This window comes from Theropithecus gelada, chromosome 2, assembly GCF_003255815.1.
Source record: "Theropithecus gelada isolate Dixy chromosome 2, Tgel_1.0, whole genome shotgun sequence".
In the NCBI taxonomy this organism is placed as follows: domain Eukaryota; kingdom Metazoa; phylum Chordata; class Mammalia; order Primates; family Cercopithecidae; genus Theropithecus; species Theropithecus gelada.
Window position 1 is genome coordinate 189,951,286 of NC_037669.1, and position 144,179 is coordinate 190,095,464.

Consider the following 144,179-nt stretch of genomic DNA (forward strand, 5'->3'; position numbering starts at 1 on the left):
TGCCAATGACTAGGTCTACACTTGGTGGTATTGTGAGTGCATGGGTCCAGACTTATGATTCTGACAATTAAGGGAAAAGGAATTTTCTTTATGCTCTGTGTATTTGTGTATGTGTGTGGCATGGGTGGGTTGGGCGTGGGGTGGGTAGCGAGGAGGAGATGAAAGGTGCCTGAAGTAAAAAGGATGCACAGGACCCTTTGATTTTAGTCCCTAAAAATTGGCTTCATAACCTTTCACAGGCCACATCCCTTTTATGGGCTCTAGTTTCCCTTTAAAACATAAAAGGTTTGTGTTGGAAGGGAAAAGGAGTATTTAAAGCCACAAAGCCGACTTATATTACCGAAGGAGAGAATGCAGATAGAGAGGGAGAGGAGATGTCAAGATGGCTGGCTGACATCTGGGCCTGTCCAACATTGAGAAATTTGGGAGGGGAGCCAGCAAAGGGGCCTGGGAGCAGCAGTTCCGGACAAAAAGGAGAACGTGACATCCAGAGAGCCAAGAGAAAAAGTGGCTGAAGGAGTGCTCAGCACTGGCATCTCAGCTGAATGCTGCAGCAGGCTCAGTGGCCACAAACAACAGGGAGCTGGTGGAGGCCTTGACGAGGACCATTTCAACAAACTGATGGGCTTAAAATCCAGAAGAAAGTTTGTTTAAACAGTTAATGAACAAATCATTTTGACGCCTTTTATAAACCACACAAGCTTATTCCAAACCCGTTACTGGCCTAATTGACTGAAGTCCCTTTCCGACCTGATCCTCAGAGATTCTAAGGGACTTGGCCTATCCACGACTCTTCCTCTTGCTTCTCACCTCCCAAGATTGCCCTCAGGATGTGAAAGTGCTTTCAAACAAAGATGCCCAACAAAGAAGCTGGGCAAATGTGCAAGAATTAGTTTGTATTAATCTATTACTGTATTTCACCTTGCACTCTCCTTCGTGCTTCGTGCTTCGTGCTTCGTTTCCTTCGTGCTCCCTCAATATCCAACTCTTAATAAATTCATGGCTCCCGGTGAGCATTCACCACTTCTGATTCCACGCCTTTAACCCTTCCCGTCCCCGCCCAACTCTCGCTCCCTCCCCTGGCCAAATCTCTAACCCTCAAGGCTAATTCTGAATTCCAAACCGGAAGCAAGAGGGCGGGGCCACGTGACAGGCGATGGATTGCGCCAGTCCGTTCCCGATGCACTATGCGCATGCGCTAGTCCCCCGCGGACCGTTCGTGCTGCCCTCCTAGAAAGGGTGAAGTGGTTGTTTCCGTGACGGACTGAGTACGGGTGCCTGTCAGGCTCTTGCGGAAGTCCATGCGCCATTGGGAGGGCCTGTGCCGCGGCTCTGTGCCCTTGCTGCTGAACGCCTCTTCCTGGGTCATTCCTGGACCGGGAGCCGGGCTGGGGCTCACACGGGGGCTCCCGCGTGGCCGTCTCGGCGCCTGCGTGACCTCCCCGCCGGCGGGATGTGGCGACTACGTCGGGCCGCTGTGGCCTGGTAAGTGCAGGCTCTAATCTGGCCCTGTTAATTCTGGGGCCTCTTGAGAGTGGGGTTGTCTTATCTCTATGTCCAAAATGTGCAGATAACTCTCAGGCCGGGCCGAGCGCAGTTGGAGAATTCCCAGATGTTCTTAAGGACCCAGAATGACAGGAGCCCTGCCTGGGCTGACGTTCGGAGCTGGCTTCAATTCTAGCCCTTGTCTCTGGCCCTATCCAACCCGAAAATTCTGGACGCCTCTCACTTTTGGCCTGTCTCTATTGTCCTTTTGTCTCTGCCCTTTAGGCTCTTGTGTCCTCAGTGTTCTGTCTGTCTCTGGTTACCTTTTTTGCCTTTTTTCTGTCCTCTCCATGCCAGGTTTGGCTCTGTCCATGAGTCACCTCTCTCCACATTTCTCCTAACTCTCGCTGTCTTCTTTTTCTTCCATTTTCACGCCATGCGTACATTGCATCTTCAGGTACCTGGGCTCTTCTGTCGGGTAAAGGGGCGTCCGTCTCTTTCCCTAGCCCGCTGATAGGAGTCAGAACTAGAGCAGTGACGCACACGGTGTCAGAGGTGGTGATTCGAGATGCCCTTTCAATAGCAGCTTTTTTCAGTGTGTAGAGAGGGAGACTTGCTTTTTGATGCAAGGTGGTGAACGTGGCACCACCGTTCAATCATTGTTGCCCTGGGCTAGTTTAATTCTAAAAAGAAAATCATAGAAATCTTTTCATTTCTGTGGGTTACTATATGCATTGTAATGAGTTTAAATTGGATTTTATAGGAAATTTTGTTCTAATATCCTTAGATACCTTCAAGCTTAGCTCATTGTTGAAGGCATTTGGTAGGAAGTAATATGCATCAAGCAAAATTGGAAAAACGTGGTTTTCCTGAATTAACTTCTAAACACTTGTCTTGAATTTTTTCCAGACCTTTTTAAGTGTTGTAGATAATTTATCGTGTTTATAAGGAATGGAATGTATTTGTTAGTTTTGTTTTGTTTTGTTTTGTTTTGAGCCGGAGTCTCGCTCTGTCGTCCAGGCTGGAGTGCAGTGGCGCGATCTCCGCTCACTGCAACCTCCACCTCCCGGGTTCAAGCAATTCTCCTGTCTCCGCCTCCCTAGTACCTGGGATTACAGGCGCCCATTACCACGCTTGGCTAATTTTTGTATTTTTAGTAGAGACAGAGTTTCACCATTTTGGCCAGGCTGGTCTGGAACTCCTGACCTCATGTGATCCACCCTCCTCGGCCTCCCGAAGTGCTGGGATTACAGCCGTGAGCCACCGCGCCCGGCCCAATTTGTTTTATATACTGGAGTCCAAAATGCAGAACTAGACGAGATACAATAGTTAACGGTGTTAGTTAATTAGAATTATTGCATAGGTATTTTTAATCTCACGGAATTTTAGTCTTTGAGTAAGTTCACAGCCCTTGGTATTAAAGTAAGTTATTTACAACCTTTGCATTTCTACTTCTCAATATTTAGTGGGGAAACGTATCTGATTTTCTTTAAATAAAAAGAGAAAAGACTGCAGAAGACAGCATTCTCTGTTGGAGCAATTAAGATGTATAGGAAGAACTACAAAGATGGAGTTTTAAAACAAACTGATTTGTAAGTGGTATTTATTTAATTGGATGTCATTGGGCTAAATTATTTCTAAAGTTACCATGGATACTATTGAGTCATGGCTTAAAAATGTCTCCTGGTGACGGCACAGTTTAGCTACCTAAAGAAGTAGAGATGTGGGAAGCCAGAAGCCCCAAACTCTGGAATCTGTCTTTTGCTCTAGTTCCTTTGCATGTTGTGAAAGAATACAGTTAAATTCCTGCTCCCTAACAGATGAGAGCATAAGCATTTTTTTGACATACATATATAAATGCGTGCTCATGGACATGTGAAAAGATCAATACTAACATTTATTTGGGTGCAATAAATAATTTGTGTAAAATTATTTTTAAAAGAATTACATATCAGGAAATGATATGTTGATTAAAAGTGATGGTCATTGAACAAGAGAGTAGTTGATTTCTAGGGGAAACCTATTTTGCATCATATTTGATTTTTAGTTTTGACTGAATATTGAAGTCTATATTCAAAATTCTTTTCCTTTAGAACTGTAAAGGCATTGCTACATTTTCTTCTAATATAAGTGTTTGGTGCTGCTGAGAATTCTCATGACAATCTATTTTTTTCGTCTTCATGATTATCTTGTTTTTCCCTTCACGGAACCTCTTAGGGTCTTTATCCGTTATCCTAAATTTCTCAAGGCTTGGACCAGATGTGGGTTTGGTTTTCTTTTCTTTTGCTACTCACGTGACTTGGCTCACTCAGTGGGCCTTTCCCTTTATCTTTCTTCATTTCTGAGAAGTTTTTTTCTCTTATTTTTTTATTTTCTTCCTTTCATTTTTCCTGTTCTTTTTCTTTCTAGACATCTCTTAGGTGGATAGTGGTCCTCTTAGATTGATCTGTTATGTCCGTGATTTCCAAAATAAGACCTTTACTCATCGTCTGTTAAAAGGAAAAGCATACATGTACCCTATGTATGTATGCACACTTTTTTATTTTTAAATTATATATGTATCTGTACCAATTATTTACATTGTAAGTCAACCCTAACATAATCTTAAAGGATAAGATACAAAACATACTGCATCTAGAAACTTCAGTACTTTCTTCCTGAATTCCAGTAGAGCCTGTTGTTCATCCCACGGGATGCCTTCCGCCCCCATCCTCCTGCTCCCTTTGGATACCACATTCCCACATCTCTGCATAACTTAACTTTCCTTTTATGTTTTTCACCTTTTTTCTTTGCTTTTTATGTTCTAGGAAATTTCCTTAATTCATTTTATGGTTTTACTGTTGATTTTTTTTAATACTAGCCATTGCAACTTTATTTATTTATTTATTTATTTATTTATTTATTTATTTATTTAACACAGGGTCTTGCCATCTTGTCCAGGCTGGCCTCGAACTCCTGGGCTCAGGTGATCATCTCACCTTGGCCTCCCAAAATGCCGAGATTACAGGCGTGAGCCACCACATTAGGTGGCAACTTAAATTTTTTATTTTTATTTTTCCTTTTAGAGGGCACCTAGCACTGAGTATTGCAACTTTCATTTCCATGAACTTTTAAAAACATTTGTTAAACTCTTAAAGACATGTTTAATTCTGTACACTTTCTATTGTTCTTTGATTGCTGTTTTTGAATAACAACAAGGAGTATGCGTTGGCATTTTGATGGTATCTTAATAGTCACAATAATAGTTCCCTTGGCATGCTGTATACCCTCAAGTCTTAAATGTTTTGTATGCAGCTATACATTGACAGTGGAATGGTCTTGCTCCAACTGGATCAGCAAGAACATAAAGAATCATTTAGCTGGTACAAAGCTGTGACTTGTGAATTCCCTGTTAACACCAAAGAGACGTGTGAGACTCCATAGTGAAACTAAAGATGACTTGTGAGTTCCACACTGAGACCAAATAAGTCTTTATGATGGTGACAGAGAGTGGTGTCAATGGCTAAAGTTTTGGTCATTCTCTCTAAATTGAGGTGCTGACCAAAATGGGGAACTTAACTATATTAGACATAATTTTGAGAAACATGAGTATGTAGATGGTAATGGAGGAAATGGGTGTAGATGAGATTGCCTAGGGAGAGTGAGAAGTACGTTAGGTCTAAGCCCTGATGAGTTCCCAACGTTTCCAAGGTAGTTGAGGATACTGAAAATGAGTGGCCAGTGAGATAGAGGTAAAACTGGAGACTGCCCAAGGAAGAGGAAGTTTCCACAGTGAGGAGGTGTCAGCGTTGTCAGGAATTGCTGAGAGGTTAGATGAAACGAGAATTGAGCAAAATGGCCATTGGAAGCCTGCGGTGCCCTCAGTAAGAGCTGTTTCACTGAAGTGATAGAAATGGAAATCAGGCTGGGCACAGTGGCTCACTCCTGTAAATCCAGCACTTTGGGAGGCCAAGGTGGACGGATCACCTGAGGTCAGGAGTTCGAGACCAGCCTGGCCAACGTGGTGAAACTCTGTCTCTACTAAAAATACAAAAATTAGTCGGGTGTGGTGACGGACGCCTGTAATCCCAGCTACTCAGGAGGCTGAGGCAGGAGAATCGCTTGAGCCCCGGAGGTGGAGGTTGGAGTGAGCAGAGATTGAGCCATTGCACTCCAGCCTGGGTGACAGAGCAATACTCTGTTTCAAAGAAAAAAAAAAAAAGAAATGGAAATCAGGATGGTTTGGCTTTTATTTTAATAAAATAGCTAGAGCAGGGAAATGGGGTACTTTTTTTCCCCTTTTAAGATGAGAGATAGCCGGGCGTGGTGGCTCACACCTGTAATCCCAGCACTTTGAAAGGGAGGATCGCTTGAGCTCAGGAGTTTGATACCAGCCTGGGCAACATAGCAAGACCTTGTCTCTACTAAAATTAAAAAAAAAAATTAACTGGGCATGCTGGCACACACCTCTAGTCCCAGCTATGTGTGAGGCTGAGGCAGGAGGATCACACTTAGCCCAGATAGTCGGGGCTGCAGTGAGCCCTGATAATGCCATTGCACTCCGGCTTGGGCAACAGAGCAAGACTTTATCTCAAAAATAAATAAATAAATAAATACCCTGTCTCACAAATAAATAATAAAGATGAGAGGAGAGATTTGACTTAAGATTCCTCAGGCCGGGCGCGGTGGCTCACGCCTGTAATCCCAGCACTTTGGGAGGCCGAGACGGGCGGATCACGAGGTCAGGAGATCGAGACCATCCTGGCTAACACGGTGAAACCCCGTCTCTACTAAAAAATACAAAAAACTAGCCAGGCGAGGTGGCGGGCGCCTATAGTCCCAGCTACTCGGGAGGCTGAGGCAGGAGAATGGCGTGAACCCGGGAGGTGGAGCTTGCAGTGAGCTGAGATCCGGCCGCTGCACTCCAGCCTGGGTGACAGAGCGAGACTCCGTCTCAAAAAAAAAAAAAAAGATTCCTCAAAGGGCAGGAGGAAAGAGAATTCCAAACAGCGATTCACCTTTAATGGGAGGAAGATCGCTTAATTTTATGGGTAGAAGAGGATTGGTGGAGATACAGTATGTGAACAGCTTTTATATGAGGAAGTTGAACATGTGTCATTGTAATAAGTTCCATTCTCTGTGAAGTAGAGGACAAGGTCATCTACTGAGAGTTGGGGGAGATCAAGAGAGATAAGGGGAGATCAGAAGAGCTTGGAGAACAAGAAATACTCCTAGCAGAGAATGGAAGAATGAATTGCTAAGAGAGATGAAGTAGGATTGTTAAGTAATTTTGAGGGCCTTGTTGAGATGTGCTCGCAGTTGGGTGTGATTTTTCTCCAGCAGTGCTTTATTTCCCTGGGTACAGGCATAGAGAAAAACAATAAGGCTCATGTAGGGTTTGTATTTTGTTGGACAAGTCAAACACAAAAATCAGAGGACAAGGGAGTTTAGAATATTTGCAAAAGAGTTATTGAAATGATGAACCATATAATCTAAGGTGGATAAGTGGGTGAATAGATAAGGAGCATGTCAATAGGTAAGGAGAGGAAAGAAATATCAGATTATTGATTGTTGACAATGACTCTCTAATACAGCTATTATGCCATCTTAACTGATTAAGAAACTAAGGCTTTAGGAAATTCATAATTTGCCCTAACTGCACAGCTAGTAAGCAGTGAAAATGTGATTGGAACCAGAGTTCTTCTGACTCAGTAGACTAAATGGATGTAAGGATGTAGTTGAAAGCAGGGTGAGCTAAATGTTGTGGAACCATGAGCTCTTTCTCTGGTTGATATGCCTGTCTGTAAGTGATAACATGGGTCACACTGGATAAACCCTTGTGATGATTAGTGACTTTCGTTTGTCCTTCCTCCTATGCCTAGTCTGCCATTCCCATATCCTTTCCTTTTCCCTTTTCCTTTCTCATTGCTGCCACCTAATTTTAGGCTCTTCCCCTTACATCTGGGTAACTGAAATAAGATCACCTTTTTGTTCCCCTTCTGATCCACTTTGACCTAACATTATCTTTACTATTTTCTTTAAATTACTGTTTCGTTAGTCTTATTCTACTCAGGAACTCTCTGTAGTTCCCCATTGCCTACAAAACAAAGTTGAGCCTCAGCCTTGTATTCAATGACTGTTCAATTGGATATTCAGTCCAGTTTTACTCCTCCTATGAGCCTTCTATGCCAGCTCCTTGGGTCTTTTGCCCTTTCATTGTCTTATCTCTGTGCTCTTCTTTCTCTTTTTTATTTTATTTTATTTTTTTACATTTTTGGTTTTCTTTTTTGTTTCTTTTTTTTGTTTTGTTTATTAAACCTCCATCACACTTCATCCTATAGAGTTTTGAACCAGAGCATGGTGCATTATCATTCGGGGGCTCTGGAGGAAGTGGCAGGGAATCCAAAATGTCACCTTCGCTTCTTATCTGGGGCCACATATATTTCTGCATCTGCTGCTTCCCACACTCTTGCCCACAAGTGTTGCTTGTGGAAATAATTTGAGATTTACTGTCTGGCTGACCCTAGTTTCAATCTCTTTTCCACCATTTGCTAGTCATTCTACCTTAGGCAAAATATAGTATTCAAAGAAAACTTCGGACAAGTTAAATTTGACGGAGTTTAATTGAGCAAAGAAAAGAAATGATTCCCAAATTGGGCAGTCTCCAGAATCACTGCAGATTCAGAAAGACTCCAGGGGTGCCTCATGGTCAGAACAAATTTATAGACAGAAAAGGTAAAGGGACATACAGGAATCGAAATTGAGACATAGAAACAGTGAGATTGGTTACAGCTCGGTGTTGACCGTATTTGAACGCAGTTTGAACACTTAGCGGTCTATGAGTGGTTGAAGTATGGTTACTGGGATTGGCCAACACTCAGCTGTTACTACAGATGCATACTATGCAGTTAGGTTTTCAGTTTTGTCTTCCTATTAAGCTAGGTTAGAGTTTGTCCACAAGGATTCAAATATAAAAGTACGGAGTCCTTCTCAGGCCATGTTTAGTTCGCTTTAACAATTCCCCCCTTTTGGTCAGCCCCTCAATTTAGAGAGACTGACCAAAACTTTAGCCATTGACACCACTCTCTGTCACCATCATAAAGACTTACTTGGTCTCAGTGTGGAACTCACAAGTCATCTTTAGTTTCACTATGGAGTCTCACACGTCTTCTTTGGTGTTAATAGGGAATTCACAAGTCGCAGCTTTGTATCAGCTAAATGATTCTTTATGTTCTTGCTGATCCAGTTGGAGCAAGACCATTCCACTGTCAATGTATAGCTGCATACAAAACATTTAAGACTTGAGGGTATACAGTGCGCCAAGGGGTCTATTCTTATGACTGTCAAGAGGATACCATCAAAATGCTTAGGTGTACTCTTTAAGTTCTTAAGAAATGAACTGAACCAAATTAGCCAAGTTAAGGTTCAGACAATATAAGCAGTTCAGCAGCATTAGGGTCTAATTGGTCAGAGTCTTCATGTGGAGTATGATAGTGCTTAAGGATCATAGTGCGCTATAAAGTAGCTTGACTTAAAGAGGTAATCGTTTTCATTGTTACACTGGTAATACAAGTCATAACTTGGAAACCTACTAGAAGAAATATAAAGATTAGAAACCCTTGGAAAACCCAAGTTTGCCATTCATCACTTAGGATGCCTGCAAACCAACTGTTAGTAGCTCCTATAAACATATCATGGGTTTCTTTCTCTTGAGAGATTCCTTTAATGTACTTGGTGGCAGTGTCTAAGGAAACAGCAGTATCAGCCACCTTTTTAATTAAGCTTTCTGTAGTAACAGAATCGGGAGAGATAAGTACAAAATTCAGTTTTGTTAAACACCATATAACATAGGCCTCCAGCTTGAGCAAAAAGAAGATCTAAGACTGTATGATCTAACATTAAGTGTTTTTGTTGAATATGTATGTTGTCATGTCCCTTTCTGAGAGTAGCTTCTACCCATCTGAAACCCTGGGAGGTCTGACTGGCTACAAAATCCAAGATTTTTCCCAATACACAAATTAGCTTTGAATTCCGTACAAACGGTACTTCACTACCACCAAGAGTGAACTCCCAGGAACCCCACTGGAATCTTTCCCCAGTGGAAACTAGCTTATCTTTGTCCATTTCGAGGCTAGTGCTAATTTCATTTTTTGATCATTTTGGCCTCCATTTATAAGAGCTATCATGAGAATTTTCAGGGGAAGCAATTGGAAAGGCAGGAGCAGGCCAGCAAGGAGGCAGAACAGAATATGCAGATTCTCCACAGACCCAATATAGACCCTCGGGTTGGAAAAGGGGGCCACCTAGTTGTATTTGAGCAGGGATCATTCAGGTTTGTTCAACCATAAATCTGTGTAGCTCCTGAATATCATCCAGTAGGAAATTTACTTTTCTGTGGCCCCTTTATAGTGTGTTGTAAGGGTGTATAACCACATCTAGTAAAAAGAGACACTACTGGATTGAATCTGGTTACATTATACAAGCAATATTTCGTACTAACATAAGTAATTCATAGATCTTGAGTGTGTGATGCCTGCAAGCCCAGTATACATTTTGCAGACATCACTTAGATTGGTTTTTTATATTTAGTGTGATCGACTTATCAATTGAAAAAGAGTATTGTTTTTAGTGAGTGTAGGAAAGCAAGTACTAGTGATGTTTAGAGTATCAAGAATAGCTTTCCATTCTTCCCTTGGAGTTTCAGGGTGACTCACTGGGAAGTGTGGAGGGGCACTGGCACCCATGGAATCGTTTCCTGATTTTTTGGAGTTAGCCCAGAAACGCAATAATTACCTTAGAGCGTAAGCTCGAGCTGAAGCCATCCACTGACTATGGTCCCATGGATTTTTATGTAAGGAAAAGGAAAGGATTAGGGCAAAAAATGTGGAAAACAGAAAAAGACATGAGGCTTTCATGGTGGCAGAGAAGTCTTGATCCGTGATCTTGAGAGAGCTACTGCAACTAGGATGCTGTCTGCTTCTGGGGAGAGATTTCCCTGGTCAACTTTTCCTTAAAGTCTCCAACACGTGTACAGTTCCGGGAGTCTGAAGGCACCCTTTTGACCTGTGAGATGTGGACCCATGATTCAAAGCCCTGAAGCGTCACTGCACTCTGGGTAGTGAGAAGAACTTGGTATGGTCCCATCCAACGAGGTTCAAGAGTGATCTTCCTCTGATGTCATTTCCAGAAGGCCCAGTCTCCAGGTTCCAGACCATGGAGTTGATTGTCCTCAGTTGGTGGATGTCAAAACGCTTCCTTTACCTGGTGGAAGTATACTTTGGCATAATACATTAAAGCCTTGCAGTATTTAGTCATATCAGAGTTTAAGAGCAGGAGAAGCATGAGATGCTATTATTAGGGACATGGGCCTCCCAGTGACTATTTCATAAGGAGTCAATTTATATTTTCCAACAGGAGTGAATCTGATTGACATTAAAGACAAAAGGTAGTACCTTTGGCCAAGGCAACTCAGTTGATTTAGTTAACTTGGCCAGTTTCAGTTTTCAGATGCCATTTCTCTTTCAACCTTTCCGAAAGACTGAGGGTTATAAGGACAATGGTAATGCCACTGTGTCAGTAACACCTTATTTAACTGCTTTATAACTTGCCCAGTAAAATGAGTTCCTCTATCACTGGAGATTTTTAGAGGGATCCCCCATAAAGGAAAAACATTTTCTTGATAATTTCTTAGCTGTGGTCACAGCATCAGCTTTCCTACATGGGAAGGCCTTTATCCAGGCAGAAAACATGCAAACTATTACAAGAACATACTGATACCCCATTGAGGGTGGTAACTGAATGAAGTCCATCTGTAAATGTTCAAATGGTCCATCAGGTGGGGGAAGTATACTACCTCAAGTTTTTCCAGGATTATGAGTTTGACAAGTCAAACATTGATTATAAACCATTTTAGCAATTTTGGAACAGTCACCCCACCAGTACTTTTTCATAATTTGGATCATTCTGTCTGTTCCATGATGAGCTGTGGGGTGCAGAGCTTTCAGTAATGGAAGATTCAAGGAGGACCAGGTGGCCGTCCGGGCCCTCTGTGAGTCCTCCCTTCACGTTAAAGTTACATCCTTTTAGATACCAATTTTGTTTTTCCAAATCAGATGCATTGCACTGTTCATTAGGTCATCATAAGGAATTTGGCTTAATCTTATGGAGTTCATTCAGATTGCATATCTTGATGGTTTCAGCACTAGCTGATTTAGCATAAAAATCTGCTAAAGCATTTCCCTGATATTTGGGTTCATTTCTACAAGTATGAGCTTCAATCTTAATAACAGCAATCTGCATTCATAACGGGATAGCAGAAAGGAGCTCATCTGTTTGGAGTCCATCATTGATAGGGATCCCACTAGAGGTGAGAAACCTTCGTAGTTTCCATATCGTACCAAAATCACATACTACTCCAAAAGCGTATCTACTTTCCATAAATTTTTACTGACTTGTCCTTAGCTATATGACATGTTCAGGTAAGGGCAGAAAGCTCTACAGGTTGGGCTGACTTGAATTAAGAGTTCCCTTCTCTATTAACTCATTTTTGGTAGTAATAGCATATCTTGCCTGATTTTTTTTTTTTCCTGAGTTTTTGTCATAGGACCCATCAACAAAAAATAGTAATTTCAGGATTATCCAGTGGCGTATCTTGTATATCAACACGAGGGACCACTATTTCTGACACTACACTTATACAATTGTGGTCTTCACCATCATCAGGCAGAGATAACAGAGTGTCTGGGTTAAGTAGATTACAGCCTTTTAGATGAAGATTAGAAGGAGATAGGAGAAGTAATTCATAAGATGTTAGTCTACTTGCTGAAAAATTCGGGGTTTGATTGGAATTTAATAGACTTTCCACAGCATCTGGGACTTGCAAATTAAGTTCATTTTGTGAAACCAGATCTGATGAAGCTTCTACCAGCTTGGTGGCTGTGGCTACTGCTTTTAAACAATTAGGATATGCCTTAGAGACTGGGCCTAATTGCAGGCTGTCGTATGCAGTGGTCCTATGTTTAGCACCGTGTTCATGAGTAAGGACTCCTAATGCCTAATGGTAACACTCATGAACAAAGTGAAAGGTTTAGTGTAATTTGGAAGTCCTAAATCTGGGGGGCTGTTGTAAGGCCAACTTCATTTGGCTAAAAGTCTGCTTATGACAATCTTCCCAAAATAAAGGCTCTGGTACAGCATTTTTAGTGAGCTCATACAGTGGTGAAGCTATTTAGGAAAGAATTTGGAACCCAGGATCTGCAATATCCTGCAAGCCTAAGAAATGCTTTTGTCTTTTGGTTGCAGGTTGAGGAAAACTTTAAAAAGTTTTTATCCTCTCAGGTGAGAGGGAAATCCCTTCAGCAGCCAAGTCATGTCCCAAATAGTGGACTTTTTCTTTTGAAAATTGAAGTTTTGGCCGGGCGTGGTGGCTCACGTCTGTTATCCCAGCACTTTGGGAGGCTGAGGCGGGCAGATCACCTGAGGTCGGGAGTTCAAGGGCAGCCTGACCAACATGGAGAAACCTTGTCTCTACTAAAAATACAAACTTAGTTAGCCAGGTGTGGCGGCACATGCCTGTAATCCCAGCTACTTGGGAGGTGGAGGCAGGAAAATCGCTTGAACCCAGGAGGTGGAGGTTGAGGTGAACCAAGATCGCACCATTGCACTCCAGCCTGGGCAACAAGAGCGAAACTCCTCCTCAAAAAAAAAAAAAAAAAAAGGAAAAAAAGAAAACAAAGAAAGAAAGAAAAGAAAAGAAAATTGAAGTTTTTCCGTTGAAGCCTTGTGACCTTTATATCCAAGTTGCTGTAAAAGGTAAACGGAGTCAATTGCCGAGCACTGCTTAATAGGAGAGCATAACAATAAGTTATCTACATACTTAATGAGAGTAGAATTTTGAGGAAACTATAGTGTCATTAGGTCCTGATGCAGTGCCTGGGGAAAATATGAAGGGGCTTGTGGTATTACATTCCAGGGGTATTGCTGATTTTTTCCAAGTAAAGGCAAACAAATACTGACTTTCTTTAAGGAATGCTTAAGAAGGCTGAGCCAAGATCTAGGACTGTGGACAACTTGGAATCAGTGGGTACATTAGGTTATAAAGTATTAGGATTTGGGACTACAGAAAATCTTGGTATTACAATTTTATTTATTGCCTATAAATCTGGTACAAATCTCCAGCCTCATCTATTTGGTTTTTTAACTGGTAGGATTGGAGTGTTACAGGGGCTGGTACATGGAATTATGAGTCCTTGTTTAATTAAATCTTCTACAATTGGTGAGAGCCCTTGAATTGCTTCAGGTTTTAGTGGATATTGGGGTAATTAGGCAAAGGTTAAGAATGATCTATTTGTACTTTTATAGGTTCTACACTTTTAATTCTTTCTATATCAGTTGGGGAAGAGGCCCATAAACATTTAGGTGTTTTCAAAAGATCAGGGATATTACAGGCTTGAGTTTCAATCTTATCAATTTCTGCCTGTAAACAGCATAACAATTCTGGTTCAGGAGAATCAGGAAACTCTTAAGATTATTTCTCTTTCTGAGGAAAATTTTATATGCCCTTTTAGCTTTGAAAGTAAATCTTGCCCTAACAAGTTTACTGGAGCAGTATCACATAGTAAAAAAGTGTGGTTTTCTGAAATGGGGCCCAGAGTTACTTGGATGGGTTCAGATATGGGGGCCTCTTCAACTGGGTTTGAAACCCCTACCACAGAAATGACCTTTTTGCTCGTTTGGGATTTGTTGGCTTATTAAAGTGGGATTTATGGTAGCTAGAGTAGCCCTGGTATCCATGAGGACTGTACACGACTCCCTATGTCTTTTAACCTCTGTTTCCTCATGTTCCTTTGCAGGTATTACGGGGAGCAATCCACCAGAGTCCCTTGGAGCCTCCTTAAAGTTGATTATTGTCAGGAGGACTAAGGTCTCCTGGGCTCCCTCTAGTGGTAGAACAGTTTGGCCTGGAGGGAGGTTTATCCGCGGACAATCCCTTTTCCAGCCCCGGTTGTTTGCAATACGGGCAGACATCTTGGGGTAAATAACTTCTTGTTCCAGGACTTCTTGATTGTGATTTAAAATGAGGACAAGATGGTCCCTTTGGTCCCGGTCCCTGTAACTGTTCTAAATGAAGGGGCATAAGCTTGTTAGCTTTTTGAGTTTTTTCTTGCCCTAGAGTCCTCTCAAAATGTCCGGCTAGGCTGGGCACGATGGCTCACGCCTGTAATCGCAGCACTTTGGGAGGCCGAGGTGGGCAGATCACGAGGTCAGGAGATCAGGACCATCCTGGCTAACACGGTGAAACCCGGACTCTACTACAAATACGAAAAAATCAGCCGGGCGAGGTGGCGGACGCCTGTAGTCCCAGCTACTCGGGAGGCTGAGGCAGGAGAATGGCGTAAACCCGGGAGGCGGAGCTTGTAGTGAGCTGAGATCGGCCACTGCACTCCAGCTGGGCGACAGAGCGAGACTCCATCTCAAAAAAAAAAAAAAGTTCAGCTAAGGCCACCAATTCAGTCACATCTCTAACTTCCCATTGCAATTTATGTTTTTTAATTAAACTGCTACTGGAGTCCATTTATAAATAAAGCAGTTAATGCTGTTTCAGCCCCTGCAGGGAATACTCCTTGCTGTACTTTGAGTTCACAATGCTTCACAAACAATAAGTGAGTTCTGTAACCTGAAACTGGTTCCTCCTTTTTTGTTTTGTTTGTTTGTTTGCTTACAAGATTGTATGATGGACCAATTTTTTGTGGAAAAATTTTAGGAACTGAATGAAAAGATTTTCAGCAGTTTTTCTAGGTACTTTTGGTCCTTCTCGTGAGGAGCTTTTGGAGGGGCCTCTAATATCATCCTCCTCAGGTTTGTCCCGTTCTGCTGCTACCATCCGTTTCCGACCTTCACCAGCCCCCAATATCATGTGAATAAATTGGTAAATTCAGGAAGTCCTGGATCGTAAGCTGCTATTAGCATTCTAAATTCCTCAGTAAATTTTTGAGGCTTTTCCCTTGGACCAGGGAAGTCCTTCACAATGGGGCTAAGCTCAGTTTTAGACTATGGAGTGAAAGTAGTTACAGCAGGTGAGGCCTGACTGATCAGAAGGTCTCACTTTGTAAGGCGTCTCTCTAACTTCCTTTTTTTTTTAAATCATCTTCAGGGTAAAAGTGTAATTTAACAAAAAGATTAGTGGACTCAGAATATGTGGGTAGAGACGGACAAAGAGAAGAAACAATCGAGGTTAGGTCAGTCAGAGTACAGTCCTCTTTCTTCATCTCCTTGGTCTATTGCTTAAGCTTTTCATTTGCTTTTTGCAAAGAATCTTATAAGGAGGCAATTTTTGATTCACTTAGTCTTTTAGAGGCCTTTGCATATCCATGAAAGAATACATCCCACTAGATTTGTGGGGGCTTTGATCCCCCTTTTTCTGATATGCCTTGCAAACAAAACAATTTTATCCCAATTAAAACTTCTCCATTGTGGCCATCTTAATTCTAAGTTTTCTTTAGTGAGGTTAACCCATTTTTTCTAAAAATGCACACATTCTGGGCCCGTAATTTTTATACATAAAATTAGCTGGAGTCCCTGAAGATGGAGTCCCAGACTCCTTGGATTGAGACGATCCCATTATTAAATAAGGTACCTATCAGAGGTCTGAGGCCTCTAACTTAATCCAATCCAGTTACTTATCCAATCCAATTTGGTCTTGGATCCAGTCCAGGCTAAGTATTGCTCAAGTAAACTCAGAGAGCTCAAAACACAAGTTACTGGCACTCGGAATCCGAGAGAAAACTCACCCATGACCTCCAGTTACATTCAAGAGACCAGTGAGTGCAGTGGGCTCAGCAGGTACCTCACGTGGTCACCTGGTGTTCCTGGGGGTTGCCGGAGTTTTTCTTCAAATCACACTTCTGACACCAGATCTGTTAAAAGAAAACTTCAGACAAGTTAACTTTGATGGAGTTTAATTGAGCAAAGAAAAGAAACACTTTGCAAATCAGGCAGCCTCCAGAATTGAATGCCGTTTGAACACAGCAGTCTATTAGTGCTTGAAGTATGGCCACTGGGATTGACCAACACTCGGCTATTATTGCAGATGTATACTACTCAGTTAGGTGTTCAGTTTTGTCTGCCTATTATGCTAGATTATGTTTCATCCACTAGGACTCAAATATAGAAGTATGGAGTCCCTCTCAGGCCATATTTAGTTTGCTTTAACAATACTTAAAGAAAAAATTGTAAAATAAGGGTACTTACCTTACTGGATGCTTCTGAGACTTAATATTTACATAGTTACACTGTAGTGAAAACAGCTAGCGTAATGTCTGGTATGTATAGGAACACAAGAGATACTGCTTTCCCCATACCATTCTTCTTTACAGCATTGCTTCTGTTTTCCTTGATTCCTTTTTTTTTTTTTTTTTTGAAGATGGAGTCTCACTCTGTTGCCCAAGCTGGAGTGCAGTGGTGCGATCTCAGCTCACTGCAACCTCCGCCTCCTGGATTCAAGCAATTCTCCTGCCTCAGCCTCCTGAGTAGTTGAGATTACAGGCACACGCCACCACACCCAGCTAATTTTTGTATTTTTAGTAGAGACGGAGTTTCACCATGTCCAGGTTGGTCTCAAACTCCTGACCTCAGGTGATCCGCCCACCTTGACCTCCCAAAGTGCTGGGATTACATGTGTGAGCCACCATGCCCAGCTTCCTTTTTCTTAAGAAGTTTCCAGTCCCATGTATTTAAAGGAATTAATATTTTTTAACTACTTAGAATCAAGACTGGCCCTGATTATTAGTAAGCAACTAATAGTAAGCAAGCAACTATATATGCAACTATGAGCATATGTTAAGATATGGTTGTTGGTAACCTTTCATTCTCTTCAGGAAGAAGAGGGTGGAACTCTACAGTGAACGTGTACATTTAAATTCTATTCTCTTTGGGGCTTTTTTGCTACTTTCATTTTTCTGGGGATCCAGGTGCTTGAGTTGGGATTGATTAACTTCCTTAATTTCCACCCCTGTGCTGTCAGGATCAGGAGACATAGATGAAGGTGTTCTAAACTGCTAGAAATTTTGTTTTTGAAAGCAAAAGTTTGCATGCATTTTTTTTTTTCAACTTTTACTTACAGTGAATAGTTAATAAAATAAGTCCCTGCCTTTTCTCTCTTTGGTTTCAATTCCTGAGACCAGGATCATAGCCCACATATTAGAGTGAAGTCCCACTGCTTTGGTTTGAATCCTGCCTTTATTTCTTATGTCAGTGTGACTTTGGGCAAGTTATTTAAGTCTTTGCACCACATTTTCCTCATAAAATGCAGATAATACTAGTACTTTCTACATAGGATTATTAGCAGGATTAACTGAGATAGCGCATGCTGTAACCATGTCTGGCACATAGTCAATGATTAGTGAATGTGAACTATTGTGTGACATTGTGGTTAGTCAGCTATGGGAGTGTGTGTGTTTCCTTTAGTATATTGCTCTTTTCATGTGGTTTCCTTTGTACTGTTACCCTATCTGATCTTTCTTCCATATTCATTTTTCTTTCAGTGAGGTCTGCCAGTCTTTAGTGAAACACAGCTCTGGAATAAAAGGAAGTTTACCACTACAAAAACTGCATCTGGTTTCACGAAGTATTTATCATTCACATCATCCTACATTAAAGCTCCAACGACCTCAATTAAGGACATCATTTCAGCAGTTCTCTTCTCTGACAAACCTTCCTTTACGTAAACTGAAATTCTCTCCAATTAAATATGGCTACCAGCCTCGCAGGAATTTTTGGCCAGCAAGATTAGCTACGAGACTCTTAAAACTTCGCTATCTCATACTAGGATCTGCTGTTGGAGGTGGCTACACAGCCAAAAAGGTGAACTTAACATTCCTGCTGGTTTTCCAATTATTGTATCATGATTAAGTTTCTATAGCATAAATCATTTTTCTTTTGTATAGTGGAATACAATTGGGTGTTTAAACATTTATTTTGTGTCTCTGCCATGGACTAGATTGTTTTAATGATGCTAATAGGAAGATGCCTTTAGAATCTTACCTATAATTATAGGAAATTAAAATGGCCTAGTGGAAGGAGCACAGGGCTGGGAGTAGGAACACCTAGGTCTGATTGTGAGCTTTGACGTTTAGTAGCACAGATGCGAAAGTCAGGTGACATTCTCACATAAGCCCTTCTTGGCAGCTCTGGGACCAGAAGCAAGGCATCCTATCTCCCAGTCTGTCTTCCTTCTACCCCACGGTACTGTTTAGAGCAAAATTATGAAACCTGTTTGAAATAGAAGTATATTCTGAATTTTTACATTTCCCATATTTAACAGAGGAGTGTTTACATGTTTTATGTGCTTGTTTGCTGAGGCCACTTAAATTTGTTTCTTAAAAGTTTTGAACATAATACATTGTTCTTAGTAGATTAATGTGTTTTTATTAAATAATTTTTCTTTACGTGTTTATTTGGCATGCAGAGCATTTGATTGACACACTTTTCTTATCTTTTAGACTTTTGATCAGTGGAAAGATATGATACCGGACCTTAGTGAATATAAATGGATTGTGCCTGACATTGTGTGGGAAATTGATGAGTATATCGATTTTGGTTTGTATCATGAACATTAAAATACTTTTTTTGGTCATCTCTTGAGGAAAGAGAAGTAGTTGTATTGAGATAGTTTCTTAACTTATGAACCTAATATATCACAGTTTTATTTTAATGATATATGTAATATAATATCAATGAAAAAATCTGAACAAAAGAAATACCCAGTAGTCCATCACTTTACCACAGCTGCCACTAGCCATTTGGAGCATTTTCTTTTAATTATACTTATTATATGTGGTTAGTATCTTTTTAACTTATGGATTGATTGAGACAGGGTCTCACTCTTTCACTCAGGCTGAAGTGCGGTCTTGCAGTCATAACTCTCTGCAGCCCTGAACTGGGCTCAAGCCCTCCTTCCGACTCAGCCTCCCTAGTAGCCGGGACTACATGCGTGTGCCACCATGCCTGACTCATTTTTCAATTTCTTGTAGAGATGGGGTCTCGCTGTGTTGCCCAGGCTAGTCTCAAATTCCTTAGCTCAAGGCTCTCACCTAGCCTCCCAAAGTGCTGAGATTACAAGCCTGAGTCACTATGCCTGGCTTAATTTTTTTCTTTTAATTGTTTTCTTTTCATGAACACTACCACAGAGTAAAATTTTAGTTCCCTTTTTAAAAATTATGTAATCATGGTGAATATACACTTTGGTATTTTGTCCTTTGCTATTTAACATATTTTGTCAGCATTTCCATGCTGCCAAGTAGCCTTTCTATTAATAATATCATTTTCTGCGTTATGTAATGTTGCCCAGAGCATATTTATTGTGACCCACCTAACTAGCTCCTTTTGAATAGATACCTTGGTTATCTCTACTTTTTGTAGCCAAGTTATTTAAAAGTCTGTTAGTATCCAGAGTAATTTCTTTTCTTAGTTGGCCACTGCTCTCCCTTTTTCAATAGGTGGATGAGAAAAAAGTATATTGGATAGCTACGATTGCCAGTAATTCATGGTGATCTTTAAGAAATATATTGTCATCAAATTTTTTTTTTAATTTTGTCAGATTTCTTAGTTTAGGTGTATGTGGAGGTGGAATTTTTACTTGCACTTATTCACAGAATTTATAAAGATAAAACTGTTCTATGTTGACGAATGTATTTGCGAAAAAAGCACACTTTCAAATTGTTCTTCTGGGATTAACGAGGAGAGCTTTCAACTTGATGTATTTGCCAGTACCACAGCATAGTGACTGAGAGCCTATATTCTGGAGCTAGACTGCCTGGGCTGGAACCCAGGCTCCTCCACTTTCTTGCTGTGTACCTTAGTTTCTCATCTGCAAATGGGGTTGATAATAGTAGCTGTTTTGTAGGGTTGTCAGGAGGATTAAACAAGTTAATACTTTAGCCCTTTATAAGAATAGTATCTGACATATTTTCTTAGTTTCACACTCTGTATGTTTTGATCTTTTCCAGAGAAAATTAGAAAAGCCCTTCCTAATTCAGAAGACCTTGTAAAGTTAGCACCAGACTTTGACAAGATTGTTGAAAGCCTCAACTTATTGAAGGACTTTTTTACCTCAGGTAAGGAAGGAGCTGTTTGATCCAATTTAAAATTTTAAGAACCATGGAGGAAAAATACATGGATTATTTGTTTATTCCCGTTTTTTTTTTAAACTAAAATATTTAGTACCAATGAAAAACAGGACTTTTTTAAAAAAGATAAACACAAAATTTTGTTATGCGATGGTTTTAATTTTTGTTTAGCCCAGTAAAATGGCAATTCATAAGCACTTAAACATACTTGGCTTTTAGTGAGGGGGAAAAAATATCACTTGTTCTTGACAAGTAGATGAGACTTCCTATGTATTTGCTTTTCATAAGTGGTTGGACCAATTTGGTGGTTTTTAAATAAATTTAAGTATGATAGACCATAATGAGTAGCATTTATTAAGTTTAATCCTGGCATATTTGCCCAATTATTGCCCTATTGTAATATGAAATCTGAGATCTCAGACATCTTTGTTTGCTCATTTCTGTTAAATTTTACATTTGTATTTCCCCTTTTGCTGGTTTTTCACAGGTCACAAATTGGTTAGTGAAGTCATAGGAGCTTCTGACCTACTTCTCTTGTTAGGTGTGTAAACAGACATTTTTGCTGACCTTAACATGCCTTTTAAATGCTTCTAATAAACTAGTTGCAAATAAAATTGCAGACCAAATTTATAATACTGCTTATGCTGAATTTTAAAACCCAGAACTATATTAGGCAAACTCTTTATCCTTTAGGTGGAAATAATAAAATAATTATTTTGTGATAAAACTAAAATTCTTAAATATGTATGTGTATGATAAGATTAAAGCTGTTAAAAGAAAATTTACTTAGCAAAAATATTTTCTTGAAATAGATCTAATTGTTTTTGATAACTGAAATGAAAAGTAATTTTAGTTTGTCTCATCTGCCCTGTCATGGTTGACATTTAAATTTGTTTTCCGGCCGGGCGCGGTGGCTCATGCCTGTAATCCCAGCATTTTGGGAGGCCAGGGCAGGCGGATCATGACCTCAGGAGATTGACACCATCCTGGCCAATACGGTGGAACCTCATCTCTACTAAAAATACAAAAAATTAGCCGGGCGTGGTGGCACGCACCTGTAGTCCTAGCTACTCGGGAGGCTGAGGCAGGAGAATCGCTTGAACCTGGGAGGTGGAGATTGCAGTGAGCAGAGATTGCGCCACTGCACTCCAGCCTGGGGGACAGAGGGAGACTCTGCCTCAAAAAAAAAAAAAAAAAAAGAAAAAAAATTGTTTTCCTACTATACATGGTCTGTATTGCCAGTGGTATGTGGCTGAACTGTAAGTACTCTCGTGTAAAATAATCCTTACTAAAGATTGTCTTATTTTTTATTGTAATTTTAAGTTATATATTTTTAATTGTTAGGTTAAACATATGCTGTGATTGCTATAGTTAGTATTTTTTTATTTTCTGCACAGGTTGTCAGTCATGTTCCTTAAAATAAGAATAAAGGCGATTTGATTATTTGAACCTGAATTGCTGTAAAAATCCATTCACCTTTTCATTGACTCAATGTAATGTGAAATTCAGCTTAGGCTGTTGACATCACTGGAGAATGTAAAGGGTTGCGTATTTATCTTTAAGGTTCACCAGGAGAAACGGCATTTAGAGCAACAGATCATGGATCTGAAAGTGACAAGCATTTTAGAAAGGTAAGTGTAAAAGAGAATTGTTCACGTAGGTAGTCTTGAAAGATTTTTTAAAGTTTTTTCTTCTTTGGAAGATTTTAAAATGATAACATCTGAGGAGCAAATTCAAAAGCATCCAAATAGAGGTATTGTTACTAATCTTAGTGCAAAGTACAAGGTATTACGTGGCAGTTCTGGAAATATAATTGAGAAGCCCATTTCCTTCACATATGTTCTGTGAAACATTAGTTTCAAGGGTTGTCCCCAAGAAAGAGTTTTGTTGTTAAGTGTGTGGGGGGAGAAAGGCTGGTTTAGACAAAGCAAGCAGGCTTCTTTTCTTTCCCTAGGACTTCTCAGACTGTAATACATTCATGCGCATTGTGAATTTCCAAGGAGTCAAAGCATACAGTGTTTTCCCGAATTACTTACCAACAGAACCCTTTTGCTCATGGAACATCTTATAGGGACTAGATTTCACTTTGGGGAAACTATAAAGGGAATAGGAAGTGGGTTATTAGGAAATAAATCAATTCCCCAATATTGATAGTTAACAAAGTTATGTATGGGGTTATTTACGGTGTGTTATTTTCAATACATATTCATTAACAAAATCCATATGAAAGTTCTAGGAGAATTGCTGAGGCAGAATAACATACTTTGCTCTGTATTTATAATGCTCATGTATTTACCTGATGTTTTCTGAGTCTTCACTTTTTTCATTCTTTTGGAATTGGTAAAATAACTGATTCCTTGAAAGTTTTTTTCTACATAATACCTAGATAAATAGATTTATAGAAAAAATATTGTATGAATGTTTTAACATTAAATATGGAAAGTGTAATTTTTATATTGGAGGTTATTGTAGTTTTAATACATCGAGGAAATAATTTTATGTTTATTTTGGAAGCAGGAGGAAGAAATAATTTCTATAAATAGATTTTCATCTCTTTCCTTGTTCTTCAACTTTGAACTTTTTACATTATATTCCAAATTTTAATTATATTTCAAAAGATGTTTTTCTTTTGCCTTTTAATTTTATCTTTTGGAGAAAAATGTCTGTCAAAATGTATGTACGTGTATTTGTCTTTTGATTTGATCTTTTTTGACACTCTTTTGCATTGACATTATTTTAACCAAAGGACACTCTTTGATTGTTCTTGCTACTGGGGAAAAAAAAAATAAGTAGAAATTAGCTTAATATTTGTGGCTTATTTTGAGTGAAGGCCTTAGCCCTTAAGGCAATTAAATTTAATGTGGAGAGAAGATCTAATCTAATGGGGAGAAGGAGCCTTTGTTACAGGTATGGTAGTATGGTTCTTTGAGTGACAGGATTTCTGTTTGCCAAATTGGTAATGGCGAGGTCTGTATGTCAGTTTTCTCTCTGATATGGCCTAGGATCACTTTGGTGAATGAAAAACCTGTTTAAGGGCCTGACTCAGATAATTCTCTTAAAACCCTACTAAGATTGTAAATGAATAATCAGTAATTGAACAGAAGCTCTGCAATAGAAAAGAAGCCAGATAATTATTTTTGGAAATTTAATTATATTTACAGATTTTATTTTATACAATAGACATGGAATTAAATTTATTACATTATGTTCTAATTTACTCTTTGCTTGTTTTAATTTGCTTGTTTGACAATAAATGTCCTTGTAAACTATTTCCTTTTGACTTTTTCTCAATTTGTGGTGCTTATTTTGCCCATTAAAGACTTATCAATTATTTTTTTTTCAACTATTTGTTATACCTACTGAATCTAGAGTTGTAATTAAGCTACTTTCATTACTGGTTAAGTCAAATTATAGCAAATGCTACTATAAAAATTTACTATCCAAAAATGTATCTCAAACCCTAACTGATGGTTTCAAATTCTATTGTCAATAATATGCAGCATCGTGTTTGCAAAGTTTGGCTGTTACTTGTGATGCTTGAGAATGATGAGTCACTCAGCTAAGATGCAGATAAACTGACTGATTTTGAGTCTTGTGTGCAAATTAATGGTTGAATGTAAGCATGCAGAGAGAGACCTTAGCTTAGCAGTACCCTTTTTGAAATCACTCTGACATCAATTTTGAAAATGTGGGCAATAATCAGAGGTGGTAGGGTGGCCAGGCTTTAGCTGAATACTTTTTTAACTGGTTCAGTCTGAGGTCTGAAAGCCCCAGATTTAAAATACTATTTAGAGGCCGGGCGCGGTGGCTCAAGCCTGGAATCCCAGCACTTTGGGAGGCCGAGACGGGCGGATGACGAGGTCAGGAGATCAAGACCATCCTGGCGAACACCGTGAAACCCCGTCTCTACTAAAAAATACAAAAAACTAGCCGGGCGAGGTGGCGGGCGCCTGTAGTCCCAGCTACTCGGGAGGCTGAGGCAGGAGAATGGCGTAAACCCGGGAGGCGGAGCTTGCAGTGAGCTGAGATCCGGCCACTGCACTCCAGCCCGGGCTACAGAGCGAGACTCCGTCTCAAAAAAAAAAAAAAATACTATTTAGAGTTTGAAGCAGTCAAGTATTAGTTTAATGGTTGTCAGGTTTGTAACAAAGTTTCTGGCTAGACTTCTAGAAATGTAAAAGTATATGTGAATCAGCTTTTTAAGAAAGTAATAATAATTGAAAAACATTTCTACAACTAGAACTAAAGAAAAGAATTGTCCTTTCTAGTAGGAAAACACATCTGGAGAAGTGCTGGCAAAGAGCAGAACAGTTAGGACCATTCAAAGTCAACTGAAGTGAAAGTGACGGGGAGCTAATGAGGGGAGCACAAATAGTTTGACTTCAGTCAGACCAAGTAAACAACATGATGAACCGATAACCTGTGATTCCCAGCCTGGGGTTACTACTGGAGTTTTAGGTGTCCTGGAAAGTTATAATACCGGTCTTCAAAAAGTCTACAGAAAGCATAGATTTCCACATAATGCTGCTGCACAGGCTAATGAATTATCAAGTTTCTTTGGTTTGGCCTGGATTTATATCTATTCAGTTTGTGGACACTAATGAATTATTTATGTCATGTTAATCAGAAGTTCTGATGTGATTTGATTAATGAAACATTTAAACAAATAGTAAAACCAACCATTTTTAACCTCGCCCTACTATCTTGAGGTATGACTGACATACGTTAAAACCACCTCTTAATAAATGCTTCTTGTTAATCAAAAATTTGAAAACGTATGTCCGCTGGAGGAAAAGAGACATAGCCCTTCATGTGCACTGAATATTATTGAGACTTGGAGACCTTCAGAACTACCTGAAGACAAATTGAAGTGCTGCCTATTTTAGAGAATTGGTGGACTAATTCAATTTGGTAGTCAGCAGATTTCTGTATATCAGTCATCATATATACAGGTGACAAGACCACTTAGTTCATTCCCTTTTTTAGATTCTGTAAGATTATTGTGTTCCAGTGAAATTGATTTGCAAAATGTGACATTTTATTTTCTGTGCTTTTGTTCTATGTTTCTGATTGGTTATAAGCATCTCACAGAAGTAAGGAATACGGCCATTCGGAAGGCAACAAGCACATTTGTAATTTGTAGAAAATATTTGAAGGACTTTTTCATGGCCCAAATCATGAAAAGTAGTAGTATTGTTTTAAGTATAATTATTAAATGATAATACATTAATGTTCTTTCTTGCAACATATTACTCTCTTTTTTTTTTTTTTTTTTTTTGAGACAGAGTCTCGCTCTGTCGCCCAGGTTGGAGTACAGTGGTGCAATCTTGGCTCACTGCAACCTCCGCCTCCCAGGTTCAAGTGATTCTCCTGCCTCAGCCTGCCGAGTAGCTGGGATCACAGGCTCCCGCCACCACACCTGGCTAATTTTTATATTTTTAGTAGAGACAGGGTTTCACCAGGTTGGCCAGGATGGTCTTGATCTCTTGACCTCATGATCCTCCCGCCTCGGCCTCCCAAAGTGTTGGGATTACAGGCGTGAGCCACCCGGCCCTCCGATTCTTAATTTTATGGTTTATGTTGTACCTCCCCAGATGAAGTGTCTCTTTTCTTTTTTCCTGCATGTTTAGTTTTCACTCATCCTTGTAGCACAGCTCAATTGTCACTTTATGAAGCCTTCCATAACCTTCATAGCTCCATTAATTATACTCTTCTCAGTGTTTAAAACACTTGCCATATGAAACACTATTTACTTTTGCTTACATTCTTACCATTTAGTCGGCCATTTCTGTTACTAAATCTTTTTCTCAGAGCACCTGGGATAGTGTTGCATCTTAGTAAAACCAGTTGATTGGTTTAACTCGGTAGAGGCTGATTAAAGTAAATAAATCTGGCTGATGCCAACAAAATTTTGGTCCCCTCAATTTTTTGCTCTGATTACCTGCAGATTCTCCCTGGCCTTCATATTTGGCAACCATTGAGGAGAACAAGGCTGTAAAAGTAGTTCATGTACTTGATATTCTGAATTGTAATTAAGCAGTGTGGCTTAAATAGGATTTGCTTTTCTGGGATTTCCTATGCAACAAATAATGTAGTAACTGGAAATCCAAGTTCAAGGCACTGGCAGATTTGATGTCTTCTGAGGACCCTCGGCTTCATAGATGATGCTTTCTCCCTGTATCCTCACATAGCAAAAGGGGCTAGGCAGCTCTGGCCTTTTTTTGTAAGGCCAGTAACTCCAGAAACCTCATGACCTCATCACCTCCCAAATGCCCCACCTCTCAATACTATCACATTTGTGAGGTTAGGTTTCAACTTTTAAAATTGTGGAGGACAAAAATTCAGACCATAGTATAGTATTTCAAGATTACTTAAAATCTTCTCTACCAAACTCATTAACTTTTAGGTTAGCACAGTATTTTCATTTGATATTTGGTTTCTAGAGTTATTACTGATTTTCTTGATCTGATGTTATAACTAAAAAAAAAACCAGAACATTGTACGTGAAATGAGACTGAGATGTGAAATGAGACTGAGATAAGGAAGCTGACTCAGAGATGGAGATTAAAAAAAGAGAGATGAGAGATTGAGATCTGCAGTGTCAAACTGACAACAGCCAGGAGTCAGGAGACATTAAGAGACTACATCATCTTTGATTGTTAATGATTATTTATTGTTATTTATAAATACTACTGTATTTTATATATGATATATATTATTTTTAAAAGTATTTTTGTGCATTTCTTGAAAGAAAAATTGCTAAGCTTGGGAAAACATGTATTGAAAAATGTGGTTTCTACATCTGAGGAGTGTATCTTGCACAGTAGGTGCACAGATTTCTTCCTCTTCCTGTTCCACGTGGCCTTAGCTTAGAGGCTGTGTGGCCATCACTTGGTATTTAGGGTAAGACTGGTGCACAAAATCAAAGACGGGTAACCTTGGTATAATTGTAGTATCATGTAAATAGCTTTTCTATGTCTAATTCTTGTTTTCTTCCTACTTTTTCAGAAGGTCAATTTCAGTTAATTTCAAGTATCTTTACATAATAGTGCTTCAGTAACAGGCGTGGAAGGAAAGTGACATGTCCCTAGAGCATTTTCTTGAAATCTAATAGATGATTGGAGTATTTACCAGGTAGTTGTGTATATACATAAGCAGTGAATTCGAGAGGAATTTTTAAGCTATAAATAAAAAAGCACGGTGTGCCTCATAGACATGAGTAGGAAATGTGGAATGTGGCTGATCCAAAGGGAGTGAGTTATCTCGATTAATCACAGTCAGTTACAGATTGAACTCTTTGTTCTACTCTTTGCCCCCTTCTCACTATTGCACTTGACTAGTGTTAAAAAAGAAAGAAATGTGGAATATTTTCTCACTGCTTTGGGATTTTATAAATGAAAATACTAGTGGTATGTAAGTACAGCAGGTACACTACTGTATAAACCAACATAGGAAGCCTTCTTTAAAGGGAATTGTTTGAGAAATTTGAACACTTGGATGATTTGAATAAAGGATTATGATAAATGACCAAATGAATGAAAATAAATCAGGTTACTCTTCTTTCTGCTTGATAAAGCAATTTTTTTTAAGGTAAAAATTATGAGAATGATGAGGGTAGTAGTTAGCATTGTCTTTCTTTGATAGATTTGTTAATGATCATAAAACTGATTTATTTAAAGACATGTCTTTGTATAACTATATTTTATACTTTTGTATCTGGAAACAGATACTGAATTTCAATTGTCATGTGGAAGAAATCAACTAGTTTTATCCTTTGATTTATAGTAAATCAACCAGTTTCATTTATTGTCTAATATTGGCAATGATCACAGCCTAATGTATCAAAACTAACAAACAGAATAAAAATTCTCCAAATTATATCCAGATTTTAAGACACTTTCTAATTATATAAAATTAAATATTTTGGGCAGTCTTTTTTTTTTTAACTCTGAAACTATTTAGAAGTCCTACTTTAGAATATCTTAATAAATACCCATTTTCCTCTTTTTATTTTTGTAACTTGGGTAAAAATTGAGTCGATTGTTTTCCCAGAACGCTGTTCTTAAACAAATGGTTACCTCATTCATTAGAACTTTACTTTTTTTAGGATTTCTAATTAAGAAAACATTAGGCTTGTAACATTGTCAAATCTTGGTTGTCTTTCCTCCACATTTTTTGAGGTCAGTTATCTAATAGGCCAACAATTAAGCTATGTAGGAAATGACGTGTATTTTAGTATGCCACATGTGAATATGCTGTATTAAAAATTGTGTCAATATACTATTTTATAATTATGAAGTGGAATGAATTTCAGAAATAGAAAGGGTGATTTTTTGTGCTTAGGTCCAAACTCTGTTTTGTTTTCATTTCAAATGTTCCTAATAACTATATTGTCTCCATATCTTAATTGTGTTCTTTTATAGCACTTCTGTTTAGTAATTTGTATATGCTTGGCTGTATTCTCAGAGGCTGTTTCTATTTAATGTCATCAGAACAGCTCATAAAAAAGTAAAAATTCGGTCAGACTAGTTATTTGATGTTATATATGAAATCAAAACAGAACCTGAAATATTATCTTTTAATTTAAATAAAGAACCCTAAATTTTAATCAAAGGTATGCAGAGGCACATGGAATATATGACTTAATGTAAAACCTTGATTAACTTGATGCTGGAAACCTGTTTCTAGGGACCTTTACTTGAATCAGTGAAATATCAAGAAAAAAAATTTACATGAGAATAATAATTTAATAATTAAGTAAGCTAGTATGATCTTCAATCAATCCTGAGAGAATCATGGTTGAGAATTAGAAAATTTTGACCAGTAAGATCAACACTGTTTAAAAAAAAAAAAATCTGTATTTTTGTCCATATTTGGTGTATATCTGGCTCATTTCATTTAGCACTTAGTATTGCACTTTCCTTTTCACTTTTTAAACTGGGCTGTTTTATTTTTCTGAGACATCTAATTTACTGAGGAGGAAAATGGAAATGCAGTACAGAGCCCAAGGGTATGACAGCTCTAAATGAGTTTCCATTTCTGTTTTAAGTTAACCATCCCTCCCTATCTTACATCTGTTCCTTTGTTGCGCCCTTTGGTTTAACATTGTTCTCCTCCCCGATTTCCTCTTCTCCTCATTGTGAACTCATGGCAGGGTCTGCTTGGTGAGCTCATTCTCTTACAACAACAAATTCAAGAGCATGAAGAGGAAGCGCGCAGAGCCGCTGGCCAATATAGCACGAGCTATGCCCAACAGAAGCGCAAGGTGATGGATGGTTTAAGGGGGCTACCGATACATTCACACTAATCAGCCATTTCTGCCAAGATCATGTCGCCTTAATCCATTCATGGACTCCAAATACAAGAAATTAATTTGACAAAGTAAACATACAAAAGATATATCATAAATATGGAACTTCTCTCGAGTGGGTAGTATAGGAAAAGCCAAAAGTAACAAATTCAAGCAGAGTTGTTTTAGTTTCTGAAAATTAGGTTATCTGTAGGGTTCCTGTATTTATATTTAGAATAAAATTAGGAATTGCTGTTTATGTGGTCCAGTTATTGAGTCACCCTAAGTTTGTAGGCATCTTACCTACCTACTTGCTCCCCAAGTTTTTATTTCCAAAGTGAAAAGGATTGTTGTAGATGACCAGTTTACACTAAAGAATAACATTTATTTATTTGTTTTAGCTAAAGTGTATGGATAGGGAACATTCATGTTCTTATAGAAGGAAGTTATTTTGACTTAACTTTTAGGCAAAAGCACGTAGTTCTTATACACATTGACAAACTCATTGCGTACATTTTTCACGTTAATCAAAGTCAGCACAAATAAATTTTCACCTTGGACCACTGAAGGTTTGAACACTGGAAATTTGATATCATCCTGGTTGCTAAAGAACAAGTTCTAATAAAAGCGTAAGTCTATACCAGTATGTGGCTTTTGGTGCAATCAGCAGGTCCATAAAAATATTATTTTGATGGTTAGGTAATCCCACCATGTAGATCCCAAAGTTCATGTTTGGAAGAGACTTTTAGGTCAAAGTGAAATAAGTGTAATGAGTTTAAAATTATACTCTGAGATCTTGAAATCAGCTAATTATGTTACATCTTATTAGATCAGAAAAGTTTTGAAGTTATATACAAACCCTAGTCAGGAACAAAGATTCAGTCATATAATTCTTGTACATTCTGCTATTTAAATCAACCAATATTATAGATAATGATTTAGTGCAGTAATTTTGCTGGCTAACCTTACCTCATTTGGTGGTGGTTAGGACTTCAGAGTACTCACCATAGTTTCATTTATTTTTTCAGCGTCACTTCCTGGCTTTTCTCAATTCCATGGCTGTGGAATCAATTCCTATACATATTTAGCTTTGGTGAGCAAAAACATAGGTAGAAAAAGAAAAGAAGTGGGTCTCCTACCTGGTTAAATTAAAGTAGCTGTGTTAAGCCAAGGAGGACTTATTTTGAACGGTGCTTTAACAATCCCTGTTCTGTATGCTGTGACTATATCATTTAAATAGCCTGACAAATTGGATGCTTACTTTAGTTTCGTTACAGACAGAAGGGAGAAGAGCGAGTATGTTCTTACATGTTACTTAGAAATAAGAATGTAGCTGTAGTTACATGTTGTTCTTAAGTTTTTTTCATAAGACAACTTGAAATGTGTCCCATAGGCCTGCTATTTAACATTCTGAGATATGACTTCAGATCAATGATGAGCTTTTGAATCTGACAAATCAAGAGATATCCGTAATGAATACTGATTCATTTTCTACATTGCTGGAAGCTAATGTTCATTTTAAGCCTCCTTTACTAGCCTTTATTTGGGCTTAGAGATGTTATTCGTCTTTCTAATATGTATTGGGTTATCTGTTTAACCCTTTTATACCTCCCTTTCCCCATTTGTAAATTAGACACTGGCAAGACGTTTTACCCTGAGTAGAGCAGCAAACAGGGCCTGTTCCTGCCCACATTGTAGTTACCTTGAGGGGAAGAAAATGGGACTTTAAAAATAATTTATGCTCTTTTATAGTGAAATTATCCCTCTTACTCTCCGAAAGACTGTTACCTTACAGTATCCTCCACTCCTTTCCCCCTGTAGTTACTACAGAGATGACTTTTCAGTTCTTCACTGCCATAATGATCCAAATCCTGATTCACGAGATTTTTATCATTCCAGGCATGTGAGGTTTACTTGATGCACAAAACCACAGTACTTTTTGTTGTTTTTTAATTGTTTTTTCTCCCTTATCTTCTTGAAAGTCTAAGTAGATCATCATTTTGGGTATCTTATTAGTAGCAACTAAGAAATTTTCCCTGTATCTTCTGAGCAAAAGAACTCAAGCAGAGACAGAAGATTAAAACTACCATTGGTACTTTTGCCTCCTATGGATATGTTCATATACATAGAAGTTTTTACAATGACCTTTTTATATAAGTATTTCAGAATTTCAGAGTGGCCTCAATGGCTTAATAGGAAGAAATACTTGAAATTTTTAAATTAGGCTTGGTTTTGTGAGGAGCTAGTAAAGGTTTTTCTCTTTCAGCTTTAGCTTGTTTCTGCGGAGGATTCCGCTCTTTCTCCATCAGTTTCATAGCCCTGGAATTGTAGAAAAGCTCTGGTTTCAAGACCATTGATACCCATTTCTGTCAGGGTGAGTTTTAAATTTATTTCATGATGCAAACAATATCTTGAACATCAGGACATGAACTTGCTCTTGTTGTAAGTCAATGAATTTTATCAGTAAATCACATCAAAATAAAATATACCCCATTTGCTAGTTAAGACCTAGAGTGACAGATTGAAAATAGCTTGTGTTATTCTCTTAAGAAAATATATAAAAATTATCATCTCATCAATCTTAAATGTTTGTTTTATAAATCTAAACGTTTTTATCTTGTTTCCTAGGAAATATTAGGTCTGATTTTTTACTTTACCACCAGTTGTCTTTTATTTTACTTTATTTTTTTTGAGACGGAGTTTTGCTCTTGTTGCTCAGGCTGGAGTGCAGTGGCACAATCTCAGCTCACTGCGACCTCTGCCTCCCGGGTTCAAGCGATTCTCCTTCCTCAGCCTCCCAAGTAGCTGGGATTACAGGCATGCGCCACCACATTGGGCTAATTTTGTATTTTTAGTAGAGACGGGGGTTTCTTCATGTTGGTCAGACTGATCTCGAACTCCCAACCTCAGGTGATTGGCCTGCCTCAGCCTCCCAAAGTACTGGGATTAGGCGTGAGCCACCGTGCCCGGCCAGCTGTCTTTTAATATAACATTGTGATTAATTGTGATGTTCCATTAAACTAAGGAGAGAGGAAACATGCTGGTAAACCATGTGTGAGTTATTCATTGTACCAGAAAGGCAAATGATACATTTAAATACTCCTAAAATTTAAATTTATAAACATCTTAACAGTTGTGATCATTAAATACTACTAATCTAGCATAGAAATTGTATTTTTAATATTCTGCTAACCTTGTGTCATTTTAATTTTTTATATAACCTTTTTATTTTGCCAAATTAAATTAACCTTTTATAGCCCTTGGCTTATACTAAACATCCTAACTTTTTTGTTTAATTGTATTAGTTTTTAAGTTATTGCCCCAGATGTCAAGTAATGTTGGATTTTCTATAATAATTTAGGATATATTGCCTGAAGTCAGTATTTACATTTAAAACTAAAACAATTTATACTAATACAGTTTATACATTTCATACTAATTTAGCTACAGTTGGATAAATATTTAATGGAACAGAGTAAATCAAAGTACCTTTTAAAATGAATTGGAAATTAAATCCGCGTAACAATTTTTTATGACCACACTGTTACGGTGTGATGGCATGCCAAATGATCATAATGTGGAATTATTTATTTCTTCATTGGCTTTCAAGATTCTGTTCTTTAGTTTGTGGACTCCTCTCCAACTTGCTTGTCTCCTCACAGTTTAGGAGACTGTTAATAATTCTTGTCCATCCTACATAAACACACACAGTCAAAATGAAAAAAAGCTTCTATCAGCAGGTCTGTGCTTGCTGTACAGGAATGGGAAAGCAATTGAAGTTTGCATTATCTTTTTTCTAATTACCAAATCATTTTTGGAGCTATTTAGGCATAGACTTTTAAGGAAAAAAAAAATGTGCAAGGGTTGTCATCTATATTGTTGAAATAAAAAATTGAGGAAATTATGAGAAAGTATTTAGAAATAGAAATTAAAATCTTAACTCTTCATATTGTGGACAAGAGTTATTAATGTCTACCTGAATGAGCAAATCATTTAAAACTTTTTCATGTATATTTGCTGCCATGTTGTGTTGTGATTGCTCAAATAACCAATGAATGAAGATCAACAAGGATTTAAATGAAGAAGAATATGAATTTAACTATTTTCTCCTGTGAAATAAGTTCATATTTACAAGTTTTGATTTTCAGAAGTTAGACAATTATTTTTAAAGGCTGGGGATAACAACTTCTGCCTCTTACCAAGAAGTCAAAGCACAGTTATGTGAATTTGTCATAAATTACATCATTTTTATTATATTTGATTATTATATTTTGTATTTATAATTGTATTGTGACTACTTTAAAACCTGTTATATAATAAAATTGTTTGTTTTTTAATATTTTATTTTAGAATTACTAGCATTAATAACAATTTGAAGTAGTTTACACAATACCTGTGGGTTTTATTTTTGTTTTATATTCAAATTAATTTTAGTTGCTTTACTTGGCTTCATTGCTATGGATGCATTCTCTGTATTATGAGTTAGCAGAGCTTTCCTTGAAACTGAATTTAAAAGCAAGCATTTGGCTCCACTTAAATCTCTGAAAATGCGCAACTTGTTCTTTGCATTTATTATATAATTCGCTACTTATGGTACAGAAATGGATACAATACAAAAATATTTCCCTATAAGATACACTGTGACCAATGAACTTTTTAAATAGCTGTCAACAGTAACATGTATTTGACTTTTCAAAACACATTTCTGGAGGGATATCAGTGCTTTATTTCCCCAAATATCTGAGTCCCTATGCTTTAGTACAAAACAGCTTCTGAAGAATTTAGTAACCATATGTGTTGATTTCTTGTTTTTCTAACTAGTCTTTCATAAGAAATGACTAGAATAGCAACAGGAAAATGATTGCCTTTTAAGGTTTTTGTTTCTCAATATAAAATTTTGGTGAACTATTTTTATTGATAAATACAGATATTTTTACTTTCTTAAATCACTTGATTTAAAATTACTTTGATTAAATATGCATATGAAGTCAGTTTTTTTAACTCTCAATACTTATCAAAAAAATTTAACTTGTTGCACATTCTGTATAAACCTAATTCTATTCAACTAAAATTATTTTAAACATTTAGGTGTCAGACAAAGAGAAAATTGACCAACTTCAAGAAGAACTTCTGCACACTCAGGTAATCGTGATGACTAAGAAAATCTAGGGACTTTTAAAAATTATATTCGAATATAACTTTGGTGATTGGACATTTATTTTTTCAACAGAGCAAAATTTGGAATGTTAATGATAGAACCTTATTATCAATAGATGCAAAAGCTAATTGAGAAATAAGGAATAAAGATGGAACTAGATAAGTATGGAGTTAACTCATTTATATGTAAAAACCTATTTTGAGTGAATCTTACGCCCAAAAGGAAGAAAGTGGCTTGTCCTTAAAAACCATGCTTGCATTTTTACATTGATAAGCTAATACAGTTAAAGAAATTTGAGTTGAGTCCACCTCATCGTTCTAGTGGGCTCTCAGGAAGCTTTTACTTTGCTTCACAAGTCTGAAACCAGACAATGCTTATCTAAAGTTCTTTTTCTGGCACTACTTAGAAAAGCTATTTTCTTATAGTTGGTAATAAAATTATTATTTTAAGGACCTATTTTGTGCAGTGTAATGAGTGGATAACATTCTAGTACAAAATTACCCTATCACAGCCCAGCGCGGTGGCTCACGCCTGTAATCCCAGCACTTTGGGAGGCCGAGGCAGGTGGATCACGAAGTCAGGAGATTGAGACCATCTTGGCTAACATGGTGAAACCCCGTCTCTACTAAAAATACAGAAAATTAGCCACGCATGGTGGTGGGCCTGTAGTCCCAGCTACTCGGGAGGCTGAGGCAGGAGAATGGTGTGAACCCAGGAGGCGGAGCTTGCAGTGAGCCCAGATGGCAGCACTGCACTCCAGCCTGGGCAACAGAGCGAGACTCTATCTAAAAAAAAAAAAAAAAATTACCCTATCACTCAATCATCAGTTTTTCTATGTAGGTAACACTGACATGCATTAATTAACTTATTTTTTAAAGTTCAAAGAGTTACTGTCAGCTGGGCATGGTGGCTCATGCCTGTAATCCCAGCACTCTGGGAGACTGAGGCAGGAGGATTGCTTGAGCCCAGGAGTTTGAGACCAGCTTGGGCAACCCAGAGAAACCCCGTATCTACAAAAAATTTTTTAAAAATTAGCCAGGTGTGTGGTTTGTGCCTCTAGTCCTAGCAACTGGGAGGCTAAGGTGGGAGGATCACTAGAGCCCCAGGAGGTCAAGGTTACTGTGAGCCATGATTGCTCCCTGGCCAACAGAGCAAGACCCTGTCTGGAAGAAAAATTAAAAAAAAGAAGAGTTTATCTTGGATCTCTTTTTTGTGAAAAAGTGGAACAACTACAAGTTGAGTATCTCTTATCTGAAATGCTTGGGGCCAGCATATTTTGGATTTCAGATTTTTGAATTAGGGATAGTCAATTTGTAGTATATGTTGAGTCACAGATTTCTTTGGTATCTATTTATTGCATCTCAAACCTCACTATACCCTAGACTCAACTGTGCTCTGAGTGGCACTATATATATGTTTTTAAGGCTTCCTAGCCAGGCGATTCCAGTCTGCAACCAGGGGTAAGAATCATTGGTCACAAAGCACAGCCTCTGGAGCACATTAGAAATGCACATTCTTGACCCCGTCCCATACCTACTGAAGAATCAGAAACTCGGAGTGAAACCCAGCAATCTGTTTTTAAAAGCCCTCAAGGTAATTCTGATGCATTCTAAAGTTTGAGAATTATTGTCCTAGAGCTTTGAGAGACAGCCAAATAGCACATCTCTTCAGGATGGCTACAGATTGGCTTCTGTACCACAGAATGTTTCCATCCCCAGAAAATGTAGACCCCAAAATCGATTTTGTGCTTACAAAGAAATGAGTCAGTGGAAATTCTACCCTCTTATATATCCCTTGATATAAACCCTTCAATTTGTGCAGCTGTAATTGGCAGCCACTAGGCACTGATAGACTGTATTATGGAGAATTCACTGGGTTTTCTGTATCAATGATGTCCAATAGAAATATGCAAGCCACCTGTGTAATTTTTAATTTTTACATTAAAAAATGGTAAAAAAGAAACGTGGAATTAGTCTTAATAATATATTTAACCTAGTCTATCCCAGATAGTATCATTTCAATATGTGATCAGTATAAAAAATATTAATGAGGTGTTTTACACTTACAGCACAATCTCACTTCAGACCAGCCACATTTCAGGTGCTTGATAACTACATGTGGCTAGTAGTTGCCGTATTAAACAACACAGATCTAATCCTTAGGTACTACCACAATTTTGTTATGTATACTATTACTAAATATAAATGAATAAGTTTATGTAAAAATATGTTTATAGTAGAGTCTAGCTAGTAGTTCTGTCTCATACTATGTATGTGTTCAATTATGTATGTGTTCTTTTAATTTGGCTTGAGTTGGACTTTCTGTAAGGATAGAACCATGATTTCCTGTTACTTACTTTGTTCTTGAAAGATTCCAATAAACTAAAAAGAGTGTAAGGAATATTTTCTGTTATAAAAAGTATGATATTATAAGTTGGACATAAACATTCTGCTGTTTGTAGGAAGGGGTTATTTTTAATAGGTTTCTCTGTATTGTTAATGTTTTGAGAAGAAATAAAAGCTGGGAAGACAAATTAGAAAGGATCAAATTTATTTGAGAAGGAAAATGTGTAGCCAAGCAACTACTTGACAAAAAAAAAAAAATCTGTTTAGACATATTAGTCTTCTTTAAAATTCTGTTTTTATATCATTATTTTGTGTGTGTGTGTCAAATAGTTGCTTGACTACACATTTTCCTTCTCAAATAAATTTGATCCTTTCTGATTTGTCTTCCCAGCTTTTTTTGTCTTTACCAGGCTGGAATGCAGTGGTGCAGTCTTGACTCACTACAACCTCTGCCTCCCGGGTTAGTGATTCTCCTGCCTTAGCTCCCTGAGTAGCTGGGACGACAGGCACCCGCCACGACGCCCGGCTACTTTTTGTATTTTTAGTAGAGACAGGGTTTCACCATGTTGTCCAGGATGGTCTCGATCTCTTGGCCTTGTGATCTGCCCACATTGGCCTCCCAAAGTGCTGGGATTACAGGCATGAGCCTCTGCGCTCAGCTTATATCATTCTTTTAAATATTAATATATTATCTCTGGACACGGAAATACAACAAAACATAGAAGAGTTTGAGCCTCTGACAGACCTCTATTCCCAACCCTGCTTCTCTACTAGGTGACCTTGGGCAGGCTGTCAGATATTCCTTGCTCTTTATTCCTAGTCTGTGTAATTCCTGCTTTATGGGGTTTTTGTGAAGGTTAAGGGAGTTAATGCGTTTGCAACACTTACTAAGGAGTCTGTCACATAATGCATGCTTGGGTACTGCTAGCTATTATTATTTTATAGCATCTTAAAACATAAAATAATGCGAAGAAAGGGAAGAATCTGAATTTTTGTCAAATGGCCCTGTAATATGAAGACTTAAAATTTTGGTATAATAGGAAATATTCCCTTCTAGAATGTACTTAAGAACTGCTTGTTTAAATTCTTACATTTTTAGTATTTCAAAATAATTTTTTCATTGTGAGTAGCAAGGAATTTTCCAAATGAAATTCTTAATTATGATAGAAAATTACAATTATTTCCACTTTTTGTAAGAGATAATAATCATTGTTTATTTTATTCCCAGTGTTTTCATAGATGCTTTTAAAATGTAATACATTTTAAATAGGAGATATGACTTCCATATTTTGGAAGATTTTAATTTAGACTTTATACTATTTGATAACCCATCTTTTTCTTATATAGTTACACTTATTATTTTGTTGCAGTTAAAGTATCAGAGAATCTTGGAACGATTAGAAAAGGAGAACAAAGAATTGAGAAAATTAGTATTGCAGAAAGATGACAAAGGCATTCATCATAGAAAGCTTAAGGTATTCTAAGTTTATCTTGTTTATTCTCAAAACTTTACTGCTTAGCATTGTGTGTTCATCAGTACCAGGTTTTAAGGAGCTGTGAAGTATGCTGTCGTCCTTTTCTTTCTAATCTAATGTCCTTGGAGGATGGAAGATCTCTTCCTATATTTAACACATTTTAAAAGTTGTAGTCTCCAAATGCTTGTTTTATACCATGCCCATAAAATCTTTACATGTTATTTCATGTGAATCAGTTTGTTTTTCTGAAATATCTAGTTTATCTCTAGGTTTAACTTTTACATAACATTTTATATAAAATCAGAATTGTTAATTGATGGACATGTAAGTGACTTATCATTATTGCTTTGCTTGTATGCCAGTGAATGACTAGACCACTTTCTTCAGTTTTTAAAAAATTAACACTTTTTTTCTAAGGAGAGCTTTCTTAGGCATTTTAAAGAATTTTTGAAAAAGTATGTGCTGGTATTATTACCATCAGCACATTGGTGAACTTATTTATCAATAAATTGAGTCTTACTATTCCCCACCAAACTAAGCCATATGTGCTAAATTGAATTGAAACAATTATTTAACTTAAACCTCATATAAGTAAGCAGGGTTTATATGTAGCAAAACTACAGTAAATCATGGCATATATATTCTGTAGTCACAGTACAAAGATAATATTATAGTTCTAGCTTAACAAACATGCATTAGTAGCTTTGACTCTAAATCATGACTGCACAAAACAGATCGATAACATGACTGTTTACGAGTGGCACTTAGAACTGAGAAAAGTCATTTCCAAGTGCTAATATATGTAGAGTTTACCTCAGAAACAGTATTTTCTCTCATAAAATGCAGTGGCAATGAACATTTTTTATTTTTGGGTGGATGGGTTGGCAATTGCTTGCCATTTAATTTTTTTAGGGATTAAGAAATGAAAGGAACCTTGAGCCATCATTTTGCTCCTGCCTTAGCATTAAAACTTATCCATAATGATTAAATGCTTGATGGTACCCCTTTTTTTCAGGCCTGTTTTTTTGTTGTTGTTGTTCATTCTTTCATCAAATAATTACATGAAGCTTGTTACATGCAATACAAGGCACCACGTTCTATTCTGATTCTACAGCAAGAAACGATACAGGATATTTGCCCTTGCTACACTCGTATTTCAGCCTGCCCAGTTGTCAGTGGATACTTAACCACTCTTCCTGGTTTAACCATCTTCCTGGTTTATCCTTTATTCAGATGTTTGCTTGCACGTGCTCTCTATCCTCTTCCCTCTTTCTCCCTCATGCATGCCTCAAACTTGGCAAAGAATAATGTCATTGTCAGTTGGTTACCTGACCACCTTATTTTGCCTTTTTGGTGCTAATGGTCTTTCCTTGCATTCAGTATTAGCTCATCAGTATTAAGTAATAATTTCCATCTTATTTAATGAGAATGTTAGGAAATCCTGAATTAATTAACTTTATTAAATCATTGTATCTAAATAAAATAAACTGAATGATAAATGGACTTTTAATCTGTACTATTTTAGTTTTTACTGTGAAGATGTATTTATGTAATTTGAGAAATCAATACAATGATTGTGGAAATTTCAATTTGAATTTATCATTTTTTTCTCTTGACACATCTGTTATGTTTTTTCTGTACTTTCACTGTTTTATATTATAATTTTTTAAAATTTTTACAGAAATCTTTGATTGACATGTATTCTGAAGTTCTTGATGTTCTCTCTGATTATGATGCCAGTTATAATACACAAGATCATCTACCACGGGTATGTGAAAAATTGATAGTGAACTTGCCAATTAGCAAAAAAAGAAGCAGCTTTGCTTCTTAAAAATTATATGTATATATGTACACATACACATATATATATACTGGATGTAGGCATTTATATTTTTGATATAATCTTACATGTTCCAAGTAATGTTTTAAGCACTATTATTTGACTATTTTAGTTCATTATAAATATAAGTACATTATATTTATGAGTTACTATATGTGTTATGAAGGACGATATTTGTGTTATATAGTCATAATATTTGTAGTAAATACTGAACAGTGGATTAAATTAGCCATATGCGTGAAATTTAACCTTATAGAATTGAAAATGTGTTTGTAAAGAGTAAACTAGGTATGGAAAAGACTTACAGAAAGTTAACAACCTGGTTTTAGAAACAGTGGTTTAAATTAGCACAAGTTTTTAAAATAAAATTTTAAAATAAAATTAGGCTGTAAATAGTGGATCCAATTACTGTTTTGCTGTCCCTATTTTCCATGTGCATACATGTAGCAATCTTTTTTTATGGATTTTAAAACATTTTTTTCACCTGTACAAATTTTAAAAGACTAAAAAACCTCAGAGCAGCATTACAAATAGGTTTAAATTTTAATTTGGTATCAGAAAAATATGAGTAAGTGTTCTTTGTGTTGTGGGAAGGTTGTTGTGGTTGGAGATCAGAGCGCTGGGAAGACGAGCGTGTTGGAAATGATCGCCCAAGCTCGAATATTCCCGAGAGGATCGGGGGAGATGATGACGCGTTCTCCAGTTAAGGTAAGAAAATAGGCCGTCTCAGTGACGTTCCTTAGGAGAGTAACCGCTTCAATGAGATCTGTTCATTGTGTTGAAATGAAGACTTTCAACCAAAGAAAGAATTGATACATAGCGTTTGGAATGATCCCTAGTGTGGAAATCAGTAGGAGGCACAGCCAGGAGGCCAGTGCGGCAGGAGGTGAGTGAGGGGAGAGTGGTAGGAGAGGATGTCAGAGACCCAGTTGGGAGGCCTTTGGATTTTATTCTGAATAAAATAAGAGAGAAGTTAAGAAAATGAGAATATTGGAAGTGGAGTCAATGAATATAGATAATTTTCTAGTTTTATTGTGACAAAAGAGCAGAGAAATGAGGCAGTAGCAATTGAATATTGTTGAATTAAGGGAAGGTTTTTAACCTGTTTCCTGTTTAGAAAAAACGTGCAGCTCACCACCAGTGCTTGTTTAATTTTACGTAAACACTCTTTGAAGCTGAAGCAAATCTGACTAATTTTCAACGTGAAAATAAAATATAAAAACTGTTCTTAGAGTTATTTCTAAACAGTACTAACATCAGAATCATCTCAATCATCAGAAGGTCTGTTTTTTAAAAGTCAGATTTATCAGATGAATCTTTGGCCAACAACTTTTTGAGAATGTTGTAAACATCACACATAGAAATTCTACGTTTTCTAGGATTTGACATTTTCAGCTATTGAAAATTACTATATTTTGTAAATGGAAATACTCCTACTAAAAACAGAATGCTTTCAATAGAATGATGTCTTTTGTTTCCAAAATCAGTATACTAGAGCGATGCGAAAATCATAATAAAAGCGAGATATTTTACGGCAGAGTTGTCTTGGGGCAAACACTGCAGCTGCAAGCGCTGCTGGCAAGTATTGTCGGAGCAAGTGGGAAAAGGGTTAAAGATTTCTATATGCTGATTATGATGATTTAATAAAGGGCGGAAATGATGCAGGAAAGAGGGAAAATTACAAGAGCAAAGTGGCTAAGGTGAAGGAGATTGCAGCTTGGTGTACTAGTCCATATCTAGGCACGCTGACAGTTTCTCCATGGTCATAGGAAGAAGGCATGGGGCTGCAGAGTCTTACATTGAACAGATATTTACGGAATGCTTAATGTGTACCAGCAGCGTTCTGGGCAATATGTTGGTAAACAGCAACAACAAAGAAGATCCTTGCCATGATGGAGGGTATGTTCTAGCAGAGGGAGACAGATAATAGATAATAAATATAATACATGACTGTATAGTATGTTGGAAGACAGTAGTGTTGTACAAAAAGAAAAAGTAGAACCAGGCAAGGAGAATGGGGGTGCCAGGGTATTCGTAGATTGCATTGATAAGGTGGCATTTGAACCAAGATTTGCAGAAAGTGAGGGAGTAGTCATTTAGATATCCTGTGTTCAGCAAGGAGAATAGCTGATGCAAAGCCTCTGAGGTGGTTGTGTGGCTGTCATGTTCAAGGAATAACACAGAGGCCTGTGTGGCCAGGTCGGAGTGAAGAGCTAGCCATGGTCGGGGCGAATGATGACATTAGAGGAATAATGGAGAGCAGGGAGCAGCAGATCAATAAGGCCTTATAGGCCATTGTACAGACTTGCGTTTTATTTTAAGTAAAATGAGCCAGTGCAGGATTTCGAGCAAAGTAACAACAGTGCCTTTTAAAAGGCTACTCTTTTGAAAATAGTTATAGGCAAGATGTAGAACCAGGGAGTCCAGGCTACTGGAGTATCCAGGTGATTCTTGAGCTAGGGAAGTAGCAGTGAAAGTGATAAGAAATGGATAGATGATAAATGTATTTTGAAAGTAGAATTAACAGGATTTCTTGACGGGTTTGATATGGAGAAGGGAGAGAAGAAAAGCGATGGGGAGAGAGAGAGAATGTGTCAGTCATCAGTGATGGCTCCAGGGTTTGTAGCCTGAACAGATTGAAGGATGTAGTTTGCGTGGAAGTCTGTCAGTGGATCGAGTTTGGGGGAAGAAGATCAGGGGTTCAGTTTTGGACTTGCTGAGTGGTGATAACAAGCAGTTGGGTATAGCAGTTTAGACAGAGGTCTGGGCCAGAGACATACATTTAGGAGTCATGATCAACTATCTAAAAGTAGTATTTAAAGTCATGATCTTACTGGAGAAGATCTTGAAGGGAGTGAGTAGAGATAGAGCAAGCAGTATATTCTGGGCACTCTGAACATTAAGATGTTGAAGGAAGAAAAAATAACAAACGAATGTGTGAAGGCACAACTGGTGTAGTAAGAGGGAAAGCAGGGCAGTTCAGTGCACGCAAAGTGGGGTAAAGAAATATGGAGTAGGGTGGAGTGATAAGTGAGGTCACATGCTGCTGATCCATCAAGGAAGGTGAAGATAGAAACCAGTCATTGAGTTCACCAGTGGAGGCAAGAAAGGGGAATGTGTGGAAGTTTCCTTCTGATTTCTTCTGCTTACTCAGTGAAATACTAAGCCAAATGATCAGCTCTTAATTAGAAAGGAGAAGAGATTGAAGACTGAGGCAGGAAGAAAAAGTGAAGTCTTTTAAGAGATTCTGGTGACTCTAGGAGTGAATCAGTGGAGGAAGTCAAGTGATATTAGGATTGCTGAGTTGGACTGAAGTCCCTTTAAGTTCTGTGGACATACATTTTAAATGAATCTGTATGATTGTGTTTTGTTTTTTTCGTGTTCAGCTGGTGGGGGTAGGTGTTCAGTAATTGGAAAATTGAAATTACCAAGAATTATGGCAAGAATAGTGGGAGAAAGACAGTGAGGCTGATGCTGAAATCTTCAAGAAATGAAATCTGTTTACAAGTGCAACAGGACCTGGGCAGCCTAGTGTGATTCATCCAAATTGCACTTTTGTGGGTCTAACTATGAATTGAACTGTGTTATGTGTTACTAGTTGTTCTGTGTGTGGTACTGCGTGAACGTACCAGACTTTACATACCCCTTTTACTATCGATGGGAATTTGGGGTACATCTAACCTAGAGAAAAAAACAAAATGGACCTTAGACTACATCTCATATCATGTTCAATAATCAGTTGTAAAAACGTGGGAAAGAAACCCACCTTTTACATTGTTACTAGCACCCTAATTGTAGAGGCTGTGGATGATAGTTCAAGAAGGAATTAATTTTGTTTTGGCAGGCAGAGCGTGACCAGGCAGAGCGTGAACAGGCAGAGCGTGAACAGGCAGAGTGTGAACAGGTGTCCTTGAAACAGATGAGGCTGGTCTCTTTCCGGTGTGTCGTTGGTCCCTTAGTGTTTACTGGAGCTTCTCTTTGACCAACCCTGAATTCCAGTGTTTTGTTTCCCCAGAGCAGTGAAAGTGCCAGAATCCCAACTTAGCATTTTAACCTCCTTAGCAGCTTCTTTCTGCTTGGTTTCTTAATATGTGAATGCCTGGAAAGGAAACTGTGCACAGGATGTAGGGTTTCGTTTTGGAGGTTTATTTCTGCAGTCTGTTTTTCTCTGGGATTGTGGCACGTTAAGACGTGACTGCTTGATAACTCTGAATTCCAGTCTTGTCTACTCAGCCCAGTGACACCGCTACACATTTTAAGTTTTTCTCTTGGGCCTTTGCCCTGTGCTACAAATCAGCAAATCCTCTGATGGAAAATAGCTACAGGAAAATCCTTCCAGCTTAGGCTGGCCACTATGGTTGCTTTCAAACAGCTGTTTATTGTTTTTTAATCTAGCCTGTTTAGCTAATCTCAGTAGAAGGAGTTGTATAGAAAAGTGGCAATTAGAAGTTTAGAAGTTCTTGTGAAACCACTGACTGTTAATATACATTGCTATAACATTTCTTGGCCAGGCGCGTTGGCTCATGCCTGTAATCCCAGCACTTTAGGAGGCCGAGGAGGGCGGATCACCTGGTCAGGAGTTCAGGGCCAGCCTGGCCAACATGACGAAACCCTGTCTCTACTAAAAGTACAAAAATTAGCCAGGCATGGTGGTGGGTGTCTGTGATCCCAGCTACTCGGGAGGCTGAGGGAGGAGAATCACTTGAAACCAGGAGGCTGAGATTGCAGTGAGCCGAGATCATGCGACTACACCCCAGCCGGGTGACAGAATGAGACTCCGTCTCAAAACAAACAAAAAAACAAACAAAACAAAATTTCTTTCCCAAATATCACTCCTTGAGTGAAGCCTGTCGTAGCTCCCTTATAGTCAGTTCCATTCTCTTCTGTGGCACTCTAGGTTTTGCCACTCTCTTCTGTTATGTCTGTGTATATTTCTCCCAGCATGTAGTGAGGTCTAAAACCGGGACAGTCAGCTCTGTGTTTCCCCACCTACAACACCTGACACATAGTTCAATCTCTATAGATACTGAACGAATGAATTGTTCTTTACCTAAATTCATCTTTGAAGTTAAATGCAAGGTTTCCTTTTAGTGTTTTAGAGAGATGATTTTGGGCTTAGTGCTGTGTATAACTTTGACTGGGGAAAGAAAGAGGCAGCAGCATTTTAGGTCATAAGAGATAAAAGGAACCAGCATTCTTGTTGGGAAATCGCAACATGTGTGACATATGTACAAACAGTACAAATACAAAATTATTGCCTTCTCAGAACTACCATGTTGACAACTTCAAGGAGTGTGCCGGCAGTAGTGTGAAGAGACTCTTGGATTTGTGCAATGCAGTAGCCCTGTCTAGACCACGTAAGGGCTGTGGGAATTAATAGTAGTTGTAAGTGCATCATTACATCTCAGTTTTCTGTTACTATCAGGTGACTCTGAGTGAAGGTCCTCACCATGTGGCCTTATTTAAAGACAGTTCTCGGGAGTTTGATCTTACCAAAGAAGAAGATGTAAGTAAAATTCATCTAAGGTTGATGTGTGTAATTTTATAACCTGGATGAGCTTATAAAAAACAATTACAGAATATTTGTGAATTAAGATTTTCTTAGAATTTTGTGTTTTCCATTAGCTTGCAGCATTAAGACATGAAATAGAACTTCGAATGAGAAAGAATGTGAAAGAAGGCTGTACTGTTAGCCCTGAGGTAAGGGTTACAATTCATTTCAGTGACATTTTATGGAAATTAAATGTTTATGATTTCAGATAAATCATAACTTGGTATCGATGTTTAGATTGCTGCTGTTCCAAGATATGTAGAGCTTTTTTTTTAAAAAAAAAAAAGATCCAAATAATATATCATTTTGTGGGTAATTTTCCAGAATACTTACTTTTAGGATCAGAGAAAGAATACCATTTTTGTGAGCATCTTATCTGAATGGATGAGATACAGAATTTTCAGAATATATTTCACCAAAAAAATTCTTAACAAATTCCCCCCAAAATTTAGCAGTATTTTATTTTTATTTTTCCTGAATAGACCATATCCTTAAATGTAAAAGGCCCTGGACTACAGAGGATGGTGCTTGTTGACTTACCAGGTGTGATTAATGTAAGTATATACAAAACATGTATTTTATTTTATTCCTATTGTGTGAAGCATTTATAATGACATTTAAAACCTTTTTCTTTAAGACTGTGACATCAGGTATGGCTCCTGACACAAAGGAAACTATTTTCAGTATCAGCAAAGCTTACATGCAGAATCCTAATGCCATCATACTATGTATTCAAGGTAAATCATATCAAAAGATTTTACTATACTGATATATTTTCTTCTTTAGCAATCCAAGCTTTGCATTAGTTTGCATTACGTAAACATACAAGATAAATGCATTTTTTGCCTTCTCTTCATATTTATTTTATTAGCAAATAAAATCGAAGTTGAAATTATTTTGATAAGTTTTACATAAGCATCATTGAAATTTTTATTGGCTAGGATTTCTTTTTAGTAAATAACGTAAATGTATTAAAATCTTTCTTGCTATAATGTAGGCACAGGGGTATAATTTGTGCCAAGTTTTAAAAATCTACTTTACATCTTAAAATTCCACAGTGTCATTTTGTAATTTTTTTCAGACGGATCTGTGGACGCTGAGCGCAGTATTGTTACGGACTTGGTCAGTCAAATGGACCCTCATGGAAGGAGAACCATATTCGTTTTGACCAAAGTAGACCTGGCAGAGAAAAATGTAGCCAGTCCAAGCAGGGTGAGATCAAATTCTTTGTTGCAAGCATAGATTCTTTGTAAAAGCTCCAACTGTGATAGGGATTGGTTATTTTAAAAAAAAAGCAAACAACAGAAAAACACCTTACAACTAAGATTTATTACAATGAAAGGATAAAGCAAAGTCACAAAAGGAAATGGTACATGGTATGAAATCTGAAGGAGATCAGGCTCACATTCCCACTAGTTCACTCCCAGGAGACTCACATAGGGCACATTTAATTCCTCCAACAACAAGCTGCTTGTTAGAGACTCAGCTCCTAAGGTTTTCATTGGAGGTTAGTCATTTCGGCACCCTCATGTACCAAAATTATTTCATACTCCCAAAAGGAAAGCCTATGTTATAATTAAACGACATTACTTGAGTAGTGAGCCACAGTTATATAGGGAAAGGTTTATATCAGTGTAGGGAACTGTTTACCATTTAAGTTTTCAGATACAAGCCAAAGGCAGGCAGGCCTTTTTAAGGATAGTAGTCTCAGGCCTGCTATGTTAACCCTTTTCTAGGTAGCCACCATAACCTCTGCTCTGCCTTATTTTTAAGGGTAAGGCCTGCCATGGCATTAATGGTTCTGATATGGAGAAGGGGAGAAGTGAGGTAGAAACAAATTTCTGTGGCCTCCTCCCCATCTTTCTTCATTCGTTTCATTTCTTTCAACTGTGGGATAGTGAGTTTATATTTCTTCTGAGATGCAACTGAAGCTTATTTCAGTCCTTTTTGTATAAAAGATTCAGCATTAGCTTAGGTGTAACTGATTCTCATCCCATTATTAATCTGAATGGGCTTCAGTGGGTAGAAACTAACATATGTGAAAGATCTCTGTGCAAATATGCATTTTTCTGGGTACATAGTCTTTTTTTTTGTTTTGTTTTGTTTTGTTTTGTTGTCACATTTAGAAATGGATTTTTGATCCTAAAAGAGTTGAGAACCAGTGGATCCAAATAGTAAAGAAGAAGGTGGGAGGGGAGGAAGGAATAAAAGAAGACAATCCAGCTTGGTCAGAATTTAGATATTTGAAGAAAGTACGGAAAAATAATAATAGCTACCATTTATTGAGTGCTTCCTGCCTGGCACTGTGCTAAGTATCATATTGTCCCATAATCTCATCAACCTTTTGGAAAAAATTAAGTTGTTTACTTAAGGTCGCATAACTACTAGGCAGCAGAGCAGAAATTCAAACTAAGGTCTGTCTGACTTTAAAGAACTACACATCATTCCGGGTTTTTGATATGTGTGTTTTAATGATACATTTTCAATATAGTAAAATTAAATGTAGTTTTTTCAAATAGCAATGGGAAAACATTTTAAATGCTTTTGTGCAGATTTATCTATTTAACTATATACATGTATAGCATTATTTTGCTTTCTAAATTGTATATTATGCTTTTAAAACTATGTAAATTATATCTCACATTAATTTTTCCCACTTTTAAAAATAGATTCAGCAGATAATTGAAGGAAAGCTCTTCCCAATGAAAGCTTTAGGTTATTTTGCTGTTGTAACAGGAAAAGGTATGCAAAGATGGGTTATAATAACTTATTTTTAGTTTCTGTCATTTTCAAATAATACAGAGTAATTTTCTTGGTGAAAATTTGACCATCATTCTTCCCCAGGGAACAGCTCTGAAAGCATTGAAGCTATAAGAGAATATGAAGAAGAGTTTTTTCAGAATTCGAAGCTCCTAAAGTAGGTATCTTGTTAAAACATGTAAACATTTTACGGTAAGAGAGTAGCTTAAATTAAACTGTTTTCACTTAAAAGATCAGGTTTTATAACTATTAGTTTTACATCGGATTTCTAGAATTCTTCCCAAATAGTGAACTGTATCTAATAAGCAAGTCCTTAGCTACTTTTTAACAGAATTGAGAGCAGTTTATCACATGGTACAATACATAGTGGCATGCTTCCTTGGATGTGGACACCAAAAGACAACAAAGATCTCTGCCTCTTACTTTACTTTACTTATAAAGTGGTTTTAGAAAATCGACGCTTTCATTTTTAAATATGTGTACATATTTCTCTTACAATATTAGGAAAGGTTGGAGTGGGGTTGTCAAAGAAGTATCCCTAGATAGATACTGACAGGAGATAAGATAAGCAAAAAGAGCTAAAGACCAGTTGTATTACTGTATACTAAGACTTTAAATGTTGAGTTTCTGGAAATAGAAAAGTATGTTTGTTCCTAGGTTAGTATGGTAAGTCAAGATAGTTCTTGCAAACCATAATCTTACGTGCTTTGGGGAGTACACTGACAACATATAGAACTGTGCTGTCTAATGTGGTATCACTAGTTTTGTGTAGTTATTAAAATTTAAATTAGTTGGAATTAAATTAATTTCTGGAAGATGGCTTTCTTCATGTTCTTTTTAAAGGCATGGTGGCTCACGCCTGTAATCCTAGTACTTTGGGAGGCGAAGGGGGCGGATCACTTGAGGTCAGGAGTTTGAGACCAGCCTGTCCAACATGGTGAAACCCCATCTCTACTAAAAATACAAAAAAAATTAGCTAGGCGTGGTGGTGCGCACCTGTAACCCCAGCTACTCAGGAGGCTGAGGCGGGAGAATCGCTTGAACCCCGAGGGGTGGGGGACGGAGGTTTTAGTGACCCAGGATCACGCCACTGCACTCCAGCCTGTGTGACAGTGCAAAACTCCAGCTCAAAAACATAATAATAATAAAATAAAAGGTAACATTAAATTTAAATTAGTAAAAATTCAGTAAAATTAAAAATGCAGTTCCTCAGTTACACTAGCCACACATTTCAAGGGCACAATAACCCAGTGTGCCAGTAGCTACCATATTGGAATGTTTCCCTCATCACATAAATTTTATTGAATAGCGTTGGTATAAAAGGTAAGAGTGGCTGTTAGCAAGCACATTCACAGACTTGGTGGTAATATTGTTATCGTTTTTGTCATTTTAATATACTTTAGCTCTTGTTTTTTTTTTTTTTTTAATAGGACAAGCATGCTAAAGGCACACCAAGTGACTACAAGAAATTTAAGCCTTGCAGTATCAGACTGCTTTTGGAAAATGGTACGAGAGTCCGTTGAACAACAGGCAGATAGTTTCAAAGGTAGGTTGGATTTTTTTAAAGAAGCAGACAGCGTAAAACATTTTATTAGCTGGCAATCTTTGGCATCCATCCCATTCTGTACTTCTTTCCTTTAACAGTTGCTTGGTAGTTCATTTACAGTTAGACAATATCTGGAAAATAGAAGAATACAAACCTTCAGTTGTTATACAAGAACGAATTTTTCCTTTCAGAGGAAGCATCTCTAGGAACACATTTGCAGAGTTCAAACAGATGAGAACGTTTGCTAGTGCTTGGAAGTACACAATAAATTACAGAGAATTCAGATTCACCCTGTTGAGGGCAAAGAGAGCAGATGTGTTGGGAAGCAGAGCACTCTGGACTTCATTTACATGGCACCATTTCCTGAATCAATGTCATGGTACCATTTCCTGAATCACTTTCCTGCTCAATGTCTTTTATCTGAAGGGAATATGTTTGCTTTCCCTTTTCCCATATGTAAATCCTACCTGATCCTACCTATTTATCCCAGTTGTCCGTCTGCAACCTTGTATTACTTTTATTTCCATTTTACAGAAGAGAAAACAGAAGACAGAGTAACTTACCCAAATAACTTACCCAGTGGCACACAGCATAGGTAAAAGACCCGGGATTTGCCTGTTGGTGGTACAACTACTGCAAAGTCCGTTCTCTCAGCAGCTCTATGATACTAAGCTACTTCAGCTGTGTGCTAATGGATTTAACATGGAGAAACTAGAATCAGGGAGAATAGTTTTGAAAGCTGTTGCAAAAATGAAATTCTGAGACGTTGAGATCCCAGAGTACTAAGGGGTGATAGGCACACTCTCAGAAATTCACTTAATACAGAGGACATGTATTTTAACCGCTTTAACAACTGCATCTGGAAAGAAGGAGAATCATCAAACTTGAACTTTTCCTTCTTCCTCAGCAACACGTTTTAACCTTGAAACCGAGTGGAAGAACAACTATCCTCGCCTGCGAGAACTTGACCGGGTAATATTTGGATACTCATGTACTTTGTATGTATCTTAATTTAATGTTGTGTGCTGACTAAATTTATGTTGAGAGAAAAATCCGATGAGCTAAATGACTTTGGTTTTGACTATAACTACTAATTTGTAAGAATACATCTCTAGGAGCAGTTCTCTCTGACAATAATTTAAATTATTTATTATATAATATTAAAAACAGGGATTATAAGACGTCAAAACAAGTGTTGAAAATATTTTCTGAGAAGGTAATGAATATGCTTTAAAGGTTTTGTAGAATTCATGTATTCATGTAATTTAATGGGAGTTAAACATTGTTTTTCCTTGATTTTAAAATGCCCATTAGTTAATAAAACACAGCATTAATGTGTAATTACTGATATACTAAATTAATATGTATTGATGCTTTCATATAACGTGAACAAGTGTTATGTGAAAAACTGCATTCAACATTGAGAAGGTAGATATTTATGTCAGTTTCTTTGTCCTTATCTGGATAATGGCATTCCTAAAAAAAAGACACTAGAAGTGCATTTTTACTAGTCACGTGTATTTAAACCCAAATTCAGCCTAGTAGCCTGTCAAAAACCTCCTTTTGGTTATCTCTGAAAATCATGACGGGGTAAATTTACTGTCTTATGGAAATCTTACTTACTTGTATTTATATTGCCTAGAATGAACTGTTTGAAAAAGCTAAAAATGAAATCCTTGATGAAGTTATCAGTCTGAGCCAGGTTACACCAAAACATTGGTAAGTATTTGATATTAATCTCTTTTCTGAAAGACTTTACTGGCCGGGCGCGGTGGCTCAAGCCTGGAATCCCAGCACTTTGGGAGGCCGAGACGGGCAGATCATGAGGTCAGGAGTTTGAGACCATCCTGGTTAACATGGTGAAACCCTGTCTCTACTAAAAAATACAAAAAAGTAGCCGGGCGAGGTGGCAGGCGCCTGTAGTCCCAGCTACTCGGGAGGCTGAGGCAGGAGAATGGCGTGAATCCAGGAGGCGGAGCTTGCAGTGAGCTGAGATCCGGCCACTGCACTCCAGCCTGGGCGGCAGAGCGAGACTCTGTCTCAAAAAAAAAATAAAAAAGACAGACTTTACTATATGGGTTATAATGAAATACTAAAACTTAGATTGATAAAGCAGTGATTTATTATTACCTTGGCTCTTAGGCAAAAACACAATAATTTTTTTTTAGCAATATCTACTATTGTAGTCTAACCAGTTGAATTTCTGGAAGATGGTTTTGTTTATGTTCTTTTAAAATCTTGATTCTCTTTGCCTTTTCTTTATCTTATACTTAATAAATACATAATCATAATTTCTGTAAAGTCATTTAGGCAAAAATTTCATCAAATTGTACTTTAGGTAAATATCAACCTGTCAAAATTGGTTTATAAAGGGAGATTAGTATATATTTTCAGCTTCTCCATTCTGAATAAGAACAGTTAGTGCTTTCTGTACCATGTGGTTAATATGTTATATACAAATCACATTTTGAACTTAATGCTATTAATATTTGAAATTTTTAAAAATAGCAAGTAAATGCACCCTTTTGAAAAATTTTTTATGTTAATCTTTTCTAAGGCAAGCTTACCTTCAGTTTATGTTTTATGTAAGTTTGGCCATTCCTAAATTCAGTGGAATGAGACATGGTAAAACAAGGTATTATAAATAACCTTGACATTTTTGTAGTCACATGTTAATTAACAAATTCCTCAGGCAGAAATTATCATTCTGATGAAGACTGGTATTTTTAAGAATTTATTCTTGGAGCACAACTATCCTCACTGCCATTCATTGTAAATATTTTCTGTACCTAGTCTATTGACTCAGTTAAAGGTTATCAAAAGTGAGCCTTGATAGTGGTATCTAGTCTGTACATTTAAATTCAGCATCACTAGTTTCCTCATCTCAGTGCCCTTTCTTCGTCAGTGGTGAAACCTCTTCTGTCTTCAAGTAGTCCACATTTGCCTGTTTTTAATCTCCATTCCTTCTCCAAAAAAAAGAGATCTGATTTTATCTGTTCTTGTTGATTAATCAAATATTATTATGACACAACTTATGTTTATTTGTATCTTAGCCCAGTTCCATGGCTTTGTGTCAGTCAGCTTTGAAGTTACAAAGAGATACATAGGTTTACAGATTGAATATAATACTAGTTGCCTTGCTAGATTGTATGAGGGTATTTAATGTATATAAAAGTGATATATAAACTATAACAACTAATAATGCTGTTTATGGGGAGAAAATGTGGTCCTTCTATAAATTAATTTTTGGTATCATCAAATGGAAAGGTTAGTTTTGTTTGGACAGAGCAACCCTGAACTCAAAGTATTTCTTCACTAAAGTGAGCCTTGAAAATAAATGTAATTTATTTAATACAAAGGTAACTGAAGAGAATTGCCAAGGGACAATGAACGCATACCACCAGATTGCCCATTGAAAAGGCAAGGGTCAGAACTAGGACATCTGGCTGCTAGAGATTTATTTGCGTAAGCTGCTGGATCATATATGATTCTCTGTTTTTTCAGACTGTAGAGGCTGAAAAAATGTTATGCTAACACAAATATAAATCAGAATAGCAGGTCCAAGCCTTAGCTGTTCATGCCACATTGAATTCAAGTGCATTACACCCCAAATATTTTCCAAATATTTTATTATTGTGACATAGTTGATGTTGTCTTGAAGTTTCTGTTGGTATGTTTTTGTTGAATAATGCCTATGTGATATTTTAGGACAATGCCTAAAATGCTTATAATTATTTAAGTCATAAGACTGTTTAATCTATATTTAGTTATCTGGAAACAGTGTTAAAAGCATTTTATGTCCTAACATGACAGTTTGTTATTTATTTGTAGACATTCCGCTGTCCTTTGGTTAAGTTTTAGGAAGGTTATTAGGGGTATAGATTTGACATATAATACATTATAGTTGGAAATAGGCTCTCAGCATTTTTACGCCGTGCCTGGTTTTCAAGAATGAATCACTGACATTCAGCAGGAGGTATTGATATATCATTAACATCATGTGACCATCAATGTAGATATATCTTTTCTAGAAGGATAGCTAGCTAGCTTCACAGAAATACATTTTTTCAAAAAATGCTAGTATGGTACGTTTTTAGAAATTCTCGGACTTCAGAAATCAAAGATTTGCAATGTCATAATTTGAGGTTTAAAACATGAATAAGTGTTAAGGCAGAGGCAGGAATATGGTAAGGGCCAGGAGATGAGAACAAGAAAGGCGACACAGGTAGCTGTGTACTGTGGCTTTAACATAAATGGGGGTAAGAGGCAGGAGATAAAACAGTTGATGTAAGCAAAATATGAAGTTTATTAGCCATATTCAGAAGCTTAGTATGTATTCCGGAAGCAGTGGGGGGAGGGTGGTCACTGAAGAGAATTAGGTCAGGTTTGCATTTTAGAAAGGTCTTTGTAGTAGGCAAAATGGAATACGGGTGGAGAAGACTGTAAGCAAGGAGGCAGTTGGCTGTTGCAATAATTTAGGCAAGAGGTGACTGTGGCTTAAACTTGGATAGTGAGTGGTAATACAGGTAGAGAAGAGACACTTGTGAGATACTTGAGAGGTCACGTAAAAGATAGAATTTACAGAATTTAGTGATTGTGTAGATAATGAAGAGTCTATTAAATAAAGAGTATGTTTATGTTCAGTAATTACATTGCTGGGAGTATATGCAAATAATGATATATTTGACAAAGATGAACACATAAAACCTTTCACCTTGGTTTTTTTAATAAATGTGAAGAAATGGAAAACAATTTATGTTTCCCATTTGGAATTATATAGTATTTGGTTTATATAGAGCAGATTGCTGCTCTATGGATAGAAGTAGCCTTTGAAAAGTATAGGATGTTGACATGGAAAACTAAATACAATATACTTTTAGATTTAAAAAATGGATTTATAGAACACTATGTATAATTATGAACCATTTGTGTGAATACACCCACACAAACAGTTACATAGACATAATTTTTTAAATAATAAAGCCATAAATAGTGGTTATCTTCTAAAAGGGGAACTATGGGATGCTTCTTACATTTTCTGTATTGGTTGAAATTATTATATGGAATATAATAGTCCTCTACTTTAAAATCTAAAAAAAATCCATTTAAAAAAGTATTTCTTTAATTAAAGTGGAATGTAGGTAAAGTTTCTGTAGATAAAGAAGGCAATAACACTATTACCTTTATTATATTTTGTTAATTATATTTTGTACATTAGTAGAAGTTATCCCTGGTTGATGGCAAAACCTGGAATCCAGAAGTCACCTATAATAACACAGAATATAGTCCAGGCGCGGGGCTCATGCCTGTAGTCCCAGCACTTTGGGAGGCCCCCATGGGCAGATCACTTGAGCTCAGGAGTTCAAGACCAACCTGGGCAACATGGTGAAAACCCTGTCTCTAATAAAAATACAAAAATTAGTCGGGCATGGTGGTGCACACTTGTAATCCCATCTACTTGGGTGGCTGAAACAGGAGAATCGCTTGAACCCAGGAAGTGGAAGTTGCAGTGAGCCGAGATTCGCCACTGCACTGCAGCCTGGATGACAGAGTGAGACCCTGTCTGAAAACAAAACAAAACAGAAAACATAGAATATAGGCTGGGAAAATTGTTAGATGATAGCAGCAAGCAATAAGGTAGCAGATGACATAACTAGATGGAGTAGCTTCACAGTATAAGGGTTTTTATATGAACATTGAGAACTGATGGTTCGGAAGAGAGACTGGGGTGAGGAGGACTTAGCTTCTACTTTCTAACTCTGAAGGCCTTTCAACTACTGAATAGCTTCCTCTGAGCAGAATTTGAGGATGGAGGACAGTCACGTTCCTTAAGGAAAGGTTTGGAGATAAAAAGAATAGGAAAAGAGAACGAGAGTATAAAATGGTTTGTCATGGGACCGGGTATTGGGAGCACAACAGAAATTGTTGTGATGGAGGGGAGCAGTGGGAGTCTGGAACAGAGGAGAGCCGCTTGGTGATGAAAGGCAGGAGAGGCTGGGCAAGGAGAATTGATAACAGCTGCCTCTGTGGATGTCAAAGCAGCAACCTCCCTTGAGAAAGTTGCCTTTAGCTTCTCGGGATTCGGTAGTCAGGATTTTAAAAAGGGTGTCAGGGATATGGATTCCTGGCCCAGAGACTCCAGGGAAAAATAACAGACTATATCTCTTCTTCTGAAGCAGGATGAGACAAAAGCCCTGGAGGGCAGAGGCTGGATCCTGGTCTTCAGTTCAGCTTTCAGTTATCTTCTTGAGATTGTGTTTAAAGTGGTGTCTGAAGGGGAGGCCCTGACAGGCTGCTTTTCTTCATCTTGCTCCTTACACTCTCCCACTCTCTGTCATTAACTCAGTGACTAAATTGTCTTTGTTCTTTTGGGCCCCAGTTGTATATCCTCCTGAGACTCTGTTTTCTTTACTGGTTGTAACTGAAAAGTGACCTGAAAGTTAGCAATAGGAAACCAGGATCTGTGTTCATTGATTCAGTAGACTTAATTTTACATAAAATGTTTAGTAAATAGTCTTGGAGGGTAGAAGATGTTGACTCGCCTCACCAGAGGAGTTCAGCTGGGCTTTTGGACAGTGGGATATTTCTGCTACCCTGAGATTTGTGTCTATATCCTAAAGGGTTGAGGTTACTCTTAAGAAGGATCCACCTGATAAGTAGAGTTTTTTTTTTTTTTTTAATGTATATTGTAGTATTCTATTATGGTATAAGTTTATTACCTAAATAAATATTTTCTTGAGAGTTCAAATTAAAATAGTTGTATTTTTTTATTAGTGTCACCTGTATTCTTTTAAGATGTCTTTCATGGCAGAATTTTCAACATGATTATGCATCTTTTACATTGTTACCTTAATCATGAATGACTGAAAGATTGTATCTAACAGCATTCTATAACACCTGTGATCTGATAAGTTGTCATGTTTATACCAAGAAGTTTTCCGTCTCGGACTCTCCCATAAACACATGAAGTATGTGTTAATACTAGGCAGATAAGTGTGCATGAAAAGATGCTCAAAATTATTAGTCATTAGAGAAATACAACGTAAAACCACAATGACCACTATAAACTTACGAAAATGGCTAAAATTGTAAATGACAGACTATACCAAGTGATGGCAAGGGTGGAGAGGACCTAGAACTCTCATTCTCTGCTAATGGAAATGTAAAATGCGGCAAACATTTTGGAAAAAAACATTAAACATGTAATTACCATATGATCCAAACATTCCACTCTTAGGTATTTACCTAAGAGGAATGAAAGCATGTGTGCATAAGAAGGACTTGTACTAGAATTCTCATAGCAACTTTATTTGTAATAGCCAAAAGCTGGAAACAGCCTAAGTGTCTATCTACACAAGAATGGATAAACACATTCATGCAACATAATACTACACAGAAATAAAAAGAAGTGAAATATTGCTAGATGCAGTGGCTCACACTTATAATCTCACTTTGGGAGGCCAAGGCAAGAGGATTGCTTGAGCCCAGGAGTTCAAGACCAGCATCAGCAACATAGTGAGACCCCCATCTCTACAAAATTTTAAAAAATTAGCCAGGCATAATGGCATCCTCCTGTAGTACCAGCTACTCGGGAGGATGAGGTGGGAGGATGGCTTGAGCCCAGGAGGTTGAGGCTGCAGTGAGCCCTGATTGTGCCACTGCACTCCAGCCTGGGCAACTAAGCAAGACCCTGTCTCAAAAAAAAAAAAAAAGTGAAATATTAATACATACAACAGCATGATGAACCTCAAAATAATTATGCTGAGTGGAAGAAGGCAAAAAAAGAGTATATGCCACATGATTGCATTTATATAAATTTCTAGAAAATACAAACTAATCACAGTGACAGAAAGCAGTTCCAGTGGTGACAACTTTTGAGGATGATGGATGCGTTCATTATCTTGACTGCTGCGATTTACAGGTATATACACATGTGAAAACTTCTCAAAACTTTAAATATGTACAGTTTATTGTAAGCTAATGGTACTTCAGTCAAGCTGTTTTTAAAAACAATATTATATTTAGATTTGGTGTTTTTGATACTTTTTTATTTCAGGGAGGAAATCCTTCAGCAGTCTTTGTGGGAAAGAGTGTCAACTCATGTGATTGAAAACATCTACCTTCCGGCTGCCCAGACCATGAATTCAGGAACTTTTAATACCACAGTGGATATCAAGCTTAAACAGTGGACTGATAAGCAGCTTCCTAATAAAGCAGTAGAGGTTAGGATATAATTTAATTAAATGGGTAAGAAGCATTATCTGAAGGGAGTAGAAGCTGTGAATTTTAGACTTTATTCCCATCACAGCCTCTTTCTTTCTTTCTTTCTTTCGTTTGGGTCCTTATATCTTATTTATTCTTTATTCCTCATCTCTGTGTTGGGACTAACCTTGATGTTGCTACCAGTTACTACGGTTATAAAAATTTACTAATTGTTATGGTGTTGGCCTGAGGGTATTGGTACTTCTTCCAAAGACTGTATTTAACAAGCAAATTTTGCTTGAATGCGAAATATTTGCTTGAATATTTGCTTGAATGTGAAATATTTTGAACATTTCATCTGAGCTCAGTTCTACCTAAATTATCATTTTCTTAGTTAGGATCCTGACAGAAGATTAAACTAGGAATTATTTAAAAAAAAAAAAAACTACCTTAAAGAATCTGTTTCCGCTACCATGTCTCTTGGCTTTATCACTTAATAGCTGTATGGTCCTTTGCCTAGTTGCTTAACTTTCCTATGTGTTTTTTTATCAATAAAATGGTGACAGTAATATTGCCTACCTCACAGGGTTGTTATAAGGATTAAATAAGTAATTGTATGTAAAGTACTTAGACAATGCCCAACCCATGATAACTGCTCAGGAAATGGACCTGCTGTTATTATGATCATCATCTGAATTGATCCGTCATGTACATCACCGCATAAACAGTGATTGTTGAAGCTAAGAGTCTGTGTCCCGTGCTTCTGTGTGAGGTTGCTCACAAAATTGAAGTCCATGTTAAAAGTAATTTTGTTTTTCATACCTGTCTTAAAGGCAGTGTCAGTTTCTCGTTATTCAGATGTGATTTCACCGCTTTCCTATCTTGCTCCAGTCTTGACTCCCTTACCTCTGTTCTCAATTTCTTCAAGCCCCTTTCTAAGAATTCTAGCAGCCTCCCTGCCTAAGTTGCCCATTGCTGAGCCCTGGCAGTTCTTGACACATTTACCCCTGAAGAAATTAGAGAGCGGCTGCTCCCCCTTCACTAGTTCTCATTACTGGCACTGACATTTTTTTCTGGGCCGTGTCCTGTGATAGGATATTTTCACATCCTAAGGTTCAAGCAGTGGAAGTGGTTATAAAAGCATCAATTTTTCTTTCCACTGCTGCTTTCTGTCCCTCAGCATTAGGTGTCATGGAAAGAATGTAGATCTGGTGAGAAGGTCAGGAAACATGGATCTTAATACTCGCCCCACCACTCACTCCGTATTTTTGGACAGTCACTTCTTTATGTTTAAAATGAGAGAGGGCTAAAATTCAGCATTAAAAAGCCCACTTAGTTGTAAGTAGATTTTGTTCTCCATTGATTTTGTTCTTCATTATTTTTGACACTGTGCTCTTCCTTTCACTTTTCAGATCATTAGGAGTTAGCTGTAATACAAAGCTGAATACTCTTCAGCTGTGTTTGAAAGTGTTGGCGCATTGCTTCTTATCTTTGCTTAAAGACAAAGATACGAAGATGACTGAATCATTAAGACATTTTAAACTTTTTGCAATGTGAAAGAAGCAGGCAAACTCATGTCTTAGAGGTTGAAATAAATAAGTGAACTAACTTGGGTGGCAGGCTTAGAATACATACCTTATCTTGAAGAGACAGCCCTGTTCAGCTACAGCAGGTGGTGTCATGTAGGAATATGGGTATACCCTTCTCAGTCAGTTCAAGAGAAGCTGTCAGCTCAGACTTTTAAATGAAATCTCTCAATTTTTAAATATTGGCAAGCAATTTTAAAAATGTGAACCACTATGCATGTCTAGCAAAGCATATCTGGAAGCCATATCTGTCACCAGCAACCCATGTGAGACCTCTGCATCATTGGCCTTTTAATGTAGTTTCACATATATTTTCTGATAAGCTGATTTATTTATCACATCTGGCTTGAGCTCATGTGTTATTTTTCATGTTAAACGTTAAAGTATGTAGTAATAATACACCTTTTTTCTTTCAAATAATTCTAGGTTGCTTGGGAGACCCTACAAGAAGAATTTTCCCGCTTCATGACAGAACCCAAAGGGAAAGAGCATGATGACATATTTGATAAACTTAAAGAGGCCGTTAAGGAAGAAAGTATTAAACGACACAAGTGGAATGACTTTGCGGAGGACAGCTTGGTATGTTGTTTGTCTACTGGGGTATCAGCCTCATATTTTTATATAACTTCTCAAATTGGTTCTTTTTCATAGGAGACTTTTTATATGACTAAATTACATTCTGAATTAAAAATAAGTAAAGAAACAGATTTATGATCTGTAATCTGCCCTTTAATATTTCCCTGCCCTTCTAAAATCACCTGTTGCTGTTTCTTTCTTGGCTATCACTTCAGAAAAAAGTAAAACTTTGCAGTAAACAGGCTCTGATAAACTTCTACAAATGTCATCTATTAGCCATTTTATGGGCCTGTCTGTAGATAACTGATTCTAATTTTACCCTCTGTGGTAATGAAAGGAACTAAATACATTGGTTTTCAGTGGACTTATAAAATGTTAGACTTATAAAATGTTAGACGCCTAAAATCATACCACCAGCTACCATGTATTGAAGCTCATTATGTGCCAGGAGCTCTGTAAGCATTATTTTATTTAATTCTTAACTAGTCCTATTATTGTCATTGACAGAGCTGGGATTCAAGCCCCTCTCTAATGGCAAAGCCTGGTTCCTGACACCACATGATAAATCTTTTGTTATGTAGAATGCTCTCACTACCAAAATCAAATCTGTTAAGTGCCTGCTCTGCTCAGAGAGTTACTAGAGGTGTTGTTGAATTACAGGATTGAGTGATTTTCTGGGAAAATGCAGAGCTGGCTGTGATTAGCCGGTTGTAATTATAATTTTGTTTTAAAGAAATGTTTGTCTTTATGGCCGGGCGTGGTGGGTCACGCCTGTAATCCCAGCACTTTGGGAGGCCGAGGCGGGCGGATCACCTGAGGTGGGGAGTTCGAGACCAGCCTGACCGACATGGAGAAACCCTGTCTCTACTAAAAATCCAAAATTAGCTGGGCATGGTGGTACATGCCTGTAATCCCAGCTACTTGGGAGGCTGAGGCAGGAGAATTGCTTGAACCCTGGAAGGGGAGGTTGCAGTGAGCCAAGATCGTGCCATTGCACTCCAACCTGGGCAACAAGAGTGAAACTCCCATCTCAAAAAAAAAAAAAAGAAAACCGTATTTATTCTTGTTAAATGCCTTATTAAGACTGGCTTACTGAGAAAATAGTTTCATTTTTATTCATCCAAAAGTTATAAAATTTGGAAGCCAATTTCAACTGTAATAAATAACTTTTATGATTTTATAGACCTTTTAAGTGTCTACCTTATTACTTTTTTCATTGCTGTTAACACTGGGAATAATGGTTATTAATTTTTTTCTCCTCATTTTTGAAAAGACTACCATATAGGTCATATGGCAAAAAGGAGAGTTGAACATGATCTGAATTATTAAGCCCTGAATTTTAGGTTTCTAGATGTTGCATTTCATGTAGTTACATTTGTAATATTTTGTATAATGTAAATGTGTAATATTACCCATGCACCTCATATGGTTAGCTTATTTAATTTGGGCCAGGAAAGAATCTCCATTCTATATTTTTTAGATAGCAAGCTAACAAATAAGCAGGCAAGTAAAAGGAGCTTATGCATTTTTGTGGGAAGGATATATTTTTATGCTGGTTTATATACATAGTTATTTTTCCATATTTACTAAGCTGTCAATTTGAATAAAACTACTAAAATGACGAGATGTAAAAGAAGTTAGCTTTTTCTTTTCTTGTTATTTTCAGAGGGTTATTCAACACAATGCTTTGGAAGACCGATCCATATCTGATAAACAGCAGTGGGATGCAGCTATTTATTTTATGGAAGAGGCTCTGCAGGCTCGTCTCAAGGATAGTAAGTAGAGACGCAGCTTATTGAGTTCTGAGTTCACAGTGGTGAAGGAGTTATCCAACTTTAGTGAACATTTGTAAAAATATATTTAACATTTAAAAGTCTTTGTCATTAATACTATAGTTGAATATTATTTGTGGAATTTTTTTTTAGTCAACTGCTTTGTAGCTACTAAAACAAATGGACACATGATGCTTATATGTACTTATATTCTATAAAGCTATAATGCAGAATATTTTAGTGTGTTTGCTATTGTACTTACAGGAATTGTATAAGCAATTATACTTTTATGTATCATAAACTCATGTATAATTAAACTCTTACATATGTGCCATATCAGTCATGTGGGCTTTTTCCTTTATTTCAACTGCCTTCATACTGATATAGCACTTTGAAATAGTTAAGAAAGCAAGACCATTATTAGTTACAATTTGTGTACAGGTAAGTGATAAAATTGTTGATAAGTTAATTTTTTTTTTTCTAGCTGAAAATGCAATTGAAAACATGGTGGGTCCAGACTGGAAAAAGAGGTGGTTATACTGGAAGAATCGGACCCAAGAACAGGTGAAATAAACGCATCTCTAATCTTACGATGATATCATTGTGTTCATTTTCATTCAGGCATTAAAATATAACCTTTGTGTGGCTCTAGACCAGTCTCAGGAATTTTAAATGTTTTATGTCATCCTTTCTAAAATATAATGAATCTTTAGAATAAAGAATAAACTACATAAGAAAGTTTTTTTTAAGTGAAGTAGCCATGTTGTTAAAAGACAAGAGATGAAACATGCCCCTTTTGTGGTTGATTACTTTGTTCATTTCAATTCCCTGTTTGAGGTAAAAAGGAAGATTAAAGTTATGAACAGGCCAGGCAGAGTGGCTCATTCCTGTAATCACAACCCTTTGGGAGGCCAAGTTAGAGGAATCGCTTGAGTTCAGGAGTTTGAGACCAGCCTGGGCAACATAGCAAGACCTCTGCTTTATTAAAAGTCAAAAAAAATTAGCCAGGTGTGATGGCACATACCTGTTGTCCCAGCTACTAGTGAGGCTGAGGTGGGAAGGATTGCTTAAGCCTGGGAGGTCAAAGCTGCAGGGAAAAAAACTTGTGAATAGAAGAAAATGATAAGGTTTTCAGAGGACGTACAGTGAATATGCTTGGGGGGGAAAAGATACAATTTTTCTTGCCTTATTTTATTATCTATATCTATCATTAAAGTCCCTACCTCTCACCTCCACCCCTGTTCATTCCTTTCTGATTCTTATAGCTTCTTTTCCTATCTGATATTCAGTCTTATATCACTGTCTCATTCCTTGTTCATTCCTTAAATGAAAGAATCTAAATAGAACGTAGAATCTAACTACATCAATTAATGAAATAATGAAGATGAAAAAGATTTAGCATCCAATCCATTTTCTTTTCTTGTTTGCTTTGTTCCTTGAATTCATTTAGAGAAAGGAGATCAAGGAATGGAAAAATAGAGGAGAAAGAGAGAATAAAAATTGACCAAATGAGATGTCCCTATTTCTTTATATTTTCATGTTCATTTTAAACACAGAGTTAATTGTATAATCTATATCCTATTTTTTCCTAGTTTCCCACATTTCTTGTTTCATAAGTTCTCTATCAGACATGAGTCTCAACTTCCTCAAAATAATGAAGAGACCGTCTTCTTTTTCTTTGTGTTTTTTTATTATTATTATTATTATTTTGGTAATGACTTTTGTGAAAAATGAGCCGTTAAGAGACTGAAGTGAAGCTGAAGAAGTGGACAGTTAGTGATTGGGTCATGCATGTGTTCAGGATGCATTGGTTATCTCTGCTCTACAGATGGGCCGAGAGAAGGAGGTCTGTCAGAAAAGAATTTCTAGGGATCCATCCAAGGTTTCTGACTTTGATAGAGGAAGATGCATTGATTAGAAAGAGCTGCTGTAAGGGAGATAAACTGCAAAAGAAAAATGGTGTCTGGCCTTCAAGACTTAGTGATATTAGGCCTAAAGTCTCTGGAACAATTGATGGCACTCCTCAGCAACTGACTGGTGGTTAATGTGCTTTGGCCCAACACTCTCTGAAAGAAATGATTCCTGCTAGTAAGTTATTTTTTTCAGGAACTTAAACCCACAGGGGAATCCCTTCAAGAGAAACAAAGGAATTCACCTGAAAGTCAGTGCAAAGGGTCTGTAAACCTAGAAGAGGAATCGGGAAAGAAACCCTTTAGAGAAGAGCCTTCTCCCCCACAGGATTTCAGGGCAGCATGTGCGAGACCCAGGCTGACTGTAGAACAGAGGCCATAATTTGGAATATAGAAGGGAGGGGCATCTGAATCACCTAGGGAGGTGTTTATATATATTGTTTTGGTTTTTCCTTCAAAAGCTAGCCTCGTGTCAGACTCACGGAGTCAAGCTCTCCTTCTCTGTCCTTTCTCCCTCCCACTCCCAGTTGAAAACAAGTGTTTTCAGCCTCACACCTGGAGGTCACAGGGAGAGACAGAGGTTCTAGAAGAGGTTGAGAATATCCCTAGGTCTCACATTGTAAGTTCACATAGCTGAATGACAGGATTTGGCAGGAAAAGAAACTTAAAGATGAGAAATCCATTCTCTGAAAAGTGTTTTGTGTTTTTGTGTTTCTTTTTTGTTCGTTTTCTAGGAAAATTCATCCCTTTGAAACATTCTCACCTTGTTTGAGCCAAACTAATGGACATTTTTGGTCAGGATAGATCCAAGAGTAGTTCTCTCTTCTGAGGGCCAAGTGTAGTGACAGTCAAGTGGTGATGGATAGAAAGGGGGAAGTAAAACACGAGGCAGGATGAGCTTGGGAACACCATTACCAGCAATTTCCTTTCCATCTCAAACTGAATAGTACATGTTTAAGCAAACAGTGAACTTTCTCTTTATCAAATGCTCTTTTTTCTAAAGTGTTAGTTTTCAGAGAGTATTAATTAGTAGTTCCATTTACAAGCTAATTGTTTGCATGTATGTGTTAATCTTGTCTAACTACTCAGATTTCATAGCTGTGATAGAGTTTGGGGCAAAAAAAAACACTCAGTTTCACAGCTGTGGTAGATTTTCTATTCTAGTAATTTATTTAGGGCAATGATTGAATTTAAAGCTAGTATCTTGTATCATACAATTTTGAGTGGAGGTTTGAAAAATGACAAGATTAATTTAACACAGTATAAGAATCTTGTTATCAAACATAACTAGTGTATGTACGTTTTCCTCCTTTGGTAAAGAGATTATGAATAATTACAGAAAAGAGACTGGAAGTGAATTTAAGAAGGATAGATACCTCACAGAAGCAGTCTGAAGTACCATTTTTTATGAAAAGGCTTTTTAAAAATCAAACTGTGCATTTTATATTTATTGAAAAAGAGACATGTCACCAGGTTAAATCCTTACAGTAATCTCGTTCTTAAGTGTAGTTCTTAGATACGAGGCATTTTAGAACGTCAACTCTTCCCATGCATTCAGGGTGCTTTTTCCTAGATTCAAATTATACCCTACGGTCAAGAAAGAAAGAGAATACATAGTAAGATTCCTGGTGCTGTAACTTCCACAGCAAAAACATTTCAGCAAAAGTAAACACATAGCAAGTATGGCTAATCCCTGGGTTTTTTCCTCGCTCATAAGGCAAATTGTTCTGCGTTCATAGGCCATTTGCCATATTCATAAGCCAGGGTGCTGTGTTCTTTCTCGTGTTTCTTTCTTGTTTGTTGTGATTAAGCTTGTGGTATCTTTTATGCAATAGTAATATATTTATTAAAATCGAGACTGTTTCTCAAGCGCCAAATTGTGAACCAGCTAAACACAGTCCTTTTTTAAACATTTTAAAGTGTGTTCACAATGAAACCAAGAATGAATTGGAGAAGATGTTGAAATGTAATGAGGAGCACCCAGCTTATCTTGCAAGTGATGAAATAACCACAGTCCGGAAGAACCTTGAATCCCGAGGAGTAGAAGTAGATCCAAGCTTGGTAATAAAGACTGCTGAAAAGCAGGAATCCGCTTCTTTAATATTTGTTTCTTGCAGTAAATGTTACTACAAGTGTTAGTTAGATATTTAAGTGCTTAATTTGACTTTTGTCATGTGTACATTCGCTGACAGTAAAAGCTTAGTCATTTTGTTTGCGTGAAGAGAAGGAATTTTATTCTCAGTATTGCTTTTTTAAGGGTAATGCTTTAATTTGTAAATGGGGAAATTTACTTTGGCAAGTTCAATGGTCAACAGTCAGTTCTTGCAGAATGGGATGAAGCCGACCCAGACCTTTGCCCCACATCACATTGTTTCAGATTGCAAAATAGAATTTCTGTTTAAAAATGGCATATGTTTAAAAATATATATGTGTTTTTGTGTGTGATTTACAGTCAAATGTAACTCAATTAGATGTGTGAGTGGATTCAGAAAAAATAAAAAATAAAAATGTTGTTTTTTTTTTAAATTAGATACGACCATTGAGTTCTAGCTGCATATTCCTCTTTTATTAGTGTGAGAATAAAAATAGTCTATACTTTAGGCTACTTTTTGCTTACCTTCATGATACTTTTTGAAGATGAATTTTAAAAAATACTTTTGGGCCTACGTTTTTTAAAAACTACATTCTCTACTGCTTAGTTAAGATGTAAGAAATTCAAAAGCTCATTATTATATTAGCCTAAGTGAACACAATTAGAAAAATAAGTCTAGTAGGGAAATCAATCATTAACAAATTGCAAAGCCACACAAACTCTTTTAAAGATTATATGCTATTTATGTTTCTGTACTTGAGGGATGAGTATACTTATTTTAAATTCCATTGGAGGTCAGAACAAGTAAAAAAATAAAAATAAAATTGGTAAAACTCAAAGCAGTTTATACATCTAGCATTATTTATAAATTGAAAATGAGATTGCAACTAATTATTACATCAGATATTTTCATTGAATATAGATTTAATTTTTATTCTCATTGGTCCCAGTTCTCATTAACAATAAGTTATATTCAGTTTGACACTTTTAAATGTTATGTGGCACGTTGGTGAATACAGTAAGAGGGATTTTCTCTTCAGGGTGGTATAGAAGAGATGTTACGTGATTTTTTTTTTTTTTTTTTTGAAGTTTTTGCTCATGTCTTAGGCATGAATTGATTGTATGTCTTAATTAGTTTCTAAGACCAAGAAAACCTCAGGTTTGTTAAGTGACAGTTTGTTCAGTGCACTTTGCAAAGCTATAAAATAAGTAGCAAAGTACCACAAGAATATTGCATGGACTAGATGTCAGGACATGTGAATGCTAGTGTATTTCCGTTATATTAGCTAATAATATGTCCTTTAATAATTGCTACCACTTTTCTGACCTCACTTTTCTTACCTGTCTAATGGGGTTGATGTTTGTTCTTGTTAACATTATTGCTGTTTTGCTCAAAGAAGGACAGAATACCGGTATTAAAGAATATTGAACACTCGGACTATCTAGCAATAAAGTGCTAGGAATCATACTGGTATGGTAGCAGTGAAATTTGATAAACAGAAAGGAAATGTTGAGTTGATAGACGTGATCTGAGACCGTCGTCTTAGTCCTAACTCTTCTTAGATAAGGCTTTCAACCTCTTTTTGCATTGGTTTCCTCACGTCTAACTAGGGGAAGATAATACCTACCCTATCTACTCCACAAGATGATTATTTAATTATGATAACAGCATTTGTTTAAATCGTTGCTAATTTTTAAGTGCATAAACTGGTAATGGTTCAGAGTAGTAGTAGATCTAATCTTTGTCTTAAAAAAAGTAAGTGAATAAAAAAATTTGAATAACTATGTAAAGAATAACCTTGCTTTTACTCTTAATTAACTTTTTTGGTAAATAAATTTTTTGTGCAACTTCTCAGAGTGTGATTGATAAACATGAATAGTATACAGTAACTCTTTGTTTTCTTTTCTCATTTTAGATTAAGGATACTTGGCATCAAGTTTATAGAAGACATTTTTTAAAAACAGCTCTAAACCATTGTAACCTTTGTCGAAGAGGTTTTTATTACTACCAGAGGCATTTTGTAGATTCTGAGGTAGGGTTTCCAAAAACAAAGAGAAATATTTTTAAGCAATAGTTGTTAAAGTATGCTTAAAAGTAAACTTTAGCTTAAGCATTAATTTTACGTCCTTTGATCATCTGGGGAAAAAAAGTATGTATAATTTATAAAGAATAATCTAACTCTTATCTTTTCAAAGATATTTGCCACTTTGTTAGTAACTACATCTTACGTGCGTATTATCCCCAATGCTTATAAGAATGTGTGAATATAAATAGTAAAAAAAAGTGTGAATATAAATAGTAAAAAAATAAAGTAACAGGAAATAGTCTCTTATAATTCCCTGACCTATAAGGATTTTAGTTAACATTTTTATGTATTTCTTTTCAACTTTTTCTATACACAGGGAGAGAGAGAGAGAAAGAGAGGGAAAGAGAAAGTGTGTGTGTATCTGTGTGTGTGTAACATAACCACCCATTTGCATAATGGAAATCATACTGCAAAACAATTTTTATCATGCTTTTTTCAGGTGTCATAATTATTTCTTCATATCACTAAATCTTGTTTAATCATGAAGTTCTTATATTAGAATGATTCATAATCTAAAGTAACCCCTAGGTGGCAGCAGGCTGATATATTTTGAGCTTTTTCTTACAAGCAAAAATGCTTTCAAATATCCTTTTGAAAAAGCTCAGTTCATCAACAATCTTATTTAATTGAGACCTCTGACATGCTGTTCTTTCGTTTCCAGTAGATGAAAATAAATTCGTATTTAAATGCACCTAATTAAAAGTGGCAAGTTTTTTTGCATAATTTTAATTGTGGAGGAAACTTCTTTCTATAGAAACTTCTGTAGAAAGAAGAAACTTCTATAGAAACTGCCTTCTATAGAAAAAGCTTCTTTTTAAATACATCAATCTATTTTCATACACAGCTGAATTTTAAAAATGACTTGAGTGCAGACTCAAAGAGAAGGGGTTAACCTAAGGACATATTTAAGATAAATATGGTTAATGAAATGAAATATAAATGGAGGGTATATGCTATGAATTTCAACTTACATACAATGTAATGGAATTGTCTACTACTCAAGCTTATTTGCTTTGTCGTTAGAATTGAAACAAAGCTATCTAGGTGTCAGACATATAGAAGCCAAATTATGTAAAATTTCATGGCTCTGTACATATACTGTAGCTTAGATCTACAGTATATGCATTAGGTAAATCTGGGTACTTTTTAAGCTTAGGACGTATGTACTGGTTCTAGTAGTTGTATGTGTTTACGATTATAGTTTTCATTTTAACTTTGCCTCTGGTAATCTTAGTTATTTAATATTTCAGTTGGAATGCAATGATGTGGTCTTGTTTTGGCGTATACAGCGCATGCTTGCTATCACCGCAAATACTTTAAGGCAACAACTTACAAACACTGAAGGTAAGCCACATACGGACTGCAGTCTTATTCTGACAGTAAAAAATAATAGTGGTGATATCCATATTTAATACAAGGATGCCAAAATACTTCCCTAAAATAGATTTATTAGAAAAACTGGCCAGGTGTGGTAGCTCATGCCTGTAATCCCAGCACGTTGAGAAGCCGAGGCAGGAGAACCGCTTGAGGCCTGGAGTTTGAGACCAGCCTGGGCAGCATTGCGAGACTCTGTTGCTACCAAACAATAAAATAAATTAGCCGGGCATGGTGGCACACATCTGTAGTCCTGGCTGTTTGGGAGGATCCCTTGAGCCCTAGGATTTTGAGGCTCCAGTGAGCTATGATCATGCCACTGCACTGTAGCCTAGGTGACAGAGTAAGACCTTGTCTCTTTAAAGAAAAAACAGAAAAAGAAATTATTATTTGCTTTTAAAATAAACCATAATTGGAAAAGATGGGCTATAAAACATACCGGGAGTTTATTTTCATTGCATGAAACTCTTTTGGGAATTCACTCCTAGGTATCACTTAGTTTTTTGGGAAATCTGCGCTTCCATTAGAGTATATAGCTTGAGAATATGACATTCTCTGAGACTCTATGACTGTGAAAAGTATTAACTTAGCAATAGTTCTAACATGATAAAAATTTACTCTCCATATATAGGTTAATTTTATCATCTTTATTCATTTATAAAAACGATGCTTCTCAGGTTTTTTAACTTTGTTTAAACAGTTAGGCGATTAGAGAAAAATGTTAAAGAGGTATTGGAAGATTTTGCTGAAGACAGTGAGAAGAAGATTAAATTGCTTACTGGTAAACGTGTTCAACTGGCGGAAGACCTCAGTAAGTAGTTCTTCCTGCCCTCTACCTTACTACCTTTCCACCTTTCCCATTTCCATTTGCTTGTTGATCCATTTAATCTCAAGCTTACAGAAAAGGTACAAAGAATTGGGCTGGGCGCGGTGGCTCACGCCTGTAGTCCCAGCACTTTGGGAGGCCAAGGTGGGCGGAAAACAAGGTCAGGAGATCGAGACCATCCTGGCTAACACGGTGAAACCCCATCTCTACTAAAAATACAAAAAAATTAGCCGGGCGCGGTTGCGGGCGCCTGTAGTCCCAGCTAGTCGGGAGGCTGAGGCAGGAGAAGGGCGTCAACCTGGGAGGCGGAGCTTGCTGTGAGCGGAGATCCTGCCTGGAAGTGCACTCCAGCCTGGAAGAAAGAGTGAGACTCTGTCTCAAAAAAATAAAAAGTGTGTTACAATGAATTTTTTTCTTCTCCAAACTATTTGAGAGTAAGTTGATGACCTTAAGTCCTATCACTTCCAAGTAGGTTCATGTATAGTTCTTAGAAACCGATTTTCTCACAGCAACCAAACACTGATAAATTACAATATCTAATTCTCAGACCCCTTTCAAGTTTCACCCATTCCCCAGTATTATCCTTCCATATAACAAGATGTCCCAGGCTCAATACTGACCCAGCTTCCTTTTTATGAAGAACGGTGTTTAAAAATGGAGACCTAGACATTATATATGCTCACTGTTACTAGAATATCACTGTTCCCTGGTTTCTCAGTGGAAAGAGCTAGGAAATAAGTGTTGTGTATGTTTGTGTGTGTGCAGGTGAATATACACACACTGGCATCTGTACTCCTAAATCATGTGTATATTTATATATTAAAACCTGAGTTGATACTGATGCTTCCCATTTTAACCCAGCTTACAGGGTTTGTTCTAGTGTTCTCCCTTTCGGTATTTGTCACTCCCTTTCCTGATGGAAAATGGGCTTCTAGTATCCTTCATGTATTTTCACATTTTGGTCAGTCCTCCTGTACATAACCAAACTTGAATGAAGACATGTCCTTTTCCATTGCAGAAATGTTCTTTTTCCCCAGCTTGGACTCTTAACACTACACACCAGGCCATCACATGGTGCCACACCCAGCATTGACACTTCTTTTACCTTGTCTGGGCTCTGACATCTGTGCCAGGTTGCTTTTCTTCATGGAGTCCTTTTTACTGAGCTCTGCTCTGACGCTTCGTGCCGGGTGCCTCCCCATCTCATCCTTCCCACCTGCTAGCCCCTACCCGACCCCACAGATTCCCTCTTCACCTGAAGCCAGACCATGCCTTTGTGGAGATACCCTCTTCACCCTGCCTGTGCTTTGCCAGCCTGCACCAGGCCACCCTCCTGCACAGATACTCTCCTCCTTACTGGACCAGGCTACCAACAGCCCCGTATGAATCCATTGTAACCCAGGTCAGGCATTAACACCTACAGTAGGCTACCGCAGCTTCCCCTTCCCACCCTCCTAGCTTGGCCCTACTAATAATCACTTTGTCACTGTTCAGGGGGATATTTGGTTCTTTCTTGTAGGTTCCTAGCTTTAAGATAGGATTGCCTACTAAAATTTACTTAGATCCTTGAGAACTCAAGGAAATCAGTGAAACATTATTGTTATTAAATAAAAATAAAATACCTGTAGTTGGTTCCTCTGTTTGAGCCTGTCTTGTTACAAGTTTCCCTTATTTCAGCTTCGTGTAACCAAGTATTTTTTTCTTTCAATTTTTTTCTTTCAATTTGCTGTCTTACTAGTTTTCTGATATCTAAAAGGAAAAAAGCAGATACTATTAAGAAATTAGAAGTTCTGCAAATTTAAAAGCAGTTTCTAAGCTGAATTGTAGGATTACAATACAATCAATAGGAATATCCTGAAGAAAACAGGCAGGGTTCTTCTGTTTTATACCCTGTGCCTGCGCAGTGTGCTCTCCCCTCGTCATCAGCCCTTGTGGTCTCATTCTCTCCCTGTAGTAATAATCTAAGGTCTGCAGTGCTTTCTCCTTTCCTTTTCTTTCTTCCTTTAAATATTCTTCTTTTGAAACATTTTAACTTTTATTTTCATTTTCTGTCACTTTTGGTTTTTTTCATGCCACCTTGGCAATATAGTTAAGTTTGTGCTAACGTAGAAGATTAGTGCTCAAATCTGAATTGCCATTTACTACTAGCTGTGTCATTCTCGGCGGGGAATCTCCCAGAGCCTTAGCTTCTTTATTTGTAAAATGACTATTATAGTGGTTGTTTCTCAGGATTGTTAGAATTACTTCAGCAAACATTTGCAAGTCCCTGGTTCATAATTGCATGCTAAATTAGCATTGTTACAGGAAGAGGTATGTCATTGTCACAGTGTATACAAATATATTTCTTATATATCCCTCATGATATAATTATCAAGACAGTGAAACAATTCAATGAATTTTACCAGCATAACACATTTTTAAGTGATTGAAAAATCGTAAGCATCTTTTCTTATATTTTTAATAGAGGCTTTGCAACACCGTCACTCTCTGCTCCCAATTTGATTATTTTTAAAAAGTGGATTACTAACTCAGATAGGTACACAGTCAAGCCAAGTTTTATGTTCTACTGGTGGTTTTCCTGAGAAAGCAGTTATGTAACTCCCTTGGAATGATTTACTACTTTTGTACATATAAAATTGTGGTGGTGTTAACGTACCAAATAATGTCCTTGGAAACAAGGGTTTTGCCAGTGACTCAGCTCCGTCAGTCACCCTCAACGAGATGAGCCATGACTTTGTCCATTAGTTGGAAAAGAATCTGGAGAGTGCCTTTTGCTTATTGTTTATCGTTGGTCTGACACTTGGGAATATGGTCATGGATACTTCAGCCAGCCAGAAAACTTTCAAAATTTAAGTTATTAATGTATTATAAGGATCAAAATTTCTAGTATAACCTGTTCAGTTAGAACATAGTATGTTGGTTAATTGGATTTGGAGAAAAGGAGGCAATCAAGTTATTACAGTTTCAACATGTTGCAAAAGATTGTATAGATTGTTAAAATGTTGATGCATTCATATTTTTTTGCCAGTTTTAAGCTTGTATGATTTTAAATCATTTTCTCACCTTGGAGACTCACTGACTGCCCTTTTTTTTTTTTTTTTTTTTTTTTTGAGATGGAGTGTAGTGGCTGGAGTGCAGTGGCACAATCTCAGCTCACTGCAAGCTCCGCCTCCCGGGTTCAGGCCATTCTCCTGCCGCAGCCTCCCAAATAGCTGGGACTATAGGTGCCCGCCACCACGCCCGGCTAATTTTTTGTGTGTTTTAAGTAGAGACAGGGTTTCACCATGTTAGCTAGGATGGTCTCAATCTCCTGACCTTGTGATCCACCTGCCTCAGCCTCCCAAAGTGCTGGGATTACAGGCATGAGCCATCGCACCCGCCCCTGACTGCCCTTTAAGATGAGTACATAAGTAGTAGTAATACATTTTTCTTTCACATCCTGAAGGAGATATACTATGTTCACTATTGAAATGAAACCATAAAGCTAGAGTTAGGAAGATTGAAGAAATGAAAAAGCTCACATGATTTTTGTCTCAGGAGAGGCTCTTCTAGGAAGGAGGCTCTTCGAGGATTCTTCGGAGACACAGTGGATTCCATAGCTGGAACAGGGAAAGGACAAGATGAGCCTGTGGGTGTAGAAAGGAAGGGAGTGCTTGAAAGATGAAGAGGCGATGTCAGGAGGTCACAGAAACCCTCTGAAGCAGGCTCCAGTTGGCCAGGCTGGGGACAGTTTGGGCTCCAAAATAATGACAGTAACAAATTTTAACTCACTGAATGAAATAGGAATCCATACATTGGTAATTATGTAAATAGAGGAATAAAACCAGTGATGCAAAAAGGGATGTATATGTCATCGCACAAAATATGTTCACAGAACATATGTACTAATTAAAAGAGGGAAAAGAGTAACTTTACAGTGGAGAGGCCTGGCAATCATCACTTGAAGCAAGTGGTCAGAGTTAATACTATCAGTAATGGTCAAATCAAAGCCATACGCCATCCTCTAAAATGCAAGAAGACTCCTGCAGTACTTCTAGTATATTCTTACCAAAGATATAGAACTTAAATTTGGTCATAGCAATGCATGAGACAAACCCAAGTTAAAGCACAGTCTGCAAAATAACTGGCCTGCAATCTTCAAATGCATAAAGATCATGAAAGACAAGGAAAGAGTGAAGAACTGCTCCAGTTGGAAGAGACTTAAAACTAAATACAATGTATGATCCTAGATTGGATCTTTTTGCTCTAAGGACATTAATGGGCCAGTTAGTAAATTTGAAGGGGATCTGAGGGTTCCTTCCATTGTAGTAATATATCAGTGTTAATTTTTAAATTTTGATTGTTAAGTTGGGATTATTTAGGAAAATACCCTTATTCATAGCGAATACACAGTAGAATATTTGGGGATGATAACACATGATTACAACAAAAGTTTCAGGAAAAATGTGTTCTTTGTAGTGGTCTTGCAACTTTTCTCTAAGTCTGAGATTGTTTTCGCATAAAAGGTTAAAGGTTTAATTTTGTTTTTTTAACTGATAATGGATTAGGGTCATGTGAAAGTACTTTAGAGAAAACAAGACTTTTGAAAACATCATCTGTGAAGACGTTGAAAGACTGAGTTACCTCATGGGTAATTTAATAGGATATGCAGCTGATTTTTCCACCTTAATTTCTTGTTTGCAGTATCTACCCATACTTAGAATTCTCTGGTCTTAAAATATGCCCATTAGGACTTTCATGAAATTCTTTTGATTTTTGTAGAAAGTTCAGTTTCAGAGGATTTTTTTAAATAGATATTTAAGTTTGGTGTCAACTTAGATAAAATCTATTTGGATTCCCAGTATAAATTTTAGTAATGTGTCCAATCTGTTTATTGAAATAGACTACAACTTTAGAATACTTTCTTTAGAGACATGAAGATTGGTATGTTATGGCTCAATTCAAAGTTGTTCTTTCTATTATGATCTATTTTATGATTCATAAAATCTATCTTATGTTTGTCATCATAAGTGGAATTTGTTTTCTGCCCCATTCTACCTCAGAAACTAAGTATCTGGGCACCCATAACAATTGGTAGTAGTGTTTGCTTTGCTACTAAGCCAAGTTTCACCAGTACAGTGGGTAATTATTTTATTGTTCTATGAACATTGTATCCGCTGTTTATTAGGTTATTGTGAGGTTTTGGACCTTCATAGAAATTGCTTGGAACTGTTGTTCACTAAAGCCTATTATACTTTTTATTCTCTGTGCATGTCATCAGAGACTCATTGATACTGACACATTCGAGGGTCATTACTGATCGTTTAGATTGCTCTAAGACCTAAGGGGTCTTGGCCAGGTGTGGTGGTACATGCCTGTAATCCCAGCACTGTGGGAGGCTGAGGCGAGTGGATCACCTGAGGTCGGGAGTTTGAAACCAGCCTGGCCAATATGGAGAAACCCCATCTCTACTAAAAATACAAAAATTTTATTTTTGGGCGTGGTGGCCGACACCTGTAATTCCAGTTACTCTGAGGCTGAGACAGGGGAATCGCCTGAACCTGGGAGACAGAGGTTGCAATGAGCCGAGATCACACCATTGCACTCCAGCCTGGGTAACAGAGACAGACTCCATCTCAAAAAAAAAAAAAAAAAAAAAATCTAAGGAGTCTTTTGTCCTTATTTTACAATAAATTTCTTTTGATTTTGTGTAAAAACTTGAAACTGTTTTTGAATGTAAAGTAACATTTGAATACTTTTCTTGTGCCAGATGTTAGGTTAAATGCTTTATGTGAATTTTCATTTGATTGTCACAGCTTTTGAGTTAGGTAGTTATTTTTCTCATTTCACAGATGAAATGGAGGGTTAGAAACCCATAGGTAGTAGATGCTAAAGCTGAGATTTGGACCTGGGTCTTCTAACTTTTAACTACTGGGTCTATTAAAATAATTTGGGAGGGAGGAAAAAACTCAGGCCTTTGGAAAATATGATTACATAAAATTGTCCTTTATATTGAGAAGCTTCCATAGTTACCAGTGTCCTCCACAGGGTTGATCAGAAAGACGTACATAATAGTGATGATGATAATGGTGAAGATAATCATTATTACCACAGGTACTTCTTATAATATAAGTATCTTTGGATTTTAAACTTTCAAATTGTATGAAAACTTTAATAGAACATCTGAGTAAATGAACAGTACAGTGTGCATGAAACCACTAAGCAAACTAAGGGAAATTAATTTTCTTTATATGATTTGTTAACATATCTCTAGATATACTTTATCAGATTCCACCATGGGTAAGTAGTGCCTAAGTTGCCCCATATTTAGAGTTTTTCAATGAGGTTGTGTTCCTACGTAGAATCCTAAAGTTCAGCTATAACAGATATGTTAATAAAGTCTATAGAATCTTTAATTGAGCATAATGGTGGCTGTTATTTTAAGTTGAGGCTTTTTGTTGAGCTGGATTGAAAGTGCAACTTATTAGAAGTTGCAGTATATTTCTTCCTGTTTCTTGTTCTTTATGTGAGCAGAAGATATACTTTAGTAGACCGAACACTTCAGAGCTGTATCTCATTTACCAATAAAATGTGAAAACAGTGGTAAATTCCTTCATTTGGGCTACCATTGTACAGGCCTATTTTAATGGTATAGTTTGCTATCCTTTATGTTAAAAGCAGTATAGCTTAAAGAGGCTGGTAAATTGGAATTTTCCAATATCCTCAGCTTTTTTCCTCCTGCAGTTAATTTGCTCTGCCGACTCCCTACGCGAGGTGGCAACAGCTGGCCCTTTGACTGGAGCTTGGGGGGATTAGAGAGTAGGGATCGCAGCAGCGTGCTCGGCCTCTTGCCTCTGTTGACTGTTCTTTATTGTTTGATGCCTGAGCATCTCCCAGACAGCAAGCAATTGTTTCTCGAAACTTAAAGTTTGTTTCTCTTGGGAGTAGACAATGCTGTTGGGGCTTGTCTTTGTGTTTCTTCACTTTCCCAGTCTCCTCTTATCCTCCATCCTATGCTTTCTCTTAATAATTAGAAAGGAGCAAAGATACCACCTTTTTATTTAGGTCTGCATGAGATTCTAAAACTTAGAAATATAGGCTATAGATGGAAGTTTCTTTTTTCAGTAAACCACCTCAGTAACAAATCATGTTTTAAATGAAAACTTTGTTCTTCATAATATCATTTAGTGAGAGAAAACAAATGCATTAGTGCATTTTTGAAATTATGGTACTAAAAGGGAGCAGCAGCAAGGTGACCTAATGCTGCCATTTTAAAAGCTAAGATTAGAAATGTGTCATAACTGCTTAAACCTAAAACAGTCCTTTCACTGACTCCAAAATATAATTCTAATTTATAGGATAGTTATAAGAAATCTCTATGCCATGTGGAAACTTGAATAAAAAGTAGTCAGAACATAGCTAAATAGAACCCTGAGGTAGGCAGAATGATTTTATTCTTCACATTTAGAAAAGAAAACGTCAGTTAACCCTGGAACTTAATTTCTACTAGTGACTTCACATTCCGACACTTCTCCCATACCTGCCAGACCCTTGAGTGTCGTTACGGATGAGAATATTGTCTGTGAAGTAGTATGAGATGGAAATTTTCCTAGGAAGATTATTGTACTCGGAATTTGGAACTGAAAATTGTGGAAAGGAGAAGTGATGTGTTTAAAACTGTTTGTGGAGGTGGGGCTCTGCCATGTGTATTTTGACAAAGCTGCACAGGTGATTCTTGCCATCTCCCATTACTGTCTACCCACCTGCCCCTGAGCTGGCACTCCAGAGAGTTCTTTCAGTACATAGCAAGATAATTTCTCATGCTATTAATTGGGATAAAATTGAAATATATTTATTTGTAGAGCCTGAGAGACAATGGCACTTTGGAAAATTTGGTGAGCAATTTGAACTGCATCTGTACTAGTATGTTCTTTTTGTTTCTGTAGACTTAACCAAAGAAAGTAAACTTTAAAGGGACTTTAAAGGCATCTGCACTAGTGTGTTCTTTTTGTTTCTGTAGACTTAACCAAAGAAAATGAATTTTAAAGGAAGAGAGGGTGACACCAAGTTGTAGAATTCTAGGTACATAGGTTCAGAGGAGATCAAAAAGTATAGAGCAGGGCGTCCCGGAGAGAACACATGAACTAATCATCCCGGCAGTATCGTTCATATCTCGGTACTGTTGCTCTGTTTCCTTGGCTCACAATACCATTTCATTTCTCCTGGTTTTTAACACATCTCGAGGCAACCTTTTCCCTTTCTTTTTATGCACTTCTCTCACTGTGCCTCTTCTATGTCATCATCACTTCAACCTAACCCAGTATTTTTCTCCTACCTACTTATTTACCTTCCTTCAGTGACTAAAAACCTTGCTCAGATACTGCCAGTGTTGTTTAATTGAGCAGAATAGAAGCTTCTCACTATAGGCAACTGTAAATCAACGAAAATAACCATTTAAAGAAGAAAAACATTTTCATGTCTATCATGGTTGATCCCTTCTGCCAAAGTGATTTGGTTCGTTCATAAATTCCCCATACCTTGTGTGTTGCATATTGTGCTGTACATGTTTACTGAATGTTCGATTGTGATCTTGTAATACAGACTGTTCATTAGCCCCCTTCTCTTGACTTAAAAAGTTGGGGAGAACTAACTCTTTTCATCCCAAGGAAACTTTCTTCTACTCTGTCTTGCCAGGAAGTTACTGCTCTTTTCTCTTATAGAGCAGCTTGCATCTGTGGCATTCACTCCTGTTCCTCCCACTCCTTCCATCTTGCAGTCTGACTTTCATCTATATCAAAACCACTTATTGATGGACCACCAATGATTTCCTAATGCCAGTCTACCCAGTTCACCAGGAAACTTCAATAACTCTTTATGTTTATTAGGAATTTTTAAGTTTATTGGAATACATTCAAGTGCTTTTTGGAATGATTATATGATATAGAAATGTATATGTTTGAAAGACAGAAACATTGTTTTTTTTCCTCTTCACTACAGAATAAACAACATACTTGTTTTATGGTAACAATACTTGAATTCTTTAAGGTATCTTTTCATAAATGTGGCAATTTAAAAAATCTAGCCTTTGTAAAATAATTTTTTTATAGTAAGACGATTAACACATTAAAGCAACTAGGGAAGATAGTGAAGAATTATTTTTACCTTGAGTCTGTATAGATGAAGTAGGCTCTGCTTTGTGTTGGAACAGAACAAACAAACAAAAAAAACCTGAGTTGATACAAAGATAAAGTAATCCTCAGGGAAAGTCTTCTGTGTTAGAGAAGTAGTTATTTACACACCAAATTCCCCGTGACAGTGCCTGAGTAGTGTGGTTTCCAGGTTATTGATGAGAAAATCGAGACCCAAAATCGGTCTTTTAGAATGGAGTACATTTTTCATGGCCTAAGTCTGTCTTAAAAAGTCACCATTGAGGAATACTAATAAATTAGTATGAGAGTAAAAGAAATTTTCTTTTCTATAGTATTATACATGCTGCTGGTAATCAACACTTTACTAGCAAGTATGTTCTTTTGCCTTAAACTCAGGTTTTAACTGATTAAGAATAAAGACAAGAATGTTCTCTACAATAATGTATGGATTAAATTTGCCGTTTATCATTTTAAAGTAGGTTTTATTTATATACTATTGTGAAAATACTCTTATGTATCCAAAAGGCCAATGCACAAATTTTTTTTCTTTTTCTTCTTTTTTGAGAAAGAGTGTCACTCGCTGCCCAGGCTAGAGTGCAGTGGTGTGATCATGGCTCACTGCAGCCTTGAACTCCTGGGCTCAAGTGATCTAATACCTTTAAAGTTGGGAATAAACTTTATCTTAAGCGTTTTTATTTTAAAATTGTTATGTTTTTGCATATTCAATAGAAAAAGTAGAATGTAGTAATTGAAAACCTAATCACAAAACAAATCATTGGACTATGCAACATTATATAAAAAAAAAATTAAGATATGAAATCTTAAGAGATTGGTGGATCGATGCACATGAAACTAGTAACCTCTGTTAAGCACAATTCTCCAGGTAGTTGGAGAAATTAGTTAAATGTGAAGAGAATTTTAATTTTTCACTATTTTGTACATTTCTAAACTGTGTCTTCCACAGCCCTTCTTCCCCAGAGAGCACGATTCAGAATTACCTTTGAAATGTTATAGTCTTAATTATCCTATTCATGGAATGACGAAGCTATTACATGATGTGCTCTATCTTAAAAGTAACAGATATTTTCCCAAGTAACCTATTGCCGATTGTGATGCCAAGAGACATTTCATGGGACCACATGGTCGTTGCTCATCATGATGCCATCCTCAGTGGTTGGGGGATTCACAGTGAATTCTCGTATCCTGTAACTATGCATCATGGATCCGTCATCTGAAAATAAATCAAAATCTTTATTAAACTCAGTTTTCACACTTGTACCACCCATTTAAGATTCTTTCATTGTTACCTCCTGTGTATAGAATGTTTCATTTTAATTTCTCTTAGAACAGCTCACTCATCTATTCTCTAGTTTCAATATTCTGAGCAGTGGAAGTTTGCTGTTTTTTGTTAACTTCAGTTAGATCTCTTTTCTGGGCCAAGAATTAAAGCCTTTTTATCTTCAATCTCTCCTTTTGTTGGCACTGCTTCATCGTCTGTGTCATATGTACAGATCTGTCTTTAGACTGATCTTTACCAAAGTACACTACCGGAATTTGAGGGTTTTTGCTTTTTTTTTTTAACATCCTTTTTATTATGACAGAGCTAGTGTTTATGCATTGTGGGAAATTAGAAACTATAGATGGCAAAATTTTAAAAACTAATTGCCACCACCCAGGGTTTAGCACTGTAGTTTAAGACAATTTTGAATGTGGTCCTAGGGACATAATTTCTGGACACATTTTTCGTGAAGAGGTCTCAGGTTGGCTTCTTACACCCACACATCTTCAGCTCATTGTCATTGCCCCTATTTTTAATTTCTCATCGCTCAGTGGGCTAAATTTTTCTTCATTGTCTTCATATAAACTTATTTCAGAAATATTCATTAAGAGGAATAAGCAGCATTAGTAAAAATGAAACCTATGATACCAGTTACTTTTATAGTTCAAGTATTCGGGAAGCCATATTGTAGCATAGCATGTACTGAAAATCACTGTCCTTTGAACAGTAATCCCATACCTATATTTGGTACCTGGCCTTCCCGTATGTGCTTGTGTATTCATTATATCTCCTTTCTTTCTTCAAAGATGCTCAAGTCATTCTCATCTTAAAACTAATGGGTTGAACCTTCCATGCAGTCTAGTAGCTACTGTGAACTCTAATCTCTATTACAAAGGTTAGCTCTTTGAGTCTCACTTCTATTGAAACTATGTTTTTCCCAAGATTACTGAAAATTTAAGAGAAAATAATGACCCAGGCATGCATTCAGGACTAGAAAATACTTCCATGTACAGAAAACCAAACACCACATGTTCTCACTCATACGTGGGAATTGAACATTGAGAACACACGGACACAGAGAGGGGAACAACATACACCAGGGTGTGTTGGGGCGTGGGGGGTGAGGGGAGGGAACTTAGAGGACTTAGGTGCAGCAAACCATCATGGCACACATATATCTGTGTAACAAACCTACACATTCTGCACATAGATCCCGCTTTTGTTTTTGTTTTTGTTTTTTAAGAAGAAATAAAGGGGGAAAAAAAAAAAGATTTCAAAACTTTAAAAAAAAAAAAAAGAAAGAAAGAAAATACTTCCTTGTAACTGCATCATTTGGTACTTTGGAGTCCATATCCTACTTGAAACTCTAGGATCTGGCCCTCACATTTATATAGTGCTTTACAGTTTACAAAACTTCTGCTTGTCCATGTGTGTCTTGTAAAGTCATATGAGGCTTGTAAGGCATTATATGCCCATTGTTCAGATAGAGAAATTAACATTCATTGATGTAAATAGTTAAGCTAATTACATAAATATGGCAAAGCTGGGGCTAATCATATGTGTTACAGATAGGACTTTTTTTAGAATTGTTTAGGTATTCTGTTCATCATCTGTCTTTGGGTTTGTGTTTGTGGTAACCATAGACAACCAAGTTCATGTAATTTGGCTTCTTTTTTTATGTGATTTTTAGTATGTGTTAAGGATCTATAACAATGAATTTGCCTCCTAAAGAGGTACATAATGTTTTCATTCCTCAAAAAAGATAATTCTCAGTTTATAAATCTATGTATACTCAGTGCCAGTTGAATTTTGTGATTGTTCTTTTCAATAGAAAAGAAATTGTGACTTAAAGGTGATTTTCTAATTTAATTTAATAAGTGAAATTAGTTTAGAAATTATTTTTATTTTTCTGAGCCTGATTCTCACTCAGTTGTGATAAACAGCACCTCTGTAAAATAAATTCAGTGGTAAACCAAGAACTTCTGAAATCAGCCTAACATGAATACCTGTTCTTCTTGTGCTAAGTTTCATAATACTTTATCCTAATACACCATTTTTTTAAGAGATGGAACTTTTATTTTATTTTTGCTTTCACCTCACCTAATTCATAATTTTATTAAAACCTACAATTTTTAATTTCATTTTTTAATAAATTTTTAGTTTGGTTTGTAAAGCAGAATTACATTCTCTGATCTTATACTTTCTTTTACTTTTAAAATTACAGTGATGAACTGACTGTTTAAGAATCATTCTCATGATTCATTCGTCTGTTTTGCCTCCTTTTTAAAGCTTCAGCACTGAAGGTCTTTTGACAAACCAATATTTATAACAGTTTGACAGCAGGATGAGGAACAGCGTTTGTCTTTGTAACAGCTTGAAGAAAGACCCTTTCCAGGACCCAGTCATGCAGTTACAATCTTGACCTCTTTCTTATGCTGGGAACATGCATACAGCAGCACCTCCCATGTGTTTTCTTGTCCCATTGACTGTCCATTCACTTCCCATCTGTTTTGCAGTCTTAAAGGAACAGAAGGGGCCCTCTTATAAATCTGTCTTTGCAGGTGATAAATGATGCCTATCTCTTTAAGGGCTGCCTGGGTGGTTTTCCTTTTCTTAGAACATTTCTGCTTTCCTCCTAAGTAAATTCAGGGAAAAATATAATTTTAGAAATAAGAGAAAAAGAAAAACAAGATGAATTTTTTAAAGCATTTTTAATTGACTTAGAATATTTTACTGATCTTTTTTAGTCTTCCCAATTAATAATGCCTAAATCATATTTTTTAAAATGTATTATAGACATTTAAATTTTTATCAGGGAGCAAAATGAATGTATTCATTTTGAAATAATGGAACTTTTTTTTTTGAGAAAAAGCAATGTATCATTAGTGAGTTAACATATAAAATAACTTTTTAAGTTTTTTGTCATAATTTAAGTGTGGAGCATCTTATGTATTGGATACAAAAGTAAAATACTTCAGAGTAAATCATTGTAATCTTATGGTAAAATCTATTCATTTTTTACATTTAAAAAGGTGATCATAAATCCCATAAACATTTATGCTTTTACTTCTGTTGCTGAAAATAAGTATTATAGGAATAGATATTGATATCATTGGGTTTGCTAAGAATTCAGCAGAAATAAAAATAATTTACTTTTTCTCCCATGCGGAAATTATTTATGCAAGGTTTTATGTAACAAATATTGTCCCTCCGTGGCCCTGCAGAATGTTCTTAAATTACTGATTTAAAAACTATTACCAGTATAAAATGACCACTTTTAGAATATTGTGTTGTATTATTTGAATCAGCTGGCTAATAATATATCTTCTACGGACTAGCTTGTTCGTTTATTAATTATCCAAAAGGAATTTGAGGCAACTTACATATATCCTATGCAAAAGATAAAACTACTTATGTGAAAACTTTGAGTTGAAGGAAAAGGAAAATCCAGGCAAGTGAAATAAAGTAAAATATAAGATAGAATTGGTGCCCCTCAAAATGCATGCTATGTAGGCAGACCTCATTTTGTTGCATGTCACTTTATTGCACTTCACAGTTACTGCATTTTTAACAATAGAAGTTTTGTGGCAACCCTGTATTGAACAAGCCCTATTGGCACTACTTTCCCAACAGCATGTGCTTACCTCAAGTCGCTGTCACATTTTTGTAATTCTTGCAATATTTCAAGTTTTTCCATTATTATTCTATCGTCATGGTGATCTATCATCAGTGATCATTGATGTTTGTATTGTAGCTGTTTTAGGTACCACTAACTAACTGTGCCCATATTAGTCAGTGAACTTAATCAGTACATACGTGTATTCTGGCTGTTCCACCAACTAGACATTCCCTGTCTCTCTCCTCCTCTTCAGGGCCTCCCTATTCCCTAGGACACAACAATATTGAAATTTGGCCAGCTAGTAACCCTGCAATGGCCTCTACATGTTCAGCTGAAAGAAAGAGTGCCATATCTCACTTTAAATGAAAAGCTAGAAATGATTAAGCTTAGTAAAGGAGGCTTGTTGAAAGCCAAAATGGGCCATTAGCCAAACTGAATGCAAAAGAAAAGTTATTGAAGGAAATTAAAAGTGTTATTCCAGTGAACACACAAATGATAAAGCAGAACAGCCTTTCTGCAGAAAGTTTTACTGGTCTGGATAGAAGATCAAACCAGCCATAACATTCCCTTAAGCTAAAACCTAATCCAGAACAGGTCCCTAACTGTATTCAATTCTCTGAAAGCTCGGAGAGAGGTGGGAAGCGGTAGAATAAAATTTGAAGCTAGCAAAGGTTGATTCGTAAGGTTTAAGAGGAAAAAAGCCATTTCTGCAACATAAAAGTACAAGGTGCTGATGTAGCAGCTGCAGCAAGTTATCAAGAAGATCTAACTAAAATAATTGATGAAGGAGGTTATGCTAAACAACAGATTCTTGATGCAGATGAAATAGCCGTCTATTGGAAGAAGATGCCATCTAGTAGTTTAATAGCTAGAGAGAAGTCAATGCCAGGCTTAAGGCTTCAAAGGAGAGACTGTGCCTCCCATTGGGTGCTAATGCAGCAGATGACTTTAAGTTGAAGCCAACCCAAAGAATTTACCATTCTGAAAATCTCGGGCCCTTAAGGATTATGCTAAGTCTACCCTGCTTGTTTTCTAAAAGCGGAACAAAAAGCCTGGATGGCAGCACATCTGTTTACAGCGTGGTTTACTGAATATTATAACTCTTGAGACCTGCTCAGAAAAGTTTTCTTTGAAAATATTACTGCTCATTGACAATGCATCTGGTCAAGCAAGGGTTCTAAGGGAGATGTACAAGGAGATTAATGTTGTTTTTGTGCCTGCTAGCACAACATCCATTCTGCAGCCCATGGATCAAGGAACGCTTTCAACCTTGAAGTCTTATTATTTTAAAAATACCTTTCTTAAGGCCCTAGCTGCCATAGATTGATACCTCTGATGGGTTTAGGGGAAAAAAAGAAAAAAAGGAAAAGCTTCTGGAAAGGACTCAACCATTTTAGATGCTGTTAAGACCATTCAGGATTCATGGGTGGAGGTCAAAATGTCACCATTAACAGTTTGGAAGAAGTTGATTCCAACCCTCATGGATGACTTTGAAGAGTTTGAGACTTAAGAGGAGAAAGTAACTGCAGATATGGTAGAGACAGCAATAGAACTAGAATTAGTTCTCTTGTAATATGATAAAACTTGAACAGATGAAAAGTTGCTTTTTATGGACAAGCAAAGAAAGTGTTTTCTTCTTTTTTTTTTTTTTTTTTTTTGGCAGTCTCAGTTTGAAGAAAGTGTTTTTTGAGATGGAATCTGTTCCTGGTGAAGATGCTGTGAACATTGTTGAAATGGCAGTAAAGGATTTAGAATATTATATAAACTTACTAGATAAAGCAGCTGCAGGATTTGAGAAGATTGTCTCCCAATTTTTAAAGAAGAAAAATTTGGGTAAAATTTACCCAAAATTACCTATTGTGGGTAAAATGCTATCAGACAGCATCACATGCTACTGTGAAATCTTTCATGAAAGGAAGAATCAGTCAGTGCAGCAAACTACAATTGTTGTCTTATTTTAAGAAATTGCCATAGCCACCCTAACCTGCAACAACCACCACCCTGACCAGTCATCAGGGCCAGACCCTCCACCAGCAAAAAGATTATGACTCACTGAAAGCTCAGATGATCCTTAGCATTTGTTAGCAATAAAGTATTTTTAAATAAGGTACGTACATTGTCTTTTTAGACATAATGCTATTACACACTTAATATATTACAGTATGCTGTAAACGTAACTTAAATGCACTGGAAAACCAAAACACCTTATGCGACTCCCTTTATTGTGATACATGCTTTAGTGTGGTAGTCTAGAACCAAACTTGCGTATCTCCGAAGTATGCCGGTACTCTGCTAGAGGGAAGATGCAAATGTAGCCCTTAGTTTCCTGGTGGCTGGCAGATACAAAATGGAAAGCAGAGGTCTTTACATCATTCGTGGTGGCCATCAGACAGCAACACAGCAGTTGCTTAGGAGAAGCATAGGTCTTCTTGGTACACACAGCTGAGAGAAATTTCCCTTAAAGTGGACCCTGAGTTAGATGATATAATAATGAATCTAATGGCTACGTATAATCAGCGATATCCTGGGGCCCTTTATTGTAATGTTTCTCACGCAGGCTAACATACGCAGTTCTAGGGAAAAAATGATGCTGTCCAAACATACAGCTATTTGGTTTGGCTTATCTAAGGATAAAATACCTAGTATCCAGAGAAATAGATGAACTTACATCCTCCATACGGTCTCCCATAAATATTATTTGTTTTTGCAGCTGATCCTTTAATAAGTGTCAGGTAGCCAGAAGTTCAAGACTTTACACTCCTTGACATTGACAAGCACCTGGAATGGTACTACTTTTTTTTTTTTTTTTTTTTTTTTGAGACATCTCGCTCTGTCACCCAGGCTGGAGTGCAGTGGTGTGATCTTGGCTCACTGTAACCTCCACCTCCTGGATTCAGGTGATTTTCCTGCCTCAGCCTCCCAAGTAGCTGGGATTACAGGCGCCCACCACCACGCCCAGCTAATTTTTGTATTTTTCGTAGAGATGGGGTTTCGCCATGTTGGCCAGGCTGGTCTCGAACTCCTGAGCTCATGTGATCTGCCCGCCTCGGCCTTCCAAAGTGCTGGGATTACAGGCGTGAGCCACTGTGCCCAGCCAAGTACTACTTTTTTTATTAGTTAAGTCGGAGCCATAATCATTATAACTGAACTGAAATTAGGATTGCCATCCACTTAAGAAAGTTGAGTGGTCTAACAAGGATAAAAGCCTCAGTATAAGGCTAATTCATGTTCATACTGAAACCTTTTGGGGAATAGGCCTAAAATACATAGAAAATATTTGAAGAGGTTTTAATTGTACTAGCCAAAGGGAGCCTGGTAGAAATGCTTGTGTTATAAGAGTTTATTTTTTAAAAGGTGAATTTATCTGACCAGGCACAGTGGCTCATGCCTGTAATCCCAGCACTTTGGGAGGCCGAGGCGGGTGGATCACGAGGTCAAGAGTTCAAGACCAGCCTGGCCAATATGGTGAAACCCCGTCACTACTAAAAATACAAAAAAATTAGCCAGGCATGGTGACACAGGCTTGTAGTCCCAGCTACTCGGGGGGCTGAGGCAGAAGGATTGTTTGTACCTGGGAGGCACAGGTTGCAGTGAGCTGAGATCATGCCACTGCACTCCAGCCTGGGCAACAGAGCGAGACTCCATCTCAAAAAAAAAAAAGAGCTGAATTTATCAACAAATTGCTATGGAGCTTTTCATATATTCAGCATGCTGTAATTTACCTCACAGACTTTCTAAAGGCTACTTTCTTTCTAAATTATACTTTATGGGGGTCACAAAATAGCAAATCTTTAATAATCACCTTTAATGATTAAGTATTGTTTAAGTCAGACCACTCAACTATGAATGCATAAATATTCATGGACATCTATTACATAGCAAGCAGTGCTATGCTGGGCCGAGTGATTTTAAATAACAGACTTTTTGGTAAGTAGAGAATTTATACAAGCAGTCCTTGCTGTTCTCCACATTAATGCTTAGAAAAAATACGTTATAAAAATGATCTTTCCAAAATGAATTATGAAGCCCCGTGAGAATGATATGGCAATTTGTGGTTACATATTTTACTAGAGGGTTAATATCAAATAAATAAAAAGATACTAAGGAATAAACAAAAAGAATTTTAAAGATGCAGTTATATAATGAATTAGAGCAATACATTTTAATCATAAGTTTTAAATTAGTGTGGACTTTGAATTCTCCTGGACAAATTCCTTCATTTTATAGATAAAGCTAGGACTGTGGCTTACCCAGTTACAAAGTTAATGGCAAATACCACATTGTCATATATTTTAAATGATACACATTACATGTTCTCTGCTTTATAAAAATCATATAAAATAACTGCCCCATAGATTATTAAAGATGTTAGACTAGGGAGCCTTAAAACTTTTTTTCATCGAATGTTTCTTTCATTATTAATTCCATGAAGTCCATGTTACAGAAGATTTTGTCTACAACAGTGCAGTTAACATTCTTCACATTAGAAATACAACCACCAGCTAGAGTTCCTAATCAGTATAAGGAAGTAGTTGTTAGGAGAGGGGATGTGCTTCTAGTCCAAATGAAGATTTCCATTTTGAGTTTTTGAAGTAATGGAACTCACCCAGCCTTTACAGGCCCCAGAAGTCTGGGAACCTCAGCTTTCAAAGTACTGTACCAGTCCTTAATGGTTTTCCTGGACACGTGAATGATGCCTCCTTCTGTAACATGCAGGAGGATTCAGTTTGTCTTCATTGAGTGTTTAAAAATAATCATGCTTATTTTAAGGAAAAAATCTACAGAACTAAGATTCAGAAGTGCTAGATTTAGTCTTATACCTTTGTCTATCTCTTTGGTTCAACCTTTCATCAACTGTAAAAGACGCACATTTTTTCTTGTGCTAAATCTAAGAATTTAACTGTAGTTTTGAGAATCTTGAGTGTAGTCTCTTGTTCACCTTTTTTTCCTTTTCTTGTTTCCCCCACACCCTAGATTCACTTAAATACTGAACTTCTAAAGGGCAAGTTAATAGTGTAGTTGTTGAATAAAAAGCAAACCTTTTCATGAACAATATATATTACATAATAAAAAGTGTTCCTTTACCTTTCAGCACTATAGTGAATAGCTTTTTACAGTAGAATCTCACTTAGAGGGTGTCTTAAAGCTTAACACAAAGTGCTTATGCAGCATGTTATAAAACAGTTCTATTAAGGTACATTTGGATCTTTGGGTGTGTGGTTTGCTTAAAGTACACTGCATTAGTAAGTTGGCAGCTTGCTTTCTTTAAAAACATCAAAAGTTTTAAAAGGTTTATTTCAGGGCATGTGTTAGTGTTTTGTGTGTGGTTCTTTGTTCCTGTTCTAAACTGTTATTAACCACTGAAGTGAACCTTCTCCCGGGTTTGGCCTTTTGGTATTCACAGTGTATTCAAAACCTAATTACAGATTAGTCTATATTTGAGACTTTAGAGCAAGTATCAGAAGACCCAAAAAGAAAATGAGAGTAGCAGTATCATTTCATGTTGAGATAAAGAGACCCAAAACATGAATGGGCGTCAAGTCATCTGAAGAGAAGAAAAAAGAGAAGGAACTTCATTCACTGAGATGGTTTATGAGTTGGGGATTATGGGAATATTCATGACTCAATCAAGAAGCACAGTGAATTGATGTTTGAAATAGCTCATCTTTTAAGTAAACATTGGATAAATGCAAAGTAGACTCAGTATTCACTACACGTAGAAATAGCTATTTCGGTATAACAGAAATGGCAGTTTGTTAATCCCTTCCTGAGTTGGTTTAATTTACCAAGTAAATCACAAATTTTATTCTTTATTTGTGAATATTTAATTCAAATATTTAATGGAAATATGAGTTTGCTTTATAATTACTCATGCTGATCCATACACCTATTTCTGAGAGAGAACAATTTCTAATGGTGAAATAGTTACAATAATATTTTTGAAATTTGAATGCACTGTGATATTGAAGCATTAATTTGAAGGATCGGAAAGTAGGAAGTTTTTGTTGCCAACATTCAACTTCATTGTTTATGGATAACTTGGCTTTCTGTGCAGCCAGATGGCACAGTTAGTATACAGACATTCTTGGAAACTTATGTCAAAATTTAAAATGAATGAATTTATGAGAAATAATTCTGCTTATTATTTGTAATATAGCTTTCTTGGAAAGCAAGAAATCAGAATGTAGTTTCTAAAGCTTCAAGTGAGTATGTATACATAGTCAGCATCTTTCAGCCTTGATAATAAGATGCAACCATTCAGGTGAAGGGATTTTTTTTCCCACTTGTGTCGTTGGACCTGGGTATCCTGTTCTATGTTGCTTGTCTGGTTCAGGTGGGAGCCACCAGCTTTCCTTGACCTTCATTATCTATGTGTGTCTTGCCTCCCATTCCCAGGCTTGCTGTAGCTCTTCTGATCCTGTCTTCCTCCCGCTCGATCACTAGTGTATATTCATGAAGCCAGCTAAGTTCGTTTTTCCCTTTGAAAACTACAGCCCTTATGTTCTGTGCCAGATTTTGGGCAACTTCATTTATCATTGATTGAGCATATGCAGTGATCGGGCCTTGTTCTGGACATGGAAGGCGCTGAGCAGTTGTGATCCCATCTTGTATTGTTCTCCAAGGGCTTCTCCAAATGTGTATGGATTTAGTCTCCTCAAGAGGGCACAATTTTCATCAGAATATGATAGCATATTATGTACTGTTTGGTCATCCTTAGGCATAGACTACTTAGGAGGTGTCAGGAACTATTTTGTTCCCTGATTTTTATTGAAATGCCTGGTTTTTTTTTTTTTGAGACGGAGTCTTGCTGTGTCACCAGGCTGGAGGGCAGTGGTGCGATCTTGGCTCACTGCAACCTACGCCTCTGGGGTTCAAGTGATTCTCCCTGAAATGTGTCTTATTTTAAGTCAAAGGTAATACTTAAAGACCAAATAGACTTAAAATAACAGCATTTGCTTTGTCGCTATGAGCTTTGCTTTGTTATTATGAGTTAACATATGGTAATAGACTGGGTATAGTAGCTCACACCCTGTAATTCCAGCAGTTTGTGAAGCCGAGTGGGGAGGATTGCTTGAGGCCTAGACTTCGAGACCAGCCTGGGCAACATAGTGAGACCCCCATCTTGACAAAAAAAAAAATTAGAAAATTAGCCAGGTGTGGTGCTACATGCCTGTGGTCTCAACTACTTGGGAGACTGAGACAGGAGAATCACTTGAGCCTAGGAGGTCAAGGCTGTAGTGAGCTGTGTTTGCATCACTCCTGGGTGACAGTGCAAGACTCTGTGTCAAACAAACATGGTAGCAGATGTAGTGTGTGTTTCTTAATCAGAGAAGTGTAGACAAGGCTAACTCTCCAGGCTTTAATGTCCTCATATTTAGTAATGATACCTGCAAGGTTGTATGAGAACCAAATGAAATGCAAAATTTGGAAATACATAGTAGATACATCATAGCCTTAGAATGAGAGAGTAAGCCGGGAATGCTTCTCAAAAGTAGGATATCATGTGTGTCCTCATATCCAAGTGCATTGTGAAAGTGAAAGAACAAAGAAAAAAATGTTTTTCAGTTAATGTTTAAAGGATACATTGATCATAATTGCTCTTTTAACACTCACCTCCAGTCTCTCCCCCCCTCCCCCCGCCCCCCGTTCACACCTGCCCCCGGTACTGCCTGGTAACTTAGTTAAGTGTCCTTTGTCATTCCTGAGGTTTCAAGGCATGGTAGTACTGTGTCCTGATATTCTAATCGTAAATATTTAAGGGAAATTTGGCATTTTTTCGTTTTGTGGTTTTCATATTAAAGTACATTAAATAGTCTTTTTGCTTTCATTTAGGAAAAAAAACGGCTTACCTGTTAATTTTAGAAAAATCTGATTTTCATTTAGACCTTACAGAGTGAGACACTTGCATCAGAGTGGCTCTGGGTATCTTTCGATCCAATTGGATCTTGCTCTGAATAGTCTCTTGTAGGGGGTAAGGCTGCTGTGCCGCCTCCCTGCAGTAGTCCATCCAGCTTAGGATGGGGGTCACCAGTGGGGCAAAAGGATGGGTAGACCTGGCCGTGCACTGCCCTGTTGTTCTCAAATCATGTATCAAATGGAGCTGGACTTCTCTTCATACAGTACAGCATTCCCAAGTAGAAATATTTCTCAGTGAAATGTGGAGAGAAGCACCTGTTGGAGGTTCCCATGTGTTGTGTGATTTAAGTTAGATGACTTTTTTTTTAAAAGACCGCATTCATTTCCAGAATTCTAGGTAACAATTTACAAAATGTCTTTCTCCTAACCCCCCCACTTTTTAAAAATCCTTCAACTGATGAACTGATATGAAACTTTCTTACATTCACTGAAAAAAAAAAAATAGGTTAAGCTGTTTCTAAGCAACTAAGTGAATTAATTTTAAAACTAAGAGTGTGGCCTTATTTTGGGAAAGCAAGAAAGTTGACTGGTTTGTCGGCTGTTTAACGAATGGAAGTGAGCCCACCAGAAGATTGAGACTCTACTTCTAAGAGATGGGTTAGGAATGTTTTAAAGTTTTTCTAGTTTAATTTTATATATAAGGAGTTAATGCTGCCTTCATAATAGCTATTATCATATCTTCTCAATACATAGTTTGAGTAAAACCATTGGACTTTCCCTTCCCCTCCCCCCACAGGTTTTATATCAGCCTGAATCGAATACCTAGAATGAGAAGTGCTGCAGCCAGGCGTAGTGGCACTCACCTGTAGTCTCAGCTACTCAGGAGGCCGAGACAGCAGGATCCATTGAGCCCAGGGGGCTGAGTCTAGCCTGGGCAACATAGCAAGACCTACAAGTTTTAAATTACTGGAAAAATAATATGGAAAGAATAAATTACTGGTAAAAGAATATGAAAATGTTATGTTCTTTATATCCAACCATGGTAGGCTTTTCTGAGTTCCTGCAATGCTAATAAGAATTCATTAAAAGGACAATTCTTCATTTTCTTGGGTACTCATCACTAATGCTGCCTCGCTGGTAAAAAGGAATACTTATATCTTCAATTGCAGATTGTTTACTTTTAAATATAAAAGATATAAATGTCAAATATTAAATGCATTTTACATGGTTTTCCTGCATAAAGTAGAATGCTTGCCAGTTTTGCCTCTAGGTCACTCACTTTGAACCAGCCAACCCACCTTAATTGATACTTTCCACTAATATGTTAAATTACATTAAAAGGACAAAAATATTTATCATGCTTACTATAACCTACGTTTTAAAATAGAAGCCAGGCACAGTGGCTCACACCTGTAATCCCAGGACTTTGGGAGGCCGAGGCAGGAGGATCACTTAAGCCCAGGAGTTCAGGACCAGCCTGAGCAACAAAGTGAGACCCTGTCTCTACAAAAAAATTAAAAATAAAAACCTAGCCAGGCGTGGTGACACCTGCCTGTAGTCTTAGCTACAGGCGAGGCCAAGGCGGGAGAATCACTTGAGCCCAGGAGGTTGAGGCTGCAGTAAGCCCTGTTAGCGCCACTGCACTCCAACCTGGGCGACAGAGTAGGACCCCCATCTCAAAATATAAAATAAAATAGGAGGTGTATGACTAAGTTAGCAGTGAAGTAGTATAGATCATGACTTTTCCACTTTTAATAGGGGATTTGGCATGTACTATGAACAGTTGACTTGTGGAGGAAATCTACATTTCAGAGAGAGATAAACTTTTCTTATTTATAGCTGGCAAAGTACTTTTTTGTATGTGTTTTTACAGAATCATTGCACTTCTCGTATTTATTGCAAGCGTCTCCCACAGTTTCCCTTGTCTTTTAATTTAGGACATATAAATAAAAGTATACATTTCAATGTGGCCATATTGATGGATCTTTTCCTTTGTAACTCATTACTTTATACTTAAGAAGTCATTTCCCAGTCTAAGGCCACCTCTGCTTTCTTTTAATTTTTTAAAATGGTGTCATTGTTGTATATTTTCCTGTGACCCAGACATTTCTAACTGTGGGTTCTTGATTGGGCTCCAGAGAATCTGAGAATTCCTTAAAATTCTCTACATAATTGTACATGTACTTAATACATGCTGTTTTCCATGTTAAGAGTTCACAGTTTTTATTAGATCCTCAAAGGGGTCAGTCAGTCTCTCCTCCCACTTCCAAAATATGTCTGAGACCTACTGCTATAATCCATCTGGACTTTATTTGGATAAAAGGTGGTATGGTGACACTCATTTTTCCTTTTTTCCCCAAATAGTTAAGTATACCAACCATTTAGTAAATAATTACTTTGAAAAATAAATGTTTTTCTTTAATTTATTTTTATCCCCACAGAGAAAGTTAGAGAAATTCAAGAAAAACTTGATGCTTTCATTGAAGCTCTTCATCAGGAGAAATAAATTATATTAAGTGAGTAAAAATTCTATAACTGCATTGGTGATGACTAAATACAAAATTATACTTTTCTTAATAGTTTATCATTCTGCTTCACTTACATCCTGGTTGTTACTTATGCTGTAATTTCAGTGGCATCAATCTCTGAAACTAGCTTCCGAAATTCATTTGTGTAATGTTCCTTTGAATAACTTGATTGCCTTCTGGCTGAACTAAAAATATCCTCTAGAACTCATTTTGAATAGAACAAAGGTGAACAGAGAGCTAAGATATTGTATAATATGCAGGTGACTCATTTTCTAGGTGTAAAGAATTGAGCTGTAGTTGACATTACTTTATTCCTCATTGCTTATAGTCTGTCAATAATCATGTGTATGTTAAATATTTAACTTACAAAGTTTTCTGTTTGACTTAATTAAAATTTTAATAATTGTTCTTAATCTTTATCTCTTTTGTTTAAAAACATTTAGATAAGTGTTTTTCCTACTTAATTTATATAGCCTTAGAATTTAGTACTCCTCTCAAATGCATTTACTTTCTTGTCTGATTCTGTTTTCTGGCATTAGAGGCATGTTCCTAATAAAATGCATATTTAAGGACTTTTCCTTAGTAGCATAATCAATTAATTGTTGCTGAAAAATTGTAAACAGTAAGTCACTTGCATGAGGTGAGCCCTCGCTCTGTCACCCAGGCTGGAGTACAGTGGTGCAATCGCAGTTCACTGCAGCCTCAACCTCCTGGGCTCAAGCAATCCTCCCACATCAGCCTCTCAAGACACTGGGGCCACAGGCTCATGCCACCATGCCCAGCTAATTTCTGTAATTTTTTGTAGAGATGGGGTTTCACCCTGCTGTCCAGGCTGGCATTTGCTTTTATAAAAGGAGTTGAGAAAAGAAAAATGCTGTAGTTAAGTCATTATCACTTCATATATTTTGTCACTTTTGTCTGTGAGCCTTACCCTACAGACAGCCTGCAGCAGGCTCAGAGCTGGAAGGAGTAGAAATGTGCAAGCTTCCCTCCCTAGCTACACTCGGTTCAGGTCAGTTCAGAAACGGCTCTTAAACCAAACAACCTACTTTACTGTCAGGAAAATGTATTTGAGAAAGCAAGGTGGAAGGGGAAGTACAACTCACATGGTACATCATTGGGAACAGTACGCCAGCAATGAAGGAGAGAAACAAGGCGTAGAAAACTTGAAAATAAAGCTTTGTTACATTATTTCATTTGTTTCTTTAGTAAGTTAAGACAGGCCAGTGCGGTGGCTCACTCCTGTAATCCCAGCACTTAGGGAGACCAAGGCGGGTGGATCACTTGAGGTCAGGAGTTGGAGACCAGCCTGATCAACATGGTGAAACGCCATCTCTACTAAATATACAAAAATTGCCGGGGCATGCTGGCACATGCCTGTAATTCCAGCTACTCGGGAGCCTGAGCTAGGAGAACCACTTGAACCTGGAAGCAGTGGTTGCAGTAAGCAGAAATCGCGCCACTGCACTCCAGCCTGGGTGACAGAGCGAGACTATGTCTCAAAAAAAAAGTTAAGACAGATATGTGGAAATATACAAAAATACATAATCATCTTTAACACAAGGTAAACATAATTTTTGTGTTTTATAAGTGTCCATGTTCATAAATCCTTTCTACATCTTCTGTGTATGAATATTTTATTTTAAAACCATTAAGTGTTATAGTATCACCCTAGTCATGATAGTTACCATGAATACTTACTATGAGAAGTAAACATCTTTAGTACCTTGATCTCCAGCACCAGAGCTTACATGATAGTTTTGTTTACCGATCTGTATGTGCTTTGCAAGGAAAAATTGATGAAAGCCCCGGAAGCCCCATTAAAAATATAAGCTGTATTTCTGTTTTTTTAGCAAAATGAGGAAGCTGAAAGCCAGCCAGTGTTTTACATAATGGTGTCTCTCCACTCAGCTGATCAGTGTGACATCCAGAATTGCTGTTGCTGCTACCTGTCTAGTCTCTAAGACCCTTTTCAACCCTTGTGACTGAAGACTCTGAACTTTTACAAAGTATCTTGTGAACTGGACAGATGATCTGTTTTGTACTCTGCAGATGCATTTAAAAGAGTAAATCTGGCAGAATGGTAACCTTGCTTCATTCTGACCGTTTTATAAAAGTTACCAAGGGCCCTAAGGAATACTTTCTCCAGTATAGTTTTAACACATAGGATTCCTAGTTAATTGTTACTCTGATATTTGCTGAAGATGTTTATATGCTATACAGCCATACACAGATTCTTCTCCAATTAATTTTAGTATATGCTTTTCACTTTTTCTACAAGAAATGAATTCCAGTATATTTTTATTTATGTTTGATAAAAAAATTATGCCAATACTGTTACGGTAGGTGATAGACTATGTAAGTTTAGAAAAACTAGCAAACGTAAGCAGGTAGGCTTCAATGTTGTTATGATCATGCAGTCATAAACTTCGTTTAGAAATTTTGCATTTGTCTCCCCTGACCTCAGTTTGTTAAATGGGTTTATTTTTACAGATTCATACTCATCATCAGCTCTGCATATATCTGAAGAATAAAAACATCAACATCTTTTGTCCAGCCTCTTTTTCTTCTGCTGTTCCACCTTTCTAAACATACAATAAAGTCATGGGATAAAAATAATTGATGTGTGTTACGGGCGCTTTCACCGTCAGCTGCCTTTCGAACGGAAGAACAGTGGTAATGGATTAACATCCTACTTCGCTGTACTAAAGTGACAAATGGGAATAATAGACTTGGTGTGGCCATTAGGTTCAGTCCTTGAAGATAAGAAACTTGCTGTCTGTTGGTTGTCTTATTTGTGGTGGCACTAGTTTACCGCGTTAACTGAGGTTACTCAGTGTCAATTTCTTCTCCAGAAATACAATGCTAGGTGTTTTGAAATAAAACTTACATAGCAATTTTTTTAAAGTTATCACTTGTATATAAAATCACAATAGCCTGCTAAATCATTGTCTGTGTCTGTAGTATTCTATTCCCAGAAACTATTTGACCATGATAATTCAGTTTATATTCACCACATGAAAGAAAAGTGGGTAACAGAAGAACCCCTAAAACAGGTTAATTTGGATTGTAACAATTCAGTGTACATTCAGTGAAAGAAATTTCAACCCTTCATAGCCAGCAAAGAAATTTGCCTTGGAAGCTAAGTCAGTACCAGCTTTTACCAGCGAAGAAATTTGCCTTGGAAGCTAAGTCAGTACCAGCTTTTACCTATTTGATTCAGTTGCTGTTTTCTCACTCTCTGTATCCATTTGAAATTGATTTATTTTAGATGTTGTATACTTACGTTAGGCTTTCTGGTAATAGTGGTTTTTTTCCTGTTGACAGAGCCACTGGATTATGACACAGGATGAGGAAGATTAAGGATAATCAATTGACTAATTTCATTTAGAATATTATCAAACATTTTAACTAGACATCACAAAAAGGCTTTCTTTCATAAGACTATTTTACATAGAAATTATTTCAATAATTAATGTTGACCATCCCTCTCTTAACTGAATAAAGAAAAATTTAGTTTAATTTATTGCAATTTAATTACAGTACTACCTTCACAACATTTTCATGTGTTTTAAATAAATATTTTTTAATTGGCTAAAGGACATTCAAGCAAAGAAATGCTTTTTTACTTACAATGTCTATCTCATTTGCTGCCTTTTCACTAAGGCTTCACTTTGTTAATAAAAATGTCCGTTGTGTGATGTTTTTTCTTTTACAGTTCACTAAATCTTATTTTCTTGGAATTGCTTTTTGGTAACAGCTCCATGGCTACTCCTCATTTTATTGTTTTCCATCATGCATGCTTCGCTGTGATCCCTCAAGATGTAACACTTGGTACACACGGTTGAGGATATGGAAAAACACTTCCGAAAGCGGGAATTCAGTATATGTTTGTTTTATACTGTTTGATAAGGAAAGTAGGTCCAGTTTTAAGCAGCACAGATGTGCTGGTAGATGCATAGTCAGGAACTTTTTTTCTTTCTTTTAGGTCTAGGGACAGGAGTGAATAGAAGGGGAGGAGAACTCTGTTATGTTGAATACACAGATTAGGAGATCACCTTACTGGGTACACCCCTCTAACCAGTGCTTACAGGTTAATGCATGTTAATGAATACTTTTGCAATTGTAAAGCATAACAATTACAACTACACATCTATTTCTAAAGAATAAAACAGGCCCATATTTATTTACTTCTGTCAACTATAGAGAGAAAGAAGTACCCTCAGCTGTATTTCCACAGATTTCTCCCAAGGAAAAGGCTAATATTAGTCACTACTGTTATCACATCCCTTTGTGTAAGTTTTAAAAAGAGGTGGAGGGAGAGCTTCATTTCTTTGAGGAGATCAGTATTGTAACGTATGTGAATAGATGATAACAATTAATATTACTGAAAGTCCCACGTGAGAGTCCTGACGTCCTCTCCATGCCGCACAGTAATTTGGCTTCTTTCATGGGTTTTTTTTCTTCCTTTTAGCTAATCTCATCCTAAGCATGCTTTATTTTTCCTTGAAAGCTAGGTATTTATCAAGTGCAGATGTTATTGAAAGAAAGTAAAATTCAGTCTCCAGAGTAAACCCTGTGTCTTGTGTCGGTAGTTCGAAAGTTCGAAATGATTCAAATTTCAGCAAAAAGATACTAAATAGACAGAAGTTGAATTCGAACTAGCCACAGAATCATTTGTTTTTATGTCAGAATTTGCAAAGAGTGGAGTGGACAAAGCTCTGTATGGAAGATTGAACAACCGTAAATAGATGATATCCAAAATTAATTCGGCTAGGACTTCAGTTTTAAAAATCGGCGTACCTAGGCAGCGCACAGTAGGAAATAAGTGGTCCTTGCAGCTTCCCCGTTTGACCCACTGTGCTGTAGTTGCATGTGGAACAATCAGCCTTTCTAGTAGGTTACTGTATTGCCCTCTCATTGTATTCCCATTTTCCACAGTTTTTTTCCAGCAGACTTCTTTCTGCAAATTATTCAGCCTCCAAATGCAAATGAACGGTATAAAAATAAGTAGGGAACATGGCAGAGTGGTGCTTCCCAGCCTCACCATGTTGGAATTTGATGTGGGATAAGAGAGTATAGATTTAAAAGATAAAATCTTTAGTTAATAATTTTGTGTTTATTTATTCTAGATGTATGTATCTGAGGAAAGAAATATGGTATTTTTGCTTTCCAATAAAGGGGATCAAAGTAATGGTTTTTATCTCAGTTCTCTAAGCTGGTATATGTTGTAGCTCTAGCAGTATGGAAATGTGCTTTAAAATATGCTTACCTTTTGAATGATCATGGCTATATGTTGTTTAAATATTTAAAACTTACCTTGTTTTCACTTGTGCACTGTGAATGAACTTTGTATTATTTTTTTAAAACCTTCACATTACATGTAGATATTATTGCAACTTATATTTTGCCTGTGCTTGATCAAAGGTCATTTGTGTAGATGAGTAATTAAAAAATATTTAAATCACATTATAATTCTATTATTGGAGAGCATCTTTTAAATTTTTTTCTGTTTTAATGAGGGAAAGAGAAACCTGTGTACCTAGGGTCATTATTTGACCCCACAGTATAACCAGATTCATGGTCTAACAAGCTCTTAATGTGGCTTTTCTCTGAATGCTTGAATTTCACATGCCTTGCATTTCACAGTTGTACTCCATGGTCAGCGGGTCCTTTTTTCACATCGTGGTACTTGTCAAAACATTTGTTATTTTCCTTGGTAAGATATATAAAAAAGGTTTTATAATTTCACTTTGCTGCCAAGGCTGTCATTTTCAATAATGCTGCTAACATGTTCCTATGAGGCTTACTAAAAAGTTATAACTAAGCCTTAAAACTGGAAGAGACTTTAATTTCATCTACCATCTGATTATAAACTCCTGTTACTCACTTTGTTATTCCTCCAGAACTTTGCTCATAAATGATACCTACTAACTGTTTGTTGATCATTGGATATGTCAAGTTAGGCAGAGTATAGGTGTGCCGCCTTAATTCCTTCAGAAGATGCATAGGCAAGAACATTTTCAATCATGTCAGCATTGGTTTTCTGTATCGGTGCTAACAGACTCGTCCTAGTGGGAGGCCCCATACTTTTATTTTAAACTAGGTTTTCACCCTTTGTGTAATTCAAGTTCAGAATCTTCATGTATCAAAAAGTTTGAAGAATTTAGTTACCAAAGATTTAATAGAGCAATGTATGTTTCTTTAGCATGTCTGATTGAAGAATTAACTTATTTATCAAATTGAGATAGCTACCATGTGCCTATAGATAATACAGAGGTATTTAATTACAAAATACGTCTTAAAATAACCACATCCCCGATTCGTGATAACTAGAACAATCATATCCTGCACATACTGGACCCAGTTAGTAAGTGTAGAAAACTTAAGGGTTCAAACAAGTACTACAAAAATTGTTGAAGGTTCAAAACCAGGGGACAGTATCAGGAAGGCTTAAATGTGGGTGATCTTAGCTGGAAGAAGACAACTTCTAAAACTAAGGGTAGGAAAAACCTGTATCATAAGGCATTCGTTTAAATTTATATCCTAAAATGACAGAATTTGGCTTGAAAATTGAGAGTATGTATGTGATTCCTCTCCAAGACTTCTCGTGAGTTACATACACATTCCATAGAAGCAGTATTAACGTGTATTTGTGGTCAAGTCACTGACAAAGAGGTAAATACTACTTTTAAATGCTTTTAAATGAAAATCGTTTTCTTGGTTTGTTTGTTTGTTTGTTTGAGACAGAGTCTCGCTCTGTCGCCCAGGCTGGAGTGCAGTGGTGTGATCTCGGCTCACTGCAAGCTCTGCCTCCTGGGTTCAGGCCATTCTCCTGCCTCAGCCTCGCGAGTAACTGGGACTACAGGCACCCACCACCATGCCTAGCTAATTTTTTGTATTTTTAGTAGAGGCAGCATTTCCCCGTGTTAGCCAGGGTGGTCTCGATCTCCTGACCTCGTGATCCACCCGCCTCGGCCTCCCGAAGTGCTAGGATTACAGGCGTGATTGTTACTCTGTGATAAAAAAATTCTTGTTCCTGCTGTTAGTACTTTTAATTCATTAACCCAGGTGTCAACTGTTCCTATCCAAATATTTGGGAAATCGAAGATCTGTTTTTGAAAAAACTAGGCTAGAGGCACTCCTGAAGATCTAGTCACAGTGCAGTGATATTGCCAGCAGCCGCCCACAGAGATATGTCTTATGGCTGTATTAAGAATATAAGCTACACTCTTTAATGTTCAGAACAGAATATTCATTCTGCTGCTTTTGTAGTTACTAAATCACAGAGCAACAATATGGAAATTAGAATTTTATCCATTTGTCAGAAAATATGCTCATGGTTTATGTGACCTAATACTTTCCAAAAGCTCTTGAGACCTCTCATATTTGTAAGAGAATATGTAGGGAATAGGTTAACCCCGTTTTTTTGCTTTGGTAAACTTCATCTGAGATTAGGCCAAATCATCTGAAAGCAATACTGCCTGGGCTGCTACTTGCCTTCCTCTTTGATACTACGTCCTTGGCTTTCACAGGCAAAACCATATGACACATCTGTTTGAAGAAAATACACAAGTCTCTTTTGCAGAAGTCTCACCTAATTACATGTCTTGATTATCACTGAAATTCATTAAGGATTACTAGATAGTACCAGCGGTTTCCCCTCCAGACACATGGGTGTGCTGCTGGCCTTGTGGCAATGAGAACTCAAGACACTACCATTGTCTTTGCTTCAGCTGCCAGGAAATGGTGAAATTAATTTCCCCCTCAACCGAAGGAATGAACCTAACCATTTTTCTGCTCCCTTAGTTTGTGTTCTATTTTTGTTACTAATCTCTCTTTCCATACATCTTAACAGAGAAACAGCCCTGCGTCACTAACAAAATACAGTGCTTAGTTATTTCTCCTTTAAGAAATATATTTGTCTAGAGGGTTTAAGTCAGGAATTCCCACATTTGCCATAATGCTCCAGGTGGTAACACAGCCACTCCCCTTGCATGCCTAATGTATATAATTTTTTTCTACAATCAATTAATAATTATAGTAAAAAAATCAGAGATCACCTCAAGACACAGTACATACCCAGTGACAATAACGTGCCTGGCTCCCCGCCTCCGTGAGCAACACTTCACGGTAGCAGGAGGTGCCTGGTGTGTGTGGAGAGGAAGGATGCAGAGAGATGCGTAAGTTTGTAGCCATTCCAGAAATATCAACACATCCTAACTAAGGGCCTGTTACAAAGGTCTGAGCAGGACTCAGAACATGACAGAATGTTCTAAAACTGGCCAGCAGCGTTTTGGGATCCATGAAGAAACTCCACTGAATTCTTTTTGAATGGGCAGTATCCTATCTTGCCAAGGATTGGTCCCATGAAACATTTTTGGTTTTCCTTTAAAATTTTGTAACTCAGAAGAGAACTTGAATCCAGAGCAGAGAAACCAGTATACCTTGCGTTTTGCACCCATTATCCCAGACAGTATTATTTCCATTTTATAGATGAGAAAATCAGCTCAGGTTTTGCACATGGTTATTCTAGCTGAAATTTGAAAACGAGTATGATTACAAGCCTATGCACTTTCCAAAATATGCTCCCTTTCAGAAATACTTTTAGGAAAGTAAACATTTATGATACTAGGAGCACAGTAGGGCACATGATATACCTAGAAAGTGCAAAATGACCTAACTCATAACAAAAATCGCCTACGATAGTCTTTCCTAATTACATGAGGCTGTTGCTGCATTGCAAGAATGGAACCATCTATCAGCAGAGATACGTGGCTGCCTCTGAGACCTCAATGGACAAGAAGAGAATGAGATTCAGTAGGTTCTCATGTTAACTCCAGGCCTTAAGTTTTAGGTATAAAAAACAAGTGCTTTGCAATTCTCAACATGTTAATAATGTTAATTTTCTCATTTTAGCCTGTGCAGATTCTCTCAATCTTTTTTAGTTAGTCCAAGTATTAAAATAGGAATTACTCTTTCCTCAGTTTTTAAAAACTTGATTGAATATTTTATTTTTCCAAATTACTCTTTTTTTTTTTTTTTTGAGACAGGGTTTCCCACTCTGTCCTCCATGCTGGAGTGAGTGCAGCGACACAATCATAGCTCACTGCAACCTCGACCTCCTGGGCTCAAGAGATCCTCCCACCTCAACCCCTCGAGTAGGTGGGACTACAGGCACACACCACCATGCCTAGCTCATCTTTTTTTAAATTTTTAGTAGAGATGAGATCTCAGTATGTTGCCAAACTGATTTTGAAATTCTGAACTCAGGCAATCCTTCTACCTCGGCCTTCCAGAGTACTGGGATTACAAGCATGAGCCACTTCACCTGGCCCAAATTACTACTTTTGACTGGTGTTTTTTTTCCCCCCTAATAAAATTATTTTGAAGGAAAAGCTATTAGCAGAAGCCTTGAAAATTTCTACTAAATTTATATTTCAGGAATCTCGTGTACATTCTTTAATTTTCTTGCATTGAGATATGTCTGGTTTCCCAAGACTGTTAGGACCAAAAGATATTTTCATGCCAAAATCTGTATGAGTTATCTTTACACGTATCAGGACATCTCTAATACTAATGCTTAATTGAACATGCCTGCCTCTGCCATTTCATAGGCTTTTGGTACCATCATAAAGCCACTCCCACTTTCATACATTCAGATTTCTCTAAACATCTGAGACATTCACGTTCTTACTAATTGTACTCATTGCTCTGGTCATAGCTGAATCAAGATTCTGAGAGTGTAATTTTGTTCATGTCAAAAGCATTGTTTTCTTATCCTGTTGGTGGATTGAGGCATTTGGACCTGGATGCCGTCCCCATTGGACGCCCCCCGTTGGTACGTTTCGCCAGCTGTGTACTCTATGATTGGCTGGCCTTTTGATGTGCAGATACTACAAGTTGGTCACCAACTTGTGTACAATGGGCCTGTTCTGGTTCATGTGAAAATCAACATCCTTTTTTGTGTTACCGGGTGACAGGATGCTACAATACTATTAGCATTTGCAAAGAGTGTGCTCTGTCCAAGGGTGTAACCACAGATCGTGTGCTGCTCAGTTTGTGTTTCTCTATTATGTGAGAGACACAAAGAAGCTGAAGGCTGGCAAAGGCCTGTCAAATCTTGTAATGTAGCGCTCGACCCCCAAACTCCACTTGGCCTCCAAGCATCTCTTGTTCCCTGTCCCACCCCTTTCTCTGAATGGGCTCTGAGGTAGGTAAATGAATTCAGGGGCCTGGTAGGCGGGGGATTCCTTTCTGACCTCATTCCTGTACCATTTGTTTGCAGGCTTGTAGGGGGAGAGGAGGACATTTTGGAATCCTTTGTGTCAAATCATTTTCTTGCAGGTTGGGGAGTTAATGGTAACTTTGTCTGAAGCCAGCCGAGCAGAAAGCCTCCACGGATGAGGCGTGCTGTGCTCAACCTCCTCAAAACCACAAGATGAGAATGTGGAAATGGAGAACTTTCTAGAGCAGATGAGTATGCGGCAGGGCTGCGTGTGCCACATCTAATGGGAAGCTTAAACCTTCCTGTGTGTTTAGGCATACAGTAGTTCATTTTAAGAGTGTTTTCCTCTTTCTGAATTGTGGCATTTTTATTGATGCCTGTAGTTTGGATAATCTTTTGTGCAGCCAATATTTGTATATTCTGCACCATTTTGAAAGCCTTCTGCTACCTGGCTACCTGTATATATTGTGTGATTTCAAGAAGTTTTGTCATGTTTTTATCCTCAGATTTACTTTGTTTACCTAAAAAATGAACTATTGTTTTAGAACAGTAATAACTCTTTGAAAAAAAAAAAAAAAAAGACCCAGAGAGAAGCAGTTTGCTCAATTAATGTTAGAGCTAGAAACTATTTCCTGATTCCTAGGCAAGTACTATGTGTTTCATGAAGATTTGGATCCAGGGCCACAGGTTCAATACTTCCAAAGCCAGGCATTTTGTGAAAGAAGTTGGGGATCTAAATGTTTATGTGAAACCTCCCTATTTTTAAACGTTAGCAGCTAATTTTGAAAATCTTAAATACTTGTGTGAGTCCAAGAGAAACATCTGCAAATAGCACTCTGCCCACCCATGAGTCACTATTTGAAACCTCTGATTTCAACTGTAGCTTTCTGCTCATTTCTGGCCTCGGTGCATTGGGGTGATAATAGTACCTTCTGAAAATAACATGATTTCTGGTCATTTTTAGAGATGCAGAGTTTTTTGTTGTTTCAGCTTTATTATGAGGCTGGACTGAAGGGAAATTCTCATTTATTAAATGCCTGCTGTATCCCAGGTATTTTAAACACATTATCTTGCTTATTCTTACAACTTCCTAAGGTAGACATTCTCGTTTACCAACAGGCTAACTCTGGCCCAGAGACGTTGCCTGAAGTTCCACCGCTGGTTAGTTGACAAAGTCTTTCTGGGATCCCATGTAGGTTTGACTGCAGATCTTAGAAAAAGAGCAGGTACAGAGTGGGCTGGAAGAGTACTAATAGCTTTCTTCCCTTACCTGTTCAGCCATCCTAAGGAGGCAGTTCCTTTTTATGTCATGACCTGGTTGGCAAAAAAGCATTACTGCACTCTGGGTACTCTGGATATAGTTACCTAGAAATAAGACAAGTGAAGGTTTAAAATGTCCAGGAATCCCAGCATCTAGGAATAAGTTGGCCTCTGCTGTGAACCCTGTATAGATGCTTCTTGACTTAGGATGGAGTTACATCCCAATAAACTCGTCATAATTTGAAAATACTGTAAGTCTAGAATGCATTTTAATACACCTCACCTACTGAACATCACACCTTAGCCTAGCCTACCTTACACATGCTCAGAACACTTACATTAGCCTGCAGTTGGGCAAAGTCATCTAACACAGGGCCTATTTTATAACAAAGTGTTGAATGTCTTGTAAAGTGCTGAATACTGGACTGAAAGTGGAAAACAAGTTTTCTTGGTGCTTGAAGTACAGTTTCTACCGAATGCATATGGCTTTCGTGCCATCATAAAGTTGAAAAGTTATCAATCAAACCATGGTAAGTCGGAGACTGTCTGTCTATCTGCAAACTGCCCTATCTTTCATTCACAGCCATCTGCCTTGAAAGAGAAGTCCTCCCCATTCCTTCTTCAGCCCCCTCAAAGCCAGTGTGTTCTTTTACCATCTGGGCCCTTGCACCATATCCTCACCACAACCACTGCCACTTTGCCATCTGCCCCTCACCAAGGCCACCAGGGATCTCCATTTGGCCAATTGCCCTCAATACATTTATTATTTGGCCTGGCCCCTTAAGGTTATTTAATACTTTGTGATACCCTTTCATTCTCCCTCTCCCTCTGGGACATTTAGAAATTTGTGACATACATTCTCTCTCTCTCTGTCTGTCTCTCTCTCTCTAACCTCTTATTTCTTTGGCTTCTGTGCCACTACTTTCTCCTGGTTTCCCTTCTAATGACAAAACGCCTGTTGGTTTTCAGTGCTGCTCACAGGCCTGCCTGAGTGTTGTCGTTCCCTGGGCACTTGGCGTTTCTTGACCCTAATTCTCCCTGGCTGATCAGCTCTCCCTGCTGTATCTGCTCCCGCTCTCAACTCGAGCTCCATCCTGCTCCTCTCTCCATGCTTCACAAACCCATATCTCCAACTATACCTGCACGTCCCACAGACACTTCACACTTAACCTATCCAAAATGCAACCAATTCTTTCTCCAGTAAACCTGTCTCTTCTCCAGATTCCACTGTTTTTGTGACAGGCACTGTGATATACCTAGCTGCACAAGACAAAAACCTGCGACGCTCTCCCCAGTAAACCAACAAATCCAATCACCACTTTGAGTCCCACTCGGTTGCCCAGGCTGGAGTGCAGTGGCATAATCTCAGCTCACTGCAGCCTCTGCCTCCCAGGTTCAAGTGATTCTCCTGCCTTAGTCTCCAGAGTAGCTGGGACTACAGGTGTGCACCACTATGCCCAGCTAATTTTTTTATTTATTTTTATTTTTTATTTTTTTTATTTTTTTTTATTTTTGTATTTTTAGTAGAGACGGGGTTTCACCATGTTGTCCAGGCTGGTCTCAAACTCCTGATCTCAGGCGATCCGCCCGCCTCCGCCTCCCAAAGCTCTGGGATTACAAGCATAAGCCACTGCGTGCAGCCCACCAGTTTAATATATTTGTGCCCCTCCACTCTTTCCCATCCTGTCTTCACAGATCAGGTGGCTCCCATGTCTCACCTTCGTTGTTGCCATGGCCTTCATTGTCATCTCCTGTTCATCCCCCACACTCCTGCCAGAATGAAATATCTAAAATAGGAACATGATCATTTGATTAAAATCTGTCTCCAGGTAGCTTTATTTCTCCATTGATAAAATAAGAGGGTTTGGTTGGATGTTCATTCTACATTCTTCTAATGCTACCGTTTGTGAAAGCTTTAATTCTGTTTTATATAAAACTGCCTTATGTAAATAAAACTGCCCTTAATTGGCATAGAGCTTTATTGTCTCATTTAATCTTTAAAATATGTCCACAAGGTAAATAAGATATTCATTGTGATGGAATAAATCGAACTGATTATCCTATTATTTTAAACATTTAATTAAATAGTTTGGTTCTGGCACTAAACTTTGAAGTACTTATTACAGAGCTTTACTGAAGATATAAAACACTTTCAGGGGAAAATCTTTGCCTTTTTTGGCATCTGGAGGGTTTCTCCATGACTAGATTGCCTTCTGAAATGCCAGTGCTTACTCTGTACCAGCAGTTGGTAGACGGTGGTCTTTGGGTCCTTGGGGGTCCTCAGGATCATTCCCGTGGTCCACAAGGTCACCATGATTTTGATAATAATACTAATATTTGCCCTTTTCACTGTGTTGACATTCACTGGTTGTAGAAAAACCACAGCACACCGCACTGGAGCCTTGGTGTGAATCAAGGCAGTGGCACCACCAGTCCTAACAGGCACTATGGCATCTTCACTGCCACGCACTCTACTTTTTTCCAAAAGAAACACAAAAGTCTTGTACACAGAAAACATGTGCATATAATGGATAATGGTGATCTTGAGAAAAAGTACTTGTATAATTGTTTAATGTGTGATATAAATGACCACTTTTTTTTCAAGGAACACCATTTTGCTTAAAAGAATGACTGACAAACTACATGAGTCAGGCTTGGTCCTCCAGCAGCCATTTACTCAAACTAAGCAGAGTGAGCCAGCCACTTTGAGGAAAGTCACTTTTGTGTATTTATTGCCAATGATACAAATTACACATTTAAGCAAGAATGAACATTTTGAAAAACTTGTATCTGTCATTGAGCTTGACAGCTTTTCAGTGTAAGTATTTCTGATGAGATAATGATATTAATGGATGTGATTTTTGGGTATTGTAAAGTGCAAAGTGTCAACAGTTGGAGGAGCTGCATAACCCCGGGAACTAGTATTTCTCGAATGGTTAATGCGTTGTGCTAACAAATCAGACTTGGGTAAAGATGCCTACAAAATGGGAGCTGGGCCAAAGGAGTTTAGCTCACAGAATATGAGAAGTTCATTGATACGGTTTCAGATGCCACATTACAACTAACCTTTGTTAAGTGTTGGTGCAGTATCAAAGAAGACTCACAAGAACCTGAAATGGCTCTTACATTCTTCCCTTTTTCAATTCCATAACTGTGTGAGGCCAGGTTTTCCACATCCACATCAACCAAAACGGCGTATCACAATAGATTGAATGCAGAAGCAGGTAAGATAATCCAGTTATCTGCTATCAAGCCAGACATTAAAAAGAATTGCAAAAATGAAAGATGGTACTACTCTTGTTGCTATATTTGTTTTTCATCAGAAATGTTATTTATGTTAACATGTAATTGTTTTGTTTTTAAAATAAATTGAGTAATATTTCTCAGTTTTAATTTCTTTTTTCTTTTTCTTTCTCTTTTTTTTTTTTTTTTTTTTTAATTGAGACAGAGTTTCACTCTTGTCACCAAGGCTGGAGTACAATGGCGCAATCTTGGCTCACTGCAATCTCCACCTCCCAGGTTCAAGTGATTCTCCTGCCTCAGCCTCCCCAGTAGCTGGAACTACAGGTACGCACCACCACACCTGGCTAATTTTTGTATTTTTAGTAGAGATGGGGTTTCACCATGTTGGCCAGGCTGTTCCTGAACTCCTGATCTCAAATGATGCACCCACCTCTGCCTCCCAAAGTGCTGGGGTTACAGGCATGAGCCACCATACCCAGCCAGTTCTAATTTCTAATATAATAAATATCAACAGACATAACCTACACAAACAAAAACTCTTGGGGTACTCAATAATTCTCAAGAAATTAAACATTTGACAATCACTGCTTTGTACTACGAGGCTTAGCTATAGGATCAGACCCTTTGATTAAAATATCTGAAGCTCTGCACTGTCCACGAAAATTACCTGTTGGCTTCTTTACCTGAAATTGGGATACATTTTATATCAATGGCAAGTGCCAGAAGCGAGGCCAGCAAATGGCAGTGATCCCTGGTGTATTGGTTGCATGTTCAAATCAGCTGTACCACTCCACCAGACCTGTTATCCCTAAGGATATGGTGGTGTCCACGTCATTACATTCATCGGCTAGTTTTCAGGCCAAACCTGACTTCGCCCATTACTGTATTCTGTAACGTTGACCACTTCATCTTTGAAGTACTTGCTTCTCTTGGCTTCCATTACAGCACACACTTCTGATTTTTCTCCTACCTTCCTGGCTGTTCTTCCTCCTCAGGGCTCTGTTCTGGCCCTCTCCCAACCTATATTCTCTTCCTAGATTTTATCCACTCCATAGCCTCAACTCTCATTTAATTGCCAGTGCTTCCTGATGCCTATTCAACATTATCACTTGCACTTTTCAAAGATACCTCGTAGCTAAACTCATGGTCATTCTTGCCCACCTGTACTCACTTCACACTGCTCTGTTTCACTAAATGGGAATATCATTTACATCATTTACCTTTTTGCTCAAGTCAAAAACTAGGAGTCATCCTTGACTCTTCCCCCAACCCCATGTCCACATCAAATCTCCACCATGGCCTATTAACTAGACATGCAAACATCTCAAATCCATCCATGCCTTTCCATCTGCACTGTCACCATCTTGGCCCTAGTCATGATCTGCAGGGCCTCCTAACTCATTTGCTCTCTTGCTTCCCTCCGGCCTAGCCTCTGTACTATAGCCAGATCCTAGATGATTGTTATTTTTCTGCTTAAAGCCATAGTATGGATTGGCACTGTCCTGATAATGTTCAGAGTCATCAAGGCTTTTGAGGGTCCAGTGAGATCTGCCCCTGCCTTCTCCAGCCTCCTTTTTCCCTGTGCTTCAGGCACTTCAGCTTTCAGGTCTATAAATACACTTTATGCTACCTTGGGCTTTTGTGCCTCCTCTTCTCAACCCCGAACTCCCATTTGCCTGGCCCTACTGCTACTTATCCTTAGGGCTCTCCTTAAATATCACCTCCTTTGGGAGCCCTTCCCTGACCTAGCTCCCAACTCAGACTAATTTAAATCTTTTATATTCTCCTGTAGCACCCTAAACTTGGCCCTCTTCGTGCATGTGACATTCCCAGTTACTTACACAGTGTCCATCTTCCCATTTAGATTGTAGATTCTAAGAAATCAGAGACTGACTGCACCTGATTTCCCATAACACAGTGCCTGGCACAATACATTGTGATCTAATGAATAAATAAGCTTATTTGAACGTTGGGGCTATACAGGATTTTGAAGACCCAATCCCTGTTCAAAAACATGGCAAAAATGAATCCCTGAAGAAGAACATAGCAAAGCTAGTTTGTTACAGTTTACAAAGCTAGTTTGTTTGGATCTCTGAACCAAAGACTTCCAGGCCTCCTGATTTGTAGTATGATTTTCTTCTCAGGATGGTATGCTCGTGAAGACCCTGGGCCCTGCAGGTCTCAGTACTGGGTTAAAATCCTGGCTCTGCTGTTTTAAGCTGTGTGGTATCAAATTCTTCTCTAAGCCTTCATTTCCTCATTTCACACAATGTGTGTGTGTGTGTGTGTGTGTGTGTGTGTGTGTGTGTGTGTTCCATCTCAAGGGCTTTGGGGTTAAAATTAGATAATATATTTAAAGCACTTTCAAAGTGTCTAGCACATGGTGAGTGTCCAAAACTATTCGCTATTATTACGGACGATGTTGGTTTACATTCAGATCTATCAATAATTGTTTCCAAACCAAAAACAAGAATGGCATCAGAAATATTGATGTAATTGGCTGGACGCAGTGGCTTATGCCTGTAATCCCAGCACTTTGGGAAGCCAAGGTCCAACATGGTGAAACCCCATTTCTACTAAAACTACAAAAATTAGCCGGGCGTGGTTTGGCAGGTGCCTGTAATTTCAGCTACTCAGGAGGCTGAGGCAGGAGAATCACTTGAACCAGGGAGACGGAGGTTGCAGTGAGCTGAGATCGTACCACTGCACTCCAGCCTGGCCGACAAAGTAAGATTCCATCTCAAAAAAAAATAAAAAGAAAAATAAATATTGATGGAATCTCGCCCCTCTCCTGCAGTGTCTGCTCACCTACGCTGACACAAGTACAATTTATTCTCCAGAGGTTTTTCCTCCACTCTTTCTGCTAAGCAAAGGGTTAGCAGACATTTCAGTGCCCTGCTTCCAGTCAGGGCCCAGCTCTGCTCTGTGGAGCCACCGCGGCTCCAACTGCTTTGCTGGTGCTGGTGCTGTGGGCTTGGGCCTGGAAGAGTGAACAGTCCAGTTCACAGTCCAAGCCCTGTGCATTCATGTCTGTTCAGGAGAGGCCTCTAAGGGTGTTACCTGTGTGGCACCAACTCAATAAGCTGCACTTACGGATTCTGAAGAAAACGTGGGCTGTCATACAGGTCAGTATTTTTCTTAAGAAGGTACAGAGAATCCAGTTTCAACCCATTTTAGCAATGCTTAATGAAACTCTGACCTTTAGCGCAGGGATATTAATGATGACATTTTTAGTGCGGCACACCAGTGTTTTTGTTGGAGGACCCACAGTTGACAGAGAGAACCCAGCATCAGGGAGAACTGTGCTGCCCTGAGCAAATGCTTTGTTCTTACCTCCTATTGACCATTTTCCTCCCTTTCTTTTGACCGCTAGGAAACCCAAAACTAAATGATCAGGCTATCGTTGCTCTCACATGGAGCCTTACATTATATGTCTTATAACCCCCTAGAAAGAGCAACCCTTTCATTAGAAAAGCAGATTCAGTCCTTAATTTCATGGTATTAAATTTTTCCTTGACTTGATTTCCTTTTGCTCCCTTTTTTTCCCTCATGTAACTTGGATTTCTTCATCTGCATTATTGTGGGATTTCCAAAAGTGCCCTCAGATCCTTGTGTCCGGTGAGGTAAAGTGTGAACTTAAACACTCAACTACCAGTGAGTCGGTAAGCATGTTGCCTCACGTTTACTGACGCCAAGCGGCAGGTTGCATGTCTGTAGCTTTTTTCTTGTTATGTCTTTTAACTCTTCCACAACCTAGGGACGCGGGTGAGTGAGGGAAAGCAGCGTAGCAGTGCCTTATGAAAATCCGGTTCTTCTTCCAGTCTATGCGAGTAGCCGAAAAGTCAGCAGGGACCCAGAGGCTGTGGAGCCGGACCAGACCGCGGAGCAGAGGCCAGGCCGGTGGGCAGGAGGAGGTGGGAACACCGAAGGACTGAATCTGCTCCTCTAATGAAAGGGCCCTTCTTTCCAGGGGATTATAAGAATATTCATGACCCTTGAGATCAGCAGGTGAGGCTCAGCCCTCCCTACTCATCCTTTGGGCAAATAGTTCAGAAAGCCGAGGTTGCCAGGATGAGAAAGAAACAGTGGGAGTTGGGAGCTTTTCCCGCTTCCCTTGGCCCCCAACCCCCTTTCATTTTCAGAGGAGGGCAGGGTGGGGGCACTTGTCCTGAGGTGAATCAAGGACTGTGTCTTTCATTTCCAAAGAGCGGGCAGCGAGGCTGAGGCAGAAGTCCCGTGACATGACTTGAGACACAAAATGGTATCTTAGCATCGAAGACTCCCTTTGACAAGAAGAAGAAAAGCCCTTTTCTTCCCAGCCCGGATTAGGCGAGGAGGGAATTCTCCGGAACATGTGTGCATTGTTTCGTGGAGGGCAGCCAGGCTGGCCTGGGGCTTGCCTCCCAAAGTCAGCCCAAGGAAGCTTGTCCCCGTGTAATTAAAAGGGAAGGGAAACAGCAGGGAGTCTTGTTCCGCTGCTGCCCACCAAAGTGGGGTCCCCAGGGGACGGTGTGGCCCAGGAAATTGGCTAAATTAATGGCTATGGGAGGCCTCCCTGAATGTGCGAGCCCTGGAGGCAGAGAGAGGGCAGGGCAGGGCAGGGGGTCTCATCAGAGCCCTTCTGAGAAAATGGGAGAAAGAGAAGCACTCTCCGAGCGGGGGTGTCTAAGCTCTTGCCCCCTGACTGGGCACTCGGGCTGCCCTAGGGACACAGCACCTGCAGTGAGGGGCCAGCCCCTCGTGGACAGCAGAGCCTCCGGGCAGCGTGTCCAGGCCCTCCCTGTCCAGCTGATGCACGCTGGCCCCTCGCATTCTCCAGCTGACAGCGAGGCCGAGAGCGAGGAGGTCACAGGTCATGGCCGGCCACTGGGGCCCTGGAGCTCACAAAGCGGGAGCCGCTTCCCTGGGCAACATGAGTTTCTGGAAAGCAGTCTCTTGTATTTGTCCATGGTACAGTGTCTCACTCAGAAATTACTGGGAGAAGTGAAAGCCTGAGCTGGAAGCCAGCGTAGGCATTCATAGGGTTTAGCCCATTTATGAAGAAGGAATGTCCTTTCCTTATGAAAAAGAAAGCTTTTCTTTGTGAAGAAACGCTTTATAATCGCCATTTCCTGAAAACTTCCATTCAGAAAGATGAACTCCATGCTTCATTTTCGCCAACTCACTTCTTTCCAAATCTTGTAGATTGGATTACAGAGGACATCGGGCAATCCTAATCAGCAGTCTGGAGATTCATGACCCCTCTCCACAGCCTGACTCCAGGGTACACGGGCAAGATAATAGTGACAACAGCCATGAAATGAAGGAGGCTGGCTTTCCATGACCCCACACATTCTGCCTAAGGCCACACACCTCCCAAAGGCCACAGTGAATGAGCAGGCGGGCCTGGGCACTCAGGTTTCTCTGGTAAGTGATAAATCTAAGTCAATATCGCAAAGTAGACGTGGCTCCTCTGGCTCTGCAAATATTGGACCAAAGACTTGAGTGCAGCGATGCTATTGACGATTACGAGATGGCAGCATTGTTGTCTTTGTTACCATGAAGTGCAGCTCGGTGGAGCCTGGCCTAACACCCTGTGTACACAGCGGGGACAGTGTGTTCGGAGGCCCGTGTGTTTGCTCTGCCAATATGCGCCGGTGGCCAGCCCTCAGACACTCCCCACTCCCATGGTTACAGCTAGTGGTGTTTGAAACATACCGCCCTCTCCCGTACGCCCCGGGGCTGCCGAACAGTGTGGAAGCCACATGCTTCTCTCCTTATTTTAGTTCTTTCTTAAAAATACTTTTATTGAGGTACAGTGCACACATATCATCCACATAGCTTGATGAATTTTCACAAACTGCCACAGCCTTGTATTGAGCACCCAGGACAAGAAATTGAATATTTCCAACATCCTCCAAGCTCACCGGTGCTCCTTCCCAGGAATCACTCCAGCAAAGTGCCCACGATCCAGACTTCTCATATAGATTAGGCTCGCTTGCTCGCCCTTCCTTTCTTCTTTCTCTTTCTTTCTTTCTTTCTTTCTTTCTTTCTTTCTTTCTTTCTTTCTTTCTTTCTTTCTTTCTTTCTTTCTTTCTTTCTTTCTTCTTTCTTTCTTTTCCTTCCTTCCTTCCTTCCTTCCTTCCTTCCTTCCTTCCTTCCTTCCTTCCTTCCTTCCTTCCTTCCTTCCTTTCTCTCTTTCTATCTTTCTTTCTTTCCTTCCTTCTTTTTCTTCTTTCTTTCTTCTTCTTCTTCTTTTTTTTTTTTTAAGAGACAGAGTCTCACTCTGTCACCCAGACTGGTGGCATGATCATGGCTCACTATAAACTTGAACTCCGAGGCCCAAGCTATCCTCCAGCCTCAGCCTCCCAAGTAGCTGGGAGTACAGGTGCATACCACCACAGCTGGCCGATTTGTAACTTTTTTTTCTTACAGAGATGACGGTCTCACTATGTTGCCCAGGCTGTCTCAAACTCCTGGGCTCAAGGGATCTTCTTGCCCCAGCCTCCCAAAGTGCTGCAAATACTGACATGAGACCCTGTGCCTGGCCTGTCTTGCCTGTTTTAAGCCCCAGAATTTTGAAACTTTACCTTGGCATTTGAAGCCAATATAACCTATTTGTCCAGCAGACCATGATTATGAGCCCACCAGGCACAGCCTTTTGGCTCTGCCTCTGACTTGATCAGTTCTCTTCCAAGCTGTGGCATCGAAGGCTGACTCTGTTAAAGGATGGAGTTGGTCTTTGTGTCTCTTGGGGTCCGTCCAGGGCCAGCGTATGGTCCCTGACTCCATTATCCAGTCCTGAGCATGGGAGGGGTGATGGGTGTGACCATGGAGGATGATTTCTATTGGCCTACCTCAATCCACTGGCTCAGGCCAGTTCTCAGAAGGTGACTACTGCCCTGCCACCAGGCCTCACCTCCCTCCTCCCTCCATGCCACCATCCAGAAATATTCCAAGACAGGTGATATAGTTTGGTTACTTGTCCCCACCCAAGTCTCATGTTGAATTATTGTAATGCTCAGTGCTGGAGGTGGGCCCGATGGAAGGTGTTTTTGTCATGGGGGCTGATCCCTCATGGTTTGATGCTGTCTTTGAGATAGTGCGTGAGTTCTTGCAAGATCTGATCATTTAAACGTATGTGGCACCTCTTCCCAACATTCTCTCTCTCGATCCTGTTCTGACCATGTGATGTGCCTGCTCCCAGTTCATTTCCACCATAAGTAAAAGCTCCATGAGGCCTCCCCAGAAGCTAAACAGATGCTGGTGTCATGCTTGTACAGCCAGCAGAACCCTAAGCCAATTAAACCTTTTTTCTTTATAAAATTATCCAGACTCAGGTATTTCTTCACAGCAATGAAAGAATAGCCTAACATAGAAAATTGGTACTGAGAGTAGGGCATTGCTAAAAGATACCTGAAAATGTGGAAGCAACTTTGGAACTTGGTCACAGGTAGAGGCTGGAAGAGTTTGGAGGGCTCAGAAAATGACAAGAAGATGAAAAGTTTGGAACTTTTTAGAGACTGGTTAAATGGTTGTGACCAAAATGTTGATGGTGACATGGACAGTGAAGGCCAGGCTGAAGAGGTCTCAGATGGAAATGCAGAACTTACTGGACATGGACAGTGAAGGCCAGGCTGAAGAGGTCTCAGATGGAAATGCGGAACTTATTGAGAACGGAGTTAGGGTCATCCTTGTTATGCATTAACAAAGAACTTGGCTGCTGTGTGTTCATGCCCTAGGGATCTATGGATGTTTGAATGAACTTCACAGTGATGATTTAGAGTGTTTGGCAGAAGAAATTTCTAAGCAGCAAAGTGTTTCAGAAGTGGCATGGCTGCTTCTAACAACCTAACTCACATGTGGGAGCAAATAAATGGCTTAAAGTTTGAATTTATATTTAAATAGAAAGCAGAGTGTAAAGTGGAAAATGCGTAGCCTGGCTATGTGACAAAGAAAGAAAAAAGCTTTGTTAGGAGAGGAATCCAAGCAGGCTGTGGAACAACCACTTGCTAAAGATATTTGCATAACTAAAAGGGAGCCAAGTACTGATATCCAAGACAATGAGGAAAAGGCCTTGAAAGCATTTCAGGAACCTTCGTGGCAGGCCCTCCCATCATAGGCCTAGAGGCTTAGGAGGAAAGAATGGTTTCCTGGGCCAGGCAGAGGAACCTGCTGCCCTGCACAGCCTTGGGACACTACTCCCACATCCTGGCCACTCCAGCTTCAGCTGTGGCTCAGACAAGCCCAAGTACAGCTCAGTCTGCCTCTTTGGAGAATGTAAGCCTTAAACCTTGGTGGCTTCCATGTGGTGTTAAGCCTGCAGGTGTGCAGAATGCAAGAGTGGTGGATTCTGGGCAGCCTCTGCCTAGTTTCAGGGGATGTATGAAAAAGCCTAGGTATCCAGGTAGACAGCTGCTGCAGGGGCAGAGCCCTCACAGAGAACCTCTACTAAGGCAGTGCAGAGGGGAAATGTGGAGTTGGAGGCCCTACACAGAGTTGCCACTGGAGCACTGCCTAGTAGAGCAGAGGGAAGAGGGACACCGTCCTTCAGATCTGAGAATGATGGATCCACCAGCAGCTTGCATCTTATGCCTGGGAAAGCTTCAGAAACTCAACTCCAGCTTTTGAGAGCAACCTCAGGGGCTGTACCCTGTGAAGCTACAGGGGCAGAGCTGCCCAAGGCCTTGGGAGCCCATCCTCTGCACCAGTGTGACCTGGATGTGGGACATAGAGTCAAAGGAGATTATTTTGGAGCTTTAAGATTTAATTACTCCCCTGCTGGGTTTTAAGCTTGTGTGGGACCTGCAGTCCCTTTTTTTTTTTTTTTTTAGGTCAATTGTTTCCTTTTGGAATGGGAATGTTTACCCAATGCCTATACCCTCATTGCATCTTGGAAGTAAATAACTTATTTTTTTTATTTTACAGGCTCATAGGTGGAAGTGACTTGCCTTGTCTTAGATGAGACTTTGGACTTTGAACTTTTGAGTTAATGCTGGAATGAGTTAAGACTTTGGGGAACTATTGGGAAGGCATAATTGTATTTTGTAATGTGAGAAGAACATGGTATTTGGGAGAGGCCAGGGTGGAATGTTAGAGTTTGAATATTTGTCCCCACCCAAATATCATATTGAATTGTAATCCCAGTGCTGAAGGTGGGGCCTAGTAGGAGATAGTTGGGTCATGAGGGCAGATCCCTCATGGCTTGGTGTTGTCTTTAAGACAATGAGTGAGTTCTCGTGAGGTCTGGTCATCTAAAAGTGTGTGGCACCTCCCTCCCCACTCCCACTCTCTCTCTTTTGCTCCTGCTTTTGCCATGTGATGCTCCTGCTCCCGCTTTGACTTGTACCATGAGTAAAAACTCCCTGAGGCCTCCCCAGAAGCTAAGCAGATGCTGGCTTCATGCTTGTACAGCCTACAGAACCATGAGCCAATTAAACCTCTCTTCTTAATAAATTACCCAGTTTCGGGTATTTCTTTATAGCAGTGAAAGAATGGCCTAACATAACAGGTCAGTTCTGGATTCCCTCCACACCACTGGAAGGCATCTGGCCTGTTCTGGTCCTGAATCTAGCCCGTTTTATCTTAAAACCGTATCAGGCAGATTTAAATACACTGTGCTGCATGACATCCCATGTCTTTCAGCATCCCCAGAACCACGCTGTCTATATGTGTGGCATAGAGGGGAGGAAGGTTAAACAGCTGGCAGAGAGCAGGCCAGAGCAGGAGGTTCAACTTCCGTACTCATAGGTGGGGAAACTGAATCCTCAAAAAGGGAAGGGAGTTTCTTGAAGCTGTGTTTAAAGTGTCTGGGGCCTGGCTCCCTCCAGTTCACCAAACTCAGCTCTATGAGGCTTTTTAAGGACTTTATGGCTCATGTCAAGGGACAAAAAAAGAAAAAAAAAAATCACCACTGCCACTTCCTACCAAGGAAACACACGCACATACATAAACAGCAAAAACAATTGCTTCCATCCATAGAATTTTCATTTTATTGACTTCTCTCCTGCATTCACATCACCCCCTGCAACACCCCAGGAGGCTGCTGCTTCCTGAATCCACCTGGCTCCACAGTCAAGGCAACCCCATGCTCTATGAGCATGATCTCCATTTTACAAATGAGTGCCTGAGGTTTGCACGTGGAAGTGTGTTGCCCAGTACTGTGTCCCCAGCCAGGGAGCTGGCTTGGTGATGCCAAGGTTCTAGGGAGGCTCCATCTACTGCTTGCTGCCCAGTCCCACCAGGGGCAGCACCTCTGGAATTCCTGCCCACAAGACCCAGGGTGTGGGTTCTGGCAAGCCCCACCCCGTAACCTGAGCATGCAGGCTGGGTTGTAAATGTTAGAATGCAAAGAGACTCCAGTGACTAGAGGAAGAGAGGCTTGGCAGGGACTCCCAGCTTGCCCCCAGCCTGGGGGCCTCCACAGGAGGACCCAGATGCCCTATAGCCCAACACTCTTGAGAACATTATAATTCCCCTTGTCCCAGTGCTTTTGCTTCACTTCCTTCCAAGACACAGTGCCAGCAACACCCCAGGCACTAGATGCCCTGAAGGCCAGCAGCGGAGGACTGAGGCAGGCTGGGTGTCTGCACACGCTTGGATGAATCCTGCAAGATGCTGCTGGGATGCACAGGGCTGGCAAGATCTGGCTGTGGGAGCATAAGGTTCCGTTGCATTCAGTCTGGCTTCTGGTCTCACCCTAGGCCGGGCCCTGTTAGAATGTTGTCCTCAGTTCAAGAGGCTCACGCAGATTGGCAGGAATTGTACCTAACAAAGACAGTAATCCAGGATCATAGGCAAGAATTAACTCTAGAGAACTAGTGCTCTGAAAAGGCATAGAGTGTCATGGGAAGACAGAAAGAGCAGATCCAAGTGGAGGAGGAGGAGGCACTTGAACTGAGTGGAAGAACAGGCACAAGTGAACTGTCATCTGTGGCATAGTAAGCCCTTACATAACCGTGGTAACAGTCAAGAAAGTGAATAGTAAAAATGCACCTAGCATAGTGTCTGCCACATAATAGGTGTTCAATGAATGTCATGCAGGGAGTTAGATGAATGTCATGCAGGGAGTTAGGTAATTGAAGCTGGCCTAGTGGGACTAGAGCCAAGAGTGTGTCTTTGTCAAGGAAAGGGAGGAAGGCTAAGGGAAGAAATGGAAGAGTTGGGTTTGATTTAAATTTTGACAAGTTAAGGAGTTTAGATTTTTATCCTGAAGATAATGGGGAGCCACTGAAGGGTTTTGAGCAAGAAAGTGACAAGGTCAGAATTGCTTTTTTAAAAGATCATTTTGCTAGGAGAAAATATTTGTAAAAACATATCTGATACGGGTCTCTTATCCAAAATATACAAAGAACCCTTAAAACTCATCAACAAGAAAACAACCCAATTAAAAAATGAGTCAAACTGGCTGGGCATGGTGGCTCACATCTATAATCCCAGCACTTTGGGAGGCAGAGGTGGGCAGATCGCTTGAAGTCAGGAGTTCAAGACCAGCTTGGCCAACATAACAAAACCCCATCTCTACTAAAAATACAAAAAGCACCTGCACACGGTGGTGAGCACCTGTAATCCCAGCTACTGGGGAGGTTGAGGCAGGAGAATTGCTTGAACCCAGAAGGCGGAGGTTGCAGTGAGCCGAGATAGCGCCACTGCACTCCAGCCTGGACGACAGAGTGAAACTTCTCAAAACGAACAAAAATCAAAACAAACAAACAAAAAAAGAGTCAAACACCTCACGAAAAAAAATAGATGGCAAATAAGCATATTAAAAGGTGCCCAACATCATATGCCATTAGGGAATTGCAAATTAAAACAACAGTGAGGTACCGCTACACACCTATTAGACTGGCCAAAATCTAGAACCTGACAACACCAAATTCTGACAAGGATGTGGAGCAACAGGAACTCTCATTCATTGTTGGGCAAAATGGTACAGCCACATTGGAGGTCAGTTTGGCAGTTTCCTAACAAACTAGACATGCAGTTATTATACAATTTAGCTACACACTCCTTGGTATTTTCCCAAAAGAGTTGAAAAACTTATGTCCGCAAAAAAATCTACACATAGATGTTTATACAGGTTAAGCACCCTAATCCAAAATCCCAAAATGCTCAGAGAACTGAAACTTAACTTTTAGAGCACAGACATGACACTCAAAGGAAAGTATCTGCACACATTTCAAAATCTGAGACAATCCAAAACCCAAAACACTTCTGGTCCCAAACATTTCAGATAAGGAATATTCGACCTGTAGCAACTTCATTAGTAATTGTCAACATTTAGAAACAACCAAGAGATCTTTCAATAGGTGAATGGATAAATAAACTGTGGTACATCCAGACAATGAAATATTCTTCAGCGCTGAAAAGAAATGAGCTATCAAGCTATGAAATATATTTAACTTCATACTCTCAAGTGAAAGAAGCCAATCTGAAAAGACCACATACTATACAATTCTAACAACACGACATTCTGGAAAAGGCAAAACTATGGAGACAATAAAAATATCAGTGGTAGGCTGGGCGCAGTGGCTCACGCCTGTAATCCCAGCACTTTGGGAGGCCGAGACGGGCGGATCATGAGGTCAGGAGATCGAGACCACTCTGGTTAACATGGTGAAACTCCGTCTCTACTAAAAATAGAAAAATTAGGCGGGTGCGGTGGCAGGCGCCTATAGTCCCAGCTACACAGGAGGCTGAGGCAGGAGAATGCATGAACCCAGGAGGTGGAGCTTGCAGTGAGCTGAGATCGCGCCACTGCACTCCAGCCTGGGAGACAGAGCGAGACTCCGTCTCAAAAAAAAAAATAAAATAAAAGATCAGTGGTCACCTGGGGTTGGAGGGAGGGAGGGAGGGTTGTCTAGGCACAGCATGGAGGATTCTCAAGGCAATGACACTATCCTGTATGATAGTATAGAGGGGGATGCATTTATCCAAATCCATAGAACGTTCAACACCGAGAGTGAATTCTAGTGTAAATTATGATTTGAGGTGATAATGTGTGTCAGTGTGGATTCATTGATTGTAACACATGTACCACTCTGGTGGGGGATGCTGATAATGGGGAGCTATGCATGTGTGGGGGCAGGAGATACACAGGAAATCTCTGTACCTCCTTCTCAATTATGCTGTGAACCAAAAACTGCTCTAAAAACTAAAGCCTAGTAAAATTATTTTAAAAAATCATTTGGCCATAGTGTGGAAAGACGATTGGATTTGGAGATGAGGAAGTAGAATAGGGGTGGAGTATAAGAGACCATTTATGAGTGTATCACCAGCATCCAGACATGAAAGGATGAGGGTCTCAGCCCAACTATGGTAGCAAAAATGAACCTGATGGAACCAACACAGGGGCTCACTATTTGGCTGTGGCTTGGCATACTCACCCTCTGAAAGGGGGTATAGAGGGGCTGGGGTGGGGGAACAATGATGTGTCCCGTCCTTGAACAGTACACAGAGAAAGCCGCTGGGAAGGATGCCCTGGAGGTGGGCAGGGCCAGCAGGTAGGTAAAGCTAAGCAAAGGCTACCCCTGGCATTATCCTGGCTTGCCTTGGCCTTGGCTCCTGGACTTGTCCTTCTCAACTGCATCTTGCGGCGTTCAGAGATGGACTCAGGGACAGGATGCTGAGGGTTATGATCTTGCTGACTAGCGTGCTGCCTTTCACTGAGCACTCATGACTTGCCAGCATTGCACATCCTTGAATACTCCTTATCATCACCCTGCAAGGCAGGCTTTAAAGTGCCCATTTTCAGATGAAAAAAACCGAAGCTCGGAGAGGTCAAGCAAATACTGCACATGGTGGAAATAGAACTGGAGTTCGGTCTCTTGACTCCCCACCCAATGTCACAACCCTACCAGGGTTCAACAAGATTAAAAAAAACAAGGTTCTCTATGACCTTAAGAAAAGAGATATAAGAGGTTTTTAAAAAATATTTTGTTTTTTTTTTTTTACAAAAATTATACTTTTTTATTTTTATTTTTTAAATAACTTCAAAGTTGCAGAAAAATTACAAAAAAAGTGACAAGAACTCCCATACACTTTTCACCCAGATTCACCAAGTCTTTAAAAGTAGACTATATTTGCTTCATATATTGCCGTTGAATTCAGCAGTTTAGACCATCTCCATTTAATGTGATTATTGATATGTTGGGTTTACATGGAGCATCTTACTGTTTTAAATCTATTGTCTTGATATTTCTACATGTTTATTGACTTTTTCTTCCCCTTTCTTCCTTTTCTTTTCACTTTTGAGTGAATTAAATATAATTTATGATTTCATTTAATCTCCTTTATTGACATATTAGCTGTACCTCTCTGTTTTGTTTTTAATGTTAGCTTTCAGTTTGTGGGACTTTTTTTTCTTTCTCTTTTTTTTTTTTCAGATGGGGTTTCGCTCTTGTTGCCCAGGCTGGAGTGCAATGGCACGATCTCGGCTTACCGCAACCTCTGCCTCCTGGGTTCAAGCAATTCTCCTGCCTCAGCCTCCCGAGTAGCTGGGATTACAGGCATGCGCCACCAAGCCTGGCTAAATTTTTTGTATTCTGAGTAGAGATGGGGTTTTGCCATGTTGGTCAGGCTGGTCTCAAACTCCTGACCTCAGGTGATCCACCCGCCTCAGCCTCCCAAAGTGCTGGGATTACAGGCGTGAGCCACCACCCCCAGCCTTCTTTTTTTTTTTTTTTTTTTTTTTTGTTGTTGTTGTTGAGACAAAGGTTCTCATTCTGTCACCCCGGCTGGAGTGCAGTGGCACAATTGTAGCTCACTGCATCCTCAACCTCCAAGGCTCAAGCAATCCTCCTGCCTCAGCCTCCTGAGTAGCTAGGACCACAGGAGCATGCCACAACACTCAGCTAAATTTTATTTTATTTTTTGTACAGACAGGGTCTCATTATGTTGCCCAGGCTGGCCTCAAACTCCTGGGCTCAAGCAATCCTCTCACCTTGGCCTCCAAAAGTGCTGGGATTACAGATGCGAGCCACTGTGCCCAGCCTATGGTGCATATCTTTAACTCAAGTAATATTATATTTCTCATATAGAAACTTATAGGAGTATGCTTCCATTTCTCCCCCCAATCTTTGTGCTATTGTTGCTACACATTTTACTTCTACATATGTTATAAATTGTCCAGTGCATTGTTATTATTATTCCTTTAAGTGGAAAATTATCTTTTTTTTTAAAGTTACGTAATAAGAAAAAAGCTCTTACATGTAACCATGTAGTTGCCATTCCTGGAGTGCTCCATTCCTTTCTGTGGATCCCGACTTCCATCTGATATCACTTCCTTCTGCCTAATGCATTTCCTTTAATCTTTCTTATAGTGTAGTCAACTGATGATGATGATGAGCTCTTTCAGCTTTTCTGTGTCTGAAGAATCTATTTTGCCTTTATTTCTACAAGACATTTTCTCTAGATATAGAATTCTAAGTTGGTTTCACTTCTCAGAACTTGAAAAACGTTGCTCCACTATCTTTCAACTTGCATTGTTTTTTTTGTTTTGTTTTGCTTTTGAGACGGAGTCTTGTTCTGTCGCCCAGGCTGGAGTGCAGTGGCGTGATCTCAGCTCACTGCAACCTCCACCTGCGGGTTTCAAGTGATTCCCCTGCCTCAGCTTCCCAAGTAGCTACAACTACAGGCACCTGCCACCACACCTGGCTAATTGTATTTTTAGTAGAGATGGGGTTTTACCGTGTTAGGCATTGTTTTTAATGTTTGGTTTTTTTGTGTTTTTTATTTTGTTTTTGTTTTTGTTTTCTGAGACGGAGTTTCCCTCTTGTCACCTAGGCTGGAGTGCAATGGCGCAATCTAGGCTCCCTGCAACCTCCACCTCCTGGGTTCAAGCGATTCTCACACCTCAGCCTTCTGAGTATCTGGGATTATAGGTGCCCGCCACCACGCCAGAGTATTTTTGTATTTTTTGTATTTTTAGTAAAGACAGGGTTTCGCCATGTTGGCCACACTGGTCTCAAACTTCTGACCTCAGGTGATCTGCCCACATTGGCCTCCCAAAGTGCTGGGATTACAGGCGTGAGTCACCACATCTGGCCTGTTTTTAATGTTAAGTCTGCTATAATTCTGTGCTTTGTTCCATTGTACATGATTTGTCTTTTTTCTCTAACTGCTGAAATTTCTTTTTTTCTTTTTGCTACTGGCTTTAAGAAATTTGGTTCAGATATGCCTTGTGCTTTTCTTCAGGTTTCTTATGCTTGAGGGTTCATTGACCTTCTTGGATCTGGGGGTATATAGTTTTTATCAAACTTAGTAAAACTTTAACCATTATTTCTTCAATACTTTTCTCTGTACTCTCTCCAATTGTGTGACCCCAATTGTATACATGTATGAGGCCACTTGAAGTTATCCCAGAGCTCACTGATAATCTGTTCATATTCTCCCCAGGCGTTCTTCTCCTTGGGTTTTATTTTGGCTTGCATTTTGTATTTCGGTTGTGATAGCATCAAATTCACTAAGCTGTCTGTGATCACCAATCTGCTGTTAATCTTGTTTGGTGTATTTTTATCTCAGATCCAGAATGATGAGAACTCAGGGTGGTGGGTGGAGAACCCACACTTGCAGCTGCAGGAATCAGACGTTTCTTAGAATGGTGGTATTTGAGACCAGCCTCAAATGTGGGGAGTGGAGCTATTTCAGGGAGAAATAGATGCAGCTTTAAAAGGGTGGGGGCATCACTGGTGGAGGGACCAGTGAAGGCAAGGCACAGAGGCCAGGGAGGATCCTGCTGATGTGGACGCTGGTTGACTGTAGAATGTTGAAAGGACAGAGAATGGGCTGCAAAGCAATTGGGGAGAGCCTTGAATGTCCCGGTGAGCCTTCAACATTTTTAGAGGAAAAAAGCATTAGGCCAGGATTGGAATCCAAAGCTCAAAACCACACAAAATCAAGACCAGAATTCCTAACAGACATGGGATTACAGATCCTTTCATTAAAGTCACTTCTTCTCCTTGGTAATTAACTGTCACATCTGAAACAAGAGGTTTGAATATTGCTTCTCTACTGTTTGGTATACACAGTCTCTAAGGTCCCCTTCTGCTCTAATGGGCATGACTCTTGAGTCAACTTAATTTTGAAAGCACTGGAGAGTCATTGCTTTGGAGCCGGAGAGTGATATGGTTTTTAAGGAGATGAATATTTGAGCATTCATGATCAAGTCAGGTGAGTAGTGCCCATTGTGATAGCGGTTAGTGAGTCTTGCAGAGGAGGAACTGCATGCTTAGATCTATGTGTTTTTCCCGTTCACTAAAAAATAAAGATGAAAGAGGGCCAGAGAGAGATAGCATGGAGGATATATTTTGAAGGTTCAATCAAGTAAACATCAAATGAGGAAAAAATGATAGCTTTAAGTGTTGAATACAATCCAGAACTGTCCAGTGGGAAATCCCAGCTGGAGGCTGGGACATCATTTATGACCCAGCTAATTCCTTTAGATGTAGTGGTCCAAGAATTACAGCCAACTTGGTTCAAGTTTTTACTAATGAGATTTCAAATGAGATTCTGTAACCTGTGAGTCTTGGTTTCTTTGTTTTAAAAAAGTGGTAAGAATAACACCCAGATCATAACTTTGTAATAAGGATTAAATATGATAGCATGTAATAGACTATGAATGTCATCAATATCCAGCATGTTTTTTTAAAGTAGAAATTGACAAACTGATTAGAAAACTCATACGGCAATACAAAGGACCTAGAAAGTAAACAAAACAAAATAAAACTTTGCAAAAGAAGAACAAACTAGAATGAGATTAGCAAAACCTAATAAACTTATATAACAAACTTACATATAACTTATTATATGAAGTTATATAATATAGAGTAATCACGAAAGTATAATTTGGCATAAAGACAGATAGATCAATGGAACAGAATAGAGAGTATAGAATTAGATCCACACATACATGGACACCAGATTTTTTACAAAAGTTCAAGGGCAATTTAGTGGAGAAAGGGTAGTTTTTCAACAAATGGTGCTGAAGCAATTGGACATCTATACGCTCAATGAACTTTGATTCACTATCACACCATATACATAAGTTCACATATGTATACATATATAGTTATATACATATATAATAAGTTAATGTGAAATGAATTATAGAGCTAAATGTTAAAACTATAATGATAAAACTTAAACAAAAGGAACAGGAAAAAAGCCTTTGCATCCTTGGGTTAAACAAACATTTCTTAGATACAACAACTAAAGCACCATCCATAATAGCAGAAATTGATAAAGTAGATACCATCGAAATCAAACTTCTGCCTTTCAAAGGATACTTCTAAGAGAATTCCTGGGCAACACACAGAATGGGAGAAACTATATGCGAATCATATGTCTGATAAAGAACTTGTGTTCAGAGTATATAAAGAACTCTCAAAACTCAATCATAAGAAATCAAACAACCCCATTTAAAACACACAGGTGCTGCTTTATACTCCAGAAAGTGTGATTTAAAGACACAAGATCATGGGCCTTGTCACAGTCGTTGAACGTGCACTGAGATGTTTTTCTTTCTTTCTTTCTTTCTTAGACAAGGTCTTACTCTGTCATCCGGGATGGTGTGCAGTGATGCCATCATAGCTCACTGCAGCCTCAAACACCTGGACTCAAGCGATCCTCCCTCCTCAGCCTTCTGAGTATCTGGGACCATAGGTGCTTGCCACCATGCCTGGCTAATTTTTTTTTTAAATTGTTGTTGTAACTGTTTTGTATAGACAGGGTCTCACTATGTTGCCCAAGCTGGTCTCAAACTCCTGGGCTCAACCAGTCCTTCTGTCTCGGTCTCCCAAAGTGCTGGGATTACAGTGAAATACTTTTCTATTATTTTTAAAAATTATAATTGAAAAATAAGTACGCTATTGTAACCTGTAAGGTCGTGACAATTTTTGTAGTTGTGTTTGAAATCAGATTTCTGTAACCTGCATTTGTGTACAGAATTTTCAGTGGGTTTATATATTGTGAAATTTTTGTCTAAGATTGACGTGTGGATTGTGCTTAACAGTAAAAACTGAAATGAGATGATTTACTTTGTTTAAAATGCTCTGCTGTACAACTTGAGAATTGTACATCAATTTACTGTGTATAATGAACTGCAATTGTTTATACCTCCAAGTTTTTACACTGAAGATTCACTAGCTTTTATTAAACTCAAAACTTTTTATTTTCTTATGAAGGGAATAAGCCGTTCAGCTAAATCTGCATATGTGTGCTTTTTATTTTCTGGATGCACAGTGAAACTTTATATTTGTATCTCACTGCATTCTACCTGATTACAGAAACTAAAGCACAGTTTACAAGCACAAAAACAAAACAAAACAAAAAATGTAGGTGACAGATTTGAATAGATGTTTTGCTAGAGGAGATCTACAATAACAAGTAAGCACCTGAAAAGATGAGATGCCACTGCACACCTATTAGGAGTAAAAGACCGACCATAGCAAGTGTTGACAAGGATATGGAGCAATGGGAATCTTCACACACTCTTGGTGGAAATGTGAAATGGTATAACCACTCTGGAACACAATTGGAAGTTTCCTAAAACATCAAATACAAAACTCTCATATGATCCAGCCATTTCATTCCTGTCTACCCAAGAGAAATGAAAGCATGTGTTTTATACAAAGATGTGTACACAAATGTTCACAGCAGCTTTGGTTGTAACAGCTAAAAACTAGACATATCCCAAATGTCTAGCAAGAGAGAAAGGGATAAACTAGCTGGTATATCCATACAATGGAACACTACTTGGCTATCAAAAGAAATGGACCAACCAGGTGCGGGGGCTCACACCTATAATCCTAGCATTTTGGGAGGCGGAGGCGGGCAGATGGCTTGAGCTCAGGAGTTCGAGACCAGCCTGGGCAACATGGCAAAACACTGTCTCTATAAAAAATACAAAAAAAATTAGCCAGGCATTGTGGCGCAGGCCTGGAGTCTCAGCTACTGGGGAGGCTGAGGTGGAATAGTCACTCGAACCTGGGAGGCTGAGGCTGCAGTGAACCAAGATCACACCACTGCACTTCAGCCTGGGTGACAAAGTGAGACCCTGCCTTAAAAAAAAAGAAAAAAGAAAATTGACCACTGATACATGCAACAACATGGGTGAATCTCAAAATGATCATGCTAAGTAAAAGAAGCCAGATTTTTTTTTTTTTTTTTTAAGAGTACACACTATATGGTTCTAGGAACCATACATTCTAGGGAGTGCAAGCTGATAAATGGTGATAGTAGATCCATGGTTGCCTGAATACAGGATGAAGGTATTACAAGGACACAAGAAAAATTTGGGGGCAATAGACATGTTCATTATCTTGTTTGTGATGATAGTTTCACAGATGCGGAAACTTATTAATTGTATACTTCAAATATGTATAGTATATTGTACATCAGTTATACTTCAGTAAAGAAAAAAATATGAAAATTTGGGCTTCTATGTTGTACAGATATAGGTTCAAATTCTGTATTTAAGTCCCAGCTTTACCACTTATATTCTATATAACCTTAGACAAGTCACTTACTCCCTGTGAATCTCAGCAGTCTCGTCTGTAAAATGAGGATGATAATATTCCTATCTTCCTTGTACGATTATTATGAACACAGAACAAAATAATATTTATATAATGCTTAATACCGTGCTCGGGACATAGTATGTGCTTAACAAAAATTATTATTAAAGTGCTTCTCACTGCACCTGATATTAGGTAAATGCTCAATAATGTTTTACCCCATCTCCACCCTTACTTTCCCTACTAAATTTTCTGTGTGTGGTCACAAAACAATCTGGCACTCTAGACGAAGAGGGGTCATTAGCTGCATCAGGCAGCCAAAGCCAGCTTCTGAGTGAGGTAGTTTGGCTGGGCCTAGGTCTCCCGTCTTGTCCCCAGGTGGGTGTGGCCGATGTTGGCCCCACCAGGTGAGGGCTGGAGGCAGTCCCCTTTGAGCATGGTGACTCGGCCTAAGAAGTGACTGGCACAGTGGAGGCTAGACCCCTCCCTTTCTACTGGACCCTCATGGAACTTTCCATGTCCACAAGTGCAGCCGTGCAGTTTGTGAGCCCCAGATCTCCCTCCAGGCTAGAGAAAGCATTTTGGAGGAGGGTGGCTGTATTGTCCAGGAGGTTTCTTTGGCCACAAAAGGCCTGCTGAAGTCTCCACATCCCTGAAACAAAACTAAGACCAGAACTTTCATGAAAGAACAAGGCCTGCTCTGTGTGGCCGCAGCAGCTGAAACTTTAGCAGCAGTGACTGAGACAGCAACCCCGCCGCTAACTTCTTCTGGCAACAAAGATGCCCCCCTTTCAGTTAACCTTTCCTGTCCTCTGACTTCCTTGACAAAGGGTTAGAGTTTGGAAGCAGGTAGAGCTGAGAGGTGTGCTTGGGATGGGGGAGGCGGCCGGGAGTTGTGAGCAGGTTTCAGGTGCTTTAGAAATAAAGGGAGTTTGTTCAGCTTTTTATGGAAGGTTTCCTCATTTGCCTGGTGGCAGCTAGTGATGCTGGTTTTAAGTATCAGATCTGGCTTTACAAACCAGCCCTGATGGGAGGAGAGCTGAGCTCTGAAGGCCGCACCTCTTCTAAAGGGTGTCTGCAGGCATTCTCGGCAGTCTGGGACTTGGGGACTTTTGGAAGGAAGGTGGCTTACACACCCCTAGGTTTCCCAAACATATTGCCGGGACCCATTTTAACCTCACACCAAGCCTGTGTGTGAGTTACATATTATTTCCATTTTTCAGATAAGGCAACGAAGGCTCAAAGTGTATTTGAGCTTGAAGTCAGAAAAATGTTGTTCCATTCACGCATTCAACAAAACTGAAAATGGCACAGTGTGGGCGAAGTATGGGGATAAAGTGGAGAATACACACGGGCCCATCCTCGAGGGCCTCACAGTGCTGTGATTGTGTCCATCATGCCTTGTTGTGTGGCCTTGGGAAACTTACAAACCTTTTTTTAAGCTTCAGCTTTAAGATCTCTGAAAAAAAAAAAAAGATTATGAATCTTTACTCAAAAGATTGCCATAAAGAGAAGCTGAATTAAATGAGATAATATGTGTCACATCGCCAGAGTCTAGCACAGAGTAGACACTCCAGAAATTTGGCCTTGATGACTATCAGTGATGAGGAGTGTGGGGATCCAGGTAACCCAGTGCTCCCATCGGGCCTGCATTATGTGGGAAGAGCCACGGCAGAGCCGGAGAATCTCCTGAAGCTGCATCCACCCTGAAACTGGGGAAATATCCAGGGACCTCATAATCCAAAATTGAGATCCCTCCCAAACAAGGAGTAGCTTTTGCTAAGGGCTTTTATTTCGAAGGTGGAGTGTAAATTTGAGTCACTGTCATTCATTCAACACATATTTCTTAGCACCTGCTTTGGGGTATAATGTTGCTATGTTATGTACAGTACAGGATGGGAGAGAAGTTTCAGGCTGCTATGGTGCATGCACTGACAAGGGTGCCCTGGGATAACAGAGGAGGCACCTGGTCCGGCCTTGGTGTGGTGGGTGCTGCTCCCTCTCCATCCCACACCCTCATCCCAGGCAGTCAGTCACCTCCAAAGGCTCCTTCCTGCAGCACGGGTGTGAGCCTGCCCTCTGTTCATTGTTGCCACAGCCCAGTCCACGGCCCCACTGAGTGACTACAGTCACCTGCCCATGGGCTGCTCTGTCCCCAGCGTCTCCCTTCCCCATTGAGTGTGCCCAGCCATGCTTCCTGAACTCAAAGATCTCAACATCTCACTTCTTTGCTCAAAATCTTCAAAGGCTCCACTTATATGTTGCAGGCCTCTGCAGTACAGCCCAGTCTTCCAGTTTCCAAACCAACCTCCCACTTGTGGCCCGCACTCATCCCCTGCACCATATCCCCTTGACTTTAGGAAATCCAGTTGCCACTTCATATGCAGACTTGCACAGCTCACTTTCTGAATGTCCTTCCCACCTCCTCCATGGAGGCCCAGCCCCACTTCGAGCACCAGGAAGACCACAATTGTATATACTTTAAAAATCAGTCTTACTCTGTGAAACGTCAACTCAGTTTCTAACTATTGACAGTAATTACTTAAGGAATGGCACTTCCCAGCCCAGGGGTACTTGCTTAGCAATCGTTGATTCCCATCAGTCATTGATTCCCATCAATCGTTGATTCCCATCAACTGTTGATTCCCATCAACTGTTGATTCCTGTATGTTTACACAGTGCTCTTCACAGACACTCAGACCTCAACTCACTCAGGACAGAGGGCAGGGTGGTGCCATTATTATCATTCCCATTTTACAGATGAGGAAATAGTATTAAAGGAGCAAAGTGACAAATGCAAATGAATAAATGACCCAGGTGAAATGCAGATTTAAGACCTGCATGTTCACATCCCATGTCCCTCCCCTCCCCACCAACACATACGCAACTCTAAGATCAAATGGGTTATGTTTTATTGAGGAGATTCACGTGACAAATACATATTTGTTGGAAAAAGTGGTAGAGGAAACTTCCGGTCAGCATGGCCAATGTCCTGGTGGATGCAAGGGTGGCAGCTAGCCAGAGACTCAGCCTGCCTTCACCTGCCCAGAGACTCAGCCTCACATGCTATGCCCTGCAGCTCAACTCAGGGAATTGTACCATCAGGCCAGTGATTGTAGGGGGCAGCAGGGGAGCTCCAGATACCATCCCTGGCTTCAAGGAGCAATTTAGTGTATTTACCAGATTTGCAAAACACTTTTATGCTAAAAGCTAAGGTACAAAAAATGATATGGGTAGATATTCACAAGGGCTATGGGGATGCAGGGGTTACCCTCAGAGCTAGTGGGGACAGAATCAAAAGGTGCTCTGTGGAGGCCTTGGGATTTGACAGATCCTGAGGGAGGGAGCCATGGATTCATGGAAAGGGAACAGAATGAGCAAAGGAAAGAACAGGATGCTCTGGGAAGAGCATAGATGGAAGTGGAGGGAGAAATGGGAGGGGCTTCTCATTCCAGAGAATTCCCTTGCTCTTCTTCTACTTACCTGAATTCTCCTCTTTCTTTACCGACTGGGGCTGAGGCCTATTTATTTGATACTATAGCTTCAGATTTAAGAGATGCATCTTTTATTAAGTTCCATGCTCTTAATTTGATTATTAAATTGAAAATTTATAATTTTTTAAAACAGAAAATACTAGATGATGCCAAATGTACATGATCTATGATAGATCTTTAATTTAAAAAACACAATTCCCTTGCTACTGCTACAAACCGACCTAACATTGCAATGAGCGCTCTCTGCAGCCACTGACAAGGCGGGGAGCCAGCAGCCAGCTTCCTCTGCACGCTTTGTGGGTGGGTAGTTGTTTGCCACTGGAGCCTGGGCTGCTTGCTGCCTGCCATGGGGCTCCCTGGCCCTGGGGACAGAACCCACCCTTGAGAGGAGTCCGTGTGGCTAAGTGTAGGCCGGAAGGAGCTGTCGGGGAGAGATCGCCCAGCGGCGTGTGGAGAGGAAAAGCCACCAGAGTGCCCGTCCTCACGGGGCCCACAGCCCCCACAAAGCCCTGGAAGGAGCTATTGAGATTTAATTGTGCAAACCCACGTGGCTGATGGGAAGGACACGGGAGGGGCTTTCGGGGGCTTCTTTTCCTTTCTTCTCTTTCTTTTCTCTTTTTTTCTTTTTTTCCCCTGACTGATGGAATAAAAAGAAGCGCTGCGTCTGTCTGTGCGGCCTGGGGACTTTCTTAGGGTTCTCTGTGTGGTGTTATTTGAAAAAAGACAAAACCCCCAAACAAAACACAGTTGTATTAACACAAAAGTCCAACTCCACGGTTGAAATCTCCCTTTCCATTCCCAGGGACGCGTTTCCCAAATGAACCCCAGCTCATCCGTGCAGACAATGGGGTCCCCAGGGAGCCGCACGTGATCAGACCAGTGAGTGAGGGGCCATCGGGTCAGCAGCCGGGTCTCTGTGGCCTCCCCCAGCTCTGTGAATGAGGGATGTGAGTTTTCTATCTTCAGCCCGTATCTCCTGTGATCAAATGTGATGCCAAATGCCCAAATGATCCAGGCACGGGGCATGTCCACGTTATCGGTCCCTGAAGTCACTTCTGTTTGCTTGTCTTGTCCGCACCCCCACGAGACTGTTCCCTTGGTACCCAGCACAGGGTACACAAGCCCAGCTTGCTGAACAAATATGTATGGGTGTGTGTACCTGCTCACATTGCCTCATCTCATGTATTTTAAAAAGTTTTTGAAGATCTCTTTAAAAGACATCCCTCAGCTGCTGGAATCTGGAAAACAGGTAGAATCTGGCACCAGGGCCTAAAATAGGTACTTTCAGAGGAATCTGTGGAGTGCTCCAGGCCAAAGCTGTGGCTGAATGAAAGGAAAGTTGCAGGAGCTCTTACCTAAGTTATCGTATTAACCAGGTAACTGAGTGCAGCTGAATTTCGGGGTCATAAGGACACACCCTGAGGCTGTCAGAGAAAAACAGGATTTTCTTGGTTTTGATGCTGAGGTGCTCCCTTAAGCAGGGGCCTCTTGGATAAAATTTCAGGTGTGTCCACCTGGAGCTACTGCATCTGGGGCTACAGGAAGTTACGGTGTGGGGTTTACAGTCACGGAACAGAGTGAAGACAGGTGAAAGTTCCTTCAGTCCTTTGTCTTACAGATACAGAAACGAAAGCCCTGAAGGAAGGCCGGCTTGGAAGAAGAAGAGATTGTAAACCTCTTCTCCTTCATATTCTTAGCAGGGGGGAGTGTGTCTTGTGGAAGATTCCTTTCCCTTACTTCAGACTCAGGGTGTCCACTGTACAAATGTTTTCAGTTATAAAGCTTAGCTTGATGGGCCAATGCTTTTCCCATCCCCTGGCTCGCCCAGGGCTGTGGCCACTTGAAAAATGCTCCAGAGAAGGTGCAGGTCACATCTGGGGTCTACATCAGCCACAGCAAAAGAGAAGGGCCTCAGTGGGGCCTCTTGGCTCAGGCCGAGGCTACAGCCCCCACATGACCTTCTGTACACCTTGGCACCAGCCACCCGCCAGCAGAAACCCAGGGCTGAGGCTGCAGAGGACTCCAGATTAGCCAGGAGAAGATGGGCAGAGCCACCTCAATGCTCTCTCTTAGATGCCGGGGCCCAGGCCAGTGGAGCCAAGTTGAGGCACACGAGGGATTGTGCAGTGTCCCTCTCTCCCCTGCCTCTGTGCCTTGTGACGTTGTTGCAGGAGGTCGCCGTGATGGTGGCGGGCCGTGACCTCGCCTCTTTGATCTCACTGCAGCCCTGGCCTCTTCCAAGTGCAGCTTCAGGCTCTCCAGCCCCTGTGTGGCCTCAGTTCAGCATCGTTGGCCCAGGTAGTGCTGACCGTTCCTTTGTCCCCCTCACCGTGGAGCTTCGTCAGCAGGCCTCTGTTGGACCTTGAACAGAGTGACCGAATGACAGTTGTCAGGAGGACATTCGCTTTATTCTGAGTCAGACTCTTCGAGCCAGCTCCGAGAACCTGGGGCTTGCATGGGAAGCACAAGCCTTGTGTTTATATTTGCTGCTGCTTCTGCGTTGCGCTTGTCATCACTTCTTATTCTGTCCTGCTTGTCTTTCACCTTTTTCTTCCTAAAACAAGACTTCTGTTCTCCTGTGGTATTGACACATGGTAGATATTCGAAGGAGGTAACCAAACTGGATCAAGAACAAAGACACAAGAGAATGAGGAAGCTCCTAAGGGTCCACTGGAAGCAGAAAGGGCATTCCATGAGCGGTTGGAGACCTTGGGATAAGCCCACTGCTGCCACCATGGAGCTGTGTGGCCTTAGGCAAGCTGCTTCCCACACTCTCCTTGCCTCAGTTTCTACATCTGTAAAATGCGGACGAAATAAGCCTACTATATGGGTCCATTGTAAGACTGGATCAGATCATGACTATCACAGAACTTTGCATAGTCGCATGGCCCAGATCTGCAGACTTCCAGCAGCCCACAGAAATTTCTCTGGCAGAAGCAATGCTAACAGACAAGTATTTCTCACAAGCATTCTCTTTATGCTAATGAGTGGTTACATAATACTCTTCCAAACCTCTCCAGGTATAGTGCTTGCAGAGAGGAACTATGAGTTCCCCCTGCGGCTGGGTAGGAAGCAGGTGCAGGGGGTGAGTCTGGGCCATCTTCCGAGGATAACAAGAGACGCTAGGTCAGACTCTTGGAGTGTCGTGAAAGAGGATTATCTGAGATTGCCCTGATTCGCATGCATCATGTTTTCTACAGGAAATGCTTAGCCAACACTTGAGAGTTTAGGGAAATTTTTAAATGACAAACTCAAGACTCCCCATCAATTTTGGATCCTGAACTTCATTCAAAAAATGATCTAAACCACTGTGGGAGGCTAGTGAGCTTTTCTCTTGGTCAAGCTCTAGGACTGATTGTATCTGAGAATAAATTAGCAGCCAGCTAAGTGATTTAATCGACAGAAATGTCTTCACCCAAACCTGCCTCTGTTACCTCCCAGCCTCTGCCCTGCTGCCTAAAATACCACCATGAGAGGGCAATTCCTCTAACTCCTCTTACAAGCCAATCAGCCACAGAGAGTGGCCAATATCTGTTATTAGTTACCGTGGTATCTCACGGCTGAATGGAGCAAATCCTGTTTTTTTAATGCCTGCATTGTTCTGCAGCTTGATCTGTTTCACTTAATGCATCTTGGACATTTTTCATTTCAGTATGTATGGACTTCTCATGTGTGTTTTTGTTGCTGCATAGAGTAGGAAGGACCACAGAATAAGAAGAGATGTCCAGCAACAGAATAGCAGCCTTGGAAGAAAGTGAGTTTTCCATCACTCAAAGTGGCCAAGCAGACACTACCCACACAGCAGGCATGACGAGGATTCCTGCCCTGGATGATGGGGTTATAGTCACAAGAATAAGTAGTTGACGCTTACTGAACAATTACTACGTCTCTAGCATCACTCAGCACACTTTACGTGGGTTGTCTCATACGATACTCACAGAACTCTATGAAGTACGTATCATTATTATTTCCACTAATACAGATGAGAAAATGAAGGCTCAGGAAGTTAAGAAACAGCCACAAGTCTCAAATCTAGTAAGAGGCAGGGCCTGGATTCAAACCTGGGGGAGGATGCCTCTGGAGTTCAGGCTCTCAACCTTAGTGCTGTAACAACACCTGCCTTCACAGGAGGTCTCCAAGCAAGCATTCTTCCATCTTTGAGGCGCACTGGCTCCCCATTTTGCCAAGAACTGCTGTCATTGGTGCTCCTGTCAAGTTGGACGTGACAGCTGCTACCTCCCTTGCTCAGCCAGAGAGTAAGGCCAACAAAAAACGTGCATCACTGAGGGGTGATAGGCTTCCCCTGGAGGCTGGAGAAAGTTGGAATGTCCCCGCTGGGACATGCTAGCCTAGGAGGGTTGCGGGCTACTTTTGGGGTGTGCCTCCCAGCCAACATCCAGTGCCCCGTCCTGGGGCAACAGAGACTCCCAGGGGCTCGTATCTCTCCCAGGGGCTGCACCAGCCACTCCTTCGGTATTTTGACTCGGTATTCCATCTGGTTAGCGTGCACACGGCCGAGCCTCAGGCTGGGAAGGAGATGAAACCATTTGGGGCCTGGCATGTGTTGTCTTGGCAGCTCACCGCCTGGAAGCCAGCCAGAGCCAGGACTCCTGGCCTCTGCTGAGCATTGGCTCCTCCAAGGCCAGCTTGCCTTCAGTAGCTCCACAGGAACGGATTCCTGCTGCTGGGATTTCCTCATAAAGGCTCACAGGTCCCTTTTACAGAAGGGATAGAAAAGGTAGAAAACAAATTCCTGGGCAGATTCCTTAGGCTAAGAAAAGGCCTACAAGGTGCCATTTATTGAACACCTACTACAAGCCCAGACCTTGACAAACTGTGACTTCTACTGTTGCTTCTGGTGCTGCTGCTACTCAATCAAGGTGACACAATGGCACACACGGTCAGCCCCGGGCTTCGCAGGAAATACATCAGGCCAGTGCAGGGGTTTAACGAGAGCCAGATGGCCCATGTCCCGATTCTAGTTCTTCTGCTTCCTGACACTGTGACCTTGGGCAGCTTACTGAACCCTCCTGTGCCACACTTCTTTTCATCTCTAAAATGGGGGGAGAGATAAGAATACTATGTTGTTCAGAGAGTAAATGAAATAAGACATATTAAGCACTTAGCATAGTATCTAGTACTTAATAAACATTTTCTTCTATTATTATTAGCATCTCATTTGTTTTCACAATCATTTACTAGGTCAGTATTATGATCATCCCCATTTTAGAGATGAAAACATTAAGGCACAGGGAGGTCTAGTAAATTGCCCCAAATTACGCGACTAATAAATGACTGAGCCAGAATTTAAGCCCAGGTTTTTCTGATTCTGAAACCCTCACTCCTACCTTCAACTACACTGCCTCCAAGGAATCCTAGAGCATAACGCAAACATTCAGGAGTTCCTTAAATTGGTTCTTCTGGTCATTGATGTTATATGGAAATGCCAGATATTCCCACCTCCAGAAATAGGCTGCTCATCTGAAGCAATTGCTTATATTGATCAAAAGGTCAAGGGCCTTCCATAAAACATTTCAATAATAAATTTTTCAAAGATGTGAATGGTGGCAGATGTGAACCGAGATGTAGCGTAGTTTTCTGGAGAGATCCCTGGGCCGTGTCCGGAGACCCACATTTCCTTTCGGGCCTGTCACTAATTTGCCTTATGACCCAATAAGTTACTAGCCTTCTCCAGGTTCACTTTTCTTATTTGTGGGATTGAGATTCAGTGCCCTTCAAGAGGTTTTCTGACTCAATGAACTTTTTCATTCGTTCATGCAACAAGTTTTATTGACCACCTACTATGTGCCAGGAACTATTTTAGGAGCTGCAAACGCAACAGTAAACAACAATATAGATGTGGACGTGGTCCTTGCCTTCATGGAGCTTGGAGGGAGATTGATGGAAGGAAACTGATAAGGGCCACAAAGTAGCAAGTGGCCTGAAAGCACAGGGCTGTAGCTCCCAAGAGGAAGGCTCCTAACCCAGCTTGAGAAGCCAGGCAAGTGTTCCTGAAGAGGTGACATTTCCGCAGTAGGATCTAATGTGGAGGGCAGTGAGGAGAGAGGATGCCGAGAGGAGGCCACATGTGTGTGGATCTGTGGACATGGCACATTTGAAGAAGCAAGTGAAGGTTAGATTGGCTGTGCCTCTGAGGTTGATGGCAGCAGGAGCTAGCCAACAGGAAGCTGGAGAGGCAGGCAGCGCTCTGACTTCATGCCAGACCTGGTCAACCTGGTTAATAATTTTGATTTTATCTTTAAATTGTTCTGGAACATCTCAAGAGTTTTAGGAAGATCCTCCTGGCTCCATGGGGGAGATCAGAGCAAAGGTGGTAAGAAGGGAAGCAGGCTGACCTGTAATGTTGCATCTGTGGCAGACTCTGCGACAGAGACGGTGGTGCCCCTGGTGTGGCGTGCAGGCCCTGGAGAAGGAAGATGAGATGCTGGGGCCGATTAGCAGGTGGAACAGGCAGGGCTCAGTCTTGTGGCTCACGTAGCAGTGTCAGCAGGACCACAGGAGGAGGCTGAGCACTGTAGAGGGTATAGGCCCTGATCTGTGGCCTGGCCACCCACAGGGTGCTGAGCGTGTCCTTCCTTCCTTTACTCTGCACATACACTTTCCCTCATACACTGGCCCTTTCCAGGGCATCACAGGCCCCTGTTGTGCTCATAGCTCAAGCCCCAGCCTCTTGTTCAGCTCCTGAGCTGCACATTCATCCGTCCATCTGGTCGCCAACTGGTCATCCCATCTTGGCCATGTCTGAGCCCCTCCATCTCAAGGTGCTCAGAAGGAAATCGTTCATCTCTCCCACCCTTACCGTCCCTCTCTTTCTTTTGGGACCCCAATTTTTGCAAACAGCACCACTCTCCATCCAGCCTACTTTCAAACACAGGCTGCCCACAGCCACGGGGAGCCGTGTGTGTGCCCCCTGCAAAATCACCGTGCATCCCTGCAACTTCGGGAATAGCTTAGCAGGCCGCTGCAAGGGGCGGGACGGAGAGAGCAATTATCGGCCTTCAAGACTCCCCCTGCCACTGTTGGCAGGAATGTTTCTTTCCTGGGTGTCAATACAAGCCCAGGGTCATTTTTCAGCGTTTGCCAATGGCTGTAATTGCATAGGCCCGAGTGGCTCTCCAGAGAATTCCTGCCGTTCCCCATTCTCTCCTCCTGGACAGTGCTCTATAGATGCACCCCAGGCCATGGATCATGTTTTTCACATAACCCGTTAATTACTAAATAAAACAAGCCAGCTTTCAACCTGATTAGCCCAGATTAATGGCCAGCAGTGGGTTTCAGGCGCCTGCACAATTTATCACTGAAAAGAACTGTGTCTTTAATGATTTAGCTACCTGGCCTGGCCGGGCTTACTCCAGGCTGCAGGCCTCCTGGAGGAGTTAATTGCTGTTCTTCGTTTCTGACCTGGAAAGGCCCAGGTGACAGTTCCCATTAGCCAGGCTTGGCCTGCCTGATGACAAAAGATGGCAGGAAGCCCTCCCCTCCCACTTTGTTCAGAAGATACACGGAGGTCAAGTGTCCCAGCCCCACCACCCAGCTGCCAGCTGAAACAGGTTGAATCGACCTGGAAATTGACGTTTTTTCCCTCTTTGTCTTCTGCACTTTCTTTTTTCCTTCTTGAATATGTTGAAAGAGTGAATCATTTTTGTCTTTATTAGATTTCACCAAGAATTCTAGCGCCTTTCCTAGAAATGAGAAGAAAGTTATTTCTTCTGGTTATTTTCTGTTACATTTTAACATAATTTGGCTCTTCTGTGAGGGAGATAGAGGGACAAAATTTCTGCAATCATTTATCAGAGAAATATCCTTTGATGAACAGCCTCTTCGAATGTCAGAATTGGGCACAAGCATCTGATCTAAGTCTTGTCTTTTCCAGACAAGGATGCTGGGGCCGAAGGGAGAAGGAATGAAGTCATCCAAGTTAACAGTGAGTGGCGGCACTGAGATTTACCAGGCCAGGACGCTTCCCAACAGCCAACAGCCAACAGCCAACAGCCTGAGGGTCGGCACAACTTCTTGTTTACTATTACAGTACCTTACAATACCACCACTTACTGAATATTTACCTGTTTTTGTTTGTTTGTTTGTTTGTTTGTTTTTTGGGACAGAGTCTCACTGTGTCACCCAGACTGGAGTGCAATGGTGCAATCTCGGCTCACTGCAAACTCTACCTCCCGAGTTCAAGCTATTTTCCTATCTCAGCCTCCGGACTAGCTGGGATTACAGGCGCCAGCCACCACACCCAGCTAATTTTCGTATTTTTAGTAGAGATGGGGTTTTGCCATGTTGCTCAGGTTGGCCTCAAACTCCTGACCTCAGGTCATTCACCCGCCTCGGCCTCCCAAAGTGTTGGGATTACAGGAGCCACTGTGCCCGGCCTAGACATCTTTTTATTTAACAGTCACACACTCTGTGAGAGAGAAACTGTCCCTGTTTTTCAGGTGAGGAGACTGAGCCATTGTTTTGTGCTGGAGCAGTGCTGTCCAGTGGCACTTTCTGCAAGGATGGGAATGTTCTCTATCTGGGCCTTCCCATCGCACAGCCACTGGTCCCATGTGGCTCTTGAGCATGTAAATTATGGCGGCAATGACCACATTTTCAGATTGTTCATGGCTGTTATAGAGAAATATAATTGATTTGTTCTTTCCTTTTCTTTTCATTTTTTATTTTTTTATTATTTATTTTTATTTTATTTATTTTTATTTTTTTTTGAGACGGAGTCTCACTCTGTCACCCAGGCTGGAGTGCAGTGGTGTGATCTCGGCTCACTGCAAGCTCTGCCTCCCGGGTTCCCGCCATTCTCCTGCCTCAGCCTCCCCAGTAGCTGGGACTACAGGCACCTGCCACCACGCCCAGCTAATTTTTTTTTGTATTTTTAGTAGAGACAGGGTTTCACCGTGTTAGCCAGGATGGTCTCGATGTCCTGACCTCGTGATCTGCCTGCCTCAGCCTCCCAAAGTGCTGAGATTACAGGCGTGAGCCACCGCACCCGGCCTCATTTTTTACTTTTAATTTTTGTTGTTGTTGTTGAGATACGGTCTTGCTCTGTCACCCAGGCTGGAGTGCATGATCCTGACTCACTGCAGCCTTGACCCCCCAGGCTCAGGTGATCCTCCCACCTCAACCTCCTGTGTAGCTGTGACTACAGGCATATACCACCACCACGCCTGTGTAATTTTTGTATTTTCTGTAGAGATGGGGTTTCGCATGTTGCCCAGGCTAGTCTCAAACTCTTGTGCTCAAGCAATTTGTCCACCTCGGCCTCTGAAAGTGCTGGGACTACAGGCATGAACCACCATGCATGGTCAGTTTTTCTTTTTCTTTTTCTTTTTTCTTTCTTTTTTTTTTTTAACAATTGATTTTTGTATGTTGATCTTGTATATTATAAACTTGCTAAACTCATGTATTATTATAGTTTAGTATAATCTTTTTTATTTTTTATTTTTATTTTTGAGATAGGGTCTTGTTCTGTTGCCCAGGCTGGAGTGCAGTGGCACGATCTCAGCTCACTGCAACCTCCACCTCCCGGGTTCAAACAATTCTCCTGCCTCAACCTCCCAAGTCGCTGCAATTACAGGCCCGTGTCATCATGCCTGGCTAATTTTTGTATTTTTAGTAGAGACCAAGTTTCACCATATTGCCCAGGCTGGTCTCGAACTCCTGACCTCAAGTGATCCTCCTGCCTTGGCCTCCCAAATTGCTGGGATTACAGGTGTGAGCCACCATGCCTGGTTAAGTTTTATTTATTTATTTTTATTATTCATTATTTATTTCCTAGAACTGTTTTACGTTTACAGAAAAAATGAACAGAAAGTAAAGATTTCCCATATACCCCGTTCCAATCTCCCCTGTCTTATTAACATCTTACATAGTGTGGTACAGTTTGTTACAGCTGATGAACTGTATTGATACATCATTGTTAGCTGAAGTCCCTAGTTTAGAGCTCACTCTTGATGTTGTCAGCTCCACTAGTTTGAAAAATGCACACTGTATCCATCATTACGGTTTGGTACAGAATCGTCTTGCTGCCCTAACAATCCTCTGTGCTCTGCTTAT

The 144,179-nt window shown here is 39.3% G+C and overlaps 1 protein-coding gene and 1 long non-coding RNA gene across 4 annotated transcripts; one reads left to right on the forward strand and one right to left on the reverse strand.

The window, feature by feature from the left end:
* Positions 1–1,219: 1,219 nt before the first annotated feature.
* Positions 1,220–101,139, forward strand: OPA1 (OPA1, mitochondrial dynamin like GTPase). Of its 3 annotated transcripts, XM_025376130.1 has the most exons (31): positions 1,220–1,485; positions 18,006–18,324; positions 18,963–19,059; positions 20,469–20,576; positions 21,076–21,129; positions 22,152–22,219; positions 29,743–29,853; positions 34,966–35,019; positions 38,751–38,855; positions 40,537–40,623; positions 41,290–41,403; positions 46,121–46,201; positions 46,321–46,395; positions 46,729–46,800; positions 46,884–46,983; positions 47,328–47,458; positions 48,916–48,988; positions 49,091–49,163; positions 50,437–50,552; positions 51,460–51,524; positions 52,195–52,271; positions 58,609–58,774; positions 60,767–60,919; positions 62,583–62,691; positions 63,173–63,252; positions 66,519–66,659; positions 68,607–68,723; positions 70,028–70,121; positions 70,852–70,962; positions 95,302–95,380; positions 97,882–101,139. In XM_025376130.1, exons 1-30 carry the CDS (start codon positions 1,454–1,456, stop codon positions 95,364–95,366), a joined length of 3,048 nt encoding a protein of 1,015 aa, XP_025231915.1. In that variant the 5' UTR covers positions 1,220–1,453; the 3' UTR covers positions 95,367–95,380; positions 97,882–101,139. The 3 variants fall into 3 exon arrangements, with proteins under 3 accessions (XP_025231915.1, XP_025231917.1, XP_025231916.1); XM_025376131.1 differs by lacking the exon at positions 21,076–21,129 and having other exon boundaries at positions 1,300–1,485; positions 95,302–95,376; positions 97,882–98,329; XM_025376132.1 differs by lacking the exons at positions 21,076–21,129; positions 29,743–29,853 and having other exon boundaries at positions 95,302–95,376.
* LOC112618725 lies at positions 21,884–30,986 on the reverse strand. Its single transcript, XR_003118117.1, has 3 exons — positions 30,883–30,986; positions 22,885–22,970; positions 21,884–22,193 (listed from the first exon to the last, which is right to left on the reverse strand). It is a non-coding gene; the product is annotated as an uncharacterized LOC112618725 (long non-coding RNA).
* Positions 101,140–144,179: the final 43,040 nt, after the last annotated feature.

Excerpts from the sequence above, each read along its gene's own strand:
- OPA1 (XM_025376130.1), top strand. The coding sequence starts at position 1,454 with ATGTGGCGACTACGTCGGGCCGCTGTGGCCTG. Across the intron at positions 18,325-18,962 it reads GTGGCTACACAGCCAAAAAG|ACTTTTGATCAGTGGAAAGA; the intron begins GTGAACTTAACA and ends CTTATCTTTTAG. Across the intron at positions 50,553-51,459 it reads ACAGGCAGATAGTTTCAAAG|CAACACGTTTTAACCTTGAA; the intron begins GTAGGTTGGATT and ends CTTCTTCCTCAG.